Source organism: Bombyx mori, chromosome 5 (genome assembly GCF_030269925.1).
Source record: "Bombyx mori chromosome 5, ASM3026992v2".
NCBI classification, from domain to species: domain Eukaryota; kingdom Metazoa; phylum Arthropoda; class Insecta; order Lepidoptera; family Bombycidae; genus Bombyx; species Bombyx mori.
Window position 1 is genome coordinate 16,675,625 of NC_085111.1, and position 144,179 is coordinate 16,819,803.

At 41.1% G+C, this 144,179-nt stretch overlaps 2 protein-coding genes across 2 annotated transcripts; one reads left to right on the forward strand and one right to left on the reverse strand.

The window, feature by feature from the left end:
• Positions 1-4,804: 4,804 nt before the first annotated feature.
• LOC101746236 (atrial natriuretic peptide-converting enzyme) lies at positions 4,805-70,842 on the reverse strand. The gene is made up of 15 exons (XM_062668495.1): positions 70,766-70,842; positions 59,012-59,222; positions 57,839-58,483; positions 53,686-53,826; positions 50,214-50,408; positions 45,481-45,613; positions 44,594-44,746; positions 42,835-43,053; positions 33,562-33,703; positions 32,515-32,720; positions 9,720-9,900; positions 9,282-9,435; positions 7,806-7,929; positions 7,056-7,204; positions 4,805-5,853 (listed from the first exon to the last, which is right to left on the reverse strand). Exons 1-15 carry the CDS (start codon positions 70,840-70,842, stop codon positions 5,653-5,655), a joined length of 2,931 nt encoding a protein of 976 aa, XP_062524479.1. The 3' UTR covers positions 4,805-5,652.
• Positions 70,843-105,291: 34,449 nt separating this feature from the next.
• On the forward strand, positions 105,292-109,002 carry LOC134198856 (uncharacterized). The gene has a single exon (XM_062668496.1). The coding sequence runs from the start codon at positions 105,292-105,294 to the stop codon at positions 109,000-109,002; it is 3,711 nt and encodes a 1,236-aa protein (XP_062524480.1).
• The last annotated feature ends 35,177 nt before the right edge of the window (positions 109,003-144,179 follow it).

Consider the following 144,179-nt stretch of genomic DNA (forward strand, 5'->3'; position numbering starts at 1 on the left):
GATCACACTGCGAGCCCTCTCGTGGACTCCACCGAGCTCGCTGCTCCTGCGTCGCCTGTACCTGCGTGCAAAGCTTCTGCATCGAGCACCGCAGCCTCCGTCGTGCCTGCCGTTCCCGCGTCGCCTATACTGGCGAGTAAAACTGCTGCGTCGTCCGCCGTGGTCACCGTTCCAGCAGCGCGATCATCCGCGGCCTCCGTCGCGCCGTCCAAAACACCTACTCGTAGGTCACCTGCGCCCGCCTCCTCGTCCTCCGACTCTGACTCGGAGTTGGAGGTCGACCTCGCTCCCGCCTCATCGACGGATGCATTCACCCTGGTGCAAAAGGGTAAGAAGCGTGCCGCGGAGTCTCGAGCTCCCGCGACCGCTAAAATTAGCAAAGCCGCGAACGCGTCGCGCCCCCGCCCTCAGACTCCCGTTGCGCCTCCAGCCCGTGCCACTCCGTCGCCGCGTCAGGTGGCACAAAATAAAGCCCAGACCCCTCCCCCGGTAATCCTTCAAGAGAAGGCAGCTTGGGAACGAGTTTCCCTGGCCCTTAAGGCCAAAAATATCAATTTTACGAATGCCCGTAACCTCGCGAACGGCATTCAAATTAAGGTTCGAACATCCGACGACCATAGGGCCCTCTCTTCTTACCTCCGTAAGGAGCGTATAAGTTTCCACACATATACGCTCCAGGAGGAGCGCGAACTCCGTGCCGTTATACGTGGCATCCCTAAAGAGTTGGATGCCGAGCTCGTCAAGGCCGACCTTCTCGAACAAGGCCTACCGGTTAACTCCGTACACCGCATGCACACAGGCCGCGGAAGGGAGCCATATAATATGGTTCTCGTCGCCCTCCAGCCTACCCCCGAGGGTAAGCAAATATTCAACATCCGAACGGTCTGTAGCCTTTCCGGAATCGCAGTCGAAACCCCACACAAGAAAGGCACACCTAGCCAGTGCCATAACTGCCAATTATACGGGCATTCTTCCCGTAACTGTCACGCGCGCCCCCGATGCGTCAAGTGCTTAGGCGATCACGCCACGGCCCTATGCACTCGCGATCAAAAAACCGCGACAGAACCGCCTAGCTGCGTCCTGTGTCGAACACAGGGTCACCCCGCAAATTACCGCGGATGCCCCCGAGCCCCGAAAATAAATCGCCGCGTCGCCCGCCAAAACCGCCTCCGAGCTTCCGGCCCAGACATCAAAGCCTCGGCACCCTCTGTGTCGCAGGCTAAGCCAGCGTTCGTTCCGGCGCCGGTGCCCAGTGTCTCGGCCTGGGCGAAACCGCTGCCGTACATGAACACGGCTACAACTCCCTCCTCCGCGATTCGTCCCGCCCCCGCGACTCGTCCCTCTCCCGCGACTTGCCCTCCGACCGCGTCCGACAATCTCGCTTTAGCGATCGACTTCTTTCAGTCGATCAACTTTGAGCGCGTTAACGCTTTGGGCGACGCCATTCGCTCTGCCTCCACTGCACAACACTTTATCGCCGTTGTGCAAGAATACGCCGACGTATACGCGTCATTAAATACGTACGTCCTCCCCTCACTCCGCCGGTAATCAATGGCGTATATAAGTAGAATAAAGCCCCTATCCGTAACGATAGGATTTTTTAACGCTTACGGTCTCGCAAATCAGCGTGATCAGGTTTCTGACTTTTTGCGTGACCATCAAATTGATATCTTTTTAGTGCAGGAGACCCTACTTAAGCCCGCGCGCCGTGACCCTAAAATCGCGAACTATAACATGGTCAGGAACGACAGGCTCTCTGCTCGTGGTGGTGGTACCGTCATTTACTATAGAAGAGCCCTGCATTGCGTCCCACTCGATCCTCCCGCGCTCGCTAATATCGAAGCATCAGTGTGCCGAATCTCACTGACGGGACACGCGCCGATCGTTATCGCGTCCGTTTATCTTCCACCGGATAAGATCGTTCTAAGCAGTGATATCGAGGCGCTGCTCGGCATGGGGAGCTCTGTCATTCTGGCGGGCGACCTAAATTGTAAACACATTAGGTGGAACTCACACACCACAACCCCGAATGGCAGGCGGCTTGACGCGTTAGTCGATAATCTCGCCTTCGATATCGTCGCTCCGCTAATCCCGACTCACTACCCGCTAAATATCGCGCATCGCCCGGATATACTCGACATAGCGTTATTAAAAAACGTAACTCTGCGCTTACACTCGATCGAAGTAGTTTCAGAGTTAGATTCAGACCACCGTCCCGTCGTTATGAAGCTCGGTCGCGCTCCCGATTCCGTTCCCGTCACGAGGACTGTGGTGGATTGGCACACGCTGGGCATCAGCCTGGCTGAATCTGATCCACCATCGCTACCGTTTAGCCCGGACTCTACCCCGTCTCCCCAGGATACCGCTGAAGCCATAGACATCTTAACGTCACACATCACCTCGACATTAGATAGGTCATCGAAACAAGTTGTAGCGGAGGACTTCCTTCACCGCTTCAAATTGTCCGACGATATTAGGGAACTCCTTAGAGCTAAGAACGCCTCGATACGCGCCTACGACAGGTATCCTACCGCGGAAAATCGTATTCGAATGCGTGCCCTACAACGCGACGTAAAGTCTCGCATCGCCGAAGTCCGAGATGCCAGATGGTCTGATTTCTTAGAAGGACTCGCGCCCTCCCAAAGGTCTTACTACCGCTTAGCTCGTACTCTCAAATCGGATACGGTAGTAACTATGCCCCCCCTCGTAGGCCCCTCAGGCCGACTCACGGCGTTCGATGATGACGAAAAAGCAGAGCTGCTGGCCGATACATTGCAAACCCAGTGCACGCCCAGCACTCAATCCGTGGACCCTGTGCATGTAGAATTAGTAGACAGTGAGGTAGAACGCAGAGCCTCCTTGCCACCCTCTGATGTGTTACCACCCGTCACCCCGATGGAAGTTAAAGACTTGATCAAAGACCTACGTCCTCGCAAGGCTCCCGGTTCCGACGGTATATCCAACCGCGTTATTAAACTTCTACCCGTCCAACTCATCGTGATGTTGGCATCTATTTTCAATGCCGCTATGGCGAACTGTATCTTTCCCGCGGTGTGGAAAGAAGCGGACGTTATCGGCATACATAAACCCGGTAAACCAAAAAATCATCCGACGAGCTACCGCCCGATTAGCCTCCTCATGTCTCTAGGCAAACTGTATGAGCGTCTGCTCTACAAACGCCTCAGAGACTTCGTCTCATCCAAGGGCATTCTCATCGATGAACAATTCGGATTCCGTACAAATCACTCATGCGTTCAACAGGTGCACCGCCTCACGGAGCACATTCTTGTGGGGCTTAATCGACCAAAACCGTTATACACGGGAGCTCTCTTCTTCGACGTCGCAAAAGCGTTCGACAAAGTCTGGCACAACGGTTTGATTTTCAAACTATTCAACATGGGTGTGCCGGATAGTCTCGTGCTCATCATACGGGACTTCTTGTCGAACCGCTCTTTTCGATATCGAGTCGAGGGAACCCGCTCCTCCCCACGACCTCTCACAGCTGGAGTCCCGCAAGGCTCTGTCCTCTCACCCCTCCTATTTAGCTTATTCGTTAACGATATTCCCCGGTCGCCGCCGACCCATTTAGCTTTATTCGCCGACGACACGACTGTTTACTATTCCAGTAGAAACAAGTCCCTAATCGCGAAGAAGCTTCAGAGCGCAGCCCTAGCCCTAGGACAGTGGTTCCGAAAATGGCGCATAGACATCAACCCAGCGAAAAGTACTGCGGTGCTCTTTCAGAGGGGAAGCTCCACACGGATTTCCTCCCGTATTAGGAGGAGGAATCTCACACCCCCGATTACTCTCTTTAGTCAATCCATACCCTGGGCCAGGAAGGTCAAGTACCTGGGCGTTACCCTGGATGCATCGATGACATTCCGCCCGCATATAAAATCAGTCCGTGACCGTGCCGCGTTTATTCTCGGTAGACTCTACCCCATGATTTGTAAGCGGAGTAAAATGTCCCTTCGGAACAAGGTGACACTTTACAAAACTTGCATAAGGCCCGTCATGACTTACGCGAGTGTGGTGTTCGCTCACGCGGCCCGCACGCACATAGACACCCTTCAATCTCTACAATCCCGCTTTTGCAGGTTAGCCGTCAGAGCTCCGTGGTTCGTGAGGAACGTTGACCTACACGACGACCTGGGCCTCGAATCTATACAGAAATACATGAAGTCAGCGTCGGAACGGTACTTCGATAAGGCTATGCGTCATGATAATCGCCTTATCGTAGCCGCCGCTGACTACTCCCCGAATCCTGATCATGCAGGAGCCAGTCACCGTCGACGCCCTAGACACGTCCTTACGGATCCATCAGATCCAATAACCTTCGCACTAGACGCCTTCAGCTCTAGGAGCAGGCTTAGGGACCTCGGTAACCGTACTCGTCGAACTCGACAAAGAGTTCGCCGTGCAACCTAACCCATGAATCAGCTCGCTGAGTTTCTCGCCGGATCTTCTCAGCGGGTCGCGATTCCGATCCGGTAGTAGATTCATTCGCGAAGCAGCTGCTCTTGAGCTGTTAGGTCTCCTTCGGAGGCGCTCGGGTAGCTGTTAGCAAATCCCACCCCTCCTGGCTGAGCCTTTGCTCGCCCACCTGTCCTGGTGAAACTGGAAAGGCCTCCGGGCCACCAGTAATCCTTCAATCATAAAAAAAAAAAAAAAAAAAAAAAAAAAAGAACACAACGAAAAGCAACAGGTCGTGTAAACATCTAAAAATTGTCTAAAGCTTTCCCAACCCTACTTCAGTTAGTCTAAGGCATAGAGTTAAAATTGTCTAAAGCTTTCCCAACCCTACTTCAGTTAGTCTAAGGCATAGAGTTACTATGGTACTTATTAACTCCATGGTCTAAGGTCTTCTATTCAAAGTACATGTAATTTTAATTATGTTTCTTTTTTCTTCTAAATAATTTATTTTCAGTTTTTTTTTTTCTCAATAAACTACATATTTTTATATATTGGAACTTTGATATTTTTATTCGTCAATGATTTTGTATCACAGTGTTTTACGATCTTATAGTTGTGTGATATGTTATGAATAATATGTGAATTTGTGATTCTTTTTATTTATTTATTATAAATATGTATGAACTAAATACCTACATTTATTTACGGCTATCTCTAAGTTTTAATTGATAAAATAATTATTGTCGATATTAGTTCGATTTATTGTCTCGATTACATTATAACTACTTTTATTATTGTCATAATTAACGTTGCGAGTCTTCTAAATGTATATATATGTGTAAATTCAAGATCTTCATCATAGTACCAAATATATGTAAGGGATCAACACCTTGATATAATGACGTTTCCCTCCATTTTGGAATTTCGCACAGATTATATATAAATTTGTCAAAAAAAAAATCTTGTAAATAATCTATACGTCTTCAGACTTGGCATTGTCGTCGTTATAAAGACTAATATGTTTCTGTATCCACGGTTATCATTACTTTTATTATTGTCATAATTAACCTTTTGAGTCTTCTAAGTGTCTATATACATATATATATATAAATTCAAGATCTTGATCGTAGTATCAAATATAAGGGATCAACACCGTAATTTAGTGACGTTTCCCTCCATTTTGGAATTTCGCACAGATTATATATAAATTTGTCAAAAAAAAAAAGTCTTGTATATAATCTAAACGTCTTCAGACTTGGCGTTGTCGTCGTTATAAAGACTAATATGTTTCTGTATCCACGGTATATATTTGGAGACGTACGCGTAGACTCCCGGGAGGCGGGGGTGCGCGCATTTGATGCCCCAAGACACGATGCCGCCGACGTACCAGCGCGAGGAGTCGTCGGGATCCTTACAGAGCAGCGGCCCGCCGGAATCGCCCTGTGATGATTATAAAAACATTAATTTTTTAATACGTTTTTATTAGCTTCAGACGTATGTATGTAAGGGAATCTTTGAACATGATTTTGACCCTCTTCAAAACGTCGGATTAACTTGAAATTTGGTATACTTATTAAGAATCGATGATAATACAATATTAAGAAAATGCACCCCACACTTTTTTTAAATATAAAATCATTTTTTCTTACACTATTTTTAATTCAAATTTATTAAAATTTATTTTCTATTTTGTTAGTTTTTTTTAAACTATTATTTGTTAGTATAGATGGATTAGTCGAACTTAATAATAATATCTGCTTCGAAGTAATAAAAGGTACTGATTTGAAGGGGCAGTCGTTATAAAAAAAAAAAACACTTCATAGCTCAAGGGTTGCGTTTATCATATTACGTTATCTGTGGGTCAACTCTTAATAGCAGGTTAGTTGTGAGTTGGAAGGACTGTCTCAGTGGCGTAACTGCAGAGTGGCAGGGCCGATAAAATCTATGGGCGCAATGTCAAATGTCAAAATCTCCGATGAGGTCACTAGACCGGTGCCTACCTAGCCGTGAGCCTAAGTAGAATTTTTAACAAAATTTAGTAAAATTTATTAAAAAATAAATTATTGGATAAATGCAGACAATATTAGAAAAAATCGAGTTAACACTGCAGTGATTTATTAAAAAAAGGAAGGAAGTCCTTTTTTCGATTAGAACGAAGTTGATTTATAGTTAAATTTTTTTAGTTAAAATTTTTTTTAGTTTTTTAGTTTTTTTAGTTAAAAAATTTTTATTAGTTAACTCTAACTAAAAAGATATAGTTATCTTTTTAGTTAGAGTTAACTAATAAAATTTATGAAAAAGTTGATATTGCAGATAAACTTCTGGAATAATAGTTAAACAATTATTTCATTAAATTATTATTTCTTATAAATATATAAACTACATATATCCATTCAAAATTGACGCCAAGCTGAAACGATGGATAAAAGTTTCGAATCCCCAAGATGACGGGAAGGTCCTCTAAAATTACCGAAAAAAGGTGTCGGTTTTTTATTGTGACGCTTGATTCAGTCTAGATCTTCAGCCCGCAAGCAGAACGCACGATAAAGAATTCTGCCCAAATAAAATAATATAACGTGACTATTTTCATTGTGGCCCCATCGAATGAAATTGCAGGCCTCAGATGGTATGGCAGTTTTTACCTGACAAGCATCTTTTCCTCCCTCCGGGTACCCGGCGCAGATCATCCCCTCGGTGACGTTGAGGTCCCGATGCTCCAGCCACTGGTTGCAGAGGTCGCGATGCAGCACGGGCACTTCCACTTCATTCACTGCCGGCTCGTATTCAGACACTGCAATAGAATCCAATTAAGTGCCAAAAAGTTTTGCCTTTTTACTAACAAATCCATTGGAAAGTTTTGAGAAAATCGTTTGAGATGATTGCCTTTTATCGTACAGCTCAATACTGGAGCAGAAGTCATCTATATTATTTATAATGTCTTTCTAGTTATTGTTCTGGCTACGTACTATATAAGTCTGAAATCTTCCATGGCATTTTCCGATCGTTCTGACAACACATTCTATAGTCGAGGTATGAAAATTTTTCTAGGCAATGAACCGCTGCTTGGATATGCCGCCATAGCCGCCTTGGCTATAGTCTACCACCGGATCGGAAACGCGATCCACTGAGAATATCCGGCGAGAAACTCAGTGGGCTGTGTTTATGGGTTAATTTACTCGAACGATGACCGGTCTGCGAAACGCTGCTTTTGCTAGAGCTATTATAGTATTAGGAATGTCACCAGGTTAGAGTAAGTAAGCTCACCTACTAGTTCTGTGAATCTACCAATGGAACTGTTACGGCAAATTTGAATAAAAACATCTTCATCAAATCATTACATTTTCAACACAATTGACCGGAATAATACCGACTGAATTAAAAGTTCCACTCACTGTCCTTATCGTCTCGTTTCCCCCACCCGATGACGGTGCAGAGCGTGCCGGCGGGCAGCGGCCGGTCGGCGGGCGGCAGGCACACCGGCGACAGCTGCTCGTGGTAGCGCACCCTCACCGCCAACTGAACCGTGTGAACCATTGCCACATACAATCAACATAATTAAGTAGTATAGGTCGTTGTGGCCTAAAGGATAAGACGTCCGGTGTAGTCGTGTTGAGCGATGCACCGGTGTTCGAATCCCGCAGGCGGGATATGAATAAAAGTTAAATATGTAATAACAGATCGTTTAAATTTAATGTTAGGATAATATGCATTGCAAGTTTATGAAAACAGCCTTAGAGCACCATTTGATGTCGTCGTGGCCTAAAGGATAAGACATCCAGTGCATTCATACGTAGCGATGTACTGGTGTTCGAAACCCGCAGGCGAGTACCAATTTTTCCAATGAAATACGTACTTAACAAATGTTCACGATTGACTTCCGCGGTGAAGGAATAACATCGTGTAATAAAAATGATAAATTATAATTTGCGTAATTACTTCTTGTGAGTCCGCGCGGGTAGGACCACCACCCTGCCTATTTCTGCCGTGAAGCAGTAGGTAATGCGTTTCGGTTTGAAGGGTGGGGTAGCCGTTGTAACTATACTTGAGACCTTAGAACTTATATCTCAAGGTGAGTGGCGCATTTACGTCGTAGATGTCTATGAGCTCCAGTAACCACTTAACACCAGGTGGGCTGTGAGCTCGTTGACCCATCTAGCAACAAAAAAAAAGGTCCTACCACGAGTAAATTATAATTTTGCGGGTTTGGTGTTTATTACACAATGTTATTCCTTCACCGTGGAAGTCAATCGTGAACATTTGTTAAGTACGTACGTATTTAATTAGAAAAAATTGGTATCCGCCTGCGAGATTCAAACACCGGTGCATCGCTAGATATTAATGCATCGGACGTCTTATCCTTTAGGTCACGACGACTTCAGCAGTGATTGATAGTCGAGGTAAGCCGTTGAGTTCGTCTATTCGATACAACAAGACATGATAAGTCCTAGTTACGCAAGTGCCGGAAGGAAGAGTGATAAAGCCGTATTGCCTTTGTAATTGAGACCTTGACGTGAGTGGCATTCAGGCTAACCTAGATATATATATATATATCTTATAGATATATATATACATATCTTCAGCCATGAGCTCCTTTGCTGGCCTAAGTGGCTAAGCTATTATGCCAGTACGAGTAATGCCATCTATCGTCAAATAGCAAAACCGGACATCGCAACTACGAGGGCATAACTTTGGACAACAATATATTTTTGTTTCGTTTTGTTTAGCTGGGTGGACGAGCTCATAGACCACATGGTGTTAAGTGGTTACCGAAACCCACAGACATCTACAACGTAAATGCCGCCATATGAGTTCTAAGGTCTCAGTTTTAACAGTACACCTCATCTCGACTCAAGTAAGCCAAGTCTCACCTGGAATAAAGCGATGTCGTTATCATGAGCGACACCAACGTTGTACTGCGGGTGTGGCACCACCCGACGCACCTTCACCTTCTGACCGTAGTAGGCATGAGAGCGTCGTCTAGTTATACCCAGCTGGATGGTCCATCCATTCACGTCTGAGTGACTGGAATATTAAAATATGTAAATATCACGATCGAATTCGTTATGTTACAGTCATATAAATATTCAAAAACATTTAGAAATAATTCTTTTTTTAGTTGTACGAAGATAGATAAGCAGACAATCCAACTGACCGGTTGAGTTAAATGCCCTTGATTAAATTGATTAAGCCTCATTTGAAGAAGAACAACTCAATACTCAAGAAAATCCAAAAAAATATTTTCAGTGATAGTTTTGTAATGGTCTAGTGTCCATTTTTGTACAGCTTACCCTATTATCAATACTTACTTGCCAACGCAATGAGAGGCAGTAAGTATCCACTGATCAGCAATGAGTACACCGGCGCAGTAGAACACCTCCTCCGGCCCTCCCAGAATCGCGGCCAGAAAGGGCCAGTCTCCAGGAGATGCTTCTACTCCTCCAACGATGCGCTTTGTTCCACCTCCGACCGTACGACGCTTGCCACATTCTGTTGATCAAAATAAAAGCAACATAATATTATTTTTACGCCGGTAAGAGTAACGCCATCTATCACCGAATTGTCGAACAAATATCGAAGGATCTAGTAGCACCTAGAACGTTAGAGAAGTGCAACGCCATCTATTGTCAAATAGCGAAAACACATTACTAGACTGTTATGGAATATTCACGACGAATCTAGGGATTTGGTTTCGACTGTAAAAGCGTTGCAGAGATGGCACGCAGTTCGTCAGTAAACGGAACTACTCGAAGCGAAACAGCGAACGGATCACCTGAAGCGAAGCGGAGGAATCGAAGTGAGAATTTTAAAGTGATTGTGAAGTGTTTTAAGTGTTCTAAGTGCTAATACAGTGTTGACTTGTAATTCTGTAGAATTGTTATTTATCCCGAGCCCCAGCGCGTAACATTGTTTTTCTGATTTCGCCCAGTAATCGATAAATATAACTATACGGTTGTCTTGGATTAAGAATAAAACTATGTATACATGGACCAGTAAAACCGAATGTTTTTCTTTAAGATTATAACCACATTCGGGAATCAAATCCGGAGCCCACGATACAATGATCAGTTTAACTAAACACTCCACCAAGATAATTAAAGAGATATGTTTTTTATTTTGTCGTTTATTCGCCACACCACAATTATAAATATTTGTATATATCAAAGGACAAAGTGAATTCAGAGTTCGCGCAATCCGTGACGCGCAATTCGAAACATAGACATGGCTAAAACTATTTTTTTTTACTTTTTCTACTTATCTATCATTACATTTCTGATTCTGATTCAATGTGTTGGTCGTTCGTGACCACGAAAACTGTAAAGTTTTGGAAAAGTCCGGTCCTATCTTTGCGACTAGGACACGGCGCTGCTCCTTCCAAGTGGGGCAGAAAGCGAGCGTATGCTCCGCCGTGTCCAGGTCGTGTCGACAATGGTGGCGCCTCGTCGTCGGCTCAGCTCCTTTCCGGTGCAGGTACTTCCGCAGGTACGTCCGTAGACCCCACGTGCCTGCAGCTCACTTTTGTAGAGACGCGCCACACCCAGAGCACGAAGCTTGCTGCCACACCGATAAACTAGGCATCAAGGCATCGCATATGCGAAACCGGAACCATTCAGCCTCGGCCTCCACATCGAAAGGGTGTGGCCTCCAATAGGAGCTCCTTCTTCAGGAGCTTCAATGCCCACCTAGGAAATGACCGGGACGCACGCACTATTTATTTGGGATATTATTGGTTACTGGCTCAAGTTGTTTTATATACCGTCAGAAAGTTACCTTTCCCCCACGAAATTATGCGCTGCAATAGAAAGTAAAGTAAAGATGTAGGTGTTATGTATTTTCACAAGACGTAAGCGTCGAAAGGGTAAATTTTACGAAAAGCTCAAATGTCACCGAAATTCTAATAAAGAGCTACCAAAAGTTACATAAACAATAAATAAAACTCACTGAAAAAATGTTTTTTTTTGCTCAACTTTTCTTTAATCTAACAATACTTTTTGTCTGAGCAGTAGAAAGGTTACTCTCTCCGTGAGAAGCCAACAAGAATTACCGCGGCACGAGAGCAAATAAAAAAATTAATCTGCGTCTCGAAGTAATCTCCTTTTGAAATTAAATTTTAATTAGTACGCCTCTCAGTGAAGCCCCGAAACATAAATACGACATGTACCTATAGATTTAGTAGAAAAGAAGATTTAAAAAATTCTTAAAAGTTGAAGTATCTTTTGATTGGGGTTGTCTCGGACACTTTTCTTTTTGACGTAACTACACAAAGAAAAATAGGTTTCAAATTCAAATTCAAAATCATTTATTTCAACTTAGATGTCAGTATAACACACTTGTTGAATGTCAAAATATAAATAACAACGTTAACTCTACCACCGGTTCCAAAAAAAGCCACAGTCCTGAGAAGAACCGGCGAAACAAACTCAGCGGGCTTTTTTGTGTTTTTTCTCAAATTACTACTTTTTTTACTTTTTTTTTAAATAAGTAAAAATATTTACAATAAAGGAAAAAACAAGTCAAAAAATACAATTAAAAAATAATAATAATGAAAAATGAAAAGGCCAGGAGCGAACGCCTCATTCCCACGTAGTGCCATCTAGTAAATAATCCTTAACTTTATAATATGCCTTGTTGCACAAACGTTCCTTGACAATTTTCTTAAATCTATAAAGAGGTAGTAATTGAACGTTTTGTGGGATCTTGTTGAAAAGTTGTACACCCAGCCCCCTAAAAGAGTTGCTTATTTTCTTAATTCGAGCCGCCGGCAACGCAAGCCTATGTTTGTTCCTAGTGTTCACATTATGCAATGTTTAAGTGGAGCAGGCCATGAGTGTACGAACAGAACCGACCAAGATTTTATACATAAGATGTATCTATACTCGTACAGTTTGTAGCGAAAGTTACTGACGAGTTTCACTGTAGATCTGACTGTCAAAAATGAAGACAAATCATTAAGTAAAAACTTTATTTAATACTTTAAGTTACGGCCGACAAGCGGGTTCAAGAGTCATTTCAAATCGCTATTGGAGAGATTTTTATATTTTATTGCTTTGTTGGGTGGACGACCTTACGGTGCACCTGGTGTTGAGTGGTCACCTGAGACCATATATATAAACAACGTAAATGCGACCCACCTTGAAACATGAGTTCTAAGTCTCGGCTTTTACAGTACAACGGTTGCTCCACCCTTCAAAACGAAACGCACTACTACTTCACGGCAGAAAGATGCAGGGTACCTACCCGTGCGAACTCACAAGACACCCTACCACCAGTGGAAGTATTCGTGAACATTTGTTATGCGGGATTTGAACATCAGCACAATCGCATTGCTTGATACGAATGCACCAGGACACGGGGCGTTTGGTTATCTTTTAGACCACGACGACTTCCATATCCTTAAATAATGTTTAAAAGATATATATATATTAAATAATATATTTGCTGATAATTTGAGAGTTATAAGCGAGTGTAAAGAAGCGAGGGAAATGACAGTAGGAGTGCAAAATAAGTTGATTACACCGTGGCTTAACTTATCCTTCTACCAGACTTTAATCTCGTATATCAAGGTATAACGTATGGATTTTTTTTAATGACGATTTATGGCGAAACATGTAGATTTTGTTATATAAAAATAAAAAATCTTAATAAAGTAATGTTAACTGTAGGTGTTTCTACTATATTTATGTATATTAGTTCATATTATTTATTAATTTACATTGTACACCTACGCAATATTTAATATTATATCATATTTAATTACGTATTCTATAACACACTCTCATACAGTACACAAATACGCTAAACAATCATACATTCACAACACTACTCATAATTATATTATTTACACAAGCATAGTCGGGCGCAACCGCTAGTATGCGGCAAAGACCCCGACTATGTATAACTGCGTACGTACTGGTCGTCGCCTGCGCCACGACTCGGCCGCCGCTCGCGGCCAGTCGGGTTTGATCAACGCTACGCTAAGACTGTGTCACTCCTCGACTTACGCGTACTCTGTTGCTTCGTTACGATTTATTGCTTTCATCTATTTTGTATTATTGTGTTTGAACTTGCTACTGCTTTATCTGTGCCTTCTGTCCTCCGTAATTTCTCCTTCTTAATATTGCTATACTATCTGTGATTGGAAATAAACTGTCCATCCAATTACGGACTCGTTATTGTGCCGCCTGGCACTGGTGACCTTACCACCATCAACAACCACCACCAAATTAACAGTCAAAAAGTAAGTTGTTAGTCAAAAAAATTCAAATTACAATCACGTTAAGAACAAAGAGTAATTAGAAGAAAAGGCTTCGCCCAACAATTTCTTCAACTGGTTTATTCACTACACCTCAAGTCGTCAGAATCTAAATTAAAATTTACATCAACCCTTTTAATCTGAACAAATATTTTTTAGGATAAGGCACGAGTGATAGCGATAACACAATACATATTTATATGTTCAATGAAAACGTGCAAGTATAAAGTGATAAACAAATTCTGTGATGAGCATCTACAAGAGTTTCTTTTTTTATTTTAAAAGTGGTATGCATTCGTAAAGACCTTCAATTAACTATCCTATGATTTGAGGGGTCTTTAAAATAATTGATTAGTTCAGAGAATATAAACATCAAGGGTCGATCTGGATATGGATAATTCAATTTTCTTAGCTAAATAAAATGACCTTGTCGATGCATAGAAAACCAAACCATCAGACCCTTTCAGATCTGCACTTTTGTTATAGTTCACAAAGTATTGACATTGGTATTTTACATCGACTGTAATGACGTTATAATTTTAGTACCTACAAAACACCTACCACGTCTTATAATTAATTCTTAGAGCATAATCGTCACATCTTATATCTTGTACTGCATTATATTACACTGTACAACAAAAACATAATTAAAAGTTTACGCTGACGTCACGCGACTAATGAAGAACAGATTGTAATCGAACAGCGCGCGTCTCTTAAGATTCAGACGTGGAGATAAGCAAATATGGTTTAACGCCACATTAAATGGTAGATTCTACAACGCAATTTATATATCAGGAAGTAATTTAATAGTTCCGTAAAAAAACTCTTCCTTTATTCATCTTCGAACATTGGAGATAAATATAAGAAAGGAAGTGTTTTGAAGCAAACTGAAGCTTCTGCGAAAGCCTATTAAAAACTAAATACACGATTGATAGAGGAAGACAATTTCAATAACCGTCACCTCGGAAAATCTTGGGGGATGAAGTTACCTACCCTTATAGATTATACAGCTCACTAAGACCGCAATTTTTTCTGTCGGTACCTATATTTTAAATTAAGCAGACCATCTCACACGATTACAATTTTCCTCACTTTTCTAATGACGACCTTAGGTGGGATTGCATTAAAGTACAACGCTTTACAATCGGTCCTGAAGTATCTTGAAGAGCGCCAGCTGATCAGTGACCGACAGTCGTCGTGGCCTAAAGGATAAGACGTCCGGTGCATTTGTATCGAGCGATGCACCGGTGTTCGAATCCCGCAGGCGGGTACCAATTTTTCTAATGAAATATAATACGTATTTAACAAATGTTCACGATTGACTTCCACAGTGAAGGAATAACATCGTGTAATAAAAATCGAACCCGCAAAATTATAATTTCCGTAATTACTGGTGGTAGGACCTCTTGTGAGTCCGCACGGGTAGGTACCACCGCCCCACCTATTTCTGCCGTGAAGCAGTAATGCGTTTCGGTTTGAGGGGTGGGGCAGCCGTTGTAACTATACTGAGACCTTAGAACTTATATCTCAAGGTGCGTGGCGCATTTACGTTGTAGATGTCTATGGGCTCCAGTAACCACTTAACACCAGGTGGGCTGTGAGCTTGTCCACTCATCAAAGCAATAAAAAAAAAAGTAAATATTTTGATAATTTATGAAATTTCATTTTGAAAAAAAGAAAATTCAATGCCCCATCCAATTTCGGACTATGACGTCATAAAACATCGACTAATAACATTCATTCAAAAACTTAATTAGAAAATTAAAATTGAATGTACTATTAAAACCGAAATGCTACAGGCGTTATCAAATCAATACAATTCAAAGAAAATTCATCCTTCTACTTGTTTCTTAAAGCTTAAATTCCTCTGTACAATACTGCACAGTGGGCTTATTACCTGTAACGAGGAGCCATAAGTCTCCCCGATTTAATTCAATGGCTGCCATCTCTCATACAGAATGATGTTTTTACGAGGCCAAATAAAATGCGAGTCTTGTTCTATAAAAATGAAGACACTATTTTTGGGCCCAGTAATGAAAGTTTTTTAGGATTTTTGTTCCTTTTTGGCAGTACCGAGGGAAGATTGGATTAATACTGAATATACCTTTGTGAGTAATTTTGTATTTTTGGTGTTTTTTCAGATCAATTTCTTAATTAATAAATCTGTTTAAAAATTATGGTAAGGTAAGGTATTACGATATATATATTATTATAGGTATATTATACCCAGCGTTAAAAAAAAAGGTATTACAATAGATTATAATTATAAGTACAGTGGTGGTCGCATAATTAGAAAGACTTCTTATGAATAAAAAAAGTATAACTTCAACGACAAGTGTTCTTAAAAAGTATACACATTCAATAATTAAAAATCATGCAATACCTACTATAGCCAGTCAAATAAGAAACTCGTTAAATGCATAAAATATAAAACATATCTTACTTTTAATTACAAAATGAGTTTTACAGATGTAACAGTTTGTTTTCTGTTACTGGCCGCTAGGACGCCTAATTAGAAGCATTTTAAAAAAGCATCCATAGCGCGTTCTTTTTTTGAAATTGCAGAATAATATTTCTTTATTGTTTTTTTCTATTATTTGGCGGCAAATCAAAATTTAGTCTGAATTTTATTTTGTTCAAAACGGGCAAAAATAAAAGCTATGACACGTCAACTAGGCAAATAATTGTTAATTTACGTTTAGATCATAAGTGGACGTACAGTGTGTATCGATTTTAGACTGGCCAATAAATAGTCTGGATTTAAACCCGATAGAATATCTCTGGTATATAGTTAAAAAGAAAGTCTCAAACAAACGTAACACCAGTCAAAACGAACTATATGAAGTGTTTGTTGAATCATGGAATTCAATGCCCCTAGAAAAATGAATAAAATTGATTGAATCAATACTACGTCGTTACAGTACTGTTATTGAAATAAGGGATACGCCACTAAATATTGGTAGACTGTGGATAGTAACTATTTCGTAAAATATAACAATATTAATTACTAATACTTTTAAAAATATTGTTTTTTTTGACTTTTTTGTTGTTGTTTTTAATTAGATGACCAATATTATTCATAACTTAAAACTGATATAAATGTTTGTCCGTAATGTAAATATTGAAACTGCACTTGTGTAGTTGGATTTATAATGTTTTTCTAATAAATGATAAATCGTTGAACACATTGTTGTACTGTGAAGTATCTTACATAATGTCAAGGACTTTTGGTAGTGTTTCTAATTGTACGACCACCACTGTAAGTATATTCCTCAGTCTTTGGACCCATAACACAGGAAATCCTAAATTAGGATCGGATGACCTTACATTATTTGTTCCCGATAAGTAAAATACTGAGCCCAAAAAAATAAGCTAAGGTAGGATGAAATTTTAATACCACACCACTACTAAATAACTACCACAAATTCGTAAAAATACCTAAATAACATATATAACACGAGATCGGGAAATGTCCCGTAATGACGGACGTGAGACAATATAGTTACGGAACTAGAAAAAATATAAATTATAGTTGACCCGGCAGACTTCGTAGTGCCTTAATCGATAAATAAGAGACCTAAACGTTTGTATAAAATAAACTTAAAACAAACAAAAGGAATCCGTCCGACGGGAAACACATCAAGCGGAAAACAAAATTGTTATTTTTATTTAATTCAGAGCATTTTCATATTTATCTACCTTTTAAAACTTCTCTGGACTTCCAAAAATTAATTCAAGACCAAAATTAGCCAAATCGGTCCAGTCGTTCTTGAGTTTTAGCGAGACTAACGAACAGCAATTCATTTTTATATATACCTATATAGATAGATAGATAGAAGATATAAGAGCAAGAAATGTCGGATATCCGATAAACTGTTTGATTCTAGTTCTAAACAAGTAACAAAACTTTTAAAAGCGCATGTGAGCTCTTTGAAAAGAGTTGACTGGCTCGTGCAGAAGTTCTTTGTTCCAAGTTTTCATACGTTCTTTTGGGTCGAAACACAGCATGTAACGCAATCCAATTTTACTGGTGGCAGGACCTCTTGTGAGTCCGCGCGGGTAGGTACCACCGCCCTACCTATTTCTGCCGTGAAGCAGTAATGCGTTTCGGTTTGAAGGGTGGGGAAGCCGTTGTAACTATACTAAGATCTTAGAACTTACATCTCGAGGTGGGTGGCGCATTTACATTGTAGATGTCTATGGGCTCCAGTAACCATTTAACACCAGGTGGGCTGTTAGCTCGTCCATTCAACTAAGCAAAAAAAAACCACCAGTGGCCTAGAAAACTTCTTATTAAAAATCTATAATTATATGTAATCATTTTATTTAGTGTTTCCGTTCATTAACGAAGTTACATTTGCATTTTACTCCGAGAATTAAATGAAAATAATACAAAGCGTTCGTGTTACCCCCAGGATGTCAGCTACCTATCGTAAAAGAGATTGCAGGTTTCAGATTGAATGCGTACCCATATTTTTTTTATGTTATTTCGTAAGCGTAAAGAGTTTAGGTACTATGCATGTGGCTCTTTGCCTGTTAAAATATGTCCATATATTCCACGGAGAATCCTCTGAGACTTCTTTGAAATATCTTCATAATTTTATCAACTACACCGGGATATTGCCTGAAACCTCAGCGTTCATTCACAAATCATTCTTGCTGCAAACCACCTAAGTCTGGTGAGTCCTCACGGGTAGGTACCACCGCCCCGCCTATTTCTGCCGTGAAGCAGTAATGCGTTTCGGTTTGAAGGGCGGGGCAGCCGTTGTGACTATACTGAGACCTTAGAACTTATATCTCAAAGTGTGTGGCGCATTTACGTTGTAGATGTCTATGGGCTCCAGTAACCACTTAACATCAGGTGGGCTGTGAGCTCGTCCACACACATAAGCAATAAAAAAAAAGTCTTTAATGAGCTCCAATCCTCCAATGTCTGATGAGCGCAAATATACGTCTATCTATGAACGAGGCTTTCAAATAGGAATAATTCGCGGTACCTGACACTGGCAAAGTGACGAAAGTGAACAAAAATAAATGAAATTCGACTCCTCCATTCTGTTGTTTGAAATTGCCTTGAGCTCGCGTATATTATAATAAATGTGTTTTTTCCTCGGAGATCTTAAGTGAATAGTTGGACGACCACGCTACGTACTCGACAGTCGACTGTATAAATTGCTTGAAAATGTATGTGACACTTAAAATGGCAAGATGTTGATACACAATAAACGTAGGGTTCACCTTCAAATATTGATTTTCGGGTATTTTTCTCTATCAGTTTTATTTGACAAACAAAGAAACTCGGTCGAAAAATTAAATTATAATAATAAAGTATATGTAATATTTACTTAACTGCTTTGAAGCTTAGATCAGAAATCAATATTATTTTCAATTAAAAAACCCCCTAAATATGTTACTTCTAATATTTTTCACTTGGCCCACTAACGGCTTATATGACTTGTTTCTAACAAAAATCAAATTAACAATACTAATTTATAACGCTTTTAGGGCAACGTAAAGTAAAAATAAGTACATAGGTGCGTATAAATCTTGAACGGTGCGAGGATATTTTTACTTGTCAGATGTGGCGGGTAGCCATCATACAACGCAAGATAATTGACAGACGCCTGAATCTCGCTTACGACATTTTCAAGATAAAGCGCATATTACAAGTTCCGAACGACAACATTCGGTCATTCTCGCTCACGACTCGGTCGTGCGCGGACGTGCTTTCCGATCCGTGGCCCGCTTGCGAGCTGCGTCTCTGAACTCACAGCTGTGCTCGACAGTTTAGTGACCGTGAATACATTCTCGTTTACGACTCGGTTGTGTGTGAACGTGCCTTCCAATCCGTTGGTCGCTTGCGACCTACGCATCGGAATACACATTTGTGCGTGATAGTGTTGTGACCGTGAATACCCACCTTATACCAACTGTCTTTTTCAAGGCAACCAATCGCTACGATCAGGCTTCCTGTGGCACTCACAGGCTAGCGATTTCCTAACCCTTCCCAAAACAACAGTCTTTTTCAAGACTAGACCCCCGCTCGCGATTCTGCCTGCTGTAGCACTATACAGCCCGAGCGGGTTCCTTTCCTTTTCCCCGCCGATTGCCGTTTTCACGGCATAGGCATTCCCCCCCCTGCTCCTTGCTGTCCTGCAGCACAGGGGGGTTACAAATCCTATCCGGGGCCTCGCCTTTCGGCGAGTTCAACAAAAGTCCCGGGGCCGCCCCCCCTGGGCAAGAAGACCGAAGATGAAAGAAGATTGTGATAGTGTCAGTGACAGTGATTTTGTCGGGTTCCTCCGGGAAAGGTACCCGACAATTAGGGCCGAATATCAGGCATATAGGGCCTCTCGTGGCAATCCCTCCCCCCCCGCGTCCGTCGCCGCGTATTTCAAACGTGCCTCGGAGGCACGCCGCGCGCCCCCCGCCGCCGCGTTAAGTTCGAGCGCACGTTCCGACGATGCGGCTCACATAGCGCCTAACGCAACCCCCACCCCCGCGCCCGCGTCGTTTACGTCATCGCGCGCTTCGTCCGTCGCGACCTCGATCGTTTCGAGTTCAGGCTCCGATACCGAATCGGAGATGGATTTCGAATCCGCGTCAAGCCCTCAGCCTGGAACCTCGGATGGGTTCCAAACCGTAACGCGCGGTAAAAAGCGTTCTCGCGCCGTGGAGTCCCGGAGCTCCACGACGAAGCAAACTAAATCCGCGACCGCCTCCCGCCCGCAGGTAGTCGTGACACCGGAGTCGGACTCCGCTCGCCGCGTAACCCCGCCGCCGCGTCCCAAGCCCGCGCCCGCTCCTAAAGTAGCTGCCCCACCCCCGCTGATACTTCAAGAGAAGACAGCGTGGAATCGCGTGTCTCAGGCCCTTCAGGCCAACAAAATTAATTACACCCATGCGCGTAACGTCGCGCATGGGATTCAGATAAAGGTCGCAACGCCGGGCGACCATAGGGCCCTCTCTTCATACCTCCGAAAGGAGAACATAGGTTTCCACACCTATGCTCTTCAGGAGGACCGCGAGCTCCGCGTAGTGATACGCGGAGTCCCTAAGGAGTTAGACATCGATTACATAAAGGAGGATCTGACCGCTCAGTCCCTCCCGTTAGTTAGCGTGCACCGGATGCACAGTGGGCGGGGCAAGCAGCCCTACAACATGATCCTGGTAGCTCTAGAACCCACCCCGGAGGCCAAAAAGAAGATCGCATGTCTCACGACAATTTGCGGCCTATCCGGGATCTCGATCGAAGCTCCCCATAAGCGTGGCACTCCCGGGCAGTGCTACAGGTGCCAACTCTATGGCCACTCGGCGCGTAATTGCCACGTGCGCCCCCGCTGCGTGAAATGCCTCGGCGATCACGCTACGATAGATTGCGTTAGAGATAGGGAAACTGCGACCGAACCTCCCAGCTGTGTCCTATGCCTTAAGCAAGGGCACCCCGCGAACTACCGTGGATGTCCCAGGGCTCCGCGAAAACGCCCAACCCACCCAGCTCCGCGAACCGTCGGCCCAAAGACTTCGGCACCTTCAGTGCCGAAACCCGCCTTCGTGCCGGCTGCAGTTCCCACGGTCTCGGCGTGGAAAAAGCCGCTGCCGTATACGAAGGCGGGAACGGAAACCGCACCCCCGCCCCCGCTCGTGACACGCCCCGCGCCCCAGCCCCTGCTCGCACCTCGCCCCGCGCCCGCGTTCCGTCCCCCGCAACCCTCTGCCGTCAACGACTTCGCGCTCGTGCGTGACTTCGTCACTGCGGTGAACTTCGACCGTCTGCGATCGTTCGCAGACGCGATACGTAGGTCGGTAACCCCCGAACAGCGGCTCGCGGCCGCATTCGATCACATGGACGTCTACGAGTCCGTGTCGCGTACGTTATAAAAATCTTTACCGGTAACCAATGGCGCAAAAAGGTAGAGAAAAACCGTATTCCCTTACGTTAGCATTCTATAATGCTAACGGACTCGCGCGGCAACGCGATCAAATTTTTGAATTCCTCCGCGATAATCTTGTAGATATTCTATTAGTGCAGGAAACCTGTCTGAAGCCCTCGCGTCGCGACCCGAAAGTCGCGAATTACGTCATGGTTAGGAATGACAGACTCACCGCCTCCAAAGGCGGGACTGCCATTTACTATAGGCGGGCCCTGCACGTTGTCCCTCTCGATACTCCCTCGCTCTCACATATCGAGGCGTCAGTGTGCCGTATCTCGCTGACGGGACACCAGCCGATCGTCATCGCATCCGTTTATCTCCCCCCGGACAAGCCCCTCCTGAGCAGTGACATCGAGTCACTGTTCGGCATGGGAGACTCCGTCATCCTGGCAGGCGATTTAAATTGCCACCACACTAGGTGGAACTGCCATCGTACAAACGTTAACGGTAGGCGTCTCGACGCGTTTATAGACGACCTCACCTTTGAAATAGTCGGTCCCCCAACTTCAACATGTTATCCGTATAACATCGCGCTCCGTCCGAGCACTATAGACCTGGCATTGATTAGGAACGTAACTCTGCGCTTGCGTTCCATCGAAGCAATGTCAGAGCTCGACTCAGACCACCGACCTGTCGTTATGCAGCTCGGTCGCCCTCACAACCCAGTCACTGTTACGAGGACCATGGTGGATTGGAATAAGCTGGGCACGTGCCTAGCCGACGCCGCTCCGCCAATCCTCCCTTACGGCCCGGATTCGAATCCATCCCCCGAGGACACCGTCGAATCCATAAACATCATTACCGATCACATCTCTTCCGCGATCATTAGATCTTCAAAAGAAGTCGATGTGGAGGACAGCTTCCACCGCATCAGACTGTCCCCCGATCTTAGGAATCTCTTAAGAGTTAGGAACGCGGCAATCCGGGCCTACGATCGTCTTCCCACGCCTTCAAACCGGATTCAGATGCGTCGTCTACAACGCGAAGTCCACTCCCGCTTAAGCGACGCGCGTAACGATAATTGGCATAGTTATTTAGAACAACTCGAGCCCTCCCACCAAGCATACTGGCGACTAGCTAGGACTCTCAAATCCGAAACTACCGCTACTATGCCTCCCCTCGTACGCCCTTCAGGCCAACCACCGGCATTCGATGACGATGACAAGGCTGAGCTGCTGGCCGATGCACTGCAAGAACAGTGCACCACCAGCACTCAACACGCGGACCCCGAACACACCGAGTTAGTCGACAGGGAGGTCGAGCGCAGAGCTTCCCTGCCGCCCTCGGACGCGTTACCCCCCATTACTACTGACGAAGTTAGAGACGCGATCCACAACCTCCAACCTAGGAAGGCACCCGGCTCCGACGGCATCCATAACCGCGCGCTAAAACTCTTGCCAGTCCAACTGATAGCAATGTTGGCTACAATTTTAAATGCCGCTATGACGCACTGCATCTTTCCCGCGGTGTGGAAAGAAGCGAACGTTATCGGTATACATAAGCCGGGCAAACCGACAAACGAAACTTCTAGTTACCGTCCGATTAGTCTCCTCTCGACGATAGGAAAAATTTACGAACGGCTCCTTAGGAAACGCCTCTGGGATTTTGTTACCGCGAACAAAATTCTCATAGACGAACAGTTCGGATTCCGCTCTAAACACTCGTGCGTACAACAAGTGCACCGCCTCACGGAGCACATTCTGATAGGACTAAATAGGCGTAAACAAACCCCGACCGGCGCCCTCTTCTTCGACATCGCGAAGGCGTTCGACAAAGTCTGGCACAACGGTTTAATTTACAAACTGTACAACATGGGAGTGCCAGACAGACTCGTGCTCATCATACGAGACTTCTTGTCGAACCGTTCGTTTCGATATCGAGTAGAGGGAACTCGTTCTCGTCCCCGTCAACTGACTGCCGGAGTCCCGCAAGGCTCCGCGCTCTCCCCGTTATTATTTAGTTTGTATATCAATGATATACCCCGGTCTCCGGAGACCCATCTAGCGCTCTTCGCCGATGACACGGCTATCTACTACTCGTGTAGGAAGATGTCGCTGCTTCATCGGCGACTCCAGATCGCAGTAGCCACCATGGGACAGTGGTTCCGGAAGTGGCGAATAGACATCAACCCCACGAAAAGCGCAGCGGTGCTCTTCAAAAGGGGTCGCCCTCCGAACATCACTTCGAGCATCCCACTCCGTAGTAGGCGCGCAAACACCTCCGCCGTTAGTCCCATCACTCTCTTTGGCCAGCCCATACCGTGGGTCTCGAAGGTCAAATATCTAGGCGTCACCCTCGACAGAGGGATGACATTCCGTCCCCATATAAAAACGGTACGCGACCGCGCCGCGTTTATTCTAGGACGACTCTATCCAATGCTTTGTAGTCGAAGCAAACTGTCCCTCCGCAATAAGGTAACTCTCTACAAAACTTGTATACGCCCCGTCATGACGTATGCAAGCGTAGTGTTCGCTCACTCAGCCCGCACCCACTTGAAATCCCTTCAGGTTATTCAATCACGATTCTGCAGGATAGCCGTCGGAGCACCATGGTTCCTTAGGAATGTGGATCTCCACGATGACCTGGAGCTCGACTCTCTTAGTAAGTATCTACAGTCGGCATCACTGCGCCATTTTGAGAAGGCGGCACGACATGAGAACCCTCTCATCGTAGCCGCTGGAAATTACATACCCGACCCAGTAGACCGAATGGTAAACCGTCGACGTCGCCCAAAGCACGTCATTACGGATCCTCCTGATCCATTAACGGTGCTTTTAGGCACCACAAGCACCGGTCACCGTCCTCGTCGAACCCGTCGCTTGCGACGAAGGGCTCGACGAGCGAACTAACCCATAGACACAGCCCACTGAGTTTCTCGCCGGATCTTCTCAGTGGGTCGCGTTTCCGATCCGGTGGTAGATTCTGCGAAGCACTGCTCTTGCTAGGGTCAGTGTTAGCAACTCTCCGGTTGAGCCCCGCGAGCTCACCTACTAACGTTAGGGCGAAGCTGAAATAGCCTCTCAAGGCTATCAGCATGGGTAGGAAAAAAAAAAAAAAAAAAAAAAAAACAACATTCGGACCGTCGGTCTACCGGGCAATATCACCCGCTCGGTGGAAGATCTTTCCTCCGTCGTTTAAGACTTCCCCAAATCAGATATTGCTAAATCTATTGTCATATAAACCTCGAATGAACATATCATAACATTTGGAGAAAAAGCTGGCTGGTTTTGACTGTCGTGTGTCGAGATCTGCGCAAGGTGATTGATCTAACAAACGATAGTGAATAGCATATATCGATGCTCCTATCTATCCGATGATCTGCAAGCGAAGTAAATTGTCCCTTCGTAATAAGGTGACGGCACTCTACAAAACTTGCATACGCCCGGTCATGACCTATGCAAGTGTAATGTTCGCTCACGCGGCCCACACTAATATGAAACACCTTCAAATCATACAATCCCGTTTTTGCAGGATAGCCGTCAGGGCACCGTGGTATGTGAGGAACGTGGATCTCCACAACGACCTGAACCTCGAGTCCACCAGTAAGTATCTACAGTCCGCATCAGTGTGCCGTTAGCATTAGCAACGTCGTCAGGCTCGAGCCCCGCGAGCTCACCTACTCGCCCGGAGAATCTAGTATAGCCCCTCGAAGTCACTAGAATAGGTAGTAAAAAAAGGCGCTCCTAAACGCAAGCGATGTCTTTTTTTTGGAACGAAGAGATCGCTGGTGGCTTTGAGGCCTTCTCAGCTTTACAGTGACCTGTGGGACACTCAAGGGCACAGACTAAAAGTTGGCTAATATCTGTCCGAGCAGCCCCAAAGCAGACCCAACAGTTTAAGGGCAGCTGTTTCGCAATCTACCACCGGATTGGGAATAGCGAACCACTGAGACGATCTGATCTGGGCTGATTGTGTTGATTTAAGTTTTACGTCAAACTCTTAGATGGATTCGATGAGTACGGCTAGCTGTGTTTTGGAGCTATTACTAGTAGTTTTCAAATATAATGAGAGTAGATTAGATCGATTCTTTGATGATTAGTAGGACCGTACTACACTTTCTTTGAAGCATTAAAATATAATAATGTTGTGGTAATTTAATGATTTTCTTATATTTAGGACAATTAGTCGTCGTGGCCTAAAGGATAAGACGTACGGTGCATTCGTATCTAACGATGCATCGGTGTTCGAATCCCGCAGGCGGGTACCAATTTTTCTAAGGAAATACGTACTTAACAAATGTTCACGATTGACTTCCACGGTGAATGAATAACGTCGTGTAATGAAAATGAAACCCGCAAAATTATAATTTGCGTAATTACTGGTGGTAGGATTTGTGAGTCCGCACGTGTATGTACCCTGCCTATTTCTATGGTGAAGCAGTAATGCGTTTCGGTTTGAAGGGTGAGGCAGCCGTTGTACTGTAAAATCTGAGACCTAAGAACTAATATCTCAAGATGGGTGGAGGCATTTACCTTGTAGATGTCTATAAACTCCGGTAACCATTTAACACCAGGTGGGCTGCGAGCTCATCCACCCATCTAAGCAATAAAAAAAAGATGAATAACTTTCAGTACCACAAAAGATTGTACCTTTTGTTTATTTATTGATATGGGTCGGGAGAGCTAAGTTATTGTTATATGATTGTTATGTTTATGAATAAGAGTTAAATATGTATGTAATCGTTGAAATTTAATGTTAAGACAATATGCATAGCAAGTATATGAATACTACAAGCCTCAGAGCACCATAGTGAGATTTTATTCAAACCTCTAGAACTCGCTCATGAAACAATCTATTGAAATACATATCTATATATTAATACGTGAAGCAAAAACTTTGTATCCCTTTTTACGAAAATTGCGCGGACGGAGGAGTATGAAATTTTCCACACTTATAGAGAATTTAATTAATTATAGTCGAATTTCGACTACTGCGGGACTTCTAGTAAATTTTAATTTAATGATAACAAGAAACGTGGAAAGTTTTACTAACGGACCAAACGGCTTTTCTATTAAATCAAAACAGTATTAAATTTTCTCTTAACTTTACGTGGAATTTCTGTTTAGTTGAATATTTTGGTCCGTCACTTTATTTGTCCGAATGCCCACAGATAATGCAATGTTGCCGAGGTTTATTATAAAGATTCTATTTAGGTAGATTTAATGATCGAATCTTTGTCGAAAAGAATCGTCATTTCCAAGACTAATTTTGTGAAATCTCATAGAACACTATATTACATAATTGTTTTGAATGATATTAGTGTTTTTATTTTATTCTGTTTCATTAATTTTAAATGCTTTTTTTTATTGCCCTTGTAGCCAGACGAGCATACGGCCCACCTGATGGTGAGTGGTTACCGACGCCCATGGACTTTACCAATTCCAGGGGCAGAGCCACCGCTGCCTACCGAAGTTTCAGTAAATGTATCGTGATAAATACATTTCAACGGCTCAATACGAGCCTTTTTATTAACCTCATTGTACACAATGCTACGAATATGCTAATAAAAACGAAAAATACACAAAAGACAGAAACAATAAAATTCACTGTAAATTCATTGCTAGACGCAGGCAACATTACACCGCAATTATCTGAACTTGTTGTGAATTCTCAGAAAATCAAATTATAAATAGCGGCTTAGAATTCATTGTTTTGTTTAGCGGTTACAATGTAGAAACTTCGGTGTGCACAGCTTTGAGCGTTTGTTTTATTAAAAACAAAACTTCGAAAACAAACGCAAGAGCTCTGTTAAAGGAATCAAAACAATGCTGAGGCTTATAAAAGAGATTTATATTGTACAATTGGATATTGACAAAAAAAATATGTTTGTTATGCCTGATCGCGGACTAGGAGAAGATTATTTATCATTTTATATAGCTCTCTAATGGTTCTTTTTAATGCATATTATGTAGTAAGCATGCGTACGATAAGCCGGTCCATTTATACCGTGAAGCATTTATTAATACTGGGGGTAAGACCTCTTGTGAGTCCACACGGGTAGGTACCACCACCCTACCTATTTCTACCGTGAAGCAGTAATGCGTTTCGGTTTGAAGGGCGGGGCAGCCGTTGTAACTATACTGAGAACTTAAAACTCATGTCTCAAGGTGGGTGACGGCATTTACTTTATAAATGTCTATGGGCTCCGGTAACCACTTAACACCAGGTGAGCTGTGAGCTCGTCCTGACATCTATGCAATAAAAAAAATAAAAAAATGTAATTTTGGTACAGTCGTTACAAATATAAAAAAAGACTCATGTCTCAAGATGGATGGTGGAATTCGCGACATGATATTCTAATGGCTTCGGCCACCAGCTAATATCAGATGTACTGTTAGATCGTCCTCCGATCAACAGCAGAAACAGCCAAAACAGAAATTTGTTCATACGCACGTCAAAATTAGAAATTCAAACTTCCAAGAATCGAACACAAATCAAATGTAAAGAAAGTCGTAAATCAAAATAATTAGAGTTTTAGTAAAATTTGAGCTTTTCATTTCATATCAAATTAGTTAGCCGGGGAAGTATTAAACTTCACCCGCGGGATACAGGTTGTGATTAAGGTAATAATAACTGGGTGCCTTTTTACTGGTTGGTGATGTTATGTGTCTATATGTATCATAGGTATTATCTATTCCAAGCTTTCGGATGTAGTCTGGCAAAAAACCTGAAAATGAAGTCGTCGTAGCCTAAAAGAATAAGACGTCCAGTGCGTTCGTGTTGAGCGATGCACCGGTGTTCAAATCCCAAGCGGGTACCAATTTTTCTAATGAAATACGTACTCAACATATGTTCACGATTGACTTCCACAGTGAAGGAATAACATCGTGTAATAAAAATCAAATCCCCAAAATTATAATTTGCGTAGTAGTACTGGTGGTAGGAACTCTTGTGAGTCCGCACCACCCTGCCTATTTCTGCCGTGAATAAAAAAAGTGCCCATCTAAGCAATAAAGAAAATAAACAAACTCCCTTAATTCTATCATATCCTTGTCTCAAACTACGGCAACGCACAACCGCTGTAGTCCTAAGCTCGTATCCTCACGATCCACTCTTGATGCTTTTAGGCACTCCAAGCATCAGTCACAGTTCTCGTCAATCTCACCGAGTGCGAGGAAGAGTTCAATGTTGCAACCTTACCCACAACCCAGTGAGTTTCTCCCTAGATCTTCTCAGTGAGATACTAGGTATAGTGTTAGCAAGCTCTCTGAGGCTGAGCTCCGTGAGTTCACCTAGCAAACCGGTGGTATGCATAAAGGAAATAAAAAGCTAAGAACGGCTTACATAAAATTGCATAATAATTAGAACCACAGGAAGACCGTAAATACGTTAACCTGGATATGAAATAATCTTAAGACCTATAGAATACAGTTGAGATTTCGGTTGCCTCAAGATCGGTAGTGGCATCATAATTGTGGTATTTTTGAGCTTATACTCCGATAATCCTTTAACTTTAGATGCACCGCACAGCAATAAATAATCTATACATAAAATTCAAAGACAAAATCAGTCAACAGTTTCTTTTTGTTCGATATCCGATCACAGTTTTTATTACGTCGAGAAAAAAAATTGAATCAGTTTTTATTCCTAAAGCTGTAAAAGAAAAAAAAGAAAAAAAAAATTATTATTTAATACATTAAATTAATTTAAGTCTTGAAGTGTCTAAGATCGTAATCACGATTGAGTTTCGATCATTGGGCGATACGCACATACTATACAAGAACACTACATTCAGACCTCAAATGTCAAATTTCACAAAGGTTCTCGGAGACTGCAACTTCGAGTCGGATTAGAGCCTCCTAATTCAGAGCCTTAAAACCACAACAACTTTTTTTTTTTTTATATATTAACATTACCACGGTGGGTCCTTTTAAAGTATGTTTCATTTCAAGTCTCAGCCCTCCTCTGGGAGCGATGCCTCGTAAAATAAGTTATGTTTCGTTTGACGAGTCACCGCGCGCCCCGGAGCGTTTTGCCTCTGACTTATTACCAAAGTTGTGTAGTGATTTCACAAGAAATTTTTCATAAAGTTAATAAGAAAAGTTGCGATTGTGTTTAATGTGGCAATAAATAATTAACGAATTTGCGAGTCGTAGAAGTGATTAAAGCATTATCATGGCTTAATAACTTGCTCATTTGTGTTCATTCGTGCGTCGGGCCCACTGAGTTTCTCGCCGGATCTTCTCAGTTGGTCGCGTTTCCGATCCGGGGATAGATTCTGCGAAGCACTGCTCTTGTTAGGGTCAGTGCTAGCAACAATCCGGTTTGAGCATCGTGAGCTCACCTACATGTTAAGGTGAAGCTGAATTAGCCTCTCAAGGCTATCAGCATAGGTAGGAAAAAATATATTCGTGCGTCGATAGCATAGATGGGTAGAAAAGGTCACCAGTTGACAGTGAGTGGTACCATGAAATTATGATATTAAAATGATGGTCTTTTGAAGCGGAATTCATCATGATTGCTTCGCGACAGAGCAAATTTAGACAGCGATATCGATAAATGCCGGTTGTATCATGCTCTGCCATCACCGAATCCTTCACACAGTATAAATTAAATTAAAACATTAAATCTAAAATGTAACGTATAAAAAGTCGGTCGAACAAATTGAAAATCGAGCTATTTTGATACAAGAAACGAGAGGAAAAAAATACAAATTAATTTCTTAAAGAACTTTGAAAAAAGACGATTTATTTTTCGTTTAAAATGTGAATATTTTGTTTCATTCCCAATAACGTTGATCTGATTTGATAAGACGAAAAATTACCGTAAAAATTCTTGATTAAATCACAAAAACATTACTTTTTTTATTGCTTAGATGGGTGAACGAGCTCACAGCCCACCTGGTGTTAAGTGGTTACTGGAGCCCATAGACATCTATAACGTAAATGCGCCACCCACCTTGAGACTTGGAACGTTTGCTTACGTTTGCCGCTAGGGGCGCTGTTCCAACTGCATACAAATTCGAATTAACTTTTACGCTATCGAGAACGTTCAAAAACTCGCACTAAACACACAGACGCCCCAAGCTAAGATTTTTCGTTTAGACCATCAAAATAACAACTTGTAGACCTCAATGGGCATCCTAATTTAATGCAAAGTAAGTGGAAAATTTCCACCGTCAGGAATCCCGAAGGAATTCCTGCAAACGTTGCGAGTAAACGATTTCAAAGGTCAAAAAGACGAGTAGCAGAAAGCCGCGACGGCCCTCCGCCGCCGGCAAACCGCAGTACGTGTCTCGCAAATATTCAGATTGTATGGGCTTTAATTTCACAGGGGTCATTCGTACCCGACGAGAGTGAGGTATGCAGGAAATTGGCTCCGCGCTGAACTGACGATGAAAAATACTTACGTAATTTTGAAGGTGGATATTTTAATGAAACTGTTGCCGGAATGCGTGCTTATACACATATATTAATCTCTATTCACCATCGAAATTGTACTGGTCAAGTAATGAATGAATGAATAAAAATGATTTTTTTTAAGTAACTATACTTGAGACCTTAGAACGTATATCTCAAGGTGGGTGGCGCATTTACGTTGTAGATGTCTATGAGCTCCAGTAACCACTTAACAACAAGTGGGAAGTGAGCTCGTCCACTCATCTAAGCACTAAAAATAAATTCAGAAACAAGTTCACATGTGTACATAGAATAATTGAAATATATAATATTATTTAAAATTACCAAAACAAATATATATTATTATGACTAGCGACCCGCCCTCGCTTCGCTTCGGAAACATAAAATTTTATTATTGATAGCTGAGTCCCGCGATGTTACCCGCGGTTATTGTCGTACCGCGTGTGACGCCGCGGGACGAAGCTAGTCTAAAAAAGTCGCCTAAGTTACTCCTTATATCATCAGCTACCAATCAGTGAAAGTCTTATCAAAATCGGTCCCGCCGTTCCAGAGATTAGCCGGAACAAACAGACAGACAGACAGACAGACAAAAATTGCAAAAAATGTTATTTTGGTGTATGTACCGTATATATATTTATCTGCATGTAGTAAAAAGCGCTTATTTCAATATTACAAACAGACACTCCAATTTTGTTTATATGTATGGATTAAAAATAATTATCAGTTGCAAACATTTAAATATTCCATCCAACTGATACTTATTTACAATCAACCATTATTATTATTATTATTTATTATAGTTCGCAAGTGAAACATGGTACAAATGTCAAGTATGGACAGTCTTAACGGTCTGTTAATGCCTTCAGGATACTGTTAGGGCTGACCCGGCCCCGGCGATTCAGGGATTTTTTTTTTTTTTTTTTTTTTTTTTTATTGCCCTTGTAGGCAGACGAGCATACGGCCCACCTGATGGTGAGTGGTTACCGTCGCCCATGGACTTCAGCAATGCCAGGGGCAGAGCCAAGCCGCTGCCTATCGCTTAATACTCTCCACAAGCCTCTTTTAAAGAAGGGATGTGCACCGTTCCCGCATTGTCGTATAGAAACAATCTATAGTAAATCAAAATAACGGTATTCTTGGACAGCAACGGAAAACAATTATTTGGCCTGTATAAAACCTTTCAATCGACAAATTAACCGATTTTCATGCTGTTCACTTTTACTGGTGGTAGGACCTCTTGTGATTCCGCGCGGGTAGGTACCACCACCCTGCCTATTTCTGCCATGAAGCAGTCATGCGTTTCGGTTTGAAGGGTGGGACAGCCGTTGTAACTATACTGAGACCTTAGAACTTATATCTCAAGGTTGGTGGCGCATTTACGCTGTAGATGTCTATGGGCTCCAGTAACCACTTAACACCAGGCGGGCTGTGAGCTTATCCACCTACCTAAGCAATAAATAAAAAAAAATTAGCACAACCCTAAAAGTTCTTTTTGCAACATTGAATATTAGAATTTATATATCTGCTCCTGTTTAATTCTATTTTTAGAATCACTTACCGTAATTATTGCAGACAAGATGCACTCTGTTAGAGTAATGCCTGCACTCTTTCAGCTCTCTAAGCAAGCCGCCTTCACTCCTCAAGAAAGCGTGGTAGGAGAGCGCCGCCCCCGCCACGTGCACCCTGCCTGCCCGCGCCCCCACCCCGCGGGGGTTGGGGGTCGTGGCTCCCCCTAAGGCTATCGACGAACTTCTATTCACCCATCTATAAAAGATAAAAGTATATAATCTTAGAAGTCGATTAGTCTCCTCCCAGCGATAAGCAATCTATATGAACGCCTCCTTCGTAAACGCCTCTATTTCATTACCGGAAAAAAGTTATTAATCTACGAGCAGTTTGGGTTCCGCGCCAAACACTCGTGCATCCATCAAGTGAACCGCCTCACGGAGCACATCTTAATAGGGCTGAATAGGTGGAAACCCATCCCGATCTCTTCTTCGATATCGCGAAGGCGTTCGACAAAGTCTGGCACAACGGTTTGATCTACAAACTGAACAACATGGGAGTGCCAGACAGACTCGTGCTCATCATACGAGACTTCTTGTCGAACCGTTCGTTTCGATATCGAGTAGATGGAACTCGCTCTCGTCCCCGTCAACTGACTGCCGGAGTCCCGCAAGGCTCCGCGCTCTCCCCGTTATTGTTAAGTTGTATATCAATGATATACCCCGGTCTCCGGAGACCCATCTGGCGTCTTCGCCGATGGGTATCTACTACTGGTGTAGGAAGAAGTCGTTATTGCATCGGCGACTCCAGACCGCAGTAGCCACCATGATACAGTGGTTCCGGAAGTGGCGCATTGACATCAACCCCACGAAAAGCACAGCGGTGCTCTTCAAAGGGAGTCGCCCTCAAATACCACTTCGAGCAGCCCACTCCCAGATAGACCGTAAATACCTTCACCATTCGCCCAATCACTCTATTCGGCCAGCCCACACCGTGAGCCTTGAAGGAAATCCTAAATTGGGGCCGGCCGGATGACCGTGCGTGATTTGTTCCTAGATATTTATATTATTATTTTATGCTAACAATAAAGAAAACTCACGAGTATCCGAGCATGGAGCACAGTTTGAGCGCCGTGGTGTCGTCCAGCGCGCTGATGCAGGCGGGGAACCACGAGTGGTTGGCGGCCCGGTACACTTGCAGCTCCCCCCGCCCCACGTCTCCAGTTGCGTCGCTCAACCTCACTGGATGAGACATTATTTATCAACTTTTGTTTTTCCTATCTAAGCTGACAGCCTTGAGAGGCTATGTCAGCGTTACCGGGTGAGTAGGTGAACTAAGCTTAAGCCAGGAGTGTTGCTAAAACTGGCTCTAGCAAGAGCAGTGCTTCGCAAAATCTACCACCGGATCGGAAAAGCAACCCACTGAGAAGATCCGGCGAGAAACTCAGTGGGCTGTGTCTATGGGTTAATTTACTCGTCGAGCCCTTCGTCGCAAGCGACGGGTTCGACAAGGACGGTGACCGGTGCTTGAGATACCTAAAAACACCGTTAATGGATCGTGAGGATCCGTAACGACGTGCTTAGGGCGACGTAGACTGTTTACCATTCGGTCCACAGGACGGGGTAGTTATATCTATCAACAACAACTGGAAAATAGTTTGGAAAACGTTTCATTGAATATCACATCACTCAATATAATTAAAGGACTGAACCTTTGACCTCTCTGCAAACTAAATCTTTTTGGCCAACTTTATTCTGTTTTTATATTAATTAGTGTCTAATTAAGTTTCTAAAATAAACACTTATAATTACGTATTGGACATTAGTTTAAACCAAAACAATGTTGTACACGACCCGGTCTGTATGGCTGTTTCCGAGTCGTGTAATAATATTTTCTGCTGTCTGTTTGTGCGCTGGTAGAAGACGGCTGTTTCTTTCGATGGGTATCGGCTTCTGTAGCGAGGTTTCACAGGTAATTGTCCGATTCACTGGTGGTAACTGTACTATCGGAGAACTGCTGGTAACTGTTTCTGTCTTGCTAATGTTTCTGTGTCGGAGAGCTTCTGAGAACTGTTTCTGTCTTGATGATCTGCTGAGAACTGTCTTTGCCTGTAAATGGCCATCCTTTTATATTTATTTCAGCACCCCATCTCGCGACGTGCTATCGACGCGCCACTTTTAGAGGGTCCCTTGATCTGTATGTTACCGTAGTGAAAGCGCTCCACAAATCGTTCCTATTGGTCTATTTACATTCTCTGATCTGATACACTAACATATTGACTATAAAATAACTTAAGATTATACATTTATTACGTAATCACTTATTAACGGTTAAATTAAATCTATTTGTTTCTTAAACTATAAAAAACCCTATTTCGTCCTGCACATTACTCCCGCCGTGCGAGTCAGTCGCATTCTTCTCGGTGCAGGATGGTCTTCTTCGATGGGCAGGATCACTAGTTTTCGTACTGGTCTCCGTAGAACTCCCCCTTTGGTTCTGATATCTACGGTGCGCACCACGTTGTCGGGTCCTGGATACGTCGCGATCACTTTTCCTCGCACCCATGTGTTTCGTGGCAAGTTTTTGTCCACAAGCTGGACTAAATCTCCGTTTTTCACGGGGATGCCTCGGCCATGAGGCTCCCGCCGGTGCTGCAGCTCGGGGAGATACTCTCTAACCCACCTCGTCCAGAGCAGGTCAGCGAGTCGTTGTGCCGCTCTCCAACTGTTTCGCGTCAATGTGTCTCTTTCATCAAATGTCCCTGGTGTTGGTACTCGCCCTGGCCCGCCTAGTAGTAAGTGGTTCGGGGTTAGGGCTTCGGGGTCGTCCACGCTGACCGAAACGTGAGTCAAAGGCCGACTGTTTACCGTATATTCTATTTCAGCTAATAACGTCGAGAGCACTTCCTCCGTCGGACTTCGCTCATGGAGTGTTGCCGTTAACGCGACCTTTACCGAGCGCACCATCCTTTCCCAGGCACCTCCCATGAACGGTGCTCCGGGTGGGATGAATCTCCAGGAGATCGTTCTGTTCGCTGCTTCCTTTGCGGTTGCACCGTCGATGGCTCGGCGTAGTTCTCTGTCTGCTCCTTTTAAGTTGGTGCCGTTGTCCGACCATATCTGCGTCGGACAACCTCGTCGTGCTATCATTCTTCGGAGCGCCATTACCGCAGAGTGGGTGTTTAGTGATGCGGCTATTTCAAGATGTATGGCTCGTATTGTTAGACAAGTGAATATTGCTACGTATCGCTTTTGGTTGGTTCGTCCGACTGTGACTGTTAGCGGACCGAAGTAATCAACTCCCGTGAAAGTGAATGGTCTTTTGTGATGGGCTAGACGGCACGGTGGTAGATCTCCGGTCCTCGGGTACGACGGTATCTGTGTCTTCATTCTGCATTGTAGGCATTTGTTCACTATGGTGCGAGTCACTGGGTGTATACGCACTATCCAGTATTGCTGACGACACTCGTTAATTGTAGCTTCGACTCCAGCATGATGTAATCTGTGATGAATATATTTTATCCACAACTTAGTTGTGAGGTGGTTTCCGTCCAGGATCACCGGGCTCTTTATTTCTGTTGGTATTCGTTCTGCTGCTTCGATACGGCTTCGTATTCGTAGGTATCCGTTCTCATATACAATACTGAGTTTGTGGAGGCGGCCATTCTGGCTCACGCCTCCTCGTTGTTGGATGTCCTTGATTTCTTGAGCGAAGCTTTCTTCTTGTGTCGCGCGCATAAGCAGTTCCTCGGCCGTTTTCAATGTTTCAGCTGAGATCGGATGGTATTTTCTATCTTCCGTTTTGGTTTTAAAGGGTTTCGGCGAAACCATTGTTCGTTGTTTACGTTCGGCCCACGCGGGGTCTGCTTCTTTGTTTCTTTTGTTTTTTCTATGGTGTACCTGTTCTGTTCTGCGCCTACAAAGTTGTATAAACTGTAGGACTCTGGCTGTGGTGTATCGGAGTCTTTCCCAATTCGAGAACCGGGATACGTCTGGTAAACCTTCAGTTAGTCTGTTTTTAAGGTTGACGGCGATCGTGTGATGTATCTTTTCTTCGCCTGTCGGTTCTATTGTTGCTGTTGCTGATTCCGTAGGCCAGGATTCTTCTTGCTGGTGTAGGAATTCCGGTCCTCTGAACCATCTGTGTTCGTTGTCGAACGATATTGGCACGTCTCTAGTTGCGTCGTCGGCCACGTTATGCTTCGTGGGTACCCATCGCCACTCGTTTACTGTTGAACTATCTTCTATAGCAGCCAGGCGGTGGGCGACGTATGCTTTGTACGAGCGTGATCCCGTTCTTATCCATGTTAATACTGTCTTACTGTCAGTCCAGAAGGTCTTCGAATCCGGCTTTCTGTCGTGTTCCGCTATTACAGCTTCAGCGAGGCGTGTTCCGAGAGCGGCGGCTTGTAGTTCCAGTCTCGGTATAGAAGTGAGTTTCAGGGGCGCTACCTTTGCTTTGCTCATAATCAGTGACACGTCGATTCTATTATTCGGACTTATCGTTCGCCAGTATAGTGCTGCAGCGTAGGCGGATTCACTTGCGTCGGTGAAGACGTGTAGCTGTAATGTGGTCGTGTCGCTGTAGTTTAAGTAACATCTTGGGATGGCTATATTGTGCAGGTTTCTCAGCTGCTTCACCCAGGCCTGCCAGTGTGTCGACAGGTCGTTATCTATTTCATCGTCCCATGATGTTCCTCGCCGCCACACTTCTTGCAGAAGTTGTTTTGCTCTATTTGTGACTGGGGACACGAAGCCTAGCGGGTCGAATAACGACATTACGACTTTTAGTGCTTCTCTCTTGGTCGGAGTCTTGCCTTCGACGAGCGGTGGAGGTATTCTTGTCAGATTGAGGTCGAAGGTAAGCACGTCCTTTTCTGTTTTCCATATGAGCCCGAGTACTCGTTCAGTTTTTTCTTCAGGCTTGTACAGTTCCACTTGATTTCCATTTTCGTTTTCACCAAGGGTTTCAAGTAGGCTCGGCGAGTTTGACTTCCACTGTTTTAATTCAAAATGAGCTTTTTCGTGTATTCGACGAACGTCTGTTGTTATGCGTACTGCATCTTTTAAAGTTTTAAAGCTGTCCAAGTAGTCGTCTACGTAGTGTTTGTTCTGTATTGCGGCTGCCGCCTCCGGGTGCGTGGCTTCATGTTTCTGGGCGTTCAAGTTCTTTACATATATTGCTGTGGAAGGAGAACTTGACGCACCGAAGATCAACGAGGTCATTCTGTATTCTTCTGGGGGCTTGTCATCTCGGCGATCTTTGCGCCAGAGATAGCGGAGCGCGTCTCTGTCTTCATGTCTCAATTTCACTTGCATGAACATCTCCTTGATGTCTGCTGTTACTGCTATATTATGCTGTCTAAATCGCATTATCACTCCTGGTAGTGATTGGAGTAGGTCCGGTCCCTTAAGCAGCATATCATTTAAAGCTACCCCTCTTGTTCTGGCGGCGGCGTCGTGGACGACTCGGAGTTTTTCCGGCTTCAGGGGGTTCACGACGGCGAAGTGAGGTAGATACCACGTTCTGTTCTCTGTTTTTGTTTTTGGAGCGGGCTCGGCGTAGCCTTTCGCGACGAGTGCTTCCATCTGTTCTGTGTATTTCTGTTTCAGTTCCGGATTACGATCGAGTTTGTTTTCTATATTTATCAGTCGCTTTAACGAGTTATTGTAGTTGTCTGGTAGACTGACATTATCTGTTTTCCAGAGCAGAGCAGTTTCGTATCTTCCATCTGTTGTGTGGACTGTATTGCTGTTGAGGATGCGAAGCGCCTGTTCCTCTGGGTCTGTTTTTGGTCTTCTTGGTGTGATGCATAGCGCATCCATAGCGAAATACTGTTTTACCAGATTTTCTATTTTATCATCTTCCTGGGTTTCCCTAGCATGATTTATATAGTTTAAATGGTGGCCTAGGGTACGAGTGCGACCTCCGTGCAGTACCCAGCCTAGAGGTGTCAGTGACGCTATTGGCTGATTCCTGTTGCCTCGTCTAACTTTCGAAGCTAGTAACATGTGCCAGTTGTCTTGGCCAATCAGGATTCCAGGTTTCGCGTTCTCGTACGTGATGATGTCACTGATGTCTCGTAGGTGCGAATACTCATCTATCTGTTCCTTTGGTATTTTTTGTGCTGTTACTTGTAGATCGTTAACTGTTCTCGCTTGTATTATTTCTTTTCGACTGTTGAGGCCTCTGAGCGTGAGGTTGACTCTTCTTGACCTTGTTTCCGTTGATTTTATGTTGTTAATCGCCTGTATGTGTAACGGATCGATTGGTCCTGTTATTCCAGTCTTCTTGCAGATGATTTCGTCTATCAGTGTTACCGTTGATCCATCGTCGAGCAGCGCGTATGTATCAACCGTGCCTATCGGTCCTTGTACTTGGACTGGGATTATTTTCAAATAGGACTGTTTCTGTTTTCCGGTCCAAGCGGAATTAATGTTCTCTGTTGTTTCCTTGTCACTGTTGTCTGTTTTTTCAATTTTTCTGTCGAAGTGTAGCATCTTGTTGTGAGTATATTTGCAATCATTGATGCCACAAGTCTTCGGTCTACAGTTGTGGGTTTTATTTCTATACTTGAGACATCGGAAACACAGGTGTTTATTCTTAGCGATGTCCCATCTTGTGTTTGAGTCTGCCTTCTTGAATATGTAGCAGTCTGTTGTGGTGTGTTCAGTGTTGCTACATACCGGACATTTAGCTCGTGATGGCTTCTCACTGACTATGTGCACGTTCTGTGTGCGTCTGTTGTGTTGTGCGGGCTGCGAGTAGTGCCCCGCCTGTTCGGGCTGTGCATAAGGGCTGCATAGTTCGGCTTCTCTTTTCATGAATTTTTCAAATTTAATCAGATCCGGATCCTCCTTCGGTTGTACCGCGGTGAAGTCGTAGTATCGGTAACGTAGTGTCGGTGTGAGTTTTTCTAATATTGTTTTGGTAGTTTCCGGATTATATAAGTAATGTGTGCACTTTAATGCACGAAGCGTAGCTACGGCGTTGGTCACCTTACTGGAGAATATACATATGTCTCTTGGTGTTTCTGTTAGTCGTGGCAGAGCTCGTAGCGTGTCTAACTCCGTTATGGCTATTGTTTCCGGTCTTCCGAATCGCGCTTCTAGACTTCTTATGACGTCGGACGGATCAGCGTTCGTTATAAGTAATCCGTCAACGGCTTCCTTTGCCCTTCCTTTCAGGTTCCTTCTGAGTCTGTTTATATTTTCTGTTTTTGTAAATGAATTCATCGTCTCGTGATAGGCTGCACGAAAGGATAGCCAGTCTTGGTGATTTCCATTAAAGAATGGCAATTCTGTGTATCTTGGTTCGCGGGCGGCTTTGACGGCGAGTGTTATTGCTGCGGTTAGATCTGAGAAGTCTTGTTTGTCGCAGGTTCCCGCCGGTTTTTCATTATGCTGGTCGTCATTTTCTGTTTTTGTGGGTTGGGTTTCCAGCCACGTGCCCACTCTTTCATCGAGTTCTGACTTACTGTATTCTGATTCGCTGTTTTCGTCATCAGATCCAGCTTCGAGCGTGGCCAGTCGGGCGGCTGCCAATTCCACTTGTAGGCGGGCGAGCTCTTCTCTAGCTTTGGCTATCTTCTGTTCTTTTCTGTTTCGCGACCGGTCAGTTTTGACTGTACCGGCGCGCTGTTTTGTTGGCACGTCATTCTGTTTGACTATATACTGTTTGACGGCCTCTGTTTTTGAGTTCCCAGGTTTCTCTGCGACTTTCGTCGTGGCTTCTGTGTTGGCTGTTGCGCACGATGATTCTGTTGTGGGGGCTACCAGACTCATGACGGTATTCGCGGTTGTTTCTGTCCACACGCTCTGTGTTGTAGCTGTGGTTTCTGAGGGCGGCGACTGTTCAGTTTCGATCCGTCCTCTTCCTGTTGACCGCGTTATCGGCATTGTTCCAATTTCCTTTTTTCAAAGTGAATCTTCTACCCGGCTCGAAAGAACAATGAAATGTGTCCTCTATCCTGCTCGAATGGACCATGAAATGTGTCCTCTATCCGGCTCGAATGGACCATGAAATGTACACGACCCGGTCTGTATGGCTGTTTCCGAGTCGTGTAATAATATTTTCTGCTGTCTGTTTGTGCGCTGGTAGAAGACGGCTGTTTCTTTCGATGGGTATCGGCTTCTGTAGCGAGGTTTCACAGGTAATTGTCCGATTCACTGGTGGTAACTGTACTATCGGAGAACTGCTGGTAACTGTTTCTGTCTTGCTAATGTTTCTGTGTCGGAGAGCTTCTGAGAACTGTTTCTGTCTTGATGATCTGCTGAGAACTGTCTTTGCCTGTAAATGGCCATCCTTTTATATTTATTTCAGCACCCCATCTCGCGACGTGCTATCGACGCGCCACTTTTAGAGGGTCCCTTGATCTGTATGTTACCGTAGTGAAAGCGCTCCACAAATCGTTCCTATTGGTCTATTTACATTCTCTGATCTGATACACTAACATATTGACTATAAAATAACTTAAGATTATACATTTATTACGTAATCACTTATTAACGGTTAAATTAAATCTATTTGTTTCTTAAACTATAAAAAACCCTATTTCGTCCTGCACAAATGTTATTGTTTTGTTTCTATCGCTCAAGAGTAGCGCTCTTATCTGGGAAGCATTTTGTAGGTAGTGGCTTGGCTCTGCCCCTGACATTGCTGAGGTCCGTGGGCAACGGTAACCACTCACCATCAGGTGGGCCCTATGCTCGTCTGCTTACAAGAGCAATAAAGAAAATTTCTAACTTCTACGTTTACGGAAGTCTAGGAAAAACCGTTAGATACCAAATCCCTTTTTAGCTTAGAGTGGTAATATGGGATCAATTCCAAATTTTCCAAAACCGAACAAGAACCTAACGTAACTTAATAGACTATGAGTCGGATTCCGGATATTTAAAATTTTATTTAAATTGCAAAATATTCCGAATACTTTAGCGTTAGATTTGAAATAATTAGTTACTTAACACTATCTATTAATATTACAGTACAATCGATTGAATGAGCAATTCTCGCGTGCTTCCGTGATGATTTCTCAAACGGAACGAATGAAGTCAAGTAGAATCAATGTGATTTCGAGATTACTAAATTAATTATAATTATCTAATAGAGCCGTTGTTGTGCAAAATACACCTCACTTGTCACCTTCTCATATATGTATCTATAGTTTATTGACCTGACAATAATATTATAATCTAACAGAAAATTAGGCCTTTAATAGAATGAACATTCAATCAAAACGTTTAGAAAAGTTTTATTTATTTATTGCTTAGTTGGTTGTACAACGGCCCACCCGGTGTTAAGTGGTTACCGGAGCCCATAGACATCTAAAACGTAAATGCCGCTACGCACTTTGAGGTATGAGTTCTAAGGTCTCAGTTTCTACAGTACTTTAAATTCTTGTTAGATACGAGGGATACGCGAGTGAAACACTTGCTTGCTAGTAACACACTGGCCTATATTCGTTGGATAAAGCCGTGTATGCTTAGGCACATGCACGATACACGGCTCTAAATGTCTATAAGAGAATCGTTGTTTTTTCCTACCTATTCTAGTAACCTCGAGAGGCTATTTTAGATTCACCGAATTAGTAGGTGAGTTCATGGAGTTCAAACTTGATGACGTTGCTAGCACTAATCCTAGCAAGAACAGAATCTATCACCGGATCGGAAACGCGACCCACTGAGAAGATCCAAGAGAAGTCGTCGTGGCATAAAGGATAAGACGTCCGTGCATTCGTATCTAGCGATGCACCGGTGTTCGAATCCCGCAGGCGGGTACTAATTTTTCTAATGAAATACGTACTCAACAAACGTTTACCATTGACTTCTACGGTGAAGGAATAACATCGTGTAATAAAAATTAAACCCGCAAAATTATAATTTGCGTAATTACTGATGGTAGGACCTCTTGTGAGTCCGCGCGGGTAGGTACCACCACCCCGCGTATTTCTGTCGTGAAGCAGTAATACGTTTCGGCTTGAAGGGTGGGGCAACCGTTGCATTTACGTTACATTACATTTATGTTACTTTACATTACACATGTCCCGATCCACTAACGGTGCTTTTAGGTACCTCAAGCACCGGTCATCATTCTCTCAAACCCGTCGCTTGCGACGAAGGGCTCGACGAGTAAATTAACCCACAGACACAGCCCACTGAGTTTCTCGCCGGATCTTCTCAGTGAGTCGCGTTTCCGATCCGGTGGTAGATTCTGCGAAGCACGGCTCTTGCTAGGGTTCGTGTTAGCAACGTCGTCAGATTTGAGCCACGCGAGCTCACCTACTAGTTAAGGTTACGCTGATATAGCCTCTCATCTTAGGTAGGAAAAAAAAATTACGTTACAAAAAAAAGTCTAAAAGAGTATCGTAGCTTACGGCAGTTCCTCTCGTCCTGTCCCCAGGGGCAGTCCACCTTCCCGTCGCACATGTGCGCCTGCGAGATGCAGCGCTGGTTCCCGCAGTGCACGTCGCCGCTGCGCTTGCACACGCGGCAGTTGAGCTCGTCGGAGCGGTCGGCGCAGTCCACGTGCCCGTCGCAGCGCCAGTCGTGCGGGATGCAGCGCTTCACGTCGCATTGGAAGCCGGACACGCACACTGGACCGCAACCGGTATGTAAGCGTTTTGTTAATACGCTTTTATTAGCTTCAGACGTATGTATGTATGTAACGGAATCTTTGAACATGATTTTGAGCCCCTTCAAAACATCGGATTAACTCGAAATTTGGTATACTTATTAAGGACCGATGATAATTCAACATTCAAATAAAAAAAGGAAAAAAATATATTGAAAAAATTTAAATCCAACTAAAAAATAGAAAATATATTTTTATAAATTTGAATTAAAAATAGTGTAAGAAAAATGATTTTATTGTAAAAAAAAAGCGTAATTAATTAATATATTAAAAATTTTTTTTCTATTTTTTAGTTGAATTTTCTATAAAAACGTGTTTTGTTATTTTTTTTAAATTATTATTATTATATTTTGTGGCGGTAGCCACCATAGAACACAAGATATTTGACAGATGCCTGAATCTAGCTTTCTCAATTAACTCTGCCATTGGCGGTCCCAAGCCCGGATGAGATAAGAGGAGGGTTGGCGTCGGTATGCTACCTACCCGGCCGTAAAAATATAACACCGAGCAACGGGCGGCGATCAACTAACCCGAACTAGGGCTTCAGTGGCCCAGAGGAACTAAATCGCCTCTGAAATTCTGCTGTGGAAGGACGCGGAAACCGACCACTAGCAATTATCCTAAGAAAGCCTTTACGTATGCATTCCGTAAAGGAACGATCCTCAGCACTGAGGAACACGACGCACGGAAGGGGAATCTCGCTTACGACATTTTCACACAGATAAGCTTGTATACTTATATATTATATACAAGTTCCGAACAATAACATTCGGACCGTCGGTCTACCGAGATATATCACCCGCTCGGTGGAAGATCATCCCTTTATTGTATACCTACAATTTCATTATTCCACTTTTGAGAATTTGCTAAGAAATCTATATATTAATAAGTGAAGCAAAAACTTTGTACCCCCTTTTTACGAGAATTGCGCGGACGGAGGATAATGAAATTTCTCCCTATAGAGAATGTAGAGAGAGAGTGCAGAATTTCTTTTATTTATTTATTATGCATAAATATATTAAATCACAAAGAAAAACATTACACACCCTACCGTGTATTTGACACATATACGCATTTATACTCTTTTGTTTATTGTCAAACTTTTGTTATTTTCTAAAGTCTGCGGTTAAATTGAGAATAGATTAATATTGTTTGTCTTTAATATTATTTGTCGATAGTGTAGTCTGTACGAAATTTGTGATTGTAGAAGTATAATAATAGTCTTTGACAATAAAACCATAATAATGTTCAAACTCTATTATTAATTATAGTCGAATTTCGACTACTGCGGGACCACTAGTATGACATTTCTAGACTAGTATAACATTTCTGAAATATGCCTAAGTGAAGTTTTTAGTATTCTGTAGACTATATTATCAATGCTTTGCGACAAAGATAGCCAAAGTGATATTACGGGTTTAGACCACACCTTGTTATTAGTAACAGGACCAGCAGTATAATTCACTAATAAACTTTACAGTAATAAGCCCATATTGTGTTACCTGGCTTAGCAGCACGGAATCTAGCCTCCTTGACCTCTCTGTTCCCAAGGCAGACATCAGTGTCGGTCGACTCCGGGAATATCTCGCACTGGAGGTAGTCAGGCATCGAAAGCCCGAATACTTCAAGGAAGAATCCGCAGCGTCGCATCGTTTCTGATTTATCAAATATTATAATTATTTCTACAATATCAGTGCGTGTGCTGGTATAAAAAATTAAAACTAAAATCTGCTACTGCAACTCCCTATAAGATCGTCTACAAAAAATATTTTAAGCTTTTCCAACGTGGAACGTTTTCTAATAGGAAACCGCTATTTTGTTGTAATTATTAGCGAGCACAAAGTCTGTCTGATGTTATGTGGTTACCAGTGTCAATGAACCACTGCTAACACCCACTAGGTACCTGTTGAGAAAAACTTAACGGAATCGATTTAGATAAAAGCCACTAAGAAGCGCCGTAAATATTTCAAGGTAAGAATAAAAATAATATGAATAGAGTATTTTTATAGTAAAGCCAGTTTATCGAATAAAATACTCAGCACAAATACATCTCAGCACGGTTTAAAATATGCAGATGCATGCATTTTCGACATTATACGGTTCATTTTCAACAGCAATTTGATGGGCAGCTGCCCATTTTACACTAAGTTGGTGTATTGCTAAAGTGGCACAAACTCACTGCCCAGTGGTAGCTGCCACATTAACCGTGCCGCCACTTAACCTTGGACATATGGTCGAAGTGACAACTGTAATGTGATAACGAAAGTTCTCGATCGAGTGAACACATCGCCGTAGAAATATGCAGGAAAGGATAGTATAAGCCCACAAATCGTACGAATCCAAAAAAAAACGAAAATAAACCGCCAATACCAAACTTATTTCAGCTCACCTTGACATAAGCTTCTACAAGGCCGCACCATGTGTCCAAGCGGACCGCACTTAGGTACAAAGAGCGAACACAGAAACAGAGCTGTCAACTCGTAACAACGCACGTCGACTACCGCATCATAGATCTCCAGATCCTGAAAGAAAAAAATACCATATAATTCTGCTTATACAATGGTGCTTATTAACTACTAATGCTGGTTATTAACCAGAGATGAGGTACGAGCTTGGTGACCACAGCGGTTCCTTAGGTCGTCCCCAATACCAGATTCCTTTCATTAGTCATCTTCTCTTTCTCCCTCATGTTTACTCTTCTAATGTAACTCAAAGCTAAAGCGGCAGGTAAGAAAGTAAGTCAAACGTATTTTAAGTGTAGTGATCAGTATGTAGTTTAAATGCTAACATTTAGTCTGAATTTATGCAAAAATTATGGCATATTCATAATTTTTTTATTGCCCTGGTAGGCAGAAGCGCATACGGCCTAACTGACGGTGAGTGGTCGCCGATGGACTTCAGCAATGCCAGGGCCAGAGTCAAACCGCTGCCTACCGTGAAAATGAGAGCTTAAGAATTCCTACATTCGTATTTTGATAACTGAGACAGCAGGCTGTGTTCCCGCAACAGTCTTCCCGATTTCTGCTGCAAAAATACCATATATTACGATTTACAATATATTAGGGCTGCAATTAATATTTCCCTTTAAAGGCTAACCCGTAAGGCTGTGTTCACGTTTTGGGCACTGATAAATGGCGAGCAAAGGTTGGCAACGATCATTAATGACGCAATAAGTTTAGATGAAAAAACACAAAAAAACTGCCAAATTTCTATTAAATGAAATATATTGTAAATTTAGTTAAATTAAGCTACAATAATAACAGTGAATGTTAAATTAGCTCCGCAACGGGTGGCAAAAAGAGTCATTTACAAAAAAATCAACGAAACAAATTCTTCCAACTTTACTGACGTTCTTAAGTGCCAATTAACTTTAAACTGCCTCGCTGCCTTACTTATGAAGTGGCTGTTTGTACTAGGCCTTCAGCCACTTACAGGCTTACTGTTTTGTATAATAGTCAAAACAGATCTGGCAGTGCATGGAAGATAAACAATATCTATGCTGGTAATTTCGAGGGGCTATGCCAGCTTAACCGACCAAGTAGGTGAACTCACGGGGCTTTAACCTGGTGAATTGCTAACAATAGCCCTAGCAAGAGCAGTGCTTCGCAGAATCTACCACTGGATCGGAAACGCGACTTACTGGGAAGATCCGGCGAGAAACTCTGTGGGCCGAATGAAAAAAATCACAACAGGCACTTTACAAAACCTAATTAACAATAATACTGGCCGGTACAAAACGTCAGGTGAGATGACATAAGCGTCATACGATGTGGAGCGTTTAGTCGTATGCAAGTACTTGCCTACTCGCTACACTTTTAATACTCCCATGAATAGCCACACAATAATTCAAAGTTTCTCAAAACGCAAATGTACATTTGGGCTCCGCGAGACTTCGCAAACTGCCCAAACTTCGTCGTCCGATTTCACGTCGACTTGAAACGATAGTTAAATTAAGTTTGGTCATTCAACATATGGTCATTGCATTTCCTTGTCTACTAATCTGTTTGAGTAATGGTAGGAAGCGCTGAAGCCGTTCAATGTTAGTAGAAGTTTAGTTTACTGAACAATTCGGAGGCTGTGAATGGAATTGACTCTTAATGAATTTACGTATGATCGAAGTCTCAAATGCTGTGTAAAGGCTTAATTATCAAATAGTATCATTGTATATCATTGTAAAAACATGGGAGTATGAAACGCTTCACGCAGCAATAGAAATGCGGCTCTACCGTGATGTCTTAGTGAAGCAGACCAACTTTCATCAACTGACCTGCTATTTTGTACCATGAACAAAGTAAAAAACCTAGCCAGCGAGCGACCACGTTACCCAAGCCAGTGAGAGGTCACGTGACTACATTTCGGCATGATGTTATGATGTCATGATGATGTTCGGCTCTAAGCATACTATAAAGTTATCTTCGACATTAGAAAGGTCACTCACTGACCGGCCATGGTGGCATATTGCGGCAGAAAAAAGGGGGCTTATGTTATATATTGTACCATCAGTAAATGCCAGTTGCAGTATGCTGATATGATACTCGAAAAACGCTGTTGCCCATTCTCCAATGATTCACATTGAAGGTTCTTACTAGAGCTATGGGAAGGACGCGGTGGTCATATTGTTGATTAATTAGTTTGTGGTCGTAGCCACACTGCGAGATATGAATATCGGAATATTCGCATCGTTTGATACAGATGCACCGGGTGTCTCACACTTGCACCATACGAGCTCACAAAAACTGATTCGATTTTAAATAATCATTTCAATAACCCAATATTTCGGCGCAAGTTAGCACGCACCTACGTGCTTTGTTCTACCAAGGCTCACCGTGATTTCTAGCTTACTGTATTTAATGTCGGCACCCCGTCGCTTCTATTGTACGCTTGACAATGATTGATAGTGGTCGCGCAGAGCTTACGCCTAATGTTTATTGATGTTGTCAATAGAAAGCGCCGATTAAACCGTTTCGGCCTGTAACTTTTGTTAATGACCCTACGTTTCAAAGGTAATCAAGTATTTAGCTTTTTTTATTGCTTTGATGGGTGGAAGAGCTCACGACCAACGTACTGTGATTACCGGAGTCCATAGACATCTACAACGTTAATACCGCCTCCCACTATGAGAAATGAGTTCTAAGGTCTCAATTTTTACAGTGCTAACGGCTGCCCCACACTTCAAAACGAATTCCTGCTTCACGGCAGATATAGTCAGGGTGGTGGCATCTACCTGTGCGAACTCACGACACACACTTACCACCAGTAAAACTTCTTTAGGTATTTTTGAGCTGTTATCAAACCATGTCTGCAAGCTATCGCTTTCTTAAAAAGGCCTGTTCGAATAGCTGTGGAGCGTATTGTAGGCAATATAATAATATATTGACGTAACACAGACATATAACCAATGAGGTAGATCGACGAACTGGTCTGTATTGGTATCACTTCGCAAAGGTTTACTTCCCAATAAAACTTAAAATATTCCAGCATCAATTCTAATCTTTGAAAATATTTAGCTATGCGGGAATCCATCAATAATGATATTAATTACTTTATGACGAAATACGAGGCGTGATCGAGCATTCAGCTTGGGGATTACTCCCGTCCGCGTCCCTCTGTCGGAATATAAATTAATTGATTTGGAAGTCTTTTGATCTGTACATTTTCAAGTCACTTGTGTTGTTGCGTCTATGACATTATTAGATACGAGTGCTCAACGAGGCATCGGTGAACATTTTTTTACGACAAGAGGTAAACCAGGCTTGATATTATGTTTTAATGGTTGCACAGACCCATAGACATCTCAATGCATGGAACTGCACCTCAATGCATAAATCTGTTAAAGGTTTTTTAACGAGCCTCTCAAAATCGACTGCTAAAGATTCAAGGCGGACGAAGCAAGTAAAATAAGTGTAATACCTCACGTATATGACTTATTTTTATTATTCATAGTCAGTGGTTATGAAATTTCATGACACTTTAAAGCACTCGCTGTTTTAATCCCAATCAAAAACGTTCAACGGGCATGGGTTTCTACTGCCACCTTTTTTGAGCTGGAACTGAACCTCCTTCGAGGTTCCGACGCCTAGGGATGGGCCAAGGACTGTGTGACAAGGATGTGGGGCACGGCTGCCCAAGTTGATAAAAGCCCACCCACTTAACGACTCTCTGCAATCTCAGCCAACGCCCGATCTCCGCCCGAGATAGAACCCAGGCAATATAGAGAGATTCCGCTCTAAGTACTACCACCCAGCCTATTTTTGCCACGAAGCAGTATTGAAACCATTCCACTGCAATTGTCGCCACATGTGTTCGCCGATTGTCGTAAATTTATGGTATTATGAGACATGTCTTAGAAAAGCGAAAAATTGTTGGACTAAGTTCTCTAAGCCGAAGCTTTTTATAAAAGCACTCTTCAAAATGAACGACTACTTCGCAGCAGAAACGGTCTTGCAGGCCAACGTTAATGCTAGGGTGTGTAATTTATAAATTTCGCGCGATTTATTTTACACGACGTTTTTCCTTGACGGTGGGAAATGAAATTTACTCTTTCACTCGCATAGTCACATACCACTCAATACGTGTAAACTTCTAATCGGGCACGTAATCTTCAAATTTTCTTCAAAGAACTTATTAATATAAAACGTATTCACCACTAAGCTTCTTGTTTTTTTTTTAAAAACTAGAATCTTAGTGGAGTATACATTTTTTTTACATTACAATTGGGTAGATATATTAGTTTTCGGAATTGCCTTCAATCATTACCTAGGCTTTTTTTTACGGCCCACTTGACATTAAATTGTTACCGGACCCCTTATTCGTCGATAACGTAAATGCTGCCCCCTTGAGAGATGTCATCGAGTCCTCGCGTTCCCTTACGGGGGCGCGGTCCAGAACTCGTGGAAGGGATCCCGGAGGGATCTCTGCCCGGCCGTAACCTCCCTGCCTGACAAAGCAGGGATGATGTGAGACGTACCTTTAAATCTCGGTTTTATAGTTAATGCTTCACGGTAGAAGTAGAATATTGGTACCTACCAGAGCAGACTAAGAAGACGCCCTACCACTGGTAAATTTTGACCTTATCGGACTTGCCCAAATAAGCCGATACAAACAAATATCATATGGAAATACCTGTTGTGCGTCCCTCTGCCCGAAATGCCCGATGTAATTAGGGAATACGGTGAAGTTGTAAGATATCCGGTGCTGGTGGCAGAAGCTCACGATGACCGGCAGACACACTCCGGGGGCTGGGTTCTTGTCGGCGGGAGCGTCCGTGGGTGCTGGCCACGTTACTACAGTGGAACGGTTCACAGCTTGCGAGACATACTGCGAGAAAAGAAATTCAGAATCCAATATAATATATCCTGTAAATTACCTGTGATTCAAAAGGTATTTTCTGCATGGAAACAAAAGAAATTACCTTACTCTTCAAATAGTTACGGGGGATGATTTTTTTTATTGCTTAGTTGAGTGGACGAGCTCACAGCCCACCTGGTGTTAAGTGGTTACTGGACTCCATAGACATCCACAACGTTAATGCGCCACCCACCTTGAGATATATGTTCTAAGGTCTCAAGTATAGTTACAACGGCTGCCCCACCCTTAAAACCGAAACGCATTACTGCTTCACGGCAGAAATAGGCAGGGCGATGGTACACACCCGCGTGGACTTACAAGAGGTCCTACCACCAGTAAAAAGAAAAACAGCCAATACTTAATACAGGTAGATTGTACTTTAGTTCTTAAAATATTTACTTTGATTATGATGTGATATCTCTGTATACAGCTAAACGAACATCCCAGTATCCCTCTTTTCATTAGAATGCTATTTTTCATTCATAGTTTAAATGCGATCGTTATTTTAAAGCAAAGGATTAAAGAAGATAGGAAATGCGCCAACAAATCCGAAACGACATTGTATTTGGCGTCTGAAGGCTTAGATCTTGCATGCCCTGCAACTGTCGATAACAGTATTGTGACGGGATTATGCGCTTTCAAAGTAAATTTTACAGTAAGTTGTGGAGCTAAAACATTGTTCGAATTTCAAATTGTTCTTATTAAAAGTTTGTCTTAAAGCGTACTAGTTTTCTTTTATAAGAATTAGAAACTTTGGACTCGTTGGGTGATTATTTCGTTTATGCTTCAATAACTCCACACTTAATTCAATTTGTAATGAAGAAACAACTAAGGTCGATATATTAAATACTTTTATTTATTATTAAAGTAACTCAGGCGGGCATATGGACCACCTGATGTTTCTAACTCAGATAGTACCTTCGGAAAATTAACTTAAACGATCGTTCAATTTGCAGTTTTTGCAAGGAAAAAGAAGAAAAAAAATGAATGCACTTCACACCGTGTCGAGGATTATTCAGGATGAAATTCGTTATTGAATTGTTATGATTGTGTGGACTAAGAAGTCCTGACGCAGTTCATCTCTCGCACCATTAAATTCTAGACATTAAAGATAACGAATACCATTGTGGACCATGGCAGACTTAGTTGCTTTCTTTATTATGTCCTTGCGAATTGACGATCGGCCGAATAATCTCTTGCCTTCCACTTGGCCTTAAACAAATAGTCGCCCGATCGAGGCCTCTTCCCTGGATATGCAACCAAAGAACTTCAAAATCCGTAAATGTTCAACTACACTCTTCGAATCGGTTTTTAATAACCAAGATCGTCGAGGATCGATGCACTGATGCGGAATACCATCCACGGCATCTTCAAGAGGCGTTTCCATCACCACATCTCCAACACATCGATTTTATAATGCTTTTGTAGTTACAGTGATCGAGAAATACCAAGGGAACTTTAACACAGCTGGATGACCATAATTAGGAATACACTGCGGAAAATTATTAGCTCTTAGAAATTAAATGAGGAGAGAGTTATTAGAGGAACCCACGACCCTCGGCATTGAAGATTATCGACGCAAGGATGAGAGAGATGAACACCACTCGGTTGGCACTTGCAATAATAGAATCAAGGTAACGGGATTCGGTCAAATAATATCTTAGACCACACGGTTTGAAGTACCAACCAAACCAAACTCCAAAACAAATCAAAGATACACCCAAAGTGTCAGTGTAGACAAAGATACGACTGGTGCATTAAGGTAAAAATGACGGTCTATCTAAATACGAAGTTAACATTAACTAATCGAAATTAAAGCCAACTAAATAGACAAATTATCTGAATTATATAGAAGCTAAAATGCTATCCAACAAACGGGTCTTTCAATAAAATCATTTGAAAAACAAAACGCTCCTCCTTAGATTCAAACGAACCGCTATTACTTATTTTCAGTGCTCAGTTAATTGGAGTATACTCATAAAGGAACACAATGAGGCAACAACATAATTACTGCCACTCCAACGATGCCTTACAATGCAAGAGTACTTACATTGTGAATGTAATTGTTTTGTTCAACAAGAAAAGAGCTGTTTGTACGAAAGAATTTTGATGGGATAATAAGGTTGCCGATTCACGGTTTCTTTGCGATTCGGACGGCTTTTTGGAAATATTATCTTGTACGTTGCGTTAGAATTAATTTAGTGAGTATAGACATGAAAAATTATGTAATTTGTGGGCAGGAAATGTTCATCTTTCTTATTCCATAGACGCCGGCCACTGATGCTTTCAGAAAGAAAACTTTTAATTATTTTCTGTTAGATAGATACATTCAGCTAACACATTTACTTGAACTGTAATATAGATTGATGGTACAGCATCTTGTAAGCTGACACGGCTAGATATTTAACATCCTGCGTATTTCTACCGTCAAGTAATAATGCGTCCGGTTTGAGCTTAGAATTCATGTATCAAAGTGGCATTCGTAGGAATGCAAATAAAACTTCGACAACATGTTTGAAAGAGTTGGGAAACATTGACGATCTACTGTTTCCTAAATTAGTGTATAAAAAACGACAAAGCGACAAAGCAACGATCTTAACGACATAGATCTTCACGGAGCGAACCATATTGATCGGTAGACGCACAATCCAAACATCGTTATTCGGAATTTGTATAAATTATGTGGGCATCGGAAAATTGGTACGCTTCGAAGTTTTGCAGGATATTTAGATTCGGTAATTTTTCGCTTCAAATATCATAAGAATAGTAAGCTTTAAATATTTTTTAAGGTTTAGTTTAGTTTAGTTTAGTTTAGTGTAGGGTTCGATTTTTGGAACGAAGTTCCTTATCGCGCGTTGTGAAAGGAGGCTAGACGGAAAAAATTCTTACGAAAAGTTGTCACGACACTTTTTAGATCCGTCATTCTGACCAATCAACGTGTAGGCGCTTATCGCGTGACATTGCTCGTATCCGATTGGTCCGCGTAATGAGTACAGTTTCTCGAGATAGCGTTTCAACAATAGTAATTTAGTTCATAGTATTGTTTTTTTCTTCTTCATAATGCCGTAATTTATTATTATAACTTAAAAAAAAAATTACAATTCCTCTACTAATTTATCGAAAGTAACTTCGTTCCATCCGGGTGTCCCTTGACACCTCTGAAGTTTTTTTTTTTTAGTGTAGGGCTTAGTTTAGTTAAGTGTAGGGTTCGAATTAGATTCGCATCTTTATTATGGACTAAACTTACCTGTACTGCGGGATTGGCTCGGAAGTAGGCGAATAGAGCGCCGGTTATGGCTAACAGTGCTACAGCGTTGAGTGCCACTTGCATCAGTCTGAACTTGTGCGGGGAGCCTTCGTTGCTGGCTCCGCGTATGTCCCGCAGCATCTGCACCCGTTCAAAGGAATTCAATCGACTATCGCTGTACAATAATAATTATTAACCACCGAAATAAGAATGGTAATTATAAAATCTGTTTTGAAAACTTTTAAAACTTCTTTTACGATTTTATTTTCCGCTTTTTATTGTCATTTGGACTGACTCGGCGGTGCAGTAGTTAGTCCCTGACGGTTGCGCCGAAGGTCGTGGGTTCGATTCCCACATCGGGCCACCATTATTTAATGAACAGGTTTATTTGCTCTTTGTCTGGGTGTTTATTTTTTAAACGTACCTATATATAAGTATGATCATCATTCTCTGGTACCCATAACACAGTGAATCCTAAATTGAGGCTGGATGACCGTGCGTGACATGTTCCCAGTTATTTAAGTAAAAATAATAATTAAATAAGTAAAGTTTAAATCGTAAAGTCTTTCCGACGTTTCAAATACTTTTTAGTTTTCGTTTTGATTAAGACGTTGTCATATTATGTCGACATTTGAAAATTTTGCTACCTACATTATTCCTTTAACCTCGCAGTTTTCATTATACATATTCGATCGCTTCACATTGTCTGTAATAGCCAACATCTGTGACCGTGACGTCACATCAAAGTACTAATACTGAAACTTACACACTATCTATTGTGCCTTAGTGGGAAATTTTCTGAACCCGCGCTGAACCTGTCCTCACTATCTGTACTGTATAAAATACATATAATCAAACATTGATTCTGATATATTAGAGATACCGGCATTTTTAGGTATAATAATTTATTACAAGTGATTGAGACATCAGCACTGCCTATTTCTGCCGTGAAGCAGTAATGCGTTTCGGTTTGAAGGGTGGGGCAGCCGTTGTAACTATACTGAGATCTTAGAACTTATATCTCAAGGTGGGTGGCGCATTTACGTTGTAGATGTCTATGGGCTTCAGTAACCACTTAACACTTGGTGGGCTGTGAACTCGTCCACTCATCTAAGCAATAAAAAAAAAACGCACCTAATAATTGAATTGATAAAAATTATAAAGTATATTTATTACGTAAACTTATCTTACATCGCATTATCTGCAACATACAAATTTAATGTTATCATCGAAAAATAAGTCACAGAAGTAAGAAACTACAAATGACCCTTTTACAAAACACCAAAGCAATATGGTCGCTCAAAGTTTTTCTCCAGACGTTTCTCTTTTCTCGCAAGATGACCAAGTGTGTTTACTATTTGCTTTGAAAAGTCTACGTTTGAGATGGCAAAACAATCTTGGAGAACACACGAAGCAATCTTGGCTTGTGTAAGCATTATTATCCGCGCTGTTTGTCGGCTGAAATACATGACTTCAAAGTATTTTGTTTTATCTCTGAGATTTTTTGTATCGGAAATATCAACTTAGGCTAATTGGCGAGGCGGAACAGCTAGCTAGTAGCTAACAATCTCGATAATGTTCAATGCGTTTGACGTATTTAATAATAATTTAAATACAATAGATTAGATAGTAATTATACAATTTAATGGGATCGAAACAAGGACGCTCGCAGATCCAATTATGACCAAAATGTAAGTCACGCAATAAGTCATGAAACGGGCTATGTTAGGCATTTCTCTACGGGATAGAGTGCGCAATACCGATATCCGCAGAAGAACTGGTTTGACTGATATAGCCAAAGTGATTGCTCGGAAAAAGTGGAAGTGGGCCGGCCACATATGCCGTCGCACTGACAATCAGTGGGACACAAAAGTACTGGAGTGGAGACCTCGTACTGGACGTTGTAGCGTAAGCAGACAGCCAATGAGGCGTTTCAAAGGTAATCAAGTTTTTAACTTTTGATGCACACAAGAAATTACAATAATTACAGTACATATTAGCTAAATCGTACAAGTAGTACCTAGATCTAATCTGTATTGCAATCTAAATAATATGTGCACTCAGCAAAACCATATTAATGTGCATTGCTTTGATGGATGGACGAACTCACGACCCACGTACGGTTAAGTGATTACTGGAGTCCATAGACATTTACAACGTAAATGTCGCAACCCACCTTGAGACATGAGCTCTAAGGTCTCAATTTTTACAGTACCGCTGCCTAACACTTCAAACCGAAATGTATTATTGCTTCACGGTGGAAATAGTCATGGTATCTACCCATGCGGACTCACAACACGCCGTAGTAAAACTTCTTTTAGTATTTCTGAGCTGTTGCTAAACCGTGTTTGTAAGCAATCGGTTTCTTAGAGAGACATGTTGGAATTGCTGTGCAGTGTATCGTGGGCAATATATTATTGACGTAACGCAGGTAAGTGACCAATGAGGTGGGTCGATGACCTTGTCAAATTGGTTGGTAGGGGCTAGATGCGAAAGGCGAGAGACCGAAGAGAATGGGATGCATTCGAAGAGTCCTACACTCGACATTCGGTGGACACGTGTTGAAGAAGAGATACAACTTAACTGGGACTTTGAAATCATATGAAGATGGCTGACGTTACTCTTGTTGTGATGTATGCACATATATGAACAACAGTAACCACTTATCACTATACTTAATACTTCTTCGGTTTCCGCGAATCGCAAATTTAATTAAAAAAATTTTTACGGTCTAACCTCACGTTTTTTAATGTCACAATTTTCTTTGTGTCTTTTCGAATACTTTACGGTTTTTGTGGTCACGGATGACCGTGATCGGCGTCCGTGAAAACCGTAAAAATAGTTTTAAATATATTGAACACCAATTAATCGGTTAAAATCTATTAAGGCTTTAATGAGCAAGAATGCCACATGACTACGACTGCTCTGCCAAGAGCAACCGATTATGATTATGATGAATCGGTCCGAGAGCTATACACATCTAATGCAAAAATATATTCATCTTCCTCTTGATACATTTTTGTTTTTTTATTTTTTTTTTTATTGCTTAGTTGTGTGGACGAGCTCGCAGCCCACCTGGTGTTAAGTGGTTACTGGAGCCCATAGACATCTACAACGTAAATGCGCCACACACCTTGAGATATAGTTCTAAGGTTTCAGTATAGTCACAACGGCTGCCCCACCCTTCAAACCGAAACGCATTACTGCTTCACGGCAGAAATAGGCGGGGCGGTGGTACCTACCCGTGCGGACTCACAAGAGGTCCTACCACCAGTAATTATAACACTTATATCCTTATATCAACACTTTCTTTTTTTTCAAGAGATTTAATAAATCTGTTTTTCAAGCGAGCGTAACAGAAACACAACTGTTGAACTGTAAATCGCGTTTAAGCCCTGGGAATTTTCTGTATGCATCTCCGATATTGAATTATAGTTTAGAGTACGGCTTTTAAATTTAATTGAAAACGTCGCTTTAAAAGGGAATAGGGTTGCCATTTAATTTTACAAAAAAAAAAACAAAAAACGTATCGCATATGTAAACGGAAAAAATCAGAAAAACAAATTTTGATTTGAATTCCCTAAAAACAAATTTCCGAGTGCTTTTGGAACATGCTAACTATTTTTAGAATTATATTATTTTAGAATAGGCTTTTGAAATAAAACCACGGACAGTGTGTCGTGTTTGACGTATCACGGTGAATATTCGAGATAAACTATTATTACATACTTTATTGATATGCAAATGTATAAGGTACTAAAAATAAAGGCTATGTACCTACTGCGAGTATAAAGAGTGCTTATCATTTCCTAGTCTTTGAAATATTTATGGCCAATTATCATACATAATATGTATTACAGTCAAAATAACAGAGATATATGACATAAGAAACATGCCACAATATTCTTAAAAGCTTTGTTCAAAAAAAAGCGCGCAGGTAGAATCACAGAATAGTGTCACACTTTGGCTTGTGTAGAAAATAAACGACAGCTAAAAACGAAAAACTGAGCATAGTTCAACCGATTGTTCCCTTGTGATTCTATTCATCGGAAAACAATTTAAAGTTCTCCATGTACAATAAGAGCATCCTTTCAATTTGCAGTGCTGGAATTTTAATTAAGAAACTAAAAAAACCAAGTCATTTTTCACTCACCCGATGGTGCAGGGACATGTTGCTTCCATTTTGAAACCTAACTATGGTCTGTAGTGACGCTGGTGTTGACATACTCTTGGTAATTGAAGAGTTACCAGCCTCCTTCTCTTGCTGTTCTTTCAGCAATAGTCCCCTCGCTATCTTTGCGTTCAAACTCTTGTTCACATGCTGGTGGGGTAGCAAGGGAGCTTCCATAGTCTTTGTGGTGTACGACGGTGATGATGTTTGGCTAAATGAGTCCGAAGACACATTCGAGTCTTGTCTAACGCTGATGTTTGACCCCGAGCTTGGCGATCTTTTGATCGACTGGCTGTTTTGAGGAGGAGGTGCTGGTGTAAAGGGCGTATCTGGTATTTTTTGAGGCGGTTTTTTGGTGATTGTTGGCTGAGGATTTTTGTTACAGTCCAAACGTGGCAGCATCGGAACCGTTGCCTTGCGATTCCCGTTGGGGTCGGCCGATGGAGAGGTTGCTGCCGGTCTGGGTGGTGTCGGAGGTGGGATTCGTTTAGGTGGTTGTGGAGAAGACCGTCGTGGTGGAGCCGGAGGGGGGACAGGCAGTGGCGCGGGCGTGACCGGCGCGGTGCGTTGCGGGACGGGCGGTGGTTGCGGTGGAATAACCGGCTGGATCTGCGGCGGTGGCTGGAGCTATAAAACCGTGAAAAAATTTAAGGTTTATTCTGTAAAAAAGGTTTTTTTTTATTGCTTAGATGGGTGGGCGAGCTCACAGCCCACCTGGTGCTAAGCGGTTACCGGAGCCCATAGCCATTTACAACGTAAATGCGCCACCCACCTTGAGATATAAGTTCTAAGGTCTCAGTATAGTTACAACGGCTACCCCACCCTTCAAACCGAAACGCATTACTGCTTCACGGCAGAAATAGGCAGGGCGGTGGCACCTATCTGTGCGGACTGACAAGACGTCTTCCACCAGTAATCAATCGTGAACATTTGTTAAGTACGTATTTCATTAGAAAAATTGGTACCCGCCTGCGGGATTCGAACACCGGTGCATCGCTAGATACAAATGCACCGGACGTCTTATCCTTTAGGCCACCTGTTGGCCAAGAAATTCAATTTATTTTTACCTTTAACCCATAAAGCTAAATCTCAAATTTGAAGCTAGTTTGATGATTAATTTCAAGGCATTATTTAGTTCCTTTTAAAGTTACCTACCTTTGGTATAATTGGACGAGGGGGCGCCAGCCTTGATGGTGGGCAGTATGGTAAGGCATCAGAAGGGCAGTAAACGAAGCCTGTCTGTCGTTGCGGTTGTGCCGGAGCGCAGGCTGCGGTCGAATGACGTCGCGGAGTGCCACTGGAAGGCCGGAGTAGTTCTAGAAGCTTCTCACCGGGTGTCGCTGCTAGACTGCCGGCACGGCCGCAACTATATGACAAAGATAATCTACATATATAAAAATGAATTGCTGTTCGTTAGTCTCGCTAAAACTCGAGAACGGGTGTACCGATTTGACTAATTTTGGTCTTGAATTATTTATGGAGGTCCAGAGAAGGTTTAAAAGGTAGATTTATATGAAAATGCTCGGAATTAAATAAAAATAACAATTTGGTTTTCCCTTTGATGTGTCCCCCGTCGGACGGATTCCTTTTGTTTGTTTTAAGTTTATTTTATACAAAAGTTTAGGTCTTATAATTATTATAGGCACTACGAAGTCTGCCGGGTCAGCTAGTTATTAATACAAAACAAACATGTAAGTGTGAATTGTGATGCTTAAAACTATTAAAAATTGAAGTATAGTTTACTTGTAGGTTGCAGGTTGACAAGTGTAAGGAAATTTCGAAGAGACGGGAAATATGCGGATGATGACTTACAAGATGATCATATGTAGCAAAAATATGTTACGAGGAAACATTTACATACAGAACATAAATGGAACATCGTTGAACACACCTAACATCCTACATCAAAATGTTCACGATCCTTTTAGCGATCGCTAGCATATAAAAAAATTATCTATTTATCAGTAAAGTTGTAAAGCCGCTAAAAATGATGTAACTGAAAACATTTTAACAGAAAAATCTTCAAATTTACTCGGACTAAGTGCCAGATTTACTTTGAAAGACGGAGTAGGCAGAGTTGAAAATATAAGAAGAAACTCGAAGAGGAATACTTAAATAGATACTCTGATAATTAGTTAACAGTAAGAATAGTGAACATTACAATTGTTTGTCCAACAACTGAAATCTATGCACTTATTGATGTACCTTTCACTATAGCTGGATAAAAACTAAATTGGCAAAATTGACTTGAAATTGAAATTAACTTCCACGGTGAAAGAATAACATCGTGTAATTAAAATCAAACCCGCAAAATTATAATTTGCGTAATTACTGGTGGTAGGACCTCTTGTGAGTTCGTGCGGCTAGGTACCACCACTCTGCCAATTTCTGACGTGAAGCAGTAATGCGTTTCGGTTTGAAGGGTGGGGCAGCCGTTGTAACTATACTTGAGACCTTAGAACTTATATCTCAAGGTGGATGGCGCGTTTACCGTTGTAGATGTCTATGGGCTCTAGTAACCACTTAACACCAGGTAGACTGTGAGCTCGTCCACCCAACTAAACAATAACGTATATAACATTAAATAGATAAGGGAGGTAAATTACACTTTCCAAAAAAGCCTCCCGCCCATTAAAGTACTAGCCTCGAAAAGCACTTTGGTTCATCAAAATAAGCGATTCCATTAGCGGGAACAACGCGCAGGTAAGCAAGCGGTCAGACACCAATAATCGCGTCGTGGCCCATTAAGCGTTCCAGTTCATGAATTGAACGAACGCATTTTACACGTGTTGACCGGTCGGGCCATAAAAGGTAGTGTTTTTTTAATGATTGGCGAGATTCAGGATGAGAAGGGAAATTAAGGCACGGGGGGATATGAAGGCACGAAAGCGGGAGATGAAGGCACGGAAGGAGGAGATGAAGGCACGGAGGCTTGGATGGCCCGGGCATGTAGTGCGTATGGAGCAGGATCGGACTGTGAAATGGGTGTACGCGGGTGTATCGGAGGGACGCCGCCCCGTAGGGAGGTCCAAGTACCGCTGGTCTGACGCTGTGGAAGGAAATTTACGTGAGCTCCAAGTGTCGGACTGGTAAGGTGTGGTGCAGCGCCGGGATGAAAGGCCAAGACCCACTTCGGGGTCATAGCGCCAGCTCAGTAGCAGTAGTAGTAGAGATTCAGGATTATATGTCTATTTGCTGGTTACTCTTCATTGGTGCTATCAATCATACTTTCTAGTTTAAGAGGTCAAAAAACTGCTATTTCATGGCCTCAATTGGACTTTAATCTTTCAAGGTAGCCTGCTTTTGATAATGCAGCAGGATGAATTTTAGAAATCAGCTTAGTTAGAGGACGTATTCGGCTGTGATTAACATCAAATCCAACAGACACAACAAGATGGTGTTATAAAAAAAAAACGGTCATCGTCTAGTCCCATTTTACTTACGGTGAAATTTTAAGCTCATACAATTTTAAGCCTTTGATTTTTTGCTGTCGTGATAAAAAGAATCGTTTGAGTACGGAATCCTACAAAGAAAATCTACTTCAAAGAAATCAAAGTAAATGAAGGACTTTAATTAAAAGTATTAGTCTGAAATAAATTGTTATCGAAACGTACTGAAATCCGATCGAAATTCGGGATTATTTAAGTTGAATTATTTCGAAATCATTTCGCGAACAGGTTGAGCATGGGGAGCATCGAACTCTGAAATGTCACCCCTGAGACTTAATGTTTGAGCGAAAATTTTATCAAGTGAATTTTATAAAAAAAGAGTTTTATTTATTTGAGAAAACAATGCGTTGTAAATAATATTTTAAGGATTCATTCAGGTTTGAGATGTATTTCTCAAAAAATTATAGCCGAATTTCAAAATTTCACCTTTATTACTGATTTCCATTTTTCAAATAAGCATAATGATATTTATTAACGTGAACGACGGGTAAACCGACCTCTAAATACACTTTTCCTAACACCAAATAAAATTACATTATATTAGCTTGATTAAAATAATAGTTCATAAATTGTAATTACTACATCTAATAATCTATTACCGTTAATAATCGCTTTTCATAAATCTAAACTAATTTACAATTTTATATTTTATTTGTTACACGATTAATTAATTAATATCACTACTTAGATTAAACACGTTTGTCTGATAGTACCAACATATTTTATGACGTTGATTTATAGCTTCAGACTAAAACTAGTAATTCCTTCGCGGCAGATAAGCAGATGTGCAGATTTACGTTGTGCCTCACAAGGTCTCAAGATACAAAATTAAATGGTATAGAGGCAATTATGAGGGAAAATTAAAATGAGGATAGTAGTATAGTAGTTCTGGAGAAAATGATTAAATAGAAATAAAGGAGTTTATGATTCGAAGCCTATATACTCGTATACATATATATATATTTTATCGCATTCTTTTCGAATGGATACGTGTGCCTGTGTACACAGGACTGTGTACTATTTGTCGGACTTACTCAGTTTATCGTTAATCAATTGCGAAGGAAAGTTCTGTACCTGCATCATGTCAAAACGGAAAATTAAAGTACTGTCATTAAGTGATAAACTTAAAATAGTAAATGCGTTTGAATCCGGAAAATCGCGAAATGAAATTCAGAGGGTGCATTAGTGAGAAACTCGGGTTAGTGAGAAACCTCTTTATAGAATGAGATTGTGCTCCCTTGAACTCTCGCTTATTCAGGTTTGACTGTATATATATATTTAATGGAGGCAGACAATGGCCCGACTTTTAGGACTAGCTTACATTCGTTACAAAGTAACTGAGGTCGTCGTTATTAGCGCTCGGTCGATACAAGCTTTTGTCTTTTGAAGTGGTATTACATGATACGATAACGGACTTGTATGTGTGTAAGCCAGCCTTAAAGAATATTGTGAATATATTTTTTCCATTTTAGCGGTAATACCTTCGGTGTATATCTTTGTATATCTACGTTTGATTACGGCACAGTGACTTTATCACATATAGCGACCCGCCCTCGCTTCGCTTCGGAAACATTAAAACACACATGAAACCAAAAAAATAAAATAAAAAAAAGTAGCCTATGTTCATCAAGGACAATGTCGGCTTCTAATGAAAAAAGAATTTTTCAAATCGGTCCAGTAGTTTCGGAGCCTATTCGATACAAACAAACAAATCTTTCCTCTTTATAATATTATATTATTAGTATATTAGTATTAGTATAGATAAAATGACAGTAATCAATTGTAAATTAAAATAAACTAAATATTATGGCGTTTCGCGATGAAAATCACAATTACAGCTAACTCAACGTTGAATGTTTCTTTAAATAATCCTCCATTTTTTCTAAAATACTTTTATTGTTATTTACTTCTGTCATCCATCTCTAGACATTTATTAGTAGTTTTGAATCGTTGTAGTCGTGGTCCGTTGTGGACTCCAATATTTTACGGTAAGTTTTATCTCTATAGATTACTTCATTGTTTACTTCTCTAAAGTCAACGTCGTGGTCAATTATTCCCTATAACCATGGGGCCTGTGCATCCTAATTGTTTTAATTTAAAATCTAAAACATGGACTTTATTATTGTTTCCACAGGGCAAGAAGTTGTAATGGGTCCTTTGTAAAGTATTTTGTAAAACTAGCTAGGCCCGTCCGAGGTTTTCTGTGGTTTTGTCTGATAATAAAATGCATTTATTATCTAAATCGGATTATTTAAATCGGATTTGTTCACAACTTCAAAGTTTATTTTTCTTTGACTGAGCCTATATTTTCGAAAATATAATAGGCTTGGTTATTCTTCATGGCATTAGCTATCTATCTGCCAGTAAAAATACTGTTAAAATTGGTCGTGACTGTTTCGGGGATTAGCCAGAATAATCCTAGACAGACAAACAATATTTTTGTTCCCTAGTAAACGTGGTTTATTAGTAAAAAGCTACTCTAAGTTGATTCTCGTAAGCAACATAACAAGTAAAAAGCTATTATTCTATTGATATAAGAGAAACTTTTTTTATTATTATTAAAAAAATGTTTTGTTTTTATTGCTGAGATAGATTGACGAGCTCATGGTCCAACTGGTATTAAGTGGTTACCGGAGCCCATAGACATGAACAACGTAAATGCCACCCACCCCCTTTGAGACATGAGTTCTAAAGTCTTAGTTTTCACAGTACAGCGGCTGGCTCACATTTCAAACCGAAACGCTACACAAAAAAATAGGCAAGGTAGTGGTATCCGTTTGGGCTCACAAGAAGTCCTACCACCTGTAAAAATGACACAAGTAGCTCCGAGTTCATATCGGAACGCATGAGCGCTTCACGGCAGAATAGATTTGTATGGTTTCTAGTACATATGCCTAGCTCACAATATGTCTCATGATCAGTAATTAGCTACGCAAACATTCAGATCAGGTCAGGTTACATGTAAACACTGAAATAATTACCCTCTGTGTATTAATTTTTTAGGAAGCAAGCACTTTTTCTTATAAGGTTCCGATTTTAACGGCCGTCTGGTGTAGTGGTAAGTGACATGGTCACTACACAAGGGGGTCGCGGGTTCGAATCCCGCCAAGGGAAGATATTTGTATGATAAATATAAATGTCTTTTCCAGGGTTATGGATGTATATTAAATATATGTATGTGTATAATAATAAATCTTACATTTATTTCCGTTATCTGGTACCTGTAACACAAGATCTTTACGAACTTATCACGGGACCAGTTAACGTAGCGTGATTGTTAGTAAATATTTATTTATTATTATTATTATTATTTTATTATTATTTGTATTTTAATTCCAAAGTTCGTTATTTTCTTTCTTTCTTTATATTGCTTTCTTATCTTGAAAAACTAAGTTCAGTGGCTAATTATTTGGAGTTTATAATTAAAAAGAAAAAGTACATATTCAGGGCAGATCCTCTGTATTGTTTTACAGTAGTCGGGTAAAACAAAAACACAAATTTGCCTAGCAAACTCAAGATGCCCTCCGACAAAATGTAGGTCGTGAATATATCTAATTAATCATCCAAAATTTTATTACATTTGTGACAAAAAGCCCTTCATCCTTCAGTTTTGAAGTGACAGGTTCTGTGGAATGAATTTAGGGTCACGTCGACGTAACGGCTCTCTCGGGGCTCATAACTTCACCGAGGGTTAAATGAAGGGTTTTCTCATTTAGTATACTTGTACTAAGAATACATTACACCGTATACGAGAACACAAGTGCGAGGGATGTAATTTGTCTTATTAAACGTTTTTTTTATTTATTAAATGGATGAATGAACAAACTGAAGATAGGTAGCGTCATTGATGTAGATGTCTAAGGACTTCAGTGACCACTCAACACCACATTGACCGTTAGCTCCTACATTCAGTGTTTTTTCATAATAACAATTGACATCAACCTTTTATTTTGGATTGAAAAACGATTTCTAGGCTAGCTGATTACTGTAAATATTTTTTTTAAGAAAAAACAATCTTTAATTACCAATTTTTTTAACGAAATATGCTAAGCCTTTAGTTTTTCCTCAAATGATGTCATCATTGGCTATAGATTCAAATGTCAGTATTATGTTCTTATTAATAAACTTTTTTTTTATCAATTGCACAATTTCAAAGTTATAATTAGGTGAAGACTGTATGCTTCGTCCGGAGTCTAGCTCATGTTATGTACGAGCGGGCTCACGGTGGACCCCACGAGCATCTCCACAACGTAACTCCCTTGCACGTCAAACCACCGGATGGTAAGGGGTTGCTAAGGGAGCTCCTAAATACTCCTGCTATGGTGTGATAGTCAGTCCAGCGGGAATGGTATGGGAGCGTTCATAACGAGTGGGGAACTTAGCTGTCCACCACTACTCCGTCGTCTTCCTACGCCGAGAATTTCTTCTGGTTACCCAACTTTTGTCCCGCTCCTGTAGGGGGCCCACTACCTCATTTAAGGAGTGTCCGTTCCCTCCCCTTCTTGGTCTAGTACGGGTGAGTGCCAGTAATGGTGTGTGTCCCCACCTCACCACCGCTTCATTAAGCCCTTGCTCTGAGAGCCAGAGAGTTCACCCTCGGGCAGAGGAGTTAGTCTCGGAGCCCGTTCCGTGCCCCCGTAAAGGGGTACGATGACCCCGTCGACGTTTACGCGTAAAACAATTCAATGTTTTAAGCCCACATCGCTCTATCTGTTTCAGCTACGAAGCAGTAATTCCCTCGCAGTTACACAAAGCAATTGAGTCTCCGACCGCATGTTCCAAACCCGCTCAGTCCCGCGTCAGATCTCGGGCTCCCGCAAGGCTCCGCTTTCTCTCCGCTACTTTTCAGCTTATACATTACCGACATACCCCGGTCGCCAGCGATCCAGGTAGCTCTCTTCGCCGATGATACGGCTATCTACTACTCGAGTAGGAGCATGTCGTTCATGCTTAGTAAACTCCAGATTGTGGCCACCAATTTAGAACAGTGGTTCCGGAAGTGGCGCATCGACATCAACCCCACGCAAAGCACAGCCGAACTCTTTAAAAGGGGTCGCCCTCTCGACACCATTGCTAGTATCTCGTTACCAATTAGTCACGGTAACTCCATTCCCGCTATCAAAATCTTTGGCTAGCCCATACCGTGGACTTCAAGGGCCAAGTACCTAGGCGTCATCCTCGGCAAAGGTATGACATTCAGTCCCTATATTAAATCCGCATCCGCGTCCGCAACTGAGCCGCATTCCTGCTCGGTCAACTCTACCCAAGCAAGCAAAATAAATTGTCCCTTCGTAACGACACTACTACGTTCTGTCATGATCTATGCAAGTGTAATGTTCGCTCACGCGACCTGTATACACATTATTAACTCTCTTCAGGTCATCCAATCCCGCTTCTGCGATAGCCTTCGGAGCATCGTGGTATATGAGGAATGTAAATCTTCACGACGACCTAAATCTAAAACCTATACGCAAGTATCTTAGAGAAGTGTCAGAACGCTCCTTTGAAAAAGCAGCGTGGCACGATAGCCCTCTTATCGTGGCCACTGCTAACTACATATCCGACCCAGGCGACGGGGCAAAACATGTTTTGTCGGATCCCCCGGATCCACTCTCGGTGCTTTTAGGCTCTTCAAGCACCGGTCACCGTCCTCGTCGAACTCGTCAACTCCGACGAAGAGTTCGATGTGCGAACTAGCCCATAGACACAGCCCATTGAGTTTCTCGCCTGATGATTATGGCGTCGCGATACCGATCCTCTTGCTAGGGCTAGGGTTAGCAATTCTCTCAGGTTGAGCCCGTTACCTCACCTATGGTCCGCCCGAGGTTGGAATAGCCCCATTAGGCTACCAGCGATTAGGTAGGGGAAAAAATGTTCCAAGGTGGGTGGCGATATTCATGTCTATGGACTCCTGTAATTATTAGATCCATCAATTTAAGCAATAACAAAACGTCAACCACTTAAAACATTTAACACGATGTCGGGAGTTCGTCTACCTATCAGGAGCGATAAGGAAACATCAGTAGACTTACAAAATCGACAATCTAAATTGTATAGGAACACGTGTGACGGCCGTTGAACTCCACGGTTGCTATGGGATACATCCACACAGTAAGATTTCTGTTCATTAGACAGGATAACAACAAATAAATCATCTCAAGGAAGGTCGTCCTATAATCCGTGTAAATTGAACGTTTGATCAAGTTGATGACATTACGAGATTACGTGAAGAAAGTTTTCTAATGCTATACTTTATACTAGCTCGTTGATTTTCGGTCAACGTACTGATTGTTTTTTGGCCAAAACAAATCAATGTGAATGAATTACGTGCGAATAAGATTCAAAAATAAACATAACAGTTAAATCTAAACTGGGATCCCATCAGCTATTATTGATGATTACGGAAAATATGTCAATATTGTAAGATATTTTTTTTATAAATTTTATTCTACATAATGGAAATACTCCTTCGTGGAAATCCGCTTCGTATAACTACAGCTCTATAAGATTTGTTTACTGCGTTGGATATTGTGAGCGCGGTTTTTTTCCTTCCTTTTTCTTGAGAGGCTTTTTCAGCTTCGCCTTAACGGGTAGATGAGCTCACGGGGCTCAAACCGGAAGTGTTGCTAACGCTGGCCTTAGTAAGAGCAGTGCTTCGCAGAATCTACCACCGGATCGGAAACGCGAACCACTGAGAAGATCCGGCGAGAAACTCAGTGGGTTAAAGAGCGCGCGTGGTCTTGCTGTCTTCAACTTAGACAACAAAGAAGTCGCTAAATAAAATCAGCAGTACAAAGGGTATAGCCAAACAAGTGAAAAGGATTCTTTTCGAAGCTCGTTTGGAGAAGACTAAGGTAATCATTCGTATATCCGACTCACGCGACGGGGCAACGCAAAACCGGTCTTATCGGATCCCCCGGATCTGCTCTCAGTGCTTTTAAGCTGTTCAAGCACCGGCCACTGTCCTCTTCGAGCTTGTCGATTACGATGAGCAGTTTTTTATAAAGGCGGTGTAAAAAATACATCAAATTTAATCTATGATTGACATTCGGTTTGGTTATAACAAGTTTAGATACGCGCCATTTCTCTTGAGTAAAAATGGATAGGAATGTGCTCAAACCACCGAAAATCAATATATTTGGTAATAATAACAAAACCAGCGAGGAATGCGACTTTGACCGCATCAACTATTAATTAAAGTGTTTGCGAATGCTTTTAAATGACTTATTTAACATAATTATAGCGCGATTAAAAATTACAGTATCTAGTACCTACTTTTGTCTAATAATCGAATCTAAAAATATTTTCTATATCTAAAAATATCTATTATCTTATATCTAAAAATATAATCTAAAAATAAATACAATAGTTTTTATGTGCAGAAATCCGAAACGACCAACGTATAATCAATTTTGCTTAATTGGTATGTGTAGATGATATTCAAATGTTTTCGTGTGATGGTGAAGCCGCTGGGTCAGCTTGTACTAAATCTATATATTAATACGTGAAGCAAAAACTTAGTACTACTCTTTACGAAAATTGCGCGGACGGAGGAGTATGAAATTTCCCACAATTATAGAGAATATAGAGAAGGAGTGCAGAATATTAATATTTTTTTTAAAAAATGTATAAAAAATACATTAAATCAATATAAAAAAAACATTATACCCACTAACATGTATTTGACACACACACGTATGCTTACTATTTGTTTATTGTCAAACTTTTCTTATTGCTTATAGTCTGTGGTCAAATTGAGAATAGATTAAATATTATTAGTCTTTATTAATATTTACCTAAAGTGTAGTCTTGGCGAAATCTGTGATTAAAGAAATATAATAGTCTTTGACAATAGAACCATAATAGTGTACAAACTTATAATTTTAATTAACTACAGACGAATATCGACTACCTGGGGACCGCTACTAGATATAATTTTAACAGTTTTATTCGCTTTGTCCCACAGCTGTACATCCATTAGGGATGTCCCTTTGTCGACAGCGACGACAGGTGCGAGACTGTTCATGTAGTTATTATAGTATTTAGAACAGTCCACCCCTTGTGTTCAAGCACTTTGAGTTCAGAATTTGAATACCATTCGGGATTTTACGACTAAATGTAGATTTAGATATAGAATTTTAGGCTTTTCGAAGTAACTGGAGATTTTCGACGTGAACTCTTTAAGTTTGAATTTCAATTGTGTTTATTATTGTGTGGTTATGAGCTATTATATAAATTTTAGAAGTTATAGAATATGTACCATTTCTAATTTCAGATGTGTTTTGTGAGATCAAAATCAATAATAAGCCAAATAAATAATACTTTAAAAAAACTAACAAAACACGCTTTTATATAAAATCCAACTAAAAATTAGATTTTTTTTTAATAGATTTGAATTAAAAATAGTGTAAGAAAAAATGATTTTATCATAAAAAAGCGTGAGGTGCTTTTCAGGATATTATCAAAATAACCCTTTTACTATTTTTTTTTATTGCTTATATGGATGGACGAGCTCACAGCCCACCTGATGTTAAATGGTTACTGGAGCCCATAGACATCTACAACGTAAATGCGCCACCCACCTCGAGATATAAGTTCTAAGGTCTCAGTATAGTTACAACGGCTACCCCATCCTTCAAACCAAAACGTATTACTGCTTCACGGCGGAAATAGGCGGGGTGGTGGTACCTACTCGTGCGGACTTTCAAGAGGTCCTACCACCAGTGAACTCAAGTGACACAACAACTCAGTGAAGTTACTTATATCTGTTCATAAAATATTTATAACTGTATATATTAATATCTATAACTGATACCATGCACCCCACGCTGTTTTTACAATAAAATCATTTTTTCTTACACTATTTTTAATTCAAATTTATTTTCTATTTTTCAGTTGGATTTCTATAAAAGCGTATTTTGTTAGTTTTTTTTAAACTATTATTTATTTTTGGTTTTTTAGTTGAATTTCAATTATTTCAATATTTTTTTTAATATTGAATGTCGTCGGTCCTTAATAAGTATACCCAATTTCGAGTTAATCCGACGTTTTGAAGGGGGTCAAAATCATGTTCAATGACTCTGTTGCATACTAACGTACATAAGTCTGAAGCTAATAAAAGCGTATTAAAAAAAAACTTATGGAACAAACAATAGTTCTCAACAATCGCCAAAATTTAAACATTTTCAAAAAGCCTTATCTGAAAAGCAGACAAACTCAGTGCTTTAAAAATAAATCAAAATAAAACTTTAAAATAAATTAATAAACAAATGATAAAACTCATATAATAAAAGTTGATGTCAGGTAATAAAGCGACTAATATCTGCGAACGACACTGGCTTGTTCCGGGCCAATTGGTCGAGCGTGGCGTGTTTATAAGAAACGATACGATTTATCGCACGATCGTTTTTGAATCTAAAAGAATACTATCCGATTTTTTATCACGGTATGCCATACTAACCTCCTTGGGCTGCTTCTACTTAATCCTATCATTTTCAATACTACCCTCACGTTATATGTCTTAATTCCGCTACCCATTGTCCCATTGTGCCACCTTATGTTGGTGATGTTAGGGCGAATTGAAACGAGTCACTATCGCCCCATCCTAGCTGTTTCAGCCCTGAAGAAATTATGCATTCCAGTTTAAAAGACGATTTTTTATTTATTTATTGCTTAGGTGGGTGGACGAACTCATGGCCTACCTGCTGATAAGTGGTTACCGGAGCCCATAGACATATATAACGTAAATGACGCCGCCTACCTTGAGATATAAGTTCTAAGGTCAGGCTCACGGCAGAAATAGGTAGGGCGGTGGTACCTACCCGTGCGGACTCACAAGAGGTCCTACCACCAGTAAACTCATAAGAAATCCTACCACCAGTACCCAGATAAAGGCAAATGAAACCTAATCTTTGAAGTTAAGCCACGGTATGCACGGCTTAGTATCTATGAATTCTACTAAGCGCTGAAGATCAGGTGGGCTCTCAGATCAAAGCATTTATTAGTTAGTCCACGCCAGTAAAAATGTGAAGTGCAAAAAGGAAAAAAAAATTGTTAAACCGCAAAAGCTGTTTTGCTCGCGAAATTACTGAGGGCAGGTTCGTAGAATACCATTAAAGTTTTAAGAAAGATTGATGAACTCTGTATATGGCAGTAATCGTAGAAGTAGTAGCAGTAAATAAATTAAAAAACAAGTTAAAAACAACTTAAAAAAAGCTTTTTACAGTTACATTGTCTTCCGAACTTGACATAGTATGTTATGAGACTAAATGAAATTTTAAGGTTTACTTTTTCCAGTACCATATTCATTGAATGACTATAAGCTTCACGATAGAATCAGACGTTTGTTTCTATTAGCTTATACGAGTATCGAAACCATAATGTAAAAAATCGTACCAATAAAATGAGTGTCAAATAATCGCATCGTGTAATACGCTTCGGCATCGAAAATTCTGAAGCGAAAGTTAACACAGTGGTGCGACTAAGTTGACTGAAGTCGGAAACTACACAGATTAATGAGGATCAAAGTATATAAAGCCGATATGTAAGGATCACGCCAAAGTAGAATGTGTTTGAGGTTGACTGATACCTTTGACCTCTCCGCAAACTAAATCTTTTTGGCCAACTTTATTCTGTATTCATATTAACTAGTGCCTAATTAAGTTTTTATTTATTGTTTATATGGGTGGACGAGCTCACAGCCCACCTGGTCTCAAGTGGTTACTGGAGCTCTTAGACATCTACAACGTAAATGCGCCACCCACCTTGAGATATAAGTTCTAAGGTCTCAAGTATAATTACAACGGCTGCCCCACCCTTTAAACCGAAACGCGTTACGGGTTCACGGCAGAAATAGGCAGGGCGGTGGTACCTACTGGTGGTAGGACCTCTTGTGAGTCCGCACGGGCCCGCACTCTAAGTAAATACTTATAATTACGTATTGAACATCAGTTGAACCAAAATAATGTTATTGTTTTGTTTCTATCGCTAAGGAGTTCTTATTTGGACAGCATTTTGTAGTTAGCTGCTTGGCTCTGCCCCCCTGGCATTACTGTAGTCCATGGGCAACGGCAACTACTCACCATCAGGTGGGCGATATGCTCGGCTGTCTACAAAAATATACCAAAAAAATAGTTACCATGCAGTATTGTAATAGAAAAATTGTATCTGATAGCTTCAAGTACAATCGAAAGAGTACAACTTACTACAGTCTAAGGATTTTATAATAATTTTAAATACAAGTTACACATAATATATAATGTACTATCGCTTTTTTCAAAGTTATTCAATTTCAAATCGTACCAAACCGGAAACTTTTTTTTTTTTTTTTTTATGATTGATAGCTTACTGGTGGCCCGAAGGCCTTTCCAGTTTCACCAGGACAGGTGGGCGAGCAAAGGCTCAGCCAAGAGGGGCGGGATTAGCTAACAACTGCCCGAGCGCCTCCGAAGGAGACCTAACAACTCAAGAGCAATTGCTTCGCGAATGAATCTACTACCGGATCGGAATCGCGACCCGCTGAGAAGATCCGGCGAGAAACTCAGCGAGCTGATTCATGGGTTAGGTTGCACGGCGAACTCTTTGTCGAGTTCGACGAGTACGGCTACCGAGGTCCCTAAGCCTGCTCCTAGTGTTAGAGCTGAAGGCGTCTAATGCAAAGGTTATTGGATCTGATGGATCCGTAAGAACGTGTCTAGGGCGTCGACGGTGACTGGCTCCTGCGTGATCAGGATTCGGGGAGTAGTCAGCGGCGGCAACGATAAGGCGATTATCATGACGCATAGCCTTATCGAAGTACCGTTCCGACGCTGACTTCGTGTATTTCTGGATAGATTCGAGGCCCAGGTCGTCGTGTAGGTCAACGTTCCTCACGAACCACGGAGCTCCGACGGCTAACCTGCAAAAGCGGGATTGTAAAGATTGGAGGGTGTCTATGTGTGTGCGGGCCGCGTGAGCGAACACCACACTCGCGTAAGTCATGACGGGCCTAATGCAAGTTTTGTAAAGTGTCACCTTGTTCCGAAGGGACATTTTACTCCGCTTACAGATCATGGGGTAGAGTCTACCGAGAATAAACGCGGCACGGTCACGGACTGATTTTATATGCGGGCGGAATGTCATCGATGCATCCAGGGTAACGCCCAGGTACTTGACCTTCCTGGCCCAGGGTATGGGTTGTCTAAAGAGAGTAATCGGGGGTGTGAGATTCCTCCTCCTAATTCGGGAGGAAATCCGTGTCGAACTTCCCCTCTGAAATAGCACCGCAGTACTTTTCGCTGGGTTGATGTCTATGCGCCATTTTCGGAACCACTGTCCTAGGGCTAGGGCTGCGCTCTGAAGCTTCTTCGCGATTAGGGACTTGTTTCTACTGGAATAGTAAACAGTCGTGTCGTCGGCGAATAAAGCTAAATGGGTCGGCGGCGACCGGGGAATATCGTTAACGAATAAGCTAAATAGGAGGGGTGAGAGGACAGAGCCTTGCGGGACTCCAGCTGTGAGAGGTCGTGGGGAGGAGCGGGTTCCCTCGACTCGATATCGAAAAGAGCGGTTCAACAAGAAGTCCCGTATGATGAGCACGAGACTATCCGGCACGCCCATGTTGAATAGTTTGAAAATCAAACCGTTGTGCCAGACTTTGTCGAACGCTTTTGCGACGTCGAAGAAGAGAGCTCCCGTGTATAACGGTTTTGGTCGATTAAGCCCCACAAGAATATGCTCCGTGAGGCGGTGCACCTGTTGAACGCATGAGTGATTTGTACGGAATCCGAATTGTTCATCGATGAGAATGCCCTTTGATGAGACGAAGTCTCTGAGGCGTTTGTAGAGCAGACGCTCATACAGTTTGCCTAGAGACATGAGGAGGCTAATCGGGCGATAGCTCGTCGGATGATTTTTTGGTTTACCAGGTTTATGTATGCCGATAACGTCCGCTTCTTTCCACACCGCGGGAAAGATACAGTTCGCCATAGCGGCATTGAAAATAGATGCCAACATCACGATGAGTTGGATGGGTAGAAGTTTAATAACGCGGTTGGATATACCGTCGGAACCGGGAGCCTTGCGGGGACGTAGGTCTTTGATCAAGTCTTTAACTTCCATCGGGGTGACGGGTGGTAACGCATCCGAGGGTGGCAAGGAGGCTCTGCGTTCTACCTCACTGTCTACTAATTCTACATGAACAGGGTCCACGGATTGAGTGCTGGGCGTGCACTGGGTTTGCAATGTATCGGCCAGCAGCTCTGCTTTTTCGTCATCATCGAACGCCGCGGGTCGGCCTGAGGGGCCTACGAGGGGGGGCATAGTTACTACCGTATCCGATTTGAGAGTACGAGCTAAGCGGTAGTAAGACCTTTGGGAGGGCGCTAGTCCTTCTAAGAAATCAGACCATCTGGCATCTCGGACTTCGGCGATGCGAGACTTTACGTCGCGTTGTAGGGCACGCATTCGAATACGATTTTCCGCGGTAGGATACCTGTCGTAGGCGCGTATCGAGGCGTTCTTAGCTCTAAGGAGTTCCCTAATATCGTCGGACAATTTGAAGCGGTGAAGGAAGTCCTCCGCTACAACTTGTTTCGATGACCTATCTAATGTCGAGGTGATGTGTGACGTTAAGATGTCTATGGCTTCAGCGGTAACCTGAGGAGACGGGGTAGAGTCCGGGTTAAACGGGAGCGATGGTGGATCAGATTCAGCCAGGCTGAATGCCCAGCGTGTGCCAATCCACCACAGTCCTCGTGACGGGAACGGAATCGGGAGCGCGACCGAGCTTCATAACGACGGGACGGTGGTCTGAATCTAACTTTGAAACTACTTCGATCGAGTGTAAGCGCAGAGTTACGTTTTTTAATAACGCTATGTCGAGTATATCCGGGCGATGCGCGATATTTAGCGGGTAGTGAGTCGGGGTTAGCGGAGCGACGATATCGAAGGCGAGATCATCGACTAACGCGTCAAGCCGCCTGCCATTCGGAGTTGTGGTGTGTGAGTTCCACCTGATGTGTTTACAATTTAGGTCGCCCGCTAGAATGACAGAGCTCCCCATGCCGAGCAGCGCCTCGATATCACTGCTTAGAACGATCTTATCCGGTGGAAGATAAACGGACGCGATAACGATCGGCGCGTGTCCCGTCAGTGAGATTCGGCACACTGATGCTTCGATATTAGCGAGCGCGGGAGGATCGAGCGGGACGCAATGCAGGGCTCTTCTATAGTAAATGACGGTACCACCACCACGAGCAGAGAGCCTGTCGTTCCTGACCATGTTATAGTTTGCGATTTTAGGGTCACGGCGCGCGGGCTTAAGTAGGGTCTCCTGCACTAAAAAGATATCAATTTGATGGTCACGCAAAAAGTCAGAAACCTGATCACGTTGATTTGCGAGACGGTAAGCGTTAAAAAATCCTATCGTTACGGATAGGGGCTTTATTCTACTTATGTACGCCATTGATTACCGGCGGAGTGAGGGGAGGACGTACGTATTTAATGACGCGTATACGTCGGCGTATTCTTGCACAACGGCGATAAAGTGTTGTGCAGTGAAGGCAGCGCGAATGGCGTCGCCCAAAGCGTTAACGCGCTCAAAGTTGATCGACTGAAAGAAGTCGATCGCCAAAGCAAGATTGTCGGACGCGGTCGGAGGGCAAGTCGCGGGAGAGGGACGAGTTGCGGGGGCGGGACGAATCGCGGAGGAGGGAGTTGTAACCGTGTTCGTGTACGGCAGCGGTTTCGCCCAAGCCGAGACACTGGGCACCGGCGCCGGAACGAACGCTGGCTTAGCCTGCGACACAGAGGGTGCCGAGGCTTTGATGTCTGGGCCGGAAGCTCGGAGGCGGTTTTGGCGGGCGACGCGGCAATTTATTTTCGGGGCTCGGGGGCATCCGCGGTAATTTGCGGGGTGACCCTGTGTTTGACACAGGACACAGCTAGGCGGTTCCGTCGCGGTTTTTTGATCGCGAGTGCATAGGGCCGTGGCGTGATCGCCTAAACACTTGACGCATCGGGGGCGCGCGTGACAGTTACGGGAAGAATGCCCGTATAGTTGGCAGTTATGGCACTGGCTAGGTGTGCCTTTCTTGTGTGGGGTTTCGACGGCGATTCCGGAAAGGCTACAGACCGTTCGGATGTTGAATATTTGCTTACCCTCGGGGGTAGGCTGGAGGGCGACGAGAACCATGTTATATGGCTCCCTTCCGCGACCTGTGTGCATGCGGTGTACGGAGTTAACCGGTAGGCCTTGTTCGAGGAGGTCAGCCTTGACGAGCTCGGCATCCAACTCTTTGGGGATGCCACGTATGACGGCACGGAGTTCGCGCTCCTCCTGGAGCGTATACGTGTGGAAACTTATACGCTCCTTACGGAGGTAAGAAGATAGGGCCCTATGGTCGTCGGGTGTTCGAACCTTAATTTGAATGCCGTTTGCGAGGTTACGGGCATTCGTGAAGTTGATATTTTTGGCCTTAAGGGCCAGGGAAACTCGATCCCAAGCTGCCTTCTCTTGGAGGATTACCGGGGGAGGAGTCTGGGTTTTATTTTGTGCCACCGGACGCGGCGATGGAGTGGCACGGGCTGGAGGCGCAACGGGAGTCTGAGGGCGGGGGCGCGACGCGTTCGCGGCTTTGCTAATTTTAGCGGCCGCGGGAGCTCGAGACTCCGCGGCACGCTTCTTACCCTTTTGTACCAGGGTGAATCCATCCGTCGATGAGGCGGGGGCGAGGTCGACCTCCATCTCCGAGTCAGAGTCGGAGGACGAGGAGGCGGGCGCAGGTGACCTACGAGCAGGAGTTTTGGAGGGCGCGACGGAGGCCGCGGATGATCGCGCTGCTGGAACGGTGGCCACGGCGGACGACGCAGCAGTTTTACTCGCCAGTATAGGCGACGCGGGAACGGCAGGCACGACGGAGGCTGCGGTGCTCGATGCAGAAGCTTTGCACGCAGGTACAGGCGACGCAGGAGCAGCGAGCTCGGCGGAGTCCACGAGAGGGCTCGCGGTGTGATCGGCCTTGAAGGCTAGAAACTCAGAAGTGAGCTTTGGGTAGCGAAGCCGGAGAAATTCCGCAAATACAGCGTCCATGATGGCTACGTGCCCAGGTGGGGCTACCCCGGGTCTTAGAAAACACTCGCCTTGCGGCGAGGCCCCAACTTCTCGGAACTGAGCGGTTCTATTGAACACAGGTGGCGATGCGGCGCGATTACCACAGGACAAAGAAAGAAAAAAACACAACAAAACTGAAATAACAAAAAGAAACAAAACAATTAAATACTTCCAGGAAAATAGTTTGTCGGCAGATGTACCACGAACACAGAAATAACAAAAGGAAACAAACAATAAAAACTTCCACGAAAAACACTTGGTCGGCAGATGTACCACGAACACAGGCCGCGCGAACAATGGCCGGGCTAACAAAGGCCGGGCGATCGAGTGGTCGATGAGCACGTCCGCGCGTGACGGGTGCCTCTATCGGAATGATGAATCGGAAACTATGACGTCTTCAAAATAAAGACAAAAGTAAATATAAACATAATAAAGAAAACAGCTATTTAAAATTATTGGTTCACTAAAAACTGCGACTTAAAGTCGTGGCCTAGAATTCAATTTGAAAAATCATTGATCTACTGAAATAGGATTACGTCCCACTCGTAGCTTATCCGCTCAATTACGTCAGGAAGAGATAATACAATATTATATTTCCTTTAAGACACGTTGTAACCTTTCGTCGAAGGCGTGTACATATTTCTAAATTAATTAGACCCTCTTCGTTGCGAGATTATAAATTTATACTAATAATATTATAAAGTTGAAGAGTTTGTTTGTTTGAACGCGCTAATCTCAGGAACTACTGGTCCGATTTGAAAAATTATTTCAGTGTTAGATAGCCTATATATCGAGGAAGGCTTTAGACTATATAACATCACGCTAACACTAATGCAAGCGGAGCACCAATAAAGAATGTTTCAAAATCGTTGAGAGCTTCCACTGCGTGCGCTGCGCAAAAGATTCAAGTTTCGCTAAAGTAAAGTATAAGAGAGAGAATTGTTCCCCTTTAAAAGTCCTAAAAAAAGTCCGCGAGAGCACATGTCTATATGTTAAGGTCGGCTCACTATAACGTTTTTTTTGTTAAACAAATTTGTTCTAAATTAAAGCATTATTTGTGAACTAATGCGGACGAAGTCGCGGGCAAAAGCTAGTACATAATATTATAATTAAAATACTAATAACGTACCGTCCTTTGACAGAGTCGACATCGTCTGCAGATCCCTCGGGCTGAAGTTGCATGCCGCCCTGTGCCCATGTCACTGTCAGCCAATCTGCAATAAAGTAGGAAGCTATAGCTTTTGTGAAAATTATCTTTTTAGGGGTCGTCAAAAAAAGCACCGGATTGACATCGACGAGCACGAGACGAGGACCAATGGCTTTCAGATTGATAAAGGTCTAGTGGAAACTGAAGATAATGAAGGACCCTGGTAGTAAGTAGAATATCACTCTAAAGCACTGGACTGATATTTTTCTGACAATTTTTCTCACTAAGGGAGAAGTATGTAATCAGTAAACTTATCTAAGGACACGCCAGTGAATTCATTGCGGTCCACACTCGAGTCAAATTATTAGATGGTTTGTGGAGTGATATTATGATATTACTTTTAGTCCGAAAATAATCATTAGCATATATTTGAAAATTTATAAAAAAGGCGCCAAATTCGCGATTTTTTTAAGGGATTTTATGACCTGGCAACTGAGACCTTTAAGTCATGTCTTATTTTAATTTATATTCATATTTTTATGAAAAATGATATTATGGAGTGAAACGAAATGAAGATGATTAATTTGAGACATTAATCAACTAGGATGAAATTAAATGAGATGATATGGGATGAAATATAATCTCAGTAAAATGGTGGTCATTTACTAAGATTGTTTCAGTGGACTTTTTGGAGGATCCCGAGAAGTTACGTCCAGCGGCTTTGTTTCATTTTCCCACATTTGTGCACTTTCACAGATATTAAACAGTTAATAAACCACCATTTTTACACATTTAAACCTGAAGAAACATTAAATAGACAAAACAAAACAAATCACACAACTTCACTCCTCGCGTTCCCGCCAAAAAGTCGCCAAATTCGTGAACGAGTGAAAAAGGCACAGATAATATAAAAAATGAAGATATGCGTTTCGTTTCACGCTGTTAAGATATTGAATTACTGTTCTACTCGAAACTTAAATTCTAGTTTAAATGCTTTGGATAAAAGATTTCTCTGGTATTGATATTCAATGTTGTTTTTTATTGCTTTAGAGCGGCAGAGAGCTCACGGCTTGCAACATTAGGTTCCCAAGTGGTAGACATAATGAAACGTGTACGCCAATCTTTATATATATTATGAAAATAACGATCGTCTTTCAGAACCACTGTTTGGACATATGACGGGCCCTTTTGGTGTTGATATAATAAATTGGTTTCCTATCAGCTACGATTACATGAATACTGTGTTAATGTTTGCGGTAACTAAAATCGAAGCCCGTAATTCCCAGACGTGCCGTTTATTACGACAAGAAATTTCCTATACATTCAGCCGCGTCGTGGAATCTCCGAGAGCGAGCCGATATGAAAGTGGCGATTTCCCAAAGGAAGGAAACGGGCCGACATAGATGCGATTCGCTCGTAACATATGTTTTCGGAAAGCCCTTTTTTATGGGAACACAAAAAAAAACGATACTTGCGAATTCTAAGCTTTATGTGTTTATTTAAATAAGATTTTACGACGAGAGAATGAGAAGTTACGATTTCAAAAGCTGCTTTCGTTCGAATTGTATTTCTATTTTTATCATAGACATTGGTGAAATCATAATCCACATTGTGCTTTCCACCATGAAACGTGAGCTTAGGTTTCTATTACATAAATATATGCTTCGCAGTAGATATAACCAATTATTTTTTCGACTATAAACTTACGATCAATTATTTAAAGACAATTCTAAAAATTAACCTTAAAACTCCAATTATTTTTCTTTTTTTTTTCTGCTTAGATGGGTGGATGAGCTCACAGCCCATCTGGTGTTAAGTGGTGACTGGAGCCCATAGACATCTACAACGTAAATGCGCCATCCACCTTGAGATATAAGTTCTAAAGTCTCAGTATAGTTACAAAATAAAGAAATGGGTACATCTCTAATATGCTATTCCGATGTTTCAAAACGGAAAAGCTCCGTTTTACTCTGGCTTTTTTTAACATGAAACAGAATTAACTTCATTCCTGTAGTTTGTGTATGTCCCATCGCCTCCCATTATTTTACCTCTGTCTACCCCGGCAAAAGCTTGAAGATACACCTAGTTTTCCTCAAAGCTCTTACAGACGACCCGGGAATCACGCCTGCCTCCCTCAGATATGCCTCATCCTTTGATAAATTATATTCCAGCACGTATATTACATTACGTTTCGTTCTGAATAGAAAAACAGATATGATGTTCGTGACGTGGCTTTGTTAAGTAGTTTCATAACTTACACGTGAAAATCGTATATATTTTTAGGGTATCACATGTAATATTAAATGGTATTCGGTGTTACTGATATTCATTTTCGTAAATATCACAATTCCTTTCAAAAAGTTTGCTAGCTCCTTGGCTCTGCTCATCCTATCGATCCCAAGAAGTAACTAACGCAAAGAAAATACTAAACAGGACCGTAGCCGCTTGGCTCTGCCCCTGGCATTGCTGAAGTCCAAGTCAGCCTACACGGGCAATAAAAAAAAAAAATATAATCACGAACACGAACACGAAAAAAATATAAAACGTAATAACTTGCGGTAGAGCCTATAAGACTATACATAAATAATAAAAATCTTAGATTACGGATGTTTTTTCCCGGTTAGGATACTCCTCCGCATCGCCCCATAAGGAATTTCGTTCCAAAAATAAAAAACCTACCGTTAGACACGAGTACTAAGTGCCGGTTTTACACTAGGTACAACGGCTACTCCACCCTTCAAACCAAAACGCATCACTGCTCCATGGCAGAAATAGGCAGGGTGGTGGTGCCTACCCGTGCGGGCTCACAAAACGCCCTACCATTTTCTCTGATAACCACAAAGTTAAGAGATACCAACTCCACTCGAATCCATTCTATAGTGAATGTTGTTTCTGAAAAGACTCACACTGCATTCTGAACTATATTACCAGGAGCCTGATATTAAATAATAGAAGTGGGTCGTGAAATATTATTACAATCGCTGTATTTTAATTCAATAAAGCGAAACGTCACTAGTTATGTATTTACAACTCTATTATATGTATTAGATTATTTTTCTTTCATTATTTAGGTTTTTGTGTCGATTTATTTCTTTATTGGTGCGTAGGTCGCAGCACGTTTAGCCATTGGTACACTTATTGCTTGCTGGTCCTTCAGAAAATATATCTGACATAATACCCTAAAGGTGCGATGTGCAGCGTTAGATCAAAAAAAGAAGATTGGCCGATTATGCATTATTATCTGAATCTGGATATCATTATCCAACCAAATATAAAAGCCATATTAATATGGGAAATTAAACGGAAATTAAAGTTATTCAATCTGCAGGTTTTGGACGCGCCGTGCCGCATGTTCGGGATACCGCGACCACTTCATTTCCTACGATCTCATCACAAAGGTAGAGCCTAACCTGTACTCAGCATTGAATTTATGCAAAATTCTATGTCGGCCCGTTGAATATATTACACGGAGAGCCACTTTCAGCCATCTTTGATTAAACTGGGATCCTTGTAGATTATTTTACCTATTTACACCACCAACCCAAGTCTAAATATAAATAAAAGCAATCTGAGAACACATTTTTGGTACAATTTAAGATAATACCTGTAAAACCTTCTGAACCTTCTTATTACCTTCAGATAATAACTGCACCTTTGGATGGATAGGAATCTTTCAAGTGTCCTATCATGTGCAACGATCCATGAAGGTCACACCCAGCAGCATTCAATCGTGCTATCTATCTCCACTGGTTAGCAAAAGCTGTATACACAAATGTAACACAGCTCAAATGATTTCAGAGATAAACATAGTCAGTGACGCATCATCCACGTGCTTTAAAAAAAACTCTGCACACTTTTATGCGAAATTCCGAACGCGTGCTGCCGTCTTCAAGATAAATGTCGATCCAAGAACGTTGTTCTACTCGAATCAACAGGGACACAACAAAAGCCTTTAGTTCCCTCAACATTATCATTATAATCGCGCGATTATCCATTTTCCTCTGTAGTAACGTCAGACATGCTACAGTCATGCGAATGGGATGTTGTTATGCGTAAAGAAACCAGCCGAGAGCTGTGTATATGTATATCGATACTTTTGTTTCGCCTACCTAAACTAATGGTCTTGAAAGACCATTTCAGCGTAGCCTTAACTAGTATGTGTGCTCACGGGGCTCAAACCTGACGTCGTTGCTAACACTAACCTTAGCAAGAGCAGTGCTTCGCAGAATCTACCACTGGGTCGGAAATCGGAAACGCGACCCGCGGAGAAGATCTGGCGAGAAACTCAGTGGGTCATGTCTATGGGTTAATTTACTCGCCGATCCCTTCGTCGCAAGCGACGGGTTCGACGACAGCGATGGCCGGTGCTTGGGGTACCTAAAAGTGGATCGGGAGGATCCAAAATGAAGTGTTTTGGGCGACGTCTACTGTTTATCATTTGGTCCGTAAGATCGGAAATGATATCAATACAACTACGACTACGACACAAATAAATCACAAAGATACTCAAAATGCAATGTTAAACAGCCGTTGACACTTGTTTAAAAAAAAAGACTTTTTTCGGATTCTATGGTAAACTAAATTTTCGGTCTGGACTTCGTTACGCATCAATGCGTTCACATATCGATAATTCGACAAAGTTAAAACTTTATACAGTAACTGTTTGCCATTTAACGAAGGTTCTGGAATCTGGTTCGAGATCTGGATTTCCATGATTTTGACAAAAAATTGTTTCATCAATAGTAAAAATAAATCGTGGCAAGCATGACGTTATTTTATTTACTATTATTATTCTATATTAGTCATACTAGTTACTATTTAGTTATTAGTTACGCCAGATTTGAAAACATATAAACGAATTTATAACTTGGATTTTAATTTGGATGGCACGCAATATATTTTTTGTGATATCGTTATATTATTGAGTCACATTAGTAGATAGTATTTTTAATAAATCCGTAAACGAAATTTGTTAGTGTTAGATCGCGTTTACCATCATCCATATTGTTGTACCTTGTTACAGAGAATATTTCATGTCGAATTTGTGGAATGTGTACCGCTAATGTGCGCCGACTAATCTCCTATATGAGAATCATTTCGTTATGTTAAGTGTTAAACTGTGTTACGTTATTAGCACAATATTGTATGGCAATTAACAGTTATGTAATACTATTTGTTGCTTTGTATGAGATTGTCCTGAAGATTTTAGGAAGGTTTGCTGCCTCACCGCACCAAGATAGTTTTTGGTTTCAAACTGGGCTGTGCTAATGTTTTTGATAACATATAGTATGCATTTTTATATCAGATTAAAAAGGCAAACATTGTCGAAATCCACTTATTATTATGTGATTACCGAAAATCGTAATATGAATATAATTTAACCTATCTAAGAGCTATGTGGGTGAAGTCTTCAGTAAATTAATTAAATGGCTTTCTCTAGTTGTGTTTTTGAGCGGAAATAGGTGAGACTTAAATCGGCTAATCTACATTACTTGTCACCAGAACAAAACAAAGCGTTTTGAGTACTAAGTCGGAATAATAAATATTTATTTATGTTTTTTTTTTATCTTATTACATAATTACATATATGATCCTTTAACAAAATCCTACTTTCGATCGACATAAAAGAAATTGAAAATCCATAAAAATCTTTTCGCTTTAGATAAAATGCCTTCATAAAAGAGCATTAAACAGTTTCTAACGGTCACAGCGTTTGGGCTTCACAACACAATCAAGCTCGCGTTAATGGCTCGACCACAATTTCATTGAAATGGTTTTTGTATAAATTCAAATTCAATTTCAAAATCATTTATGTCAACTTAGATGTCAGTATGACACACTTGTTGAATTTCAAAATACAAATAACAATGTTAACTTTACCACCGGTTCCAAAAAAAGCCACAGTCCTGAGAAGAACCGGCGAAACAAACTCAGCGGGCTTTTTTTTTGTTTTTTCTCAAATATTTTCTTTTTTTTAAATAAATAGAAATATTCACAATAAAAGAAAAAACAAATCAAAAAAATACAATTAAAAAAAATATTATAATAATGAAAAATAAAAAGGCCAGGAGCGAGCGCCTCATTCCCACGTAGTGCCATCTAGTAAATAATCCTTAACTTTATAATATGCCTTGTTGCACAAACGTTCCTTAACAGTTTTCTTAAATCTATGAACAGGTAGTAGTTGAACGTTTAGTGGGATCTTGTTGAAAAGCCACCCAGCCCCCTAAAAGAGTTGCTTATTTTCTTAATTCGAGCCGCCGGCACCGTTATACGTATAAGCTTTCGTTTCGATGAAATAAAAACAGGTGACTTTCTCAGCAGCCCGTAGATTCCGCGAAAAAGTAGGGATTTTTTTTCCAAAATAGTCCGGAAGATCAGTGTAATAAATATCAAATCGTAAAATTATAGATTAGCAGTTGGAAGAGGGTATTGTGAGCCCGCACGGGTAGGTACGGCCATCCTGCTTATTTTTACAACAAAGCAGTTTTGCGTTCAGCTTTATGGGATGGGACAGGCGTTACACAAGCTACACTTCAATTTTACGTCTCAAGGTAAGTGACGGTATTAACATTGTGATGTCTATGGGCCCCAGTAGCAACTTAGGACTCTATCTAACTATGCAATAAAAGGCTTAATAAACCAAATTGAGTTTTTGATGAAAATTTGCTGAATTGCAGTAAAATGATGATGCACTGTGGGAGGTAACCAAGATACCAAGAACACAAGATATTTGACAGATGCCTAAATCTGGCTGACATTTTCAAAATATATTGTATATACAGTCAAAATCTGTTATAACGACATCGAAGGGACTGCTCATATTCAGTCGTAAAAACCGATAGTCGTAACAACCGGTGATGTTTAATGTCATTCCGATAGAGGCACCCGTCACGTGCGGACGTGCTCATCGACCACTCGTTCGCCCGGTCTTTGTTCGCCCGGCTTTTGTTAGCCCGGCCATTGTTCGCGCGGCCTGTGATCGTGATACATCTGCCGACCAAGTGTTTTTCCTGGAAGCTTTTATTTGTTTCGTTTTAGTTATTTTTGTGTTCGTGATACATTTGCCGACAAAGTGGTTTCCTGCAAGTATTTATTTGTTTTGTTTCTTTTTGTTATTTCTGATTTGTTTTGCTTTTTCTTTGTCCTGTAGTAATCGCGCCGCATTGCCACCTGTGTTCAATAGAACCGCTCAGGTACGAGAAGTTGGGGCCTCGCCGCAAGGCGAGTGTTTTTCAAAACCCGGGGCCGCCCCACCTGGGTACTCAGCGATCATGGACGCTGTATTCGCGGAATTCCTCCGACTTCACCACCCACAGCTCGCCTCAGAGTTTCTGGCCTTCAAAGCCAATCACACTGCGAGCCCTCTCGAGGACTCCGCCGCGCTCGCTGCTCCTGCGTCGCCTGTACCTGCATGCAAAGCTTCTGCATTGAGCAACGCAGCCTCCGTCGTGCCTGCCGCTCCCGTGTCGCCTATACTGGCGAGTAAAGCTGCTGCGTCGTCCGCTGTGACCATCGTTTCAGCTGAGCGATCATCCGCGGCCTCCGTCGCGCCCTCTAAAACACCTACACTTGCTCGTAGGTCGCCTGCACCCGCCTCCTCGTGCTCCGACTCTGACTCGGACATGGAGGTTGACCTCGCCCCCGCCTCATCGACGGATGGATTCACCCTGATACAGAAGGGTAAGAAGCGTGCCGCGGAGTCCCGAGCTCCCGCGGCCGCTAAAATTAGCAAAGCCGCGAACGCGTCGCGCCCCCGCCCTCAGACTCCCGTTGCGCCCCCAGCCCGTGCCACTCCGTCGCCGCGTCCGGTGGCACAAAATAAAACCCAGACCCCTCCCCCGGTTATCCTTCAGGAGAAGGCAGCTTGGGATCGAGTTTGCCTGGCCCTTAAGGCCAAAAATATAAATTTCACGAATGCCCGTAACCTCGCGAACGGCATTCAAATTAAGGTTCAAACACCCGACGACCATAGGGCCCTCTCTTCTTACCTCCGTAAGGAACGTATAAGTTTCCATACTTATACGCTCCAGGAGGAGCGCGAACTCCGCGTTGTAATACGTGGAATCCCTAAAGAGTTAGATGTAGAGCTCGTCAAGGCCGATCTGTTAGAACAGGGCTTTCCAGTGAATTCTGTGCACCGTATGCACACCGGTCGCGGCAGGGAGCCATATAATATGGTTCTAGTCACCCTCCAGCCTACCCCCGAGGGTAAGAAAATCTTCAACACACAGGCCGTCTGTAGGCTCTCCGGTATCGCCGTCGAAGCCCCCCATAAAAAAGGCACTCCTAGCCAGTGCCATAACTGTCAACTGTACGGGCACTCTTCCCGTAACTGTCACGCGCGCCCCCGGTGTGTTAAGTGTTTGGGCGATCACGCCACGGCCCTCTGCGCTCGCGACCAAAAAACCGCGACGGAACCGCCTAGCTGCGTCCTGTGTCAAACACAGGGTCACCCCGCAAATTACCGCGGATGCCCCCGAGCCCCTAAAATAAATCGCCGCGTCGCCCGCCAAAACCGCCTCCGAGCTTCAGGCTCAGACATCAAAGCCTCGGCACCCTCTGTGTCGCAGGCTAAGCCAGCGTTCGTTCCGGCGCCGGTGCCCAGTGTCTCGGCCTGGGCGAAACCGCTGCCGTATATGAACACGGCTACAATTCCCTCCTCCGCGATTCGTCCCGCCCCCGCGACTCGTCCCGCCCCCGCGACTCGTCCCTCTCCCGCGACTTGCCCTCCGACCGCGTCCGACAATCTCGCTTTAGCGATCGACTTCTTTCAGTCGATCAACTTTGAGCGCGTTAACGCTTTGGGCGACGCCATTCGCGCTGCCTCCACTGCACAACACTTTATCGCCGTTGTGCAAGAATACGCCGACGTATACGCGTCATTAAATACGTACGTCCTCCCCTCACTCCGCCGGTAATCAATGGCGTATATAAGTAGAGTAAAGCCCCTATCCGTAACGATAGGATTTTTTAACGCTTACGGTCTCGCAAATCAACGTGATCAGGTTTCTGACTTTTTGCGTGACCATCAAATTGATATCTTTTTAGTGCAGGAGACCCTACTTAAGCCCGCGCGCCGTGACCCTAAAATCGCGAACTATAACATGGTCAGGAACGACAGGCTCTCTGCTCGTGGTGGTGGTACCGTCATTTACTATAGAAGAGCCCTGCATTGCGTCCCGCTCGATCCTCCCGCGCTCGCTAATATCGAAGCATCAGTGTGCCGAATCTCACTGACGGGACACGCGCCGATCGTTATCGCGTCCGTTTATCTTCCACCGGATAAGATCGTTCTAAGCAGTGATATCGAGGCGCTGCTCGGCATGGAGAGCTCTGTCATTCTGGCGGGCGACCTAAATTGTAAACACATCAGGTGGAACTCACACACCACAACCCCGAATGGCAGGCGGCTTGACGCATTAGTCGATGATCTCGCCTTCGATATCGTCGCTCCGCTAACCCCGACTCACTACCCGCTAAATATCGCACATCGCCCGGATATACTCGACATAGCGTTATTAAAAAACGTAACTCTGAGCTTACACTCGATCGAAGTAGTTTCAGAGTTAGATTCAGACCACCGTCCCGTCGTTATGAAGCTCGGTCGCGCTCCCAACTCCGTTCCCATCACGAGGACTGTGGTGGATTGGCACACGCTGGGCATCAGCCTGGCTGAATCTGATCCACCATCGCTCCCGTTTAGCTCGGACTCTACCCCGTCTCCTCACGATACCGCTGAAGCCATAGACATCTTAACGTCACACATCACCTCGACATTAGATAGGTCATCGAAACAAGTTGTAGCGGAGGACTTCCTTTACCGCTTCGGGTTGCCCGACGATATTAGGGAGCTCCTTAGAGCTAAGAACGCCTCGATACGCGCCTACGACAGGTATCCTACCGCGGAAAATCGTATTCGAATGCGTGCCTTACAACGCGACGTAAAGTCTCGCATCGCCGAAGTCCGAGATGCCAGATGGTCTGATTTCTTAGAAGGACTCGCGCCCTCTCAAAGGTCTTACTACCGCTTAGCTCGTACTCTCAAATCGGATACGGTAGTAACTATGCCCCCCCTCGTAGGCCCCTCAGGCCGACTCGCGGCGTTCGATGATGACGAAAAAGCAGAGCTGCTGGCCGATACATTGCAAACCCAGTGCACGCCCAGCACTCAATCCGTGGACCCTGTTCATGTAGAATTAGTAGACAGTGAGGTAGAACGCAGAGTCTCCTTGCCACCCTCGGATGCGTTACCACCCGTCACCCCGATGGAAGTTAAAGACTTGATCAAAGACCTACGTCCTCGCAAGGCTCCCGGTTCCGACGGTATATCCAACCGCGTTATTAAACTTCTACCCGTCCAACTCATCGTGATGTTGGCATCTATTTTCAATGCCGCTATGGCGAACTGTATCTTTCCCGCGGTGTGGAAAGAAGCAGACGTTATCGGCATATATAAACCCGGTAAACCAAAAAATCATCCGACGAGCTACCGCCCGATTAGCCTCCTCATGTCTCTAGGCAAACTGTATGAGCGTCTGCTCTACAAACGCCTCAGAGACTTCGTCTCATCCAAGGGCATTCTCATCGATGAAAAATTCGGATTCCGTACAAATCACTCATGCGTTCAACAGGTGCACCGCCTCACGGAGCACATTCTTGTGGGGCTTAATCGACCAAAACCGTTATACACGGGAGCTCTCTTCTTCGACGTCGCAAAAGCGTTCGACAAAGTCTGGCACAACGGTTTGATTTTCAAACTATTCAACATGGGCGTGCCGGATAGTCTCGTGCTCATCATACGGGACTTCTTGTCGAACCGCTCTTTTCGATATCGAGTCGAGGGAACCCGCTCCTCCCCACGACCTCTCACAGCTGGAGTCCCGCAAGGCTCTGTCCTCTCACCCCTCCTATTTAGCTTATTCGTCAACGATATTCCCCGGTCGCCGCCGACCCATTTAGCTTTATTCGCCGACGACACGACTGTTTACTATTCCAGTAGAAACAAGTCCCTAATCGCGAAGAAGCTTCAGAGCGCAGCCCTAGCCCTAGGACAGTGGTTCCGAAAATGGCGCATAGACATCAACCCAGCGAAAAGTACTGCGGTGCTATTTCAGAGGGGAAGCTCCACACGGATTTCCTCCCGGATTAGGAGGAGGAATCTCACACCCCCGATTACTCTCTTTAGACAACCCATACCCTGGGCCAGGAAGGTCAAGTACCTGGGCGTTACCCTGGATGCATCGATGACATTCCGCCCGCATATAAAATCAGTCCGTGACCGTGCCGCGTTTATTCTCGGTAGACTCTACCCCATGATCTGTAAGCGGAGTAAAATGTCCCTTCGGAACAAGGTGACACTTTACAAAACTTGCATTAGGCCCGTCATGACTTACGCGAGTGTGGTGTTCGCTCACGCGGCCCGCACACACATAGACACCCTCCAATCTTTACAATCCCGCTTTTGCAGGTTAGCCGTCGGAGCTCCGTGGTTCGTGAGGAACGTTGACCTACACGACGACCTGGGCCTCGAATCTATCCAGAAATACATGAAGTCAGTGTCGGAACGGTACTTCGATAAGGCTATGCGTCATGATAATCGCCTTATCGTAGCCGCCGCTGACTACTCCCCGAATCCTGATCACGCAGGAGCCAGTCACCGTCGACGCCCTAGACACGTCCTTACGGATCCATCAGATCCAATAACCTTTGCATTAGACGCCTTCAGCTCTAACACTAGGAGCAGGCTTAGGGACCTCGGTAACCGTACTCGTCGAACTCGACAAAGAGTTCGCCGTGCAACCTAACCCATGAATCAGCTCGCTGAGTTTCTCGCCGGATCTTCTCAGCGGGTCGCGATTCCGATCCGGTAGTAGATTCATTCGCGAAGCAGCTACTCTTGAGCTGTTAGGTCTCCTTCGGAGGCGCTCGGGTAGCTGTTAGCAAATCCCACCTCTCCTGGCTGAGCCTTTGCTCGCCCACGTGTCCTGGTGAAACTGGAAAGGCCTCCGGGCCACCAGTAATCTTTCAATCATAAAAAAAAAAAAAAAAAAAAAAAAAAAAAAAAAAAATGTTTAATGTGTATCGTGCAAGTACAAACAAATCGATAGGGAATTACTGGAAAAATATATTTACATAATACGCGATTTTTCTTCAATATTAATTTGTTTTCTTTTTCTTTGCGACATTTTGAAAGTTTCACGAATAACTCCACAAAGTTTTGGTGCGTCTTGTGTATAGATAGATAAGTAACAAACTAACTGAAGAGATATGAAGAAGCGGGCTTTGACTACCGCAGCACGTGTTTTGTTTCTAAGAATTAGAAAAGACCATACACTAAACTAAATCCTATTGTTTTCTTTCCTGATTTTAAAAGCCATTGAAGACAAATGTGGATACCTATTCAAATTGTTTACAATACAGCTTAGCCGGTCGTTCTAACAGATCTAATTCTTCGAAATATTAGTTAAATGTGGTCGTTTTATGAGGTATGTCGTTATTACCAATGTCGTAGAAAGCAATATTTTTAATAAGGCGGTCATATGGCATTCAGCCGGGACCTTTGTTCTTGGTTATTATAACCGGCATGTTGTATTAACCGATGTCGCAGTAAACGGTTTTGACTGTATACAAGTTCCGAACAACAACATTCGGACCGTCGGTCTACCGAGCAATATCACCCGCTCGGTGGAAGATCTTCCACGACGTGAGGAGAATGAATGCGTATCATTGGAGTGGAGAGGTCTGGCCAAACGGCTCAAATAACGATCTTCTGTACCCCGGTTCCTGGAGAAACATGATTTAATGTGAACAAGGACATCGCTAGATCTATTATATCTGGGGTCAAGATCCTTTCTGTGTAGCTAAGTAACTGTATTAAGTGATTGGGCATTTTCTCTTATTTGAACGCTAATTCTTTTTCAATAATATTAACGAAAATCTTAAAGGACTACATATCACTCCTGAGTCATTAAAATTAGTTAAATAAAATGACGAAAATGTCGCAACACGTCAAAATCCACCAAATGACTTTCCATTCAGAAAACATGTATTCTAACCTAAGAGCCTGTGGGCGAATACCTGTATATATTTAACCAGACCTGAATTTTTGTACATTGAGACCCCTATACCTACCATGCATGAGGTGGGGACTCACTAAGCTCAAAGTGGTGGACGCGCCGAGCGCTCAGGTAAGACAGGTATCGATTTTTGACGAATTGTAAATCAATTTGACCAGGTCTGCCGTTTTAAAATTTAAAAAAATATGAGATTACTAGCTGACCCGGCAGACTTCGTAGTGCCTCAATCGATAAATAAAAGACCTAAACTTTTGTATCAAATAAACTTAAAACAAACAAAAGGAATCCTTCCGACGGAGGACACATCAAAGGCAAAACAAAATTATTATTTTTATTTAATTCCGAGCATTTTCATATTTATCTACCTTTTAAACCTTCCCTGGACCTCCACAAATAATTCTAATCGGTCCAGCCGTTCTCGAGTTTTAGCGAAACTAACGAACAGCAATTCATTTTTATATATATAGATTACTACCGGAAAATATATTATGATTATTCCTATCGGAAAATAAGAATGGCAGACCATTATCGCGCGTTTTACTTTGTGGCAGACAATTTTGAAAATGCTAAAAAAATAAAATTTGGTTTTTGTCCACCTCTATATCTACTAACATTTATACAAAATTAATTCTTTGAATAAAGAATAATCTCGCAAATTCTCGTAAACCAAGCAAGCTCTTCACTTTACTTTGATGTGAACGGAGCATTAAACTTACAAGTTGCGACACGTCAAGCTGCGAGGGAAGAGAGGGGATCCATTTGTCAGCCTCTTAATTACGCTTGTTTTGGTGCGAAACTTAAACATTATATTACAACTCAGATGGACCGATGGAGTTCTCGAGCTGGGTGTGTTTGTGTTAGCGAAACTGAAACATTAAACTTAGATGTTGACAGTCGATGTCTGAGTGGATGTAAAATAAGTATTACTTTTTCCCAACTTGAAGATTTTTGTTTGCAAAAGGCTCGTGTACTTAGGGCATGTCTGGCGCTATTACTGAAGCTCATAAAAAACTCACCGCTGCTCATACTCAGACTATTTCCCAGTATTGTGAGTCTCAATGGATAAATATAACCAATATATTTCTGTTATCAATGATGTGAGACCGTAAAAACGTTCTCCTAAAGAGTGATAACTTACTGGTAGGACCTCTTGTGAGTCCGCACGGGTAGGTACCACCACCCTGCCTATTTCTGCCGTGAAGCAGTAATGCGTTTCGGTTCGAAGGGTGCGGCAGCCGTTGTAACTATACTGAGACCTTAGAACTTATATCTCAAGGTGGGTGGCACATTTACGTTGTGAATGTCTATGGGCTCCAGTAACCACTTAACAACTATGCGGACTGTGAGCCCATCCACCCATCTAAGCAATAAAAAAAAAGACAAAAAGGTCCATTGCAGATGTAGGGGAATGATACCCCGCCCCGCTTAGCTTACTATGCAGTTATTGTGCATATAGTAATGAGCAGCATACGTTAGTCAGTCAGTGGTCAACGTGCAGCGATCCACCGCGGTCGCTGACGCGAATAAACATGTAATTATACGTAGTGTTTTATTGACCGCTCCGATGAGGTTTATGGAGGACAACACGCAACAAACAACCAACGCACACGGCTCCTCCTTCATCTCCCTATAAGCCTCACACAGGCAATGATCAAAGGGATAAAACGAAAAAAGTGACTTCGATACCACGAAAAGTACCGGACTGTAGGGTATTACTGTGCAGGGTACGCTGTGTTTACACTTGATTGAAACCGAAACGAAAAGAGGATTATACAGTCAAGAGACCAAACAAATATGTGAAAAGCGATCCCTGATACATTCAAATGCGTATCTGTTTTTATTTTCATTCCCAAATCCTTTCGTGTCCTCTGAAAGGAACACCCATTAAATTTTTTATACAAGTCGCGATGCTAATTTCATGACTTCAATTAAACATATGGCCGGTGAGCATTGTTTTTGTGATCGACTGAAACCTTCGATGTTCAATGTAATTTAGCTACACATTTATCACTGTAATGAACTTTGAAAAGTAGTGTGGTCTGCAGTGGATTTTCGATAATCCTGGTTTTATAGAAGGTTTTCGAGTTAATCTATGATATATCTTTCAATTTTTTTTTCCATATACATCGATTACAAATATACGATTTGCATATAAATCGATTTGAATGTTTGATAGTACTTCGTGATACGACAGAACAAAATTATTTTCAAAGACAAGTAGTTTGTTTTGTTACTGTTAACTTTTAGCAGATCGTAATTTATAAAAGATTTTCATATTGCCAACAGAAAACAATGGTAGTCGAACATGTCGCCACTTCACTTATTTGGCAATAATTTAAAGAAAAAACAAGAATATGATATTTCCAAAACATAATATCGTTCTAAGAGATCCACGTGTAAGTACCATAGTATATATTATAATATACTGTATACTTAATATAATATACGTTACGTTTTTTAGGTGAAATTACCTTTCGTTATTAGGACAAAATCCTTCTATGGCAAAATAATGGCGAATGCTTCTTCCTATAGTTAATAGTGTTACGCCGGCAAGAGTAACACCATCTATCGCCGAATGGCCGAACGAATATCGAAGGTTCTAGTAACATCTAGAACGCTCGAGAAGTACAACGCCATCTTTTGTCAAATAGCGGAAACACACGTCGAAGGTACTCGACTTGTGAGGAATGCGCTCGACGATTCTAGGGAAGTCGTATCGACTTTAAAAGCGTTGCAGAGATGGCACGCAGTAAATTAGTAATCGGAACTACTCGAAGCGAAACAGCGAACGGATCACCTGAACCGAAGCAGAAGAAGTGAATTAAGAACTTTAAAGTATTCTGTTAGTGTTCTAAGTGCTAATACAATTTTAATTTATACTTTCGTGGAACTTTTTATTTAGCCCGAACCCCACCGCGTAACAATAGGTTACAAAAAAATAACAGGCTACACGAATTTCTCAAAGTATTCGAAGCTCTAAAACAGATCCCAGTTTCGCTGTTTGTTCAACACTACAATATTGAGTTGGGGGGCTTTATTTCAAGTATCACTCAACGCTTTGAATAAATGGAGTCGAATTTTGTGAAGATAAATTTGTCCAAACAATATTGGTTATTTCTGAAGCACATCAATCATGTATTCTGATCTGATTTTAATATTATTTTTTGGGCGAGCCTAGATAAGGTTTCAGCTTACATGCTAAGTGATGTCCATAGACACCATAATTTGCACGAGGTCCAAATATCAACTGCATTGGATCTACGGCTCCCTTATCCTTCCAAATCAGAATACCATATTATTACGACTATGTCACAACAGAAATACTGGTACGATACCAGCTTATAAGCTTAGAGTCCATAGTGACTGTTATTTATTTCTTAGATCGACGAGCTCAAGCCCCACCTATTGGAAGTGAAGCAGTAATGCGTTTCGGTTTGAAGGGCAGCCGTTGTATCTATACTGAGACCTTAGGACTTATATCTCAAGGTGGGTGGCGCATTTACGTTGTAGATGTCTATGGGCTCCAGTAACCACTTAACACCAGGTGGGCTGTGAGCTCTCCACCCATCTAATAATTAAAACAGTGCTTTAAAGACCGCATCGACATCATGAACGCTTTCTACTTTAATGCACGAGGCGAAAATCCCGGCAGCCTCACATAAGACCAGTAACTTATTTCCCAGACCGAAGCGCCTTGAAAAGCTTTTAATATATTTATTTTCAAAAGTCAGTTATCACTCTGTCACGCCTCAGCTTAGTTCCCACTCGTCGCCCTCACCGTGAGGGTGCAAACAATTTCCAAACAAATATTCTTTTCTGTGATATTTCGGTACACGAAATAAATTTGCATTCGATTAAATAGTATTATCATATGTTTTTTTAACAAATCAGTATAACAGCTCTTTCTTTCTTATTTCTTATCTTAATATATCTAATAATCTAATATATCTTTCTTATCTTAATATACATATATAATTCTTCTATCTATCTATATGTTGGTGATCTCCTCCTAAACGGCTGGACCATTTTTTATATAAAAAAAACATTGTGCAATTCAAACGTGGTAGAAGTTAAACCTTCATAAATTTTGGCTTCAAGATAACGAGACGAATGTAAAATTTAGAGAAGAGGATAATTGTAGGTTTTACTAACGTTCATAGTGATTGATACAAAGCTTGATAATTATTTTACATTTTATTCGTATTTAATACATAAATTTATTCAGAATGTATTAAGTACGAATATTAGGTACGAAGCAGAGCACAAAGAGAACCACGAATATAAGAAACACTGTATAATGCTTCCTATCTCATTTTCATCCACGTTGTCTTATGTGTCTGTCCCTTTTTATTGTCACTTTTTCGTTTCATCGACTTTCGAATCACAGCTTAGCTAAAAAAGTTTCAATTTAAAAATTGAATGTGCTCAAGTGAATTCTATTCACAATTTGCTCCCCTGGAAAATGTTTTACTAATTGTTATCTATATATTAATACGTGAAGCAAAAACTTTGTATCCCTTTTTACGGAAATTGCGCGGACGGAGGAGTATGAAATTTTCTACACATATAGAGAATACAGAGAAGAAGTGCACAATGCTAATATATTTTTTTAAATAATGCATAAAAGATACATTAAATCAAAAAATTACATGTGTGCAATTCACACGTGGTAGAAGTGAAACCTTCCAAAATTAAAATACAATTATCCTAAACGTCTTAAGTATATGTAAAATTTTGTCATTAGTAAATAATTGTAAGGTAGCGCCCTCTGTGAATTGATATTTTAATTTCACGTATAATCCTAAATTAAAATTCACTACAAGAGCTTTCATACACACGTTAGTATTAAAAAATCTCACAGATGGCGCTGTATTAAATAGTATGTATATTTCTGTCTCATTCTTTGCTGGCTTCATCCTACACATTTATGTATTTGTGTCTCTTACCTATCGTTTTTTCCGTTGCATCCGGTTTGAAATCACAACGATTCTAAAGAAGTTTTCACTTCAATAAAGAAAACATTACACACACTACATACCCTGTATTTGATGCACACACGCATGCATACTATTTATTGTCAAACTTTTGTTCTTGACGTCTGTTGTCAAATTGAGAATAGATTAAATATTGTTTGTCTTTGTTAATATTTTTTATAGTGTAATCTTGGTGAAATTTTTGATTATAGAAGTATAAAATACAATCATAATAGTGTACAAATTTACAATTCCAATTAATTATAGTCGAATTTCGACTACCTACTGCGAGACCTCTAGTTTTTATAAAGAGTCTAAAATTTTCGGATTTAAGGGGCGTATACAGACGAACATCTGTCGGGTCCGCTGGTTATTGTATAAAACATAAACACGGGGACTTTCGTCCAGATGTTCGTTTTAATTAAGTTTAATGTTTGCTTACCACAGGTGCGTGAGTTACAGCTACGAATTTCCACTTCACTTAAACAGAGCTTAGTAAACTTGACAAATTTTTAGAGACATGGATTATATTTTAAGGCTCTCGTGATAATTCTCTTTTGGGTTTCTCATCATTATTTGGGGTAATTTTAATGTTCTAAGTGGCAAGCTTCAGTCTGGCTTAAATTACTGTACAAAGCACTGTATTTGACATAATGTCTTTTTTTGTTATTGCTAAGTTAGGTGAACGAGTCGATGACCCATCTGGTATTAAGTGGTCGCTGAAGCCCATAGACATCAACAACGTAAATGCCGCTGACAGCCTCGAAATATGAGTTCTAAGTCTCAGTTTTCAGTACAACGGCTGCCGCACCCTTCAAGACAAAATGCATTACAGCTTCGCGGCAGAAATAGGCAAGGTGGTGGTACCTTTTTTTATTGTCTTGTTACCGTCGCCCATGGACTTCAGCAATGCTAGGAGCAGAGCCAAGCCACTGCCAACCCGTGCGTTCACACAAGACGCCCTACCATCAGTAAATGTGTCAAGGTGGGTGGTAGCATTTACGTGACTCCTATGGTCATTCAAGCGATGTATTTGTTTAAAATAAATGAATATTTATCAAACAGTCGACGACAATTTGCCGGTTCATTTCAGTAATCTATAAAAATAATTTAATAAACAACGTTATCTAAGTAGTACCGCCCATAAAAGATGGAGCATTCTTCAGTCGAAATTGAAAATATAATTGTACTCAGTAGCTAAACAACGGCATGTATTTACTTTATCAGAAAGCATTTTTTTTTAATGTAACGAAATTCAGAGCGATGGTCTTTGTTGAAGATTAATCTTTTGTAGCTTTATAAATCAGAAAGATCGAGGTTTTTTCAGTGAACGAAACATTTTAAATTAAAGTCTGCCTTGAGATTTCTATTTATCTTCATTATGGCCGTCAGGTTTCCTTTCGAGGTATGGCCACTAAGCTTGCTATTAAGGGACATCAAACGCTGCAAGGAGCAATTTATTAAACAACTAGCTGACCCGGTAGACTTCGTAGTGCCTCAATCGATAAATAAAAGACATAAATTTTTGTATAAAATAAACTTAAAACAAACAAAAGGAATCCGTCTGACGGGGGCACATCAGAGGGCAAACAAAATTGTTATTTTTATTCAATTCCGAGAATTTTCATATTTATCTACCTTTTAAACCTTCTCTGAACTAACACAAATAATTCAAGACCAAAATTAGCCAAATTGGTCCAGCCTTTCTCGAGTTTTAACGAGACTAACGAACAGCAATTCATTTTTTTCATGTAGAATTAGTAGACAGTGAGGTAGAACGCAGAGTCTCCTTGCCACCCTCGGATGCGTTACCACCCGTCACCCCGATGGAAGTTAAAGACTTGATCAAAGACCTACGTCCTCGCAAGGCTCCCGGTTCCGACGGTATATCCAACCGCGTTATTAAACTTCTACCCGTCCAACTTATCGTGATGTTGGCATCTATTTTCAATGCCGCTATGGCGAACTGTATCTTTCCCGCGGTGTGGAAAGAAGCGGACGTTATCGGCATACATAAACCCGGTAAACCAAAAAATCATCCGACGAGCTACCGCCCGATTAGCCTCCTCATGTCTCTAGGCAAACTGTATGAGCGTCTGCTCTACAAACGCCTCAGAGACTTCGTCTCATCCAAGGGCATTCTCATCGATGAAAAATTCGGATTCCGTACAAATCACTCATGCGTTCAACAGGTGCACCGCCTCACGGAGCACATTCTTGTGGGGCTTAACACATTGAGTGCTTACCACTCGTATCCGAGTGGAGAGGGGCCCTATTAGCGGTGCCGCCCACTCGGATACGAGTGAGCAGCAAGTGAATTTTGTAGTTGTCATAAGCCGCCGGCGATTGTGGCGAGTGTACGTTGGTTTGTGTGGCCACTCTGCCAATACATTCGACTTACGAAAACGCGTATTGGTTTTATATTTACAGTTTAATAGTGACTGGTACACACGATCATATCAAAGGTATTGTTCGATCAAAATGGATAGTAGGGCTGGGCCATCTAGAAGTAAAAATAGATCGAAAACATCAACACCTAGTAGTAGAAAAAAACGTTGGTTGAGTGATGACTCGGAAGGTTCTGAAGGATTTAGTGATGAAGAAGTGTGTTCGCAACGAGCTCAGGAAGAGCACTTGTCTTCAAGTTCAGAGGAATCTAGTTGCGGCAGTGATGACAGTATCTTTGATACAAGACTGAAACTGAAAACGCTCAGCCGTGGACCACAAGCTCAGTCTTCAAGGTCATCTGCCGCAAAGACGACGAAAAATTTTGGTTTAACTTTTCTGTGAAGAAATCACCTTCAGTGTTTTAATTAAACTTATAATTATGATTTTTATACGTTTGATTGTATTGATAATTATGATTATATCATTGCTTCGCTTAGATTTAAGACATTTATACCTTCTTAAATAAATAACCATTAAGTGCGTGTTATATTTTAAACTTAAGCTTATAATTATGATTATATCGTTACCTACTTTGCTCAGATTTAAGATATTCTTCTAAGACCTTCTTAAATAAATAACCATTCAAGTGCGTGTTATATTTTAAACTTAAACTTATAATTATGATGTTTTTGATACTTTTGATTGTACTCGGATCCGAGAAAACACCTTTTTCGGATCCGAGTGTCCGGCATTTGGCGTGCTATGTGCCGACCACTCGGATCCGAAAAAGGTGTTTTTTTATTAAAATAATAATATTATCAACATACTTTCATCCATATTTTTAAACATACATATATACTTAATCAATATACGCTATAAAAATAATTGGTTTCTGGCTAATAATTTTATATCATTTCGTCGGCAGCAAATGTGTTAATCGACCAAAACCGTTATACACGGGAGCTCTCTTCTTCGACGTCGCAAAAGCGTTCGACAAAGTCTGGCACAACGGTTTGATTTTCAAACTATTCAACATGGGTGTGCCGGATAGTCTCGTGCTCATCATACGGGACTTCTTGTCGAACCGCTCTTTTCGATATCGAGTCGAGGGAACCCGCTCCTCCCCACGACCTCTCACAGCTGGAGTCCCGCAAGGCTCTGTCCTTTCACCCCTCCTATTTAGCTTATTCGTTAACGATATTCCCCGGTCGCCGCCGACCCATTTAGCTTTATTCGCCGACGACACGACTGTTTACTATTCTAGTAGAAATAAGTCCCTAATCGCGAAGAAGCTTCAGAGCGCAGCCCTAGCCCTAGGACAGTGGTTCCGAAAATGGCGCATAGAAGCGAAAAGTACTGCGGTGCTATTTCAGAGGGGAAGCTCCACACGGATTTCCTCCCGTATTAGGAGGAGGAATCTCACACCCCCGATTACTCTCTTTAGTCAATCCATACCCTGGGCCAGGAAGGTCAAGTACCTGGGCGTTACCCTGGATGCATCGATGACATTCCGCCCGCATATAAAATCAGTCCGTGACCGTGCCGCGTTTATTCTCGGTAGACTCTACCCCATGATCTGTAAGCGGAGTAAAATGTCCCTTCGGAACAAGGTGACACTTTACAAAACTTGCATAAGGCCCGTCATGACTTACGCGAGTGTGGTGTTCGCTCACGCGGCCCGCACACACATAGACACCCTCCAATCCCTACAATCCCGCTTTTGCAGGTTAGCTGTCGGGGCTCCGTGGTTCGTGAGGAACGTTGACCTACACGACGACCTGGGCCTCGAATCAATTCGGAAATACATGAAGTCAGCGTCGGAACGATACTTCGATAAGGCTATGCGTCATGATAATCGCCTTATCGTTGCCGCCGCTGACTACTCCCCGAATCCTGATCATGCAGGAGCCAGTCACCGTCGACGCCCTAGACACGTCCTTACGGATCCATCAGATCCAATAACCTTTGCACTAGACGCCTTCAGCTCTAGAAGCAGGCTTAGGGACCTCGGTAACCGTACTCGTCGAACTCGACAAAGAGTTCGCCGTGCAACCTAACCCATGAATCAGCTCGCTGAGTTTCTCGCCGGATCTTCTCAGCGGGTCGCGATTCCGATCCGGTAGTAGATTCATTCGCGAAGCAGCTACTCTTGAGTTGTTAGGTCTCCTTCGGAGGCGCTCGGGCAGCTGTTAGCAAATCCCACCCCTCCTGGCTGAGCCTTTGCTCGCCCACCTGTCCTGGTGAAACTGGAAAGGCCTCCGGGCCACCAGTAATCCTTCAATCATAAAAAAAAAAAAAAAAAACATTTTTATATACATAGATAGATACGTTAACACTGGAGTTCCTCTGAACTGCACCCGCAGAGACTTAGTGAAACTATTATGTAACCCTTGCATTCTAGAGCTATTGATATAGCTGCTCTTCATCCTTCAATAGTGGTTGTATCCTCAATTATTTGCAGTTGCAATTCTGAATTCCCAACGACTATCTTCAAATCAAATAGGTCTCTGTCATTCGTTATCGCTCTCTCATTCTGTCAATTTCTGCTATACAGCAAACATGCATGGTTTGAAAACTACGATTACTTATTCTTCTTCTTGTATATCGTTCCCTCACTGCTGAGGATCGCGACCACATATGACGTTCTTCATTGACGAGTACTTATTAGTGACAGTAAAATTATAAATTTGCTTAGTTGGAACCAGTTACATAAAACTTTCTGCTATCAGCCGAAAGTAATCGCCTTCCGATTTGGAGCCTCGACATTCAGTATGACAAAAAATTACGTGATTAAAAAAAATTAATAATTTGGTATATTTCTATTCATTAATATAATTAATTAATAAATTTTGGGCATAGAACAAAGCTGGTAGAAGGCTCACAGGTCATCGCGTTAGGAATCAATTGCTACAATTTTTTTTTTCTTATGAAATAATATTAAGCGTGACTTTTCTAATACCATTTTGCAATAGCTATTTTGAATCTTAATAAATTTAAATCGCTAATTTAGTAGCCCCGACATTAAGATTTCGTCACAACACAATCCGGTGTGCTCTTAAAGAATTCTGAAATTAGGAAATTTTCACGAGAAAGCAACCAATCCTTAATGTCAATTACTAATGGTTGATTAAATTTAAATTTTATTGACTTAACAGAATTTAATTTCGTTGAATCCAGAACATCTTGAGAAGGGTTTGATGGAGTTTAAATTATATATTATTTTACTCGAGAAACTTCTAACGATGTGGATAAAATTTTGATTGATAAATATTGCGTTTTCTTTCATTATTTAATATCTAGTAGAAACTGCTCGATTCTGCTTATATACATAGGGAAACACAACACAACTAGACTCGTATTACTGTATTCATCATCTAGCAAACAGAGAATCTCAGAAAAGAAAATATTGTTTTCAAATTTTTTATGATTGGGCAGACAATAGCATGGTCCTTCGACCTTTAGGAACTTTTATGTCATTCCCCTATCCTCTACTCTTCATCAAGCATCTCCCATATGAATTCTACTATTTATTTGGAAATAAGAATTGGAATTGGAAGTAATTTGGGGCCCGGCCTGCTTTGTCATCGGATATTCTTATAGATCTTTTAGTCTGAATAACCACTGCCCCAGATCTCTCTCAACCCCGAGGTGTTACTCCATTACATGGTAAATTTGATTTAGATGTTATCGATAAAATAGGTTCCAAAAGCGTTGATGATCGATTCGTGGCTTCCACCAAGAATGAAAGATATCATGAAATTGTGGTACAATTAAACACTCTTTTGTTCAATTGCATAATTACAATTACAAACTACTTATACTCTAATTAGAATATCGGTTTATCTACCCTAATCCAAAACACTTACACAAACTTTAATTATATCAATTCACTTCAAAGGTGGTTCAGCACGAGTTACTCTGAATGTTGTAAATGCGTTAACAAGATTATCCTAAAATTATTACCGCACGGTAGTTGCGGGGTAAGGTATTAGTAAGCCCAATAATTTGAAACTATCTGTTGTGAACCTCTTTGCTATTTTGATAACTAATGTAGTTTTTATATACTTCACTTTTGACGTTTGTCTTCATATTACCCATTTCTTTCTGTTTTCTTAATTTTGTGTTTTTATTAAAAAATAATCATTCTCAACTTGTTTCATCGTTTATCATTTTACAGAGATTTGTTTAGTTTGTTCATTTCATTTTGGTCCTTCACCAGTAATTTTCCAGCGTACCTATTTTTCATTACGTAGCTTTAGTTATTCGTTCATTTCGTAGTATTTGTTTTAATTTTCACTGCTTTATTTCATTTTTGTTTCTCGCTTAATGATCACCCGCAGTAAAAGTAAAATCATGCCGACAAACCCTGCGACTAGTACTGGTTTGCAAGTTAATATTATACAACCTAGTACTTCCCAACATGTAGACAGCATTGCTCCGAGTGAGACGTCTAAGTCAAAATCATCACGCTCGTCATCCACAATTAAGGCTCAAAAGGCCGCCGTAGAGGCCCTCGCCCTGCGCCGACGTCTTGAGCACGAGCAGGAGTTGGCTGAACGTGAGAGGCAACGTGAAAGTCGACTGGCAGCACTCCGTCAGCAGGTAGAGGAGGGCGAACTGAAGGCCGAACTTGCCGCTCTCGACGCGGAAGCCGCGGCAAGTCACAGCAGTCGCAGTGGTTCTGCCAGGGTAAGCGTAGAAAGAACAGAAAGATGGGTACAAAGTTTAGAACAGCCAGTTTGCGTTGGCGAAAATACAGTTAATAGAGGCATTCCCGCAGTAGGGCGAGAGCAAGTAGTGGTTCCGCCTCCCGGCCACCAGGCACCTCTGCCGGCCACTGGGTCAACTGCATCCCCTGTTAACCGTTTTGTTCATCAGAAACAACTTTTAAACGTCACTAAAGCGTCCGAGGCGGCCGTACTTACGCGACCGCTCATTTCCACGGAGGTTGATCAGAGTAGTCTGCTTCAGGCTGTTGCTGACACTGCAGCTGCGGCCAAGGCGCTTGCTACTTCGCACCGTCATAAACATAAGATCGAATTGTTTCCTTTCGACGGAGACGCCTTAACATGGCTACATTTCAAACGTATTTTTGATTTAACCAAAAACAATTTTTCAAATATTGAAAATATTAGTCGGTTACAAAATGCACTTCGCGGCGCGGCCCGAGATGCAGTCGCGTCACTGTTGCTGGCTACAGACAACCCGAACGACATTATAAGAGCTCTGGAGGAGAACTTCGCTCGCCCGGAAATTATAGTATTTAAGGAAGTCTCCGCTCTTAAAAATCTACCACGTTTGGGAAATGACCTGAAAGAGTTAATTACGATAACGAATAAGGTACGTAATTCTATATCTTCTTTTAAAATACTGAATCAAATTGAGTACTTGCATTCTCCAGAACTATTTCACGCCGTCTTAGGAAAATTAAACCCGGTTACTAAAGTAAGATGGACGGACTTTGCTATGCAAGATACTACAGGGCGTCCTAAATTAGAAATTATGTCCGATTTTTTGAGGCGCGAGTTAGATCAACTTATTCGGTTCGGTTTATCACCGGAATCTTGCTCGATCCAACATTCACCAGAAAACACTCATCTAAACAAACCGTATAAACGGGAAAATATTCACATAGTTACACACTCTAAACTAAATTCTAATGCGGCGTCTACACAAAAGCTTGAATGCGCGTTTTGCAAAAAAGATCACAATATTAAGTCATGTTCTGAGTTCAAAGCCTTATCTGTTGATGAAAGGTGGGTCTGGCTGCGTGAGGTAAAAGCGTGTTATAGATGTCTTAGGCGTAGTTCACATCAGTGGAAAACATGTAAAGTTAACCCTTGTGGTGTTGATGGGTGTCTAATACGTCATCACCCGTTAATGCATGGTAAAGAACCTGTCTCTTCTGTCAATACTATGTTCGACACGCGATCCACCGAAAATGATCATACGACTAAGCACCACGAACCTGCATCTGTCGAAAAGGTAATAGTTTCTACCACTTCTACAGGTGTTCAAGAACCCAGCTCCATCTTAACTCTGTGCCCACGTGTATTTCTGAAAATCTTACCCGTTACTGTCTCTGGTCCCTCAGGAAGTTGCAATGTTTACGCACTTCTCGATGACGGTAGCACTGCTACGCTCATTGACTCAAGTATTGCTACTCAAATCGGTGCGACAGGGCCTCACCAGAAAATAACGGTTAATGGTATAGGCGGTCTCAGTAGAAACGCTACGATATCGTATGTAGATTTTCACATTAAGGGTAGGCACACACGAGACACATTTTTAGTGAAAAATGCGAGAGCTATGGAGTCTTTGTCTCTGCGTCCTCAAACGATTAGGCAGGAAACTATTGCTTCTTTCGCACATTTAGCGAATTTACCTTGCAACGTAACTTATGAAGATGCTACACCAACAGTTTTAATTGGTGCAGAGCATTGGCATTTGTCAATCAGCAGCGAGGTACGGTGTGGTGGTAAGAATGAACCCGTTGCCTGTTTAACTGCCTTAGGCTGGGTGCTTTATGGAATCGCGTCCAGTAAAACTAAATCAGTGGAGTTTGTTAATCACGGTGTGTGTATCGAACCTTCCGATGAGGAGAAATTAGACTCTTTTATTAAGGAACAATACAAAATTGATTCATTAGGTATTTCTAAAAAAGAAACTCTACATTCTAAGTCAGATAAACGTGCAGTCGAGATTTTAGAAAAAACTGCTAGACGTCTCCCCACTTCTGGTCGATTTGAGGTGGGTTTGCCGTGGCGTGACGATATACAACGCATTCCCGACAGCTACCTTCAAGCCATGTCACGATTTTTAAGTCTAGAAAGGCGCATGGCTAAAGATGCTGACTTTGCAAAAGCATATGACGTGTTCATTTCAAACATGATCGCTAAAGGCTATGCAGAAGAATGTGCTCCCGAGTCATACTACGCCAACCACATTAAAGATAAACAATCTTCTTTTATGAGGCTCTATTTACCCCATTTTGGCGTGTATCACCCTCAGAAACGTAAGCTTCGTGTAGTTCACGACGCCGCAGCCACGAATGCGGGCGTCAGCCTAAACTCTTTGTTGCTACCTGGTCCAGACCTGCTTCAGTCCTTGTTAGGTATTTTACTTCGGTTTCGCGAGGGCCGTATTGCTCTCACTGCTGATATCCGGGAAATGTTCCCTCAAGTAAGGATCAGAGAGCAAGATAGGGACGCCCTCCGGTTTCTCTGGAGGTCAAGCAGAGACCAACCTATAAAGGAGTTTAGGATGACAGCCATCATTTTCGGTGCGTGCTGCAGTCCATTTATAGCGCAATTTATTAAAAATAAAAACGCTCGTGAGCACGAAAGTTTATTTCCTAAAGCAGCTCATGCTATTTTGTACAATCATTATATGGACGATTATATTGACTCTCTCGATGACATTCAAGAGGCAGCACAACTAGCGGCGGATATTGTTGCCGTTCACAATGATGCCTACTTCGAGATGCGGGGCTGGATTTCCAACGATCCATCAGCGCTAAAATTTATTCCTGCTGATCTTAGGGCCACTCAACCGTCGTTGGAAATCAACCTTGGCAGCTGCTCTGTAAACAATATTAGAGCGTTGGGAGTATTGTGGAATCCCATAACAGATAATTTAGGGTTCCGCTCAGGCTTAGGTGAAACATTTCCAAACCCTCTCACAAAACGCAAAGTTCTTTGTCACCTCATGCGTGTGTACGACCCGTTAGGCTTATTAGCTCCAATAGTTGTTAAGGGTAGAATTTTATTTCAACAAACGTGGAGGTCTAATGTCGACTGGGACACCGAGTTCCAACCCACGGAAGCATTAAGATGGTCTGATTGGTTTCAGGAGTTGTCAAAAGTAACTTCTTTGGAAATTCCGCGTTGGTATTCTAACTCTAAAAACTCTGAACCAACTCAGAGGGAGTTACACGATTTTGCTGATGCAAGTGAGCTCGCGTACGCATGTGTCGCTTATTGGCGCCTTTTATACTCAGACGGCAGCATCGAGCTTTCTCTCATCTCTAGTAAGGCAAGAGTTACACCCTTGAAACCTATCTCTATCCCACGTTTAGAGCTCCAGGCCGCTTTAATAGCTTCTCGTCTCGCGGTCACCATTAAGGACAGTCATAGAAAACAACCGGCACATACTTTCTTTTGGACCGATTCTATGACAGTCCTTCAGTGGTTACGTAATGACGCGCGCTCTTTTAAGCCTTTTGTTGCCCATCGTTTAGGCGAAATTATTGAAAACTCTTGCGTCAGAGACTGGCGATGGGTACCAACGGAATTGAATGTTGCCGACGACGCTACCAGAACGAGATCAATTAACCTCGACACGACCCACAGATGGTTTCGCGGTCCATCTTTTCTTTTTAAATCCGTTGAGGACTGGCCTACAGAGCCAAGGTTTGCCTCACCAAACACCGATGAACTTAAGACCAATAGTTATGAGTTGGTCGGACTAACTTCCTTTGTCGAAGAGTTACCGACTCCGGTCACAGCCATTTTTGCTAATTTTAGTAATTGGCAGCGCTTATTACGTGCCACAGCCCGGGTACTTCAAGCTGCGGCAAAGTTTGGTGTAATTTTGGCTTCCATTAGAAATTCTAAATTGAAAGGCGAAATTGTTTGTGCCCGCCATCCTTCAACGTCCACTACTCTGCCACCTCTTAGTGCAGATTTAATAAAGGCCGCCGAAAGGCAAATTATGCAACGAACACAGGTCGAGAGCTTTTCCATAGAATTTCTTCATATCCTGAACTCGAAGCCTATTCCTCCGAACAGTCGTCTCAGAAAACTGTCACCCGCTTTGGGAGAGGACAAGTTGCTGCGGTTAGCCGGAAGAATTAAAGCCGCAGAAGGCATTGACCCTGACACACGCTTCCCCATCCTTCTTGACGGTCGTCACCCAATTGTACGTTTATTGGTACAATTTTATCATCGAAAAGCGGGTCACGCAAATTATGAACTAGTCGTGAACGAATTAAGACAAAAATTCTGGTTGTTAAGACTGAGGAACACAGTGAGAACAGTAGCAAAAGAGTGTCCACTCTGCAGAATTAGAAAGTCCTTGCCGGTGAACCCGAAAACAGGAGATCTGCCACCTGAAAGATTAGCTCACCATCGACGGCCCTTTACTTTTACGGGTCTGGACTACTTCGGCCCCGTAAGCGTCACTATCGGGCGCAGGCATGAAAAACGTTATGTAGCCCTTTTCACCTGTTTAACTGTCAGAGCCCTTCACCTAGAAATGGTACATAGTCTATCGACTGACTCTGCTATCATGGCTATTAGAAGATTCATTGCAAGACGGGGCTGTCCAAACATTATTTTCTCGGACAACGGAACCTGCTTTGTTGGTGCCAATCGCATTCTCAGAGGTTTCTATGGAGAAAATGTCGAAGATTTCACAAGCACTCAAGGAATACTCTGGAAGTTCATCCCACCGGCGGCACCTAATTTCGGAGGATGTTGGGAGCGCTTGGTGCGATCAGTAAAGGTAGCTCTGAACGCAACATTAACCGAACGAGCTCCAAAAGAAGAAACCTTGAGCGTTTTACTAGCCGAGGCAGAAGCCATTGTCAATTCACGTCCATTAACTCATGTATCTACAGATCCTGACGACCCGACAACACTCACACCATTTCATTTCTTAATCGGTTCTTCGTCCGTGCAGACCTTACCTACTGCCTTGAACGATCACGATTTGGTCAGCCGTTCCGAATGGAGGAAAGCATTGAGGCTAGCGGATCATTTTTGGTCGCGTTGGATGCGCGAGGTTCTCCCGACCCTACAACCACGTGAGCAGTCAAGAGGCAACCGCAGTTCAACAGCTCTTCAAGAGGGTGACGTAGTAATTATTGCTGACTTCAACTTGCCCCGCGGAATATGGCCACGAGGACGTGTTGCGAAAGTGTACCCTGGGAAAGATGGCGTGATAAGGGTAGTGGACGTTGCAACAGCAGGGGGAATGCTACGCCGACCCGTACGAAAGCTGGTTAGGCTCTCCACCTAAGGCCTTGACTGACCTTGGTTTGCATAACCAGTTTGTGCTTTTCTGCACGAGGGGGAGGATGTTGTGAACCTCTTTGCTATTTTGATAACTAATGTAGTTTTTATATACTTCACTTTTGACGTTTGTCTTCATATTACCCATTTCTTTCTGTTTTCTTAATTTTCTGTTTTTTATTAAAAAATATTATTCTCAACTTGTTTCATCGTTTATCATTTTACAAAGATTTGTTTAGTTTGTTCATTTCACTATCAAAGATGATGATTTATTAATGGTGTGCAGCGAATTGATTTATTAACTTTTAACGCAAAAGTATTACAAATTTTTGCTCGTGATTTATGGTAGGACATCTACATAGTACGTTTCTACGGAGACTAACACCATTAAAACATTCACAGCAACAAGATTAAGATGAAATATGAACAGTTTACTGGTGGTAAAACCTCTTGTGAGTATATGCATATACACAAAAACCTAAGAAGCGGCGAAATAAATGTAGAATTGGTAAGAACAGAACGTATGAAAAGAGTGGAACGGAGCGTTAAGATCTGAGTGAGAGAAAACAGTAAGAAAGGGAAAAGAAAATGACAGACAGAATGACAGAGAAAAAGAAGATGGGGAAGATTGTAAAATGAGCAAGGCGTAAAAAAGGTGTCAATTAATTGTTAATTATTATAATAAAGAAGGTATTGGAAAAGAAAAGTGAAAGTGCAACAGCGGCTAATTTTATTTTATGCGCCACAATCCCAATTTCTCAATGCTTGGCTTCGGATATACTAAAGCACATGATAAGTGAGTTCGGACGGATTGGACTAATGACTAGCTCTGCGACGAAGCAACTCTACGCTTCAGTTTTTAAAGTTAAAATAGCTTTTTATTTTATTATAAAGACGAATTCACGTTTCAAATTTAATAACTTTATTGATACCGCGGTGATAATGACCTCTACGAGCCACTTAATACCAATAAGGCCACGAGCTCCACCAGCCGAATATTCAAATATTCCAAATATTCAAATATTCCAAATATTCCAAATATTCCAAATATTCCAAATATTCCAAATATTCCAAATATTCCAAATATTCAAATATTCAAATATTCCAAATATTCAAATATTCCAAATATTCAAATATTCCAAATATTCAAATATTCCAAATATTCCAAATATTCAGACATTCGTTTCAATAGTGCAATCATCCGAAAACCATTAAACAGGATTCACTCACCATAGTATATATAGCCGCCGAAAAATTACCTCGAGTTAATTTGGCTTCATCGTTCATTACAACAATTTTCACGCTAAATTTAACTCTACATCGTTCCAACAAATTAGCAACCCAATAAATTACTCTAAAGTTTAATAATAGCACACGTACCTTTGAAAGAGGCCATGTCTTAGAGCGTGTGCAGTGATCATTTATTACTCTTGTAATGATAGGGCCTTCAATTTCACGCCATTCACCTCTCCCCGGGCTCACTGCCTCTCCCGGGCCTATCAGCCGCGCCGCTGCCTATTAACGCCTCCGTGCTTCGGTGAGTTTCACCTGCAATAAATTTAAAACCTGTGAACGATATATTGCTAGGCAAAAATTTACATTCACGTTTTATTAGCTTATGAAAAGAACCAAAATTTGTGTTTTGTTTTTCAGGTGTTTTACTGGTGGTAGGACCCCTTTTGAGTCCGCACGGGTAGGTACCACCACCCTGCCTATTTCTGCCGTGAAGCAGCAATGCGTTTCGGTCTGAAGGGTGGGGCAGCCGTTATAACCATACTGAGACCTTAGAACTCTTATCGCAAGGTGGGTAGCGGCATTTACGCTGTAGACGTCTATATCCTCCGGTCACCACTTAACACCAGGTAAAAAAAAAGGTGAGACCACGGCTCTTTGCAACGATTCGTGAATCCATTAACTTCATCGTGATATTCTCCGATTGGTTTCGACTTTCAGCAAACAGGACGTGCCATATTGATGACTTTAAAGTTGAGGACAATGCAAATCTGGACTGTCCAGTCAACAGAACTCCTTCTCCACAGCCTTTTAGTCTTTATTTTCCCAGTGACGATTAATTTAAGAGTTTTGTAATGAACGGCTGACTAGATCTCAATTTATTGTGACAATAACTAGATATTCCTTCAACTTCTGACTACAGACAATGAGCGAGATAACACACGACATCACGCACCGCACTTGAACTAAGCCAATTATAGTGGTTTTTCAATACAAAACATAAAAAGCATTCATAAAAATTCGTTCGAGTGAATCAGAAGTTCGCAGATTGAGCTCGTAAATTGACAACAAAACTTTTATATACGGTTTCTTCGGGTGATTTAGACTGCTTTATGACAAAAGTAATGCGTTTATGGATATGATTTAATGAAAAAGCTCTTAACTAGATAAAAAGAAATCATATCAGGTCCACAATCCATCGAAAATCGCGTCATAAATTGATAGAAGAGAAGCTAAAGCAATCTTTGTAGGGAAAATATACCAGTAAATCAGTCTTAGCATAGCTGAATAGTAAAATAAACCACTACTTTACTGGGTATGAATTTACCTCACAGATAGCGCAACCTTGCAAATTATTAAATTCGTAAAATCATTCTGGAAGGATAATATTTTATAATCTTATTGAAATTTTAAAACCCATTGGCCCGTTAGCTGGTCCAACCAAAAATATCAATGATATTACGTTCATGAAAAAGACGAAGTTTGATGCTAACAAAATAATATATTTTCACTTCTGAAATATTATTTGGCCGTCAGTCCCGGGAGCGACAAGTTCATTTCCTATTCTAACAGCAAGGTCCGCTCAAATGTGTATAAGAAAATGTTAAATGACGAAATAAGGTCTCGGCATCTCTCGTTTTGCAGATAGAATTACATTGACAGACTTATGATATTTTGTTGCGGAATACTATCGAAACGATTGACGGAGGTCAATCAGAAAAACTTTATTTCTCTATTTACTAGAGCTCGCAATCGAAATTAGACCATAGTCATTGCCACCTGAAGGTTTAGATTTATAAATTTGTATTCTTGTTTACATTTTAGAAAACAGTATCCGGGTTTTAATTTTTTTTTCAGTGCCATTAAAGTTTGCTATTAGCTATTAATAAAAAATAAAAAATATCGATTGACAAACCGAGGAGAGATTGGAAGTTAAATGTTTTGTCTGCTGGACAGTTGAAGACATACTAATGAACTGGTATGTATTCTGTTGAATGTCTTCGAAAATTCAAAAAATAATCCAAAATTTCGATTGGGAACATGCAGGTTTGATCCGCAATTTAAAATTAAACCTTACTCTCTGTAGTAGAAGTGTGAAAATCCGGCGTTTAACACCTGGTATGTATGATTTCCTTCCGGACGAGGTCGGGTCGTGAGTTGACCCCACTCGGGAGGAGCAATCACGTGTAAGTCCGCACTTATTTAGGCGGAACGAACCATTCGTAGCGGTCAGGGTTGTCGTGTTACATTCGTATTTTTACTTTGTATCAGAATTTCTTAGAGAACTACGCCAGTCGTTCGACTTTCGAAGTTGATATTTCACTTTCCGAAAGTCGTCGTGGCCCAAGAGATAAGACGTCCGATGCATTCGTGTTGAGCGATGCACCTGTGTTCGAATCCCAGGTTTGAAGGGTGGGGCAGCCGTTGTAACTATACTGAGATCTTAAAACTTATATCTCAAGGTGGGCGGCGCATTTACGTTGTAGATGTCCATGGGCTCCAGTAACCACTTAACACCAGGTGGGCTCGTCCACCCATCTAAGCAATAAAAAAAATAGTGGAAAGAAGTAGTTAAGATCTGGAAAAACATGGTCGCACAGCGTTTAGGTTATCAAAAAAACATCATTTAATACGTTTGTCAAGTAGTTTTCCTTTGCTTATTTACCATACTAAAATTCTTGAGATATTCAGAGGTTGTGCAATTGCAACTGCTATGAAGTTCCCATATAACCTCCCCATTGACAGAAGTGGTGGTCCAGCACTTTTTGAGAGTATGAGGGCGATTTAGTCAAATTCTCAAAAATATTGCAACAACATTGGTCCTCAGGGCAAACAATATTGAAAATTCAAGATGATTGATGAATCTGACATTACGATTTTCATAGATGCAAAAGAAAAGAAAGGTAGGTAAGGAAAGGTAAGAACTCATATGCTAAGAACAGAAAAGAATACTCATCATTATAACAATTTCAAGATCCACAGAGCATTATAATAATGTCTCGATAGCAGCCTCCGTCGGCGCGAAACATAATGACACGGTTGCGATTCTTTGGTAACTTATAAAAGCTATCGGAAATAGCTTTTAGAGAAGTCATTTAAAAAGAAAATTATAATTTCATTAAAGTAGATGAATAACTAGATGCACTTAGACTACTTGCTGAATAATAGTTAACACGAGACCCATAGAGTTTTAAAGAATTTCACTGGTGATGGAGAGATCGCCAGTGACGCGGAAGTCTTTCAAGCATCGACATAACGAGAAGACAAGCTCGGGCTCAGGCAGAAGAGGGGAAATTGCTATGGGGGCGTCCACGTGAGACATTTTTGAGAATTTTTCGAACCCCTCCCCTCTCGGTGAGATTTCGTAAAATTTTCCTTAACTGCCTCTCCCCTCAGCTAACCTCTGGCGAGATTCTTCAAAATTTATTTTTTAGCTAACGTGTTGAGAAAAAAAACCACAAAATTACTTTTATTGTAGACTATTAAAGACTAGTATTTGTGCATATTACCGTAATTTAAAATCTTAATTATAAAATTAAATAATAACAAAAATTTTGAAAAGACCTAATCGTAGTCTAATTCAGTCCATGGAGACTCGTGCAAGGCCTCAAGAGTAACTAATGGAATCAATATATCCAAGTGATTTTCAATAAAATCGTCTTCTCTTTCAACTTCGCTCTGAATTAGCCACTCTAAGCTGTTGTACGTGCATAATGGGCCGCATGTCGATATTTTAAGACATTTTGCGAATTACGTGATATTTGCTAATTAAGACCTCCTCCCCCTAAGTGAGATTTGGAAAGATTTAGCTTGACCCCCTCCCCCCATAGAACACCTCAAGTAATATACACCCCCCAAAGCTCCTCGGGTGTCTCCTAAAGGGGCTAAAGTACATCTAACACCGGATTGAAATCGTGCACCTAGAAAAGGCTTTAGCAAGCTGATGACATGGCTTTTGTCCTACGTCAAACTCTTTAACGAGTACGATGACTTGGGCTTTGGCTACTGCTAGGCTTTGAATTAACTGTGACCAAGAGCATCGAGATTAGGTATACAGATCCATTCACCACACATAAGTAGTAGATGAACGCACAGCGACACCCAAAAGACACCCGATAAAATAATCAATACAGAGACTGACCATCGAGGCTATCAAAATGAAAGTCTCAATTTTCTATTCAAGTCTTGCAACCCTTACGGGTTAGATCCACTACATTTCGATTTTGTTTACGTGTTCCGTGATTGATTCTTGCCCTGCTTAGCTCTGAATTCGTTCTGATGGATGGTTTCACTTCCTGATTGTTGGAAATTTTTGAAGTAATGTATGGAACTTTCTTAGAGCAGTAGCGGTAGGTAGCGGCTTGACTCTGCCCCTGGCATTGCTGAAGTCCATGGGCGACGGTAACCACTCACCATCACGGCCGTATGTTCGTCTGCCTACAAGGGCAATAAAAAAAAGAGCTTAAGCAAGACTGTTTGGTTTCTGTGCTGTACTTTCTCACGAGTATTAGACATTATTAAGAAAATATGTATATATATTTTCCTTCAAGTATTTTTTGTTACATACAAGCCCACGGCTCACCCGCTGTGAAGTAGCTACCTATAGGTGCCACAATGTGAATACCATCAGCACTTTGGGACGTGTAGTAAGTACCAACCAAATCAGATCAGCGCCACAGTATTGATTAACTCGCAACTGTTAGACATTATAAATAAATAATAAATAAATAAATATAAATATTTAGTAACAATCACGCCACGCTAACTGGTCCCGTGCTAAGTTCGTAAAGAACTTGTGTTACAAGTACCAGATAACGGAAATAAATATAATATTTTTATTATACACATACATATATTTAATATACACCCATAACCCTGGAAAGACATCTATATTAATCATACAAATATCCCTTGACGGGATTCGAACCCGCGACCCCCTTGTGTAGTGACCATGTCACTTACCACTACACCAGACGGCCGTTGCAGACATTGCTGACCTTTTCCAAGCCTCGTTTTTTTTTGTTACTTTATTGTCTAATTTTCTATTATTCTTTATTTTCTAATTTATTTATTAATCGATACTCGAGTTCAAACATTTGATAAATTCGAACTTCGATACCCTCAGATATGAAGTTCTCTCCATTCATCTGTAAGGCGTTAATGGTGTGTTGTTTGAGGGCTTTGTTTATCGCTTAACGCCAGGTGAGCATATCTACCCAGCTACAGCAATAAGTTGTGTGACATTACACATGTGACATTACGTGTGTAAGGACCGTTCAACTTTTAAAAACGATGTTATAACAGAGTTACATAACAGAGAATCTGTTATAACGATATATTGGTATTTAGGTATAAGTGAAAACTAAAACCAGACTGGTGCGGACTCTTGTTTTCTCTATCTTCTTGTATGGAGCTGAGACATGGACGTTGAAAGCAGCAGACCGAATGCGCATCGATGCTTTCGAAATGTGGTGTTGGAGACGCATGCTAAGAATTCCGTGGATAGGCTTCCGGACTAACGTGTCGATATTGAAGCAACTGGGCATCAAAATCAGACTGTCTACTGTATGTCTGAAGCGGATCCTCGAATATTTTGGTCACATTGCGAGGAAAGACGGCGATAACCTGGAAAAACTTATGATCACGGAAAGTTGAAGGCAACAGATCTAGAGGCCGCAGCCATACTCGATGGTCCGATCAGATCCGCACCGCTTTGGACAGTACAGTGTACAGCGCGCTGCATGACGCCGTGCACAGGGGAAAGTGGAAAAAGATCCTAAGATTGAAGCTCATGGGTGATGGTGGTCACGACCCTCAGACATGAGGAACACGACTCGAGGAGGAGGAGGAATAATAATAATGAGTGCAGCCACTAAGCACACCTACATATCGATGGGTGTATACTGCGTACATATGAATTTGCAGTTGAAAATAAAACATTAAGTAAAATAAAAATCGCCATTATACTAATTCAAATTCCATAAAACGAAACAAACTGGTGGAGGACCTTTTGTGAGTCCGCGCGAGTAGGTACCACCACCCTGCTTATTTCTGCCGTGAAGCAATAATGCATTTCGGTTTGAAGGGCGGGGCAGCCGTTGTAACTATACTGAGATCTTAGAATTTATATCTCAAGGTGGGTGGCGCATTTACGTTGTAGATGTCTATGGGCTCCAGTACCTACTTAACACCAGGTGGGCTGTGAGCTCGTCCACTCATCTAAGCCATAAAAAAAAGGAAAAAAAAAAACACAATATTATCACGAAAAAATACTTCGAATAAATATCCCCCAATCTGTGTACAGAGGTTATAAATTTGATTTACGACATCAATCGGCTAAAGGAACCAGGTGGTTCGGGCATCCATGATGAATTTGAAATTCCATGAATAAACAGGCCCTTTGATATCTTTATTTTATGGGTTTTGACTGGGTAACGCTTTAACAATTAGCCTACCGCCACCTCCTCTGAACGTTTTTTGGAACGAAGTTCCTAATGGGACGATGCGGAGGGGTACTCTAACCGGGAAAAAACGTCCGTAACGTAAGATTTTGATTAGTAATGCACACAGTGTACGATTTAACTTTGTAAGCACGTACAAATTAGTAATGCACACAGTGTACGACTTAACTTTGTAATAACGTACAAAAAATAACATATTTTTTTGTCATTCATTGACCACGATCTCAGAGCGTTCGTTTGCGCAATACACTAACTCTTATGCAAACAACCGTGAATGAAGTGTATCACAATAAGTTCGCACGTTACCGAATGACCGTGGGTTGTTGCGAAACCTCCAGTTTTATTTTCTTTATACCTCGAATTGAACTTAAAATTAATATTTTTATAATAAGGAGCTTCGTTCCTATCCGGTATCCCACGACAGCACATATCTTTTTTATAGATAGATGACTCACGGGCCATCTGGTATTAAGCGGGTCCTTGGTATAGAAATACGTGAAAATCGCCGCCCACCCTGCGACATGGAATCGAAGTCTTAATGGCATTGGAATAAATCCAACTCTACTCATCATCATTCCCCTGACCTTCATCCGGGGTCGGTGCTACATGTTTTCTCTTTCCATACTCCTCTATCACGATTTTTTCGCTTACTCTCTCTTACACGTGTCGTCTTTTCACGGAATCCATCCATTTTTTCTTACGTCTATCTCTTACTCTATAAAACCATCCCTTTCTTTAATTTACAGCCAACCAACGCGCGTTGCCGTTTTAAGCAACAATACAAAACTCGTCAAAAAAGTTTTAGCACGTAAAATTATTTTTTTGTTTCAAAACTAATTGCGACGAGATTGAACTTTTAAATCGGTAAAGCTGGAAGAAAATTGCCATTTCAGCTCCAGATAACTTTAATTGCTTTTTCTATCGGCTGTAAAAAAGGTACGGACTGAAAGCTCAAAGTAGATTATGTATTCTTTATACTTTTTTTATTATCGGTTTAGACTTAAATATTTACTGTTGCGATTTTCGGTAGCATATCATTTTTATTTTTTTTATTTTCAAACGGTCTGAAAGTGAAGGAAGGGTCACCGTCGCTCATAGAATCCAATAGTGCCAAGGACAAATGGAAGATGTCTACAGCTGCCGAGGGCTCGCCTCAAATTATACTTGAAGAAGTGCAGTGGACTGTAAAAGTGCATACATAATTCTTCATAATAAGATATTACTATTTCTGTAGTATAATTTTATTTGAGATCGGATTGCACTATTGTATTATTATATACTTCGGCTGTGCTATCAAGCACTGGAGGATGTGGTGAAAAGATCAGACGACGATGCGCCATCACCAGGTCGGCAGTGGAACAGCTAAGAAAGATTGGGAAGGATAGGAGGATTACCAAGAAGACTTAGGTCAGATTGATAAAATGTATTGTTTTTCGAATCTTTCTCTATGAAGCCGAAAACCTGGTCTCTAAGATTGCAGGATCGTCGTAAAATCGATGCAATGGAGATGTGGTGCTGGAGATGCCTCCTAAAGATCCCGTGGATGATATTCCGCACCAATACATCCATCCACAAGGAAATCAGTATCAAAGACCGACTTTCGTCAATTATACATGTCGACCCACCACTCTAATTATATGGAAAAATTAATTAATCAATCAAGATTAATTCCTAATTTAACATGCGGCGTAATTATTGATTGTAATTATCACACGTGTAGTAAAAATATTTCAGACTGATTGTTAATTTAAGCAAATTGCAATGTTATGGTTTGCTGTCACTTGGGCAGCAAACGATAACGTTGCATTTACCATTCGTCTTCAGAGGAATGTTTAATCATTTGCTAAATTCATTTTTTGATTTTTAAGCGACGTCTACTTGTTTAACACGATGTTTGGTTAAGATTAATGTTTTAAGGAGCTCTGCCAGATTTTGTAATGCGCGGAAACGATACCACGTGATTACGTTTGTAAGGATAGATTCAACTTTAGATTTAGTTAGTGACCTAAATTAGTTGTTTAAATTAATTTGTGATTTAACTATCAAGTTTGGAAAATTTAGAGTGAGTTTGCGTTTTAATAATTTGTCAATTTGAAGTAATTTCCGACTTGACAAGAGGGAGCCACCGTTTTTGTTTTCGGGGTGGCGGCTTGTAATCAAGACGGAAAGACTTGCTTTCTGTGCTGCGCCTCGGCTGCGACCAGACGCCCTGTGAGTACATACTGTTGTATTATTTTAAGGTTATTTTTAAGTGTGTATATCAGTGCTAGGCGAAGTGTTGTAATTAAATAGTGTTAAACTATAATTTGGTGTTTCGTTTGCAAAGAGTGAGCCTTGTGATGGAGTTGGTGGCGTCAGTTTATCTGACGTCACCTTTTCCAAAAATTCTCCGGAGGTCGGTGCGCCGTCATACAACTACGGGTTTTAAAGTTATTTGGTCACATCTCCAGAAAAGAGGACTCGATGGAGAGACTGGTAGTCCAAGGCCGAGTTGAAGGCAAGAGATAACGCAGGCAATAAAGAAGGCAACTGAGTCCACCATGATCAAATGTACTCGAAACGCTTTCAACCGCCAGACTCGGAAACACATCGTCAGAAGGGCGGTCCTCGGAAGCGACCTAATGGGTGCTTCTTTTGTGTTGTGTTAAGTGGTTACCCACCTGATGTTAAGTGGTTTCTGGAGCCCATGGACATCTGCAACGTAAATGCACCACCCACCTTGAGATATCAGTTCTAAGGTCTCAGTATAATTACAACGGTTGCCCCACCCTTCAAACCGAAACGCATTATTGCTTCACGGCAGAAATAAGCAGGGTGGTAGTACCCACCCGCGCGGACTCACAATAACCAGTGATTACGCAAATTATAATTTTGCGGGTTTGGTTAAGTACGTATTTCATTAGAAAGATTGGTACCAGCCTGCGGGATTTGAACACCGGTGCATCGCTCGATACGAATGCATCGGACGTCTTATCCTTTAGGCCACGACCACTTCAAAACAATTAAAACAAAAAACAGTGAAAATAGTTCGAAGTTCGATACATCGGGTGTTTTGTAAAGTGAAACTTCTTTAGGCACGTTGAGAGTAAAATTTAATTCGCGACAGATTCGTTACGGCTAGAGAGAAAATATGCAATTTAGGAAGAGCGAGAGTGAGAAAACAAACAAAGCGTCTCGCGAACCATTCGGTTGTGGAGAGAGAGAAAGGACAAAGCGAGCTAAGTGGTTTCTCTTACACGCAGCATTCCCTATTACAAGAAAAAAATGATTGAAGGATGAAAAATGAAGAAAACCACAATACTACAAAATCGCACCAAGTTGCACGCGCATCATTCTTTTAATCAAAAAATCCAAGGCAGATTTCAACTTTATTTCAACCTATTTCAGACCCAGAATATGAACCTAATACTCAGAAGATTTAAAACGTACTAAGTTTCAACACTACCTAATATTTCTAGCATCGTGCAGCAAGACGCTAAGAACGATATTTATTGACTAACTTAAGAACATTAAGTTGGAGTCCAACAGCTTTCTGAACTTGACCCAATTGGTAGGGGGTGAGTGTTCTTCCTTCTCACTCTATCTAAAGCGATTAGATAAAGATACATCGGTCTCGTATTGTCACCACGCGAGGCCTGAGCTACATTGATCGTGGAGACAAGAAAATTGTCTAACGTTTTCTGAATATTTATCTTACTTGGAAATAGAGTTATTTGAAGGACATTTTTCTTCTTGACACAGGTGAACTAACTAGTATATTATAAAGCGTTTTCCGTACGATAAAGTACTTAGGAATTCTGTTTTGCCGTCGACTAACTTATTAAGTAACTTCCGACTTACTTCCGCTCTTGCAAATTGTTATGAACCACTTCAATCCTAGTTATATGACTTTTATTATACGATATTATTCCTTTATCGTTCAATTTGTTTTGTGATATGTACTCCTTCCAAAAATGTACAATGGTGTTATATCGGTTCGCTTGCCTTTAGAAATTACGAAAAATCTGTGTCAAAGACCCTTGGTATCGGGGGACTGAATATCTAATTCGTGTCTCGTGTGTGTGCTTTTAGAGTATATAACACAAGGGAACATCGTAGCATATCGTAAAAACAACTAATTAAGATTTTCCGTGTTTTCTGATATACTCGTAGTATATATATATCGGTGTCGGATTCCGAAAACATTTATATACATATATAGACAATAATTGTCCAAATAAAGAGCAATCGAATCAGTTCATCACATGAACATTTGCCCGATGTGTTTATTTTAATTTACTAATAATAATGCCCAAAATGAGGGAGTTTTTTTTTCCTACTTGAGCTGATAGCCTTGAGAGGCTATTTCAGCGTAACCTTAACTAGTAAGTGAGCTCACGGGGCTCAAACCTGATGACGTTGCTAACACGAACCCTAGAAAGAGACGTGCATCGCAGAATCTACCACCGGATCGGAAACGCGACCCACTGAGATGATCCGGCAAGAAATTCAGTGGGCTGTCTGTGTTAATTTACTGGTCGAGCCCTTCGTCGCAAGCGACGGGTTCGACGAGAACGATGACCGGTGCTTGAGGTACCTAAAAGTACCGTTAGTGGATCGGGAGGATCCGAAATGACGTGGCAAAATGAGGGAGAGCAACGCGACCGTACCTAATAGGCAAGACCCGTGTACACGGCACTGGCAGGGTCGCCATTTAATGTCGGCATTACGGGATAGTATCAATGAGACAACTGTCATTGACGAATGTCAGCTTATTACTGCCGTACATCTAAATGGGAATCGAACCTGCGATTTGAAGTCGTCGTGGCCTAAAGGATAAGACGTCCGGTGCATTCGTGTTGAGCGATGCACCGGTATTAGAATCTCAGGCGGGTACCAATTTTTCTAATGAAATACGTACTCGACAAATGTTCACGATTGACTTCCACGGTGAAGGAATAACATCGTGTAATAAAAATGAAACCCGCAAAATTATAATTTGCGTAATTACTGGTGGTAGGGCCTCTTATGAGTCCACGCGGGTAGGTACCACCGCCCTGCCTATTTCTGCCGTGAAGCAGTAATGCGTTTCGGTTTGAAGGGTGGGGCAGCCGTTGTAACTATACTTGAGACCTTAGAACTTATATCTCAAGGTGGGTGTCGCATTTACGTCGTAGATGTCTATGGGCTCCAGTAACCACTTACCACCAGGTGGGCTGTGAGCTCGTCCACCAATCTAGCAATAAAAAATAAAAATAAAACACTCGGCGCATAAACACTAATACTTTATTTTTTTAATTCTTCTAATTAATTTTAAGAAGCAGTTTTGTGATCCGCTTCGTCCATTATAATGTATGAGAAGACGACGCAGCGTAAACCTTCCGATACGAAACAACAGAGCACTCGAACGTGGTTCCGTTGAAGGATTCCTGAAGGATTCCGTTGAAACTTCATCGTGAACAAGCGTAATCAATAGCCCTTGTAAATTAATTGGTTCAAATTTTATCAAGGTTAATGTTTTCTTAAGATTCGGATTTCTCTTGATACAACCATTGTATACATAAAGAAAATTCAATGAGTTCAATAAATCTTAGTAATAAGATAGTCTCTTCTGGACAGCCATTAAATGGACAAGAACTATACAGCAGGTTTCCCGTCTATTTTGCTACATATCCGACCCAGCTGGCGGGGCAACGCAAAACCGGCGTCGCCTGAAACATGTCCTGACGGATCCCCCAGGATCCACTCTCGGTGCTTTTGGGCTCCTCAACCACCGATCACCATCCTCGTCAAGCTCGTCTAAGGGTTTGATGAGCGAACTAACCCATAGACACAACCCACTGAGCTTCTCGCCGGATCTTCTCAGTAGGTCGCGATTCAGGTCCAGCGGTAGATTCTACGAATCGCAGCTCTTGCTACGGTCAGTGTTAGCAAATTCTCTCAGGTTGCGCCCCGTAAGCTCACCGTAGCTGGAATAGCCTTTAGCTTACCAGTGAATAGGTAAGGATAAGGGTCAGTATTGAAGGATGGCATTCACTTTTCGTGGGCATATGCTCCAGTCCTCCAGTCTCCAGACAGCTGGAATCACCCGTCTGTTTTTTAAAGAGTAAACGATTGAAAATATAAAAATATCAATAATAAACCCTTATAAATATTTTGTATCCCTGTTTATTTTGCGATCCGTCGTTCTAAAGTTAATTTATTCCTCGTGGAGGAAGCTTTATACTTTATTACACGATCAGTTTCCGAGGCATTCCGCCCTGAGGGACAGGATATTAGTATTCCCAACCCGAGTAAATGAGAAGTTAAAAAATCCTTTTTTTTTATTTTATTTAAATTAACCCAACAATGCCCGAAGGGAGGCATTGAAGGGATATCTTACCCCGATATATTAATGATCCTTTGATTTTATTACAATGCCTTACCGTGATATAGAGAGATAATAACAGGAAAATTATTTTGTTATAATTCTCAAACGACAACTCAACTCAATAATTTGCGTAAGGGATAAGGATTTTTATGAGCAAACAAGAATGTACATATATTATAATAGAGATATATAATATTATAAAATATATAAGATACAGCAGCGGATCAGACATGCTTATCCTTTACAGTATAATCGATAGCAGATGACGAATGAATGACTAAGACCTTTGTGAATTAGCGATTTTTCGAATACGTCTCATTTTTTTGTTGTTAGAGATACGATAGGTGGATGAGTTCACCGCCCAACCTGGGTTAAGTGGTAACCGGATCCCATACACATTAACAACGATAATGTCACAGCCCATCCTGAGACATGAGTTCTAAGTCTCCGTTTTTACTGTACAACGTCTACCCCATCCTTCAAACTGAAACGCATTACTGCTTCGCAGCAGAAATGGGCAGGCACCTATCCGTGCGGGTTCACACGACGCCATAATACCAGTAGTAATGTTTCCGTGGTCGTCTCGATTTATAAAATGGATTGATAGATGACTATATGAATTTTTTTACGATGAACTTGGTTTTAATCACGATTTGAAATGCTTAAATGAAAGCTGAATGAGTGAAAGCTTTGCAAAGTACTGTATGTATGGCGAAGAGTTACGATGACTCAAGGAGCACTAAATATTTTCAAGCTATTGTGAGATTTGGCCAATGGAGCAAATGATCTTTTAGTAAAGATACTACCCTCTGGTAAAAGCAGTGTATGCAGATAGATTAAATGACCTCTAAGAAAGAATAGGAAGAAGGAATAGGATGAAAAACATCTCCAAATTGTTTTTCATAAATTTTGCTTGTGTTATTATTGTACTATAAATAAATAAAACATTTTGTAAAACTGAACGCCCGGACAATAGATAATGACAATAAAGGATCCACCGTTGAATTAAGTCAAATTTATTGGTATTTCGAACGGGAAATATAATTTACGTGCTAAGAATTTAATTCTATTTTGGTTTCAACAGGTTGTTAGCTATTTATTTTATACTAAGTAAACCGGGAATTTCCGTCCGTGCTAGACCGTGATTGTTGACAGATTTGTGCTGTAATACTTATGTTTAGCTCATCAAATCGTGATGATGCTATGCCAGAAATATTCCATGAAAATCACAAGCTGTAGAAAGGCGGGCTTGTTCGAATTATTGACACGCAAGCGCCGACTAACAAATATGTAAAAACAAATGATAATTTTTGTTACCTATAGAAATGTTGTATTGCAATTTAGTATGTAATTTAGTGATCAATAATAATTAGTATGCCACATGAAATGCTTCGGAATCTTGGGAGAGTATTTTATACAAGTAAATATGCTAACACTAGATATGGTAGCAGTAATGCGTTTCGGTTTGAAGGGTAGGGCAGCCGTTGTAACTATACTGATACTTTAGAACTCATATAAGTATAGGCGGGTACCAATTTTTCTAATGAAATACGTACTTAACAAATGCTTACGATTGACTTCCACAGTGAAAAAATAACATCGTGTAATAAAAAACAAACCCGCAAAATTATAATTTGCGTAATTACTGTTGGTAGGACCTCTTGCGAGTCCGCGCAGGTGGGTACCGCCATCCTGCCTATTTTTGCCGTGAAGCAGTAATACGTTTCAGTTTGAAGGGTGGGGCAGCCGTTGTAACTATACTTGAGACCTTAGAACTTATATCTCAAGGTGGGTGGCGCATTTACATCGTAGATGTCTGTGGGCTCCAGTAACCACTTAACACCAGGTGGGCTGTGAGCTCGTCCACCCATCTAAGTAATAAAAAAAAATGTGAATACGTATGAATTCTGGGACAATTTCCAGAATGAAATAACGATTTGATGATATCAAATGCAACCCGCAAACTTTAGAATTTTGCGTGATTATTAATAGGGGGTCGTATTTTTGGGACGCACGCGTAGGTACCATCATCCTACCTGGGTTCTCATGCGACACAAATGTGTATTCTTGGACCAAGGATAGAACGTTGATTATTATCAAGCATTAGGAATGTGAGCTTCGATAATCATCTAAAATCAGGACCAAACTCTCATCCATTGAAAAAACATAATTAGAAGCCTCAAGATTTAGCATACCTGGGCAACACCACATAGAAAGTTTGATAGAGCTAAAAAAGTTTGGCATTGCTGAAGTCCATGGGCAACGGTAACCACTCACCATCAGGTGGGCCGTATGCTCGTCTGCCTACAAGGGCAATAAAAAAAAAAAAAAAAAAAAAAATATTAAGGCCTAAAATATTTTTAAATGATACATTAACTTGTCGTTACTACGTTATTTCTTAATTCATTTTCGTTGGTAGCTGCTGTGTTTTATGCATACAGCAGATGTAACGAATAGCTCTAATGTATATAAGAGTAGAGCTTACTGTTCCAAATGATACAAAATAATTATTTAAAGTCGATCACAGTAAGCTGTTGACTCGCTAACATTATAACATCGTGTAATAAAAATCAAACCCGCAAAATTATAATTTGCGTAATTACTGGTGGTAGGACCTCTTGTGAGTCCGCACGGGTAAGCACCACCGCCCCGCCTATTTCTGCCGTGAAGCAGTAATGCGTTTCGGTTTGAAGGGTGGGGCAGCCGTTGTGACAATACTGAGACCTTAGAACTAGAAAAACTAGAATCTCAAGGTGTGTGGCGCATTTACGTTGTAGATGTCTATGGGCTCCAGTAACCACTTAACACCAGGTGGGCTGTGAGCTCGTCCACACAACAAAGCAATAAAAAAAAAGAGCTTCTTCCCTATAATTTGCCTATTCATCTTTGTATAATTATTCCACCGAATCAATTTCCATATAAGCTAACGTTAGCACTTGGATTATCTGGTTAAGGGTTGTCGAGTTCGCTCCTACCCACGCCCTCTGTTGGTCAAATAAAATTCGTCTGGTTATGCAAGAATCGATCTAGAACAATTAGGACTATACACGACTTTCTACACTAAACATAACGACAAACAAGATCATATTAAAAAGACTTTATTATTTAATTCGCATAATAATTCTAGATGTAGAAAACTATTAAATGGAAATAGAAAAACGCTAGATTATACAATAAAAGTATTTGAATTATCTCAAAGACTGCAGAAAACCTAAGAACATTTTGTTAAAATGGCCGTTACAAGAGCTAGTAGACAACTTGAGACATCATTCGAGATAAGAGATCAATATCTCAATTACCTTCAATCGACACCTCCTGCTCTTCGCTTGGAGACTAGAAGACAAAATTGAATCGTTGCTAGTCGAAAAGTGATAATTCATTACAAAATGAACAAGCTCACAGCTGTTTTGGTGTTAAGTGGTTGCTAGGATCTCAGGACTACGACGACGTGAAGGCCTTTAAGACATGAGTTTGAGGTCGTAATTGTATTACACATGCTGGTCGACTTTCAAGCCTAAACATATGTCGGTTTCGCGGCAGAAATGGTAAAAATAATAGTACCTACTCGTGCGGACACACAATAGTAAGTTGTTTTATATTATCTTAAGTTTTAGGGGCTGGGAAAATATGGAAAGACCTGGCGATGCCCTTAACATTGCTGAAGCCTATGAGAAATGATGATCAGTTCCTTTCAGGTTCTATATAATCCTATAACGTTTGTCTTTGAAAGCATTAAAAAAATCCAATACCTCAGCCGATCAACAAATTCAATATATTTTCCTTTGGTTGTGGAAATCCTTTCTCACTAATCCATCATAGTTGGGATTAAAAGTTAGAAAATTCTTTGAAAAATCGAAATAAGCTGGGATTTATCACAGACTATATTTCTACAATATTATATCTCAAGAATTTAATTTTTGTCCAGTTCCCAGTACCTAGTTTTAGGTATGCTTGCGTTCCATTGGCCATTTCCAATATATTGCCTTCGTAGCTTCCTAGTATTGCTATATACGAGTATATAGCGATTACAAGTTCAATAGGTGCTCCATTGCAATAGTCAAAGTGGTCCTAAGAGACCGTTCAAGATGTTCTAATAAGTAATTCCAATTTCCTTTGCTTTGCCGCATACAAAGAGCTTTAAATACAGCCCAAAACTTTAAGCTTTAGTTCCCATTCTCTAAGTTTTTTTACGCAATCCACTAACTCTTTTTATTCATAATATGGTTTATGTTAGAAACCAATCCGTTAGTTTTTGAATTTTTACCACGGCAACACGGGTCGCGATTTGACGGTGCCGTCGCGATTTGACATCTATCACTTTGTCTTGCTTCTCGAACGGGACGGTACCTGTATATTGACGGTCTACGCTAAAGTATTGTATCATCGCTAATCCTTATCCATTCCTGCCCTATACCCTTCTCCCTAAGTGATACGGCGTGAGAAGACGAAGGCATCGGTTCCGGTGAGTGATTGCATGATATTTTGTTAAAATAGTACATACGGCGCCGCGAATCGCGGCACATGTTCGACGCGCACCTCGTGCTGGTTTCCAGAGCCCTAGGCTGCCACGAGGTCGCTGGGTTCGAATCGAACACTTTATATAAAATTATTAAGTCATCGTCTAGCTTAGGGTCAAAGCCAGTTAATTTAGAAAAATCAATTTTATTCCCACACAGTACTAATTTATGAGCATTGTGAATTCTCTCTTTCTAGTCTTTACTCTATGGTCCATACTTTTGAGATTAACAGGGGCTGTGCACGATCCGTCTGCCTAGACTAGATAAGGATCTAGGGCCGTTTGTATCAGACTTAATGTTCTAGTTTCTTAAGGACCATGATCACGGAATCCTCAGCATACCCAAGAGTAATCTAATGTTTCATTCATGTCAGTGATTTAACAACAAGCCACCATAAAACCCCGCCCTTTGGGAATCTGTATCATTCTACTCTTAAGTATGCTATTGATGTATCTGCTCAGATTTTTGTTATATCATGATCCTTATAAACAGTAAGTGGTTACGCTAATGCTGGAGCTTCCAAGCTACTTTGTGAAATACTATAATGCCAATACTAGTTTGAAGACCATCGTATACCATTGCACCACCCACCGACGGAGTAGAGTTAATCCATACTATCTGGAGCCACTGCGCTCATCCACAGTGCGTTTCCAAAGATCATTTTTGCCACGTACCATACGGCTTTGGAATGAGCTTCCCTCCACGATGTTTCGCGACCTCTATGACATGTCTTTCTTCAAACGAGGCTTATGAAGAGTACTTAACGGTAGGCAGCGGCTTGGCTCTGCCACTGGCATTGCTGAAGTCCATGGGCAACGGTAACTACTCACCATCTGGTGTGCCATATGAAGATTGTTGCATTCGAACTCTGCTGCTTGGCGACTTCTACTAATGTGGCTACTGAAAACATGGCTTACTGATAAACCTTTTTTTTTATTGCATAGGTGGTGGATATCCTTCCATAGATTCCATAGATACCATTCCATATTTTTAGAGGTGATTGTTTTTGATTGATTTATAAATTAATTCCTAAAAAACAAAAACTTCGTATAAAATTGTTTTTCTATTTTTTATAAGAATTAGATCTGCCCTCCGAGAAGAACTGTCTTACTTTGCTTGTTTAAAAAGATGAATTGAAATATACACGAAGAACCATTGTGAGTTGCATCGTCGAATACGTTTTTTAATTCTAGAAATTTCTAAATGAGATTATTTATCAGGGCTATTTATTTCACTCTAATTTGTATAATGTGTTATGTGATGAATTTATTTCGAATCTTAAAAAATGTATATCAACTTTTTTTTACAATTCATGAACACATTTTTAATGCCAATTTCCGACAATCTATTCATATGACAACCAATAATCATATGAATTTCCATTTTCAGTCAATATATAAACATATACATATGTATGTACACATTCTGCGGTCTGCCTATCCGTATTACCGCATTTCTTAAAATATTCAGTCAAGTTTTTCAAACCAAGTAAAAGCTAACGTGGCGAAGAAATAATAAAAAAACATTACTAGTGACCAAATAGTTTGTAACAAAATGAAAAGTCTACTAAAAAATCTGCAATCCATCTACAATCGGCAACACTGTCTGATCAGTACATAAATATATGTTTCTACTAACCATTTTATGAGCATACATTGTTTTTAATACATAATCATCACGAGGTAGATCTGAAAGGAATATTCTAGTAACTACAACATCGAATTACGACTGAAAAACTAACCTGTACCAAGTCTCGCTGTCCACTCGACTTATAAAACGAATTTTGCTATGAACGTTAAAAACTTAATATGTTTTTTTTTAAACACGGTCTATCACGCGTATTGTTATAAAGTTCGTTCGTTAGGTAGCGCGGTTTAGCGGCATCGGGCGCGCGGCCCGGCCGCTTTCGGCTTTTTGAGGCTCGGGACGCGGACGACACGTCCGTAGCGCCGCGCGTAGGCGTACGTCTGGCTACGAGCCGCGCCGTAGAGGGTTGCCAGACGAACTTGCCAATTCTAACGAAAACTGATCGTAATACAAAATTTAATTAAAAATACTTTTATGGCTTAATTATAATCGTTTTATTACTCTCGACGTTCCAAATACTTCACATTGTTCGTGATCGCGAAATTGAACCGTTAAAGTGGTTTATTTTTGTCAGTAAAAACGAAAACTGGGGTAAATAGACAGTTCTGACGAAAAGTGAACATATAAAATTTAATTGAAATTAATTTTATGGCTTAATCTCCCGTTAATTGACATTGTTTTCTTACTCTCGACGCTTCAAATACTTCATACTATTCGTAGTCGCAAGATTGAACTGTAAAAGTGGTTTTAGTTGTGTTAGCAAAAACGAAAACTGAGGTAGAAAAAATAGCCAATAAATACAATTTAATTTAAATTCTTATACAGACGAGATTAAATGCGAAAAAAAAAATCATTAACTGTGGCATGTTAAAAAATATCCGTGTTAGAAAGTGATAAAAACAAATGAAAACAAATGAATGAAAACAACAATATCCTTGCGTTCCTATTAAACAATTTAAGCGCCCTACATTAAATACGACGTTTTCTTTTACAAATTCACGATCTTCTCATGGACAGACATACTCGTGAACACTGCTATTCTATATCATAAATATTTGAATACTAAAATATTTACTAGTTAGGCATATTATTGCATGGTATCAACTCGCTTGCCGTGTCAAGAATAGTATATTAACGAAAAAAGGAGTAGAAGACATTCTTTATGCCATACCAATACCAAAACAGTGTTTATTAATAGAAAAAATCACGCGTATTGTTTATCTTTTAACAATAAGGTTCCCGAAAAGGTGTACTGGCACCAACATAAAATATGTTGAAGATAATAAATACATATTATAGACAGATAGACTCCACTAACCTAAACTCGAAATTTAATCGGATAAAGCGAAAATTGTTGTTGAAAAATAAAAATACATATTCGCTAAAAAATTATAATGCTCTAACATAATAATCAATATAAGTTCAGTTCCTTCTTCAAACGAGGCTTGTGGAGAGTATTAAGTGGTAGGCAGCGGCTTGGCTCTACCCCTGGCATTGCTGAAGTCCATGGGCGACGGTAACCACTCTCCATCAGGTGGGCCGTATGCTCGTCTGCCTACAAAGGCAATAAAAAGTTTACGACAATTTCCTTGAAATTCCCGCAAAAACGTGAAAGTTCGCTTGTACCTGGCATCCCCACCCCCGTATCCCCATGCACCCCCTTCCACACCTTGCGCTTATTAAAAAATAAGAAAGGATTTTTGTACCTCATATATCTAAATTATCATGAATAAATATAATAAGCGATTAGTATCATTCTTAATAAACGTTCAGTTGATATGAAAGTTTTATGTAACTGAAGTGATTTTATTCATAACTACTATAGTTAAAAGCTATCTTCAAAATATGTATTTTAAATTTAATATTATTATAAATTTTACAAAAAATATATATTATGTTTTGATACATACTATTTTAATATTCCGAGAACTAAATTGAAAATTCGATCTGAAAATAATTAAAATTTGCTCGGAGCGCAATATTTGATTTTAGAATTTTTAACATACTATTTATTAGATTTTCTGTAGTAAAGTATCGTGTACTGAAAAGTGTGTAAAAAAATTAGAAAACCTTTACTAATACTATGCGGTGACAAAATATATAAATATGCAGAGAAATGGTTGTTCATAATTATCTGATAATTCGTGTTTGATAACACTTGAATAACTACTAACAATCTCTAATGATCAAGCCTATAATAATATATAAATATATCCACTTAAGTATAAAATTGATAAATTCACCAATATTTTAACTAAATTTTGTACAGTTACTCGTCTTGTATAAAGAATTTATCGGATTACAATTTCGTTAACCTCTAAGGTTAATTAAAGAGACCTTTATAACGAAATCCTATTAAAGATTTAACCTTTAAACGTGTACATACAAAATCCTACCTCGGGGTTTGATATTTTAGGAAGGCCGCCATTTTTGCCCACTTGACGATTTGGGCTTAAAGCTAAGTAGCACGAGAAGAAAAACAGATATAAAAGATATAAAAATTATTTCGGACTAATCCGTTACCCGTATCTCCATTTACCTATATACAGATATGTACATATGTATAGATAATTATCAGCCAAACAAAGGACGACAGATCTATTTGTACGAATGCTTGCCCAAAATAGGAATCGAAATAACGATCTTCGGCCCAGCAGAAGCTTTGGAGCCTCTGGGTCTGCGGAGGGACTTTGGTTCCCTCTGTATTTTGTACCGTATTTTCCATGGGGAGTGCTCTGAGGAATTGTTCGAGATGATACCAGCATCTCGTTTTTACCATCGCACCGCCCGCCACCGGAGAGCTTATCCATACTACCTGGAGCCACTGCGGTCATCCACAGTTCGTTTCCAGAGGTCTTTTTTGCCACGTACCATCCGGCTATGGAATGAGCTCCCCTCCACGGTGTTTCCCGAGCGCTATGACATGTCCTTCTTCAAACGAGGCTTGTGGAGCCTATTAAGCGGTAGGCAGCGGCTTGGCTCTGCCCCTGGCGTTGCTGAAGTCCATGGGCGACGGTAACCACTCATCATCAGGTGGGCCGTATGCTCGTCTGCCTACAAGGGCAATAAAAAAAAAAGCGGTTATTAACTATCGCCTCGATGATCTAGAGTAACAATATCTTGAGACGCGAGTTATTAATTTCAGTTCCATATGATAGTTTTTTGTACTGAAACTGAGACCTAGAATTCGTGTGGTGGGTGGCGGCATTTACATTGTAGATGTGCTCCGGTGACCACTTAACCCCAGATGAGTGTGACCTCGTCCACTTATCTTATTAATAAAAAAAAAGAATTAGGCAGAACCGTGATACCAGTCTGCTTGAGCTCACAATCTTGCCTATTATAATAGCTGAAATATGCAATATTACTTGTGGTACCTTAATTTGCACTTAGAAGAAAATGTATTGCTTTTTAAAGGGTGAAACAGCTGTAATACTGCGTAGTTGAAACTTTCATCTCATATCGTCTCCAGTGTTAGTAGTGACATTAATATTGTGATATTTTTTGGCTGCGGTAAACACTTAACATCAGATTAGCTGAACACTACTGGGCCTTCCAAATAGTTATAATAAGGAAAATTATATTTTGAGTACATTACATTACAACCTTAGCACTTTAGTATTGAAAGAAGTTTTATCTTCGTGTTCTGCATTACTGTTTTAGGCGTTTTATCTATTGCAGTATGTAAATATTTTACGTGTATTATAATTAACAAACTATGACTGTCAAACTTACAGCTATTTATTTATCTTTAAGGTATTCTTATTATCAATCGAACCAGTACGATTAATAGTGCTTGTAATGAACCGTTAATCAAAAGACAATTGTATCCCAAATGAGAAATTACTATCTGATCTTGTGATAAGTATAGGCTTTATTACTTTCTTCTGAAGATCAGTGATCAGTATTAAGTGATCTTTATCAAAAAATTATGACACTGACTGTGACGTATTTTTTATTAAACTATCGAATCTTTGGTTTGCTTCGCTCTGCCTTGGCTCGGCTATGCTCTTAGCATGACATTCATGAGTGACGACGTCCACTCAACATCTTATAGGCTGTTATCTTGTCTGATGAGTGACAGTAAAAAAACTATTTATAACAATTTTTAGAACGATGCATGTGCCACCTCAGTCTGCTATCACTATGTCAAAAACCTTACCTGATCTACTAACGAGCCCTCCACATAAATTACGTAGGTATATACGAGTATGTAGAATTGGGACAATGGTACAAAAAAAATTATTCAACTGTTGCATCTTTACTCTTCTTTTCTAAAATCTTCTTTATTATAATAAATAAAAATTAATTGACACCTTTTTTAGCCTTCCTCATTTTAACCGTCTTCGCCATCTTTCTTTTCTTTGTAATTCTGTCTATCATTCTCTTTCCCTTTCATATCGTGTTCTCTCATTCACATCTTAACGCTTCGTCCCAAACACTTTTCATACGTTCTATTCTTACCCACCCTACATGTGTATCTTAAACAATAGCACTAATAGGTACACACAGATGCGTATTAATACCGGGTACAGACAGACAGAACAAGCCATTATCTGTTAACGCGCCAGTGAGGAATTGTCGTGAGCGTGACGTCGAACTAAAAACAAGTTTCCAATATACAACGATTTATAAACGATTTCTTTAATTACGAAACATGGTAATATATTTAATTTTGTTTGTTTAGTGACATATTAAGTATCATAATATATTAAGGTATATTATATTATAGTATTGTCACTTAGAAAGTAAGACATTCATCATTATGAAGGCGGCCAAAATTGAATCTGTAGTTGTATTAAAAAAAAGTGTGGTGTCGTGGGACACCGGATAGGAACGAAGTTCCTTATTATAAAAATATTAATTTTAAGTTCTATTCAAGGTATAAAGAAAATAAAACTGGAGGTTTCGCAACAACCCACGGTCATTCGGTAACGTGCGAACTTATTGTGATACACTTCATTCACGGTTGTTTGCATAAGAGTTAGTGTATTGCGCAAACGAATGCTCTGAGAAGATCGTGGTCAATGAATGATAAATGTACGTTATTACAAAGATAAGTCATACATTGTGTGTATTATTAATAAAAATCTGACGTTACGGACGTTTTTTTCCCGTAAGGAAGTCCCATAAGCAACTTCGTTCCAAAAAGAGCAAAGAACTATGGACTCAGAAACACTAGAATAGGTTTGTAAGTCTAGTTAAACAAAATTCTCAAAACTTTCGAATCAGCGTAAAATCATACAAACGAAGTCTTCGAGATTAAGCTAAGCTAAGCTAGCATGAAGTACTGAATCACTGTTTAGAAATCCCTTTTTTGCCTAATTCTAAGAACAATCATGCTTTCCAGTTGGTAAAGGCGAAGGATAAGATAGATTGAATTCAATTCGGATTTCACGTCTCTAAGTGTGGTTTCTTCAGGTAATATTGATGCATCCACGTGTTCTTAGACAGTATTAATCGACTAAAAACGGATAGGCCCTAAGTTAATTACCACTTAAAATTAAATCCGAAAATCACGTGATAAATCATAGAACGGACAGGCGCTACGGACGCGTCTAACATATACAATGCTGAACGCTATACCTACCGCCTCGACGCTCTGTAGTCTAGATATTATTGGTTTTTGTAATCATTAAAGGAAGTTTATTAACTACACGAGAACGTGAAACGGTTTATATTATCACATATTTTATTGGCAGTTCGATTAGTTGGTCAAATGGTTAGTGAGTGACTTATCCACCACCACCACTCCACAAGGTTACCATAAGGTTCAATTTCGATACTCGGGTGGAGTAGGTATCTTTTTTAATAATTATTGCCCACAACGAGTGGTGGGACTGTAAGTAGGTCTGTCACTGCGACCAACATGGGTTCGTTGTAACCTCTCCAGAATTTTTTTTTTTTTTGTGAAGACTCAAATCTAGGATACTACTAGTCCGAACTTGCCTTGGACAGGTTATTTTGACCTGCCCTAAGATCTGGGAATGTACTCTCCGGAGACTGAGTATTTTTTTCAACTATAGTAAAGTAGTCATATTTTTATTTATTGAGACGAGCATACAGCCCACCTGATAGTGAGTGATTACCGTCGCCTATGGACTTCAGCAATGACAGAGGCAGAGCCCAGCCCGCTGCCTACCGTTAAGTACTCTCCACAAGCCTCGTTTGAAGAAGAACGGATATAGTAATTATCCCTCATCTTCCAATAACTTTTACTTTTACGTCAAGAACACAGCCAATCTTAGTTTATTAGACCAACCCATGAAATTATTAAATACATAAACGATATAAGTAATGTAGATAACATGTCTAATATTCATTAGGTATTACGTAGATAATAATAAATGATCCAGTAAAATTAAACACGCCTAACAGCTGATCGTAGCCGGCGTCAAAATAAACAATATCTACAACTCTACGCCCACGCGTAAATCCATACTACGACGTAGCGGGCCTACGCCCACGTTTGTAGATGCCGCTACGACGCCACGTGTAGAGTATTCGAATGTTTTGTTACGATGGCACACATTATTGAACGTTTTGTTTATTAGTGTAGATAAGCAATTTAATAAAAAAACACATCTTAATACTTACCGTTCACCTTCTAACTTGAACCCACGATTCCTTTGCAGCGGAAGTCCAATTTGTGGCGGAGTCACGACACAAATAATCATTAAAAAAACCTGATTTATGACGCTCTTTTATTTAAACAATAAGGTACTTACTACATATGGTCTTCCTCCTCCTATAATCATTCGCTCATTACCGAGCATCGTTTGCCCGCCTAAGACAATATCTTGTAATCATATCCATATTTTCGGGCTCCAAGCTTTTGTTTTAGCCTTGGATCATTTCACCATCCACTTTACCCGTCGCTGTGAGTCTATCTATGTTGTCAGAGGGCTTTCTTCCTATGTAATCAAATACTGGAGCACTCTATGTAGGATATGGTGGATACCTTCTGATCAACTTTTAGCTCGTTGACCATGGAAGTGTTCTTACATAGCGTCTTACCAACATCCAAAATATTTATGGAAAGCATCCAAGCTTAACATTGGCAATATTAACTATTAAGCATTAGCAACATTAACTATTAAAGTGAAACTTTTATTACATCGTCTCAAACTTTTTCATCTGTGTGTTGCATGTCGCGTGACGGCCGCGGAGTAGGGATCAAGTGAAAGGCGCTCGTCAGAGCAGCCAAGGCCAATATGGCGGCGCCTATAGTTCGCAGCAGCTGACCGTGTATTGTATAGAGTCTATACACTACACTGGCACAAATGAGTAATAGTCTATAGTATAGACTATTTCGTTTGTTTTTGTGAGTGTTTAATGTAAATGTTGTTTGTCAACAATGAGTTAAATGTCTATAATGTGAAAAAACCATTTCACTTTTACCGTGGTTTCATAAAACCACACAATCCTTTTTATTAACATTATCATTGTTGAAATTTGATTTTATACGTGTAACACACATGTCACTATAAAAATGGTACTTGCTATTTTTGCAGATATCGCGGGCTTAGGGCGGATTTTTTAAATAATTAGCACACTAAAACCAGATGTGCCCACATCTGCTAACTTTCGACCCGAAACATTTATAAATTTTAACATATTGCTGGTACAAAAAGTGTTTTATATTAGTACATAATAATATAACAGAGACTTCAGTGTCCAGAGAAATTCAATTTCAATTTCGAAATTTGAATGTTCACGATTGAGAATCGGAGGTTATCAGCATTAGGGTTGCAATGTTCGGAAACTATTCTTATTTTAGTGGAAATTTACTTATTTGTACATATATTTTACAATTATTTAACCCAAGTGAAATAATATGAGTTTAGTTTTAATTAGTACACATAGTCTATTAGCTTAAGATAAAAGAAAAATAGTTCTCTTAAACCTAAGTCATCAATAAAATAACAGACAGACACATGCATGCAATATGCAGACACATTGCCAATTGCGAACATATGACGTCACAAAAACTCAGCACGCGTATCAATTTTTAATCAACTTCTGTTTCAAACTAATTATTGCTCATGTAGACAGAAGATCTTAACGTTTGCCGGGGTCAAAAACCACATTTTAAATATTGGTGCCTGTAATATTAACGATCCTACCAATTAATATTTCGATTTGTTTTAATGATGATACTGACCAATACGTACGTATTTCAAAACCTTTAAGCTACTGCATTAATACACGTTTAAAGTAATTATATAAGAATAGCTGACCCGGCAGACTTCGTAGTGCCTCAATCGATAAATAAAAGACCTAAGCTTTTGTATAAAATAAATTTAAAACAAACAAAAAGAATCCGTCCGACGGGGGACACGTGAAAGGAAAAACAAAATTGTTATTTTTTTATTTCTGAGTATTTTCATATTTATCTTCCACAAATAATTTAAGACCAAAATTAGCCAAATCGGTCCAGCCGTTCTCGAGTTTTAGCAAGACTAACGAACAGCAATTCATTTTTATATATATACCTAGATAAGAAGAACAACGCAACACCGCTCTTATAATACCCCATTACTATTCCGGTGCGTTTTACTTTCCCTGATATCCACGGGCTTTCACAATTGGTATAAATAATTCTACATGATAAATCTTTGGTGACGGATCTCATCTAAGTTACATTGAAAAATAATGTTGCGAGGTGGGACTTAGGGTAAATAAAAAAACTCTCACCGAAATACTAATTAAGGCAGTTTTCAGTATGACAATTTACTTATTCGCTTCGCTTTAGGTGATCCGTCCGCCGTTTGACTTAGAACTATTTTTATGTCGCCTGTGTCACAGTTTTATAGGTGGGTCGACTACATCTAGCATTCAAGCGATTCTCCCGTAGTTGCGATATACGTTTTTGTGCTATTTGACAATAGATGGCGTTGCTCGCACTGTTATAATAGCTTAACGAATTCCTCCTTGCCCATTTCTGCCGTGAAGCAGTAATCCGTTTCGGTTTGAAGAGTGGAGTAGCCGTTGTATCTATACTAAGACCTTAGAACTCATATCTCAAGGTAGGTGGCGGCATTTACGTTTAAGATGTCTATAGGCTTCGGTAACCACTTAACACCAGGTGGGCTGTGAGTTCGTCCACCCATCTATGGAATTAAAAATAAGGTTTTATTTCTCTTCTTTCCGGGACTTGTGTTCGTTTCGCGGTGTCACGCGGACTCACGATCTACAACTAGTATATCGGATTTAGAGAGTTTAGACGTAGGGAGATAGTGATTGAGATCGTAGCTACATATTAACAAGGCCCATAGGTACTTAAACTTAATCTAATTCCCATAAACAATCTAAGTATTTAACCATAAACAATCTAAGTCTAATTTTTATAATAAAAGGAAAAGTAAATAAAATAAACCCAAAAACAACTCACTTCGACTACTGACAACCCCAGACGGAACATAAAGCACGAAATGAGAAAGCACATTAAGATCGTGAGATAGCGCGCTGTCTCGCTCTAATGGATTGAATCTTCTTGCGAATGGTTTTTCTTTAGTCTTTGTGACCTCGTCTTTATTATGTTTACTTTAGGAAGCAGTAGAACGGGTTTGATTGAGCTGCGGGAGGATTTTTCATTAGTATTTAATCAATTCTTAAAGTGGACGTCGCTAGTTCGAGACTAGAATTATACAACTATGGTTTCGGTGCAGGTCCGATGGTTTCTATGATAATTTTCTATCAGGCTGTAAGTTAAGAGATACATGTATGCAAGCTCATAATAACTGTACTCTCACGTATATTTTTCTACTGCACTCCCGAAATAACTCAATTTCTTACGTACTATTTTATAGGTACTTATGTAAGTAGGTACTACACGTTTTTGATTCGAAGGATTTTTTTATCGCCCTTGTAGGCAAACGTGCATATTGTCCACATGATGGTGAGTGGGTACCGTTGTTCAAAGTCGTCCGCAATGCCAGGGACATAGTGAAGCCGCTACCACATCGTTTTTTGGTCTTATTTCTAAGTTTTAAATGCAGAGAAATCGATTTCATTACGATCTCCTGATGCTTTATGATAGATATATAAGCAATAAAAAAAAAAAAAAAAAAATGCTTTATGAATGCAATAAATTTTTACTCTTACACACTGTTACACCGCCGTTAGAGCAACGCCATCTATCATCGAATAGCAGAAACAAATAATAAAAGAACTAGTAAAATCGAGAACGCTCGAGAAGTACAACGCCATCTATAGTCAAACGGCGGAAACATATCGAAACTACTCGACATGTGAATAATGTTCTCGATAATGCTAGGGATGTCGTATCGACTATAAAAGCGTTGCAGAGATGGCATGAAAGCAGTTAGCAATCGGAACTACTCGAAGCGTAACAGCGAACGGATCATCTGAAGCGAAGCGGAAGAAGCGAATTACGAATTGTAAAATGCTCTGTAAGTGTTCTAAGTATTAAATAGAGTTTTTATTTTGCACTTTGGTAGAATTTTTATTTAACCCGAACCCCCGGCGCGTAGCAATACCAAAGCAGTAGGTATGTCATGACTCCGTTGCCCGTCTGAAATTAAAAACAAAGTAGCAATGCCTGTAGATAATACACATTAGCACGTATAGAATCCTTGCACTCCATTACAAAGCTTACCTTAGCAGATTAGAATTCAAGAGATTATCTTGTTTGTTACGAATGGGAAATTAAAATCACTTAACCTTGTTTAATCCGGGTAACCACCCGCATGTTATTCTCAAATGAATTCGTTTTGATATAAAATGCCTGTGGCCCAGAACACGCTACCCTGGTATAGTAAAGAGATAACACGTGTAATACAAGATAATGGCGTTAAATAAAAGAAATCCAACACTTTTCGTTCAAATAACATTTACCTAGGGCGCCCACGAAAAACATTTTCCCGAAACACGCATATCATTATCGAGTGGGAGATCGAAATCCAACCTTATTTCTAAAAGCATTACGTTTTTCTGCTAGCAGGTAATAAGTTTGTAATTTGCGTTAATGTGGGGTTTGTTGTATGGAAAAATCGGCTCTACAGCTATGGTATTACGATCGATGTATATTTTTTGTGGTATAGAAATTGTGTGCATTTAGTTGAGTATAAAGCCGTTGTGACTGAGCGCCTTATTACGGGCACGTCATGTGATGTTGCTTATCGATTTTATTGTTATTACGTGAACAAAATGTTCGGAATACGGATTACGAATGTTTTAAAATTGAAACTAGGGTAATATTTTCAATTCATACTAATGAAATTATATATATAAAATATTGTTACACTGGCAAGAGTAACGCCATCTATCGCTGAATAGCCGAACGAATATCGAAGGATCTAGTAGCATCTAGAACGCTCGAGAAGTACGACGTCATTTATTGTCAGATGGCGGAAACACACAATATTAGACTTTTATGGAATATTCTCGATAATTTTAGGGATGTGGTATCGGCTATAAAAGCGTTGCAGAGATGGCACGCAGTCAGTCAGTAATCGGAACTACTCGAAGCGAAACAGCGAACGGATCACCTGAAGCGAAGCGGAAGAATCGAATTGAGAATTTTAAAGTGTTTGTGAAGTGTTCTAACAGTTGAATACAGTTTTTAGTTGTACTTTGGTGGAACATTTATTTATCCCGAACCCCAGCGCGTAACAATATCTTCAGTGGCACAGGGTAAATAATAACCGCCTGTCTTCGAGTCATATTTATATAGTTTTACACTTGTGCGTGGATACTATTAATGTACTAGTGACACCGTTATCCGAGTACACTATTTTCAAAGCCAATGAAAATCGATCGAGATGTGAATTATTCGTCATGTGAGCTTTTGTTGAGTGCGTAATACTGACCGTAATACTGTGCTAAAATACTGAAAAACACGGAGAACATTATTAAGACAGGCAGCGGCGACCGACAGTAAGCACTTATTATTAATTACATTGACGATATCAACCTTAGAGTATACATATTTTTTTTATTGCGTAGATGGGTAGACGAGCTCACAGCCCATGGTGTTAAGTGGTTACTGGAGCCCATAGACATCTACAACGTAAATGCGACACCCACCTTGAGATATAAGTTCTAAGGTCTCAGTATAGTTACAACGGCTACCCCACCCTTCAAACCGAAACGAATCTATGTCTAAAATACTACAAATCGACAAATAATAGACGTCGGGTGGGGTTAGTGAAATTACTATCGAAAGTAAACCGCAATAATAAAAGATTATAATTATATTTTTTTGTATAAACTATATTTTGTTTTCGCAGCGCCGCTTCCATCAAGAGCTCTTTTCCAATATCGTAACGAGAACACAATAAAGGTAAACGTTCCGCAATAAAACCTGAGTTATTGTTGCGGGATGACGTAACAAAATATCGCCATACAATAATTCAACGAGTCGGAGTTCCGTAGGAATTAATACACGTGGTTTAGAAAAACCGCCTATTTCTGCCGTGAAGCAGTAATGCGTTTCGGTTTGAAGGGTGGGGTAGCCGTTGTGACAACACTAAGACCTTAGAACTACATCTCAAGGTGTGTGGCGCATTTACGTTATAGATGTCTATGGGCTCCAGTAACCACTTAACACCAGGTGAGCTGTGAGCTCGTCCACACATCAAAGCAATAAAAAAAAAAAAAAAAAAAATTAAAAAAAAAAAAAAAAAAAAAAAAAAAAAAAAAAAAAAAAAAAAAAAAAAAAAAAAAAAAAAAAAAAAAAAGGTGGTTAGATGTTGACAGTCGATGTCTGAGTGGATGTAAAATAAGTATTACTTTTTCCTAACTTTATAATTTTTGTATGCAAAAGGCTCGTGTGCTTAGGGCATGTCTGGCGCTATTACTGGAGCTCATAAACAGCACACCGCTACTAATACTCAGACTGTTTTCTAGTATTGTGAGTCTCAATGGATAAATACCACCAATATATTTCTGTTATCAATGATGTGAGACCGTAAGCACGTTCTGCTACAGTGAGATAACTTACTGGTGGTAGGACCTATTGTGAGTCCGCACGGGTAGGTACCACCGCACCGCCTATTTCTGCCGTGAAGCAGTAATGCGTTTCGGTTTGAAGGGTGGGGCAGCCGTTGTAACTATACTGAGACCTTAGAAGTTATATCTCAAGGTGTGTGGCGCATTTACTGTAGATGTCTATGGGTTCCAGTAACCACTTGACACCAGGCGGGTTGTGAGCTCGTCCACACATATAGGCAATAAAAAAAAAATAAAAAAATAAAAAACGTTTTTAAGAATTAATCTAAACTACCCACAAATACTATAATATATAAAAAAATTGTTTGAATTTTCTGAGTTTTTTCGCGAGTCTTAAATCTCCAAATGACGGTTTCAAGGTCTTTTTGGCTCTGTGAAAAGTAACTCTGACAACGACAGGTCTGAAAGTTTGATTTCCAGTACGAGATAGTTTCTTCATTAATTGAAATTTCGGCTGTATTTTTTCTAATCAAAATTTTTAGATGCCCGTAATATTACAGAATATTATATTTTTATTGTTTAGAAGGTTATACGAATTTATGATCCATTTGGTCCAAATTGTGGTCAGCACAGACGTCGTAAAATGAATGCCAATTCCCACCTTGAGACAAGAGATGAAAATCTCAATTTTCTTGTAGCAAAATGATGTAGGACGCACTTGTGCGGGCTTACAATATGTCCAACCAACAATTAACTATAGAACAAAGAATTACGGAGGAGCAAAATAATTAACGAATGTACTAACATTATCCCGTAATGAAAAGCTGGACAAGTAATCATTAGGATCCTGTGGCCCGATTAAAAAAAAAGTTACCTTAAAATTCAACAGTAGCGGCTTGGCTCTGCTCCTGGCATTGCTGAAGTCAATGGGCGACGGTACCCCCATCAGGTGGTTCGTATTCTCGTCTGCCTATAAGGGCAATAAAAAAAGAAGTTAAAGTCATTGAACCCTAAAGTCGCTGTTGACAGGCGCACCGATAGGCCGTATGTTCGATAGTGGAATGGTTACAATCTTTATTGCTGAACATGACTCGTTCGATCGACTTTACCGAAGAAAAATCATTTTGATACCGCCCGAGAAACGACGATAGAAATTCTGCACGAGACGTCGCCATTTCTCTTTTCGCTGGACAAATGTTATGCACCTCCTCTTATTAATGTTTGTATAGGTCATTTTTGTGTGTGTCAAATTGAAAAAAATAATATAAATATTTACTAACAATTACGCCACGGTAACTGGTCCCGTGATAAGTTCGTAAAGAACTTGTGTTACAGGTACCAGATAACGGAAATAAATGTAAGATTTTTATTATACACATACATATATTTAGTAAACATCCATAACCCTGGAAAAGATATTTATATTTATCATACAAATATCTTCCCTTGGCGGGATTCGAACCCGCGACCCCCTTGTGCAGTGACCATGTCACTTACCACTACACCAGACGGCCGTTAAATTGTTTCAATGTTCATTGACTAGAATAATAAAATCTTCAATAATAAATTCCTTCAATAGTTAATTCAGGAAATGTTTTAAGCTTCTACGAAATATAAGGTATAAAATTTGCGGAGAGATACTCAGCAAATTTTATACCTGAAATTAAATGAGAGTTTTTTTGCCCCTCGTGTACATTTTTACAGTTCATTCCGTTCAGCTATGGATTCGCCTTTCACATGTCAATCAAAAGTTACAGAAAATCAAACTTATTTTATTGGTTTGTTCAAAAAATATAAACTATTTTATTAGCTATCGACCTTTTTAATGTTTATATATTTACTATATTAATATATGTGATTTATTAGTACCCTCAGACAGCCCACTGAGTTTCTCGCCGGATCTTCTCAGTGGGTCGCATTTCCGATCCGGTGGTAGATTCTGCGAAGCACGGGTCTTGCTAGCGTTCGTCTTAGCAACATCGTCAGGTTTGAGCCTCGCAAGCTCACCTACTAGTTAAGGCTACGCTGAAATAGCCTCTCAATGCTATCAGCATAGGTAGGAAAAAAAATATATGAGTATTTTCTACAGTTTTTTTTCGAGTCGTAGACATAATTTACTGGC

Excerpts from the sequence above, each read along its gene's own strand:
- LOC101746236 (XM_062668495.1), bottom strand. The coding sequence starts at position 70,842 with ATGGGTAGCGGAATTAAGACATATAACGTGAGGGTAGTATTGAAAATG. Across the intron at positions 44,747-45,480 it reads TTGTAGAAGCTTATGTCAAG|AAACGATGCGACGCTGCGGA; the intron begins GTGAGCTGAAAT and ends TTGATAAATCAG. Across the intron at positions 7,930-9,281 it reads ACGACATCGCTTTATTCCAG|TTGGCGGTGAGGGTGCGCTA; the intron begins GTGAGACTTGGC and ends CACACGGTTCAG.
- LOC134198856 (XM_062668496.1), top strand. The coding sequence starts at position 105,292 with ATGGAGTCTTTGTCTCTGCGTCCTCAAACGATTAGGCAGGAAACTATT.